At 36.7% G+C, this 122049-nt stretch overlaps 1 protein-coding gene across 3 annotated transcripts; it reads left to right on the top strand.

The window, feature by feature from the left end:
- The first annotated feature begins 56115 nt into the window (after nucleotides 1-56115).
- Nucleotides 56116-116416, top strand: C6 (complement C6). Of its 3 annotated transcripts, none has more exons than XM_069492444.1 (19): nucleotides 56201-56271; nucleotides 57896-58062; nucleotides 61545-61707; nucleotides 63115-63271; nucleotides 64948-65092; nucleotides 69508-69649; nucleotides 78857-78995; nucleotides 83668-83868; nucleotides 89028-89268; nucleotides 93691-93813; nucleotides 96218-96384; nucleotides 97687-97912; nucleotides 98729-98900; nucleotides 99188-99299; nucleotides 102476-102608; nucleotides 103562-103750; nucleotides 107345-107435; nucleotides 109717-109958; nucleotides 115543-116416. In XM_069492444.1, the coding sequence occupies exons 3-19, from the start codon at nucleotides 61565-61567 to the stop codon at nucleotides 115722-115724; spliced, it is 2805 nt and encodes a 934-aa protein (XP_069348545.1). In that variant the 5' UTR covers nucleotides 56201-56271; nucleotides 57896-58062; nucleotides 61545-61564; the 3' UTR covers nucleotides 115725-116416. The 3 variants fall into 3 exon arrangements, with proteins under 3 accessions (XP_069348547.1, XP_069348545.1, XP_069348546.1); XM_069492445.1 differs by lacking the exon at nucleotides 56201-56271 and adding an exon at nucleotides 56838-56898; XM_069492446.1 differs by lacking the exon at nucleotides 57896-58062 and having other exon boundaries at nucleotides 56116-56271.
- The last annotated feature ends 5633 nt before the right edge of the window (nucleotides 116417-122049 follow it).

The following is a 122049-nucleotide window of genomic DNA, read 5'->3' as shown; positions in this document are numbered from 1 at the left end:
GCTTACTATATACACTAGTAGGTTCGTGACATCGGAGGATTTCTATTTATAAAGCTCTACATTCAGAATGTAGTACGTGTCTGCAAATACTTCACATAATTATATCTGTGTGTCCTTAACATAACGTTGCTATAACTTCATCAGAGCTGTGATTCATTTATTTTGTCATTCAAACCTTTTCCTCCTGTGGGGCAGGCTCCCCGCTAAGCACTACAAAACATTTCTGAAAACTTCCTTAGAAAAATGGGCAAACATCATCTTTGGTAGTTTCTCCCTCAGACTAACAGGTGGCACTATTTTGTCCCTTAAACAAGCAAACAAGCATTCATTCTCAATGATCTTTTCAAAGTAATATCCCACATAGTAAAAATTCTTTGAACCCAGTTATTCCTGAAGGCCTGAGAAGAAAGGGAAAATTTCTGAAATAAGTATAATTGGCAATAGGTTGGTCATGGCCACAGTTAACGAAGAGTAGATTTCTGCTCTTTCCCTGACACAAACTTTGCTACCACATACAGGGCACTGTGTGCAGGCCAGCTGCCACTTTCTCTCTATAGCTCTAAAACAGCAAAAACAGAGGCTCCATCCCTTCTCCTTTCTCCCTTCACCCCCAGGCTTCAGATGAAACTGATTTTGCTCCACAGGAGGGACTGACAGCACACTGATATTTTAAAAAGTGGACTTCTACATCTCAGGTAAGCCAACTGCATAAAGAAAAGAAGTATTGTCTCCCCACAAGGTAAAGATGGTGATGCTTCCTAGGTCAAAGAAATAAAAACATCATCTGGAATGGAAGGAGGTATTTCTTTTTAGGCAGAAAGAAATACTATATCATGATAGAAGGTTTCAACATTGGCTCTCCGCATGTGGTTCAATGTATATCCTTAGCAATAAGTCATAATAATGACTGCAATGGAATTAAATAGCAAGAAGTGAACCTGAATGTCATGGGACACGGCCATGATATTCAGTCTTCAGTCCTGTCGATAGAAATATCTCTGGAAACATCTGCAGCTATTAGGCAAAAGCAAACCACATTAAATTCTAGGAAGTAAGATTTAGTCCGTAAGTGACAGGGAGAGGCGAGTGTTGGAGAACACCAATGCTTGCAGTTCCCAAGAGTCCTTGGCAGAACTCTTATTCTCTATTCACACTTATTTCCTCATGGGAACATGTACGCTTGACCTCCTGGGGTTATACTGAGAAACAATTAAGGAAAAGCCTTTTGCTGCAACACAACCACTCGAACATTATTAAATTATACTTTTGTTTTGAAAAACAACAGTGTGCCTGTAGACTGCTTTCTGTATTGGCATGGAGATAAGGCAGAAAATATTAATTTAAGAGCAATAATCCTTTTCTCATTGGACAATAAGAACAATAGTCTTTGATTTGAGCATTGAAGGTAAGAGGCATATCTTAGCTATTTTTGCATTCCCAGGGCATGGCAGATATTAAAACATATTTGGAAACAATGACATGAAATTGTGGCTGGTTGTGACCAAATCAAACAGTAGACGGGTGTTTGATAAGCACACACATGTTAAGTAGTGGTGGTGGTTCAAAAAAGTATAAGGCAATATCCTTCACTTCTTATATCCCTTAAAGGAATATCGAGAACATGAGGAGAAGTTAGGGAAAAATACACCTCATGGCGTTCTCTCCAAATGTAGAAAGACCCAGTCTCTTCACTTTAAAGTCAATTCTAAATCTTTGTGAAGAATATTCACCCAGAGAACTTGGCTTATGATGCATCTATTTAAAAAGAGCTGAGAATGGGTGGAGGAGAAGATTACATTTTGAGCTTCAATAAAATCTCCTGTTACATTTTCTGGGCCATCATCTCTTTGTAGATATAGGTAGGGTTACATGAATATGTTAAATAAAATGCCATGACTCCTGCTCTCACACAAGACCCCTGCTCACCCACTCTTTTGGAAGACTCTCCCCTTCCCCACACTTTTCTGAGTCTCCAGAAAATGTTTCCTGTATGCTTATTTATTTATTTATTTATTAGAGACAGAGTCTCGCTCTGTTGCCCGGGCTAGAGTGCCGTGGCGTCAGCCCAGCTCACAGCAACCTCAAACTCCTGGGCTTAAGCGATCCTCCTGCCTCAGCCTCCCGAGTAGCTGGGACTACAGGCATGTGCCACCATGCCTGGCTAATTTTTCTATATATATATTTTTAGCTGTCCATATAATTTCTTTCTATTTTTAGTAGAGACAGGGTCTCACTCTTGCTCAGGCTGGTCTCGAACTCCTGACCTCAAGTGATCCTCCCGCCTCGGCCTCCCAGAGTGCTAGGATTACAGGCGTGAGCCACCGCTCCCAGCCTCCTGTATGCTTAAAATAAAACTCTGTGGCCTCTGGCTATTGGCTGCTGCTGCTTTCTCATCTCAAAGTCCACTGCAGTCTCTAGTCTCTGCCCCTTCTCTGCCAAACCTAGTAATCTGCCCAGCTGGCACTGCTTATCCCCAGCTGGGCATCATTACAAAGGCAGAGTCTCAGGTAACCAAGGGGCTGGTGGTATGTGGCCAAATGAAACTAGGTGAAGAAATGCTTCTCTTCCCTTTATGTTGCAGTCTAATAGAAGGGCTCAAATATGGCACGCTTGTGTTCTAATAACTACCCAAGATCAGATGAAAAAGCTCCTTTCGTTTTTAGATGCAGATCTCTCTCTCTCTCTCTCTCCCTCCCCCCTCATATCTATGGGCTGGAGACCCAAATGAATTCCAGTGACAGCCAACATGCTATTCTCCAAGTCAAATCACTACTCCCCTCTGAAGGCCAAAGCTTTCTTCTTAGTCAAATTTAGCTTCCTGAAGAATATACTCTGGGGACAAGAATCCCTATTCAATAAATGGTGCTGGGAGAATTGGTTAGCCACTTGTAGAAGACTGAAACAGGACCCACAGCTTTCACCTCTCACAAAAATCAAATCACAATGGATAACAGACTTAAACCTTAGGTGTGAAACGATTAGAATTCTAGAAGATAATGTAGGAAAGACTCTTACAGACATTGGCCTAGGCAAAGAATTTATGAAGAAGACCCCTAAGGCAATCACAGCAACAACAAAAATAAATGAATGGGACATGATTAAATTAAAAAGCTTCTGTACAGCCAAAGAAACAGTCACGAGAATAAACAGACCACCTACAGAATGGGAAAAAATTTTTGCATACTACACATCAGATAAAGGACTGATAACAAGAATCTATTTAGAACTCAGGAAAATCAGCAAGAAAAAATCAAACCACCCTATCAAAAAGTGGGCAAATGACATGAATAGAAATTTCTCAAAAGAAGATATAAGAATGGCTAACAAACAAATGAAAAAATGCTCAACATCCCTAATCATCAGGGAAATGCAAATCAAAACCACAATGAGATATCACTTAACCCCAGTGAGAATGGCCTTTATCAAAAAATTCCAAAACAACACTTGTTGGCGTGGATGTGGAGAGACAGGAACACTCATTCACTGCTGGTGGGACTGCAAACTAGTGCAACCCCTGTGGAAAGCATTATGGAGGTATCTTAAACAGATTCAGGTAGACCTGCCATTTGATCCAGCAATCCCATTATTGGGCATATACCCAAAGGAAAAAAGGTCATCCTATAACAAAGACACATGTACCCAAATGTTTATAGCAGCACAATTCACAATTGCAAAGATGTGGAAACAACCCAAATGCCCATCAATACATGATTGGATTAGTAAGCTGTGGTATATGTATACCATGGAATATTACTCAGCTATAAGAAATAATGAAGATACGACATCTCTATGGTTCTCCTGGAGAGAGCTGGAACCCATTATATTAAGTGAAGTATCCCAAGAATGGAAAAACAAGCATCACATGTACTCACCAGAAAATTGGTTTCCCTAATCATCACCTAAATTCACATCTGGGAATGATACCAATCGGATATCAGATTGAGGTGGGGGGTGGGGGGAGGGGATGGATGTATGCCCACATAATGAGTGCATTGCACACCGTTTGGGGAATGGTCACGCTTGAAGGTGCTGACTCGGGAAGGGGGGGTGGGGAGGGGAGGGATATATACCTACATGATGAGTGCAATGCGCACTGTCTGGGGAATGGACACGCCTGGAGCTTTGACTTGGGGAGACAGGCGGTACATGGGCAACGTATGTAACCTCAAATTCTGTATCCCCCATAATAAGATGAAATAAAAAAAAATTAGCTTCCTGGCTTCTCATTTTCTCAAGACATTATCCCAGTAGGTTCCTTAATTCTTGTACACATAGGTCTCTGATAGACCCACCCTCCCAGTTCTGTTATTTAGACCCATTCTTGGACCCCACATGTGTGTGGTCTGAAAGAACCAGCAGCACCTGCCAGCAGCCTTCTCAACACAGGCAGGCAAATGACAACATTTAGCAGGGGCTCTGAAATTGGGCTCCCAAGCTTTTCCTTAGTAGGTTTCTTCCCTCCCCTATCTACCCCAAACAAAACGTCTTCTCTCACAAGCAATAATTTAATGAGCTCATTTACAGTGAAGTACTAATGTGGCTTAAAATAGTAGTTTTTCAAATGTTGCTTAATTTAAAGAAGTGCTTACAGAAAAGCAAAACTCTCAGAGCAATATGTTACAGGATGGCTTTCCTAGGGAAAGGCCAAGGGTTTTGTGTCCCCTTTCCCTGCCTTTGAGTTTTCTTTGAAGGGCTCTGTGAAAACTCCGAGGACTACACAGAGTAGCACTTCCCAAACTCTTGTGCCTACAATTACCTGGTGATCTTACTAAAATGCAGATTCTGATTCAGCACATCAGGGAAGGGGCCCAGATTCTGCCTTTCTAATAAGCTCCCAACAGTACAGATGCTCCTGTCACAGGCACCCACTGTGAGTAGCTAAGCTGTGGAGCCCAAGGCTAAAACAGCAGCTTTGAAGTCTCAACCTCTCCATAGGATTTACTTTGGGGATGACTAGATGACCATACATTTTATTATAAAACCAGTATGAATGGAAGAATTATTGTTGCAAAAAGGCTATAATAATTAAAACCCTTTTGGTTCCCAAGCCTCGTCAAACTAAAACCACCAGTAAATATGTGTAGTCTGATAAAATGAGTTTTAATTACTCATTGCAATGATAGAGACCACACAGAAAATGAAATGTGTCATCTCACCAAAGGAAAACAAGTTGTGATAGGGCTCTGCACAAGAGTAGCATTTAGATAAAATTTAAACAAAACAGTATTTTGATAGACGCAAAGCAAAGTAGGGCTCTGTAAAGCTCCACATCAGGTCTAGACTACAAAGTAGACCCAGAGTGCTGTTTCCTTTGACCCTACAAAGTGAAACGTAGCTGTGAAATGTTGTGTGTAGAAATTCCTCATTTGAAGCTCCGCACCACGGCTGTGAATTGAGGCTGCTTCTCTGTGTCAAAGTGACTTAAATCTTGCATGCATGAGTGGGATGTTTTATTCTTACTGATAGCATTTCAAACAGCCATAATCACCAAAGAAGGGGGTTATTATGACATCTTAGAGCTGCAGTGTTTCCTTGTAAGAGAGTGTCTCCTTCTACCTTTGCAAAGCTGGCTTTATCTACATCTGTCCATTATTCCAACCTGATAAATGGCCATGCAGATTTTGTCCAAGCTAATTTTAACCCATTCTGTTTGTTTGTAAGTGAATGAAACCCAACTCAAATTACTGTAAGCCAAAAAGTTGGGGAGAGGGGTACTTTTCAACTAATTGGAACTGAAAGAGAAGCAGCTTTGGGGATAACTGAATTTGGGGCTTGAATTTTTTCTGTCTCTCAGTGTTATTTTCCTCTGCATTGACAATAGGGTCTTTCCATACTGAGTCAAGATAACCAAAGATAATTTTGGCCAATAGTTTCAACCTAGAAACAGAATTGAGTCTCATTGGTCTTATTTGGGCCTGAAGTCAATTTCCCAAATAAGCACTATACATGAGGACAGAATATACTGATTGGCTGGTCTTTTGCCAGCCCCACTCCTACCAATGAACTGAGAATAAGGAAGAGGTGGATTAAAAGGAAATTGAAGCTCTGCTACTAGAAGATGCGAGCAGATGCTCTGTTCAGACATAGATAGCAGATGTCATCTACAAAGGCTTCCCATTACCTCTGAAATCATGCCATATAGGTGGGCATTGTCATTTTTTCTATTCAGGCTGACCAAGATTGTTTTGACTTCAATTCTGAATCCCAGAGGAGATAAGAAAGTAAAAGCTAACATTAAGTAGATTTTTAACTTTTATTTTTCAGATTCTTTTGTTTCTTTTTTACTTTTTTATTTTAAACTATTTCAAACTTACAGAGAATTGCAAAAATATTAGAGAAAACTTCCATATACACTTTCCTTGGAGTCATTATTTAATCAATGTTTTTTAAATGATAAGTTCTTATCATTTGGGAAATTGCATACTCTTAAAGCAAATTTTTTATTAAGATGTCAAAATTGAAAACTTTAAAAATCTATATACCTGCATCCATTCATATAATAAAGTAGATCTTTAATCAAAATTTGCTTTATACTAAAGCACCACAGAAAATATAAAAATAAAGCCAATTGTTCATATAAAAAGAGGGGAACGGAAAATTCCTATGATGTATCACATATGGGAGAATGTTTGGTGTGCTGTTTAGTCTGAATAAGATGCAAGCTATAATTCTTACTATGGGGGAGGTAACAGGCAATTCTTCTGAGACAATTTCCAGAAGAAGGTGCTAACGTAGCCAAATTAATGGTTCATTCAATAATGGGAGAAAATTACAGTCTTAATTGCACCAAATTATTTCTCCCTAATCAATATTAATTGCAGGAGACCCAGAAGTCATCAGCTTGGTTTTTGAGGTCACTATTTACATCATTGGCAGAACCAAATCTACCTGATACCTGAGATAAGGCATTTCTGAATTAGAGAAGCCAGTAAAGTACAGTGTGTGTTTATGTGTACGCATGTGTTAATGTTCAGGAGCTCCATAGAATTTTCTGCAGGATTTCCTTTTGAAAAGTATTAGTAAAATCTAATTCAGGTGCCACCATCTAATAAGGCCCTCCCATAAGGCCACATTTCCAAATTTTGGCTGAAACTGCAGAATGACATCCACCTAGAACAGGTTATCCCATGTAGATAATAACTCTGGTCTATTATTAGAATCAAATGAGAAAGAAATCCCACTAATTTGAACAGGGAAAGTTTAATACCTAATTATTAGCTACAACAGGGGGTTAAACTAATGGGGTATTGGCTCACATGAAGAAATAAGAACTAGAAGTATAAAGAATTTAGAAACAGCAGAAATAAGGAGCAGTCCCCACCTCTATGGCTGAGCATCCAAAGCACAGGTTCCCACAGGGCTGAAATCCATGCGGGCCCAGCCATGCTCACTGGATGTTAGAAAGTTGCTGAGAAGTTGTTCCATTATAACCTGATGGCAATCTGCCCTCGGAAGAAAGCCATCCAGAGGGAGATGTCATGCCTCAGAATTTGTTGCAATGTCATACAAGAGGGTTCAGGGGAAATTGTGTACAAGGGTATGCCCCTCCAGGGGTGCTGTGCTGCACCTAAGGGGGAAGCTGCGGGCCAGTGGGTGTTTCTGGGTGCCGTGCACTGCACGATCTGGGTGCCAGGGATGCTGGGCGTTGAGAAACCATCTGTAGCGGCCTGGCCAGAGGAACAAACCGGGGCAGGAAGAAAGTGTCACTCTAATTCTGTAATTCTTCCTCAAGTCCTCCACCAGTAAAGCTTAATGTTATTCCAGATGACAAAGAAAATCTGTTTAAAGGGCCCAGCTATATTTTCACAACTCAGGCAATGAAATTTGTTTTGGAGCTAAACTGATAACTGGCACATCTGGTTACCAATTTCCTTACTTTGAGAACTGAGTTAAATTATCTCTCTGTTGCTTAATGAAATATTCTTGATTTCTAGGACACTAACTTTTATGGAGAAAAGATAGTTTCTCTAAACTGTACAAGTGCTAAGGGACTCTGTGACACTAGAGGCCAAATATGTCATCTCATATGTTCTATTTGCATAACACTTCAATATAATGTCCTTTAATGCTTGGCCTATTACAATGCTTTTCACCTTTACTATGAAGAAAATTGAAATCATTATTACCTAGAATTATTATTTTTAACTAAAAAGTCTTATTAGTATATCTACTTTAAATTATTTTTTCTCGTCTCATGTATTTCTTACCATTTAAGATTATATTGTTGTTTTCTGATAAACATTTATACCAGAAGATTTAAACTTCAGGCAGAGTTTATCAAACATCTTGTATGTATTTGTGCTTTCGTTATATTATTTGTCAAATATTTACCCTTTCAGATTGAGTATTATCATCTTTATATTACACATAAAGAAACCAAGACTTCAATAACTTGCTTAAGTCCATAGTAGCTAATGAATGGTTGAACCAGGATGCAGACCCACGTATACCTAGATTGATGACTCTTTAGTATTCCAATATCCCCTGAAGAAAATAATACCAATGATAAGGACAAAATTATAAAAGAGTTGTGCCATCCTCCCCTCCCCTTCAATCATAGTTGCAGAGAGCATTACTGCTTCTTGAAGAATTGGAATAATAGTTAAAGCAGGTTAATAATGATTATTTTTAATAATGTACATCATAACTTATGATGCTTATATCATTTTTTCCATTTCATCTTCTTGTTTCTGCCTCCTATTTTCCTCTAAAACTGGTCTTTCATAAGCCTTCTCCTGCTATCACTGCCTGACTCACAGAGAACTACTGTTAACATCTAGAAGAGAAGAGAACAAAGGATAAGTTTGCTGCCAACCCTTGTGATTATTTCCGTAGAGACTTAATAGAACAGATCAATAAAAGGCAATTTAGAAGAATAAAGAAGCTGTGTAAACAAACGTCTTGTTGCTCAATGAACATTAATGTATCTTCTCACTCAGTGACTTGCTTTAGGATCCACCTAGGAAATACTCCACCCTATCTTTTATTGCCTAAAATATGTGATTATTTGACAAAAGAAAGACATGATCTATGTATTGATTAGAATGTTCCATATATTTAAATCAAAGCATATCTCAAAAGTTCACCATCCCAGTTTTAAGAATTTTTATGAATAATTCACTAATCAAATACTTATTGAATATATACTACGTGATAGCCCTCATAGTTTTGAGGGTGCAATTATTAATGAAACAGACCAAAATCGCAGCTCTTCTAGATCTTAAAGTCTAATGAGAGAGACTGGCAATAAATGAAATAAACAAGTAGATTTATGATATATTAGAAGATGATATGGCAAAAATAAAACAAGCAAAAGGGATAGGGATTATACAGATGATGACAATTTTAAAAGGGAAGGTGAGAAAAGGTCTCTCTGAGAAGGAGGCATTTGAGCAAAGAACATTTTTGCTAAAAGGTAAAGTGAGCCATACCAAGACCTGGAGAAGAACACTCCAGGCAGAGTTTATCAGATATCTCTTGTGCACCTCTGAAACACTTCTGGCCTCATCTGTGCTTTATTCTAGTTCTGTGTGGGTTTCTATTCTTCTGTCCTAGGAATTCCTGTTGATACCATTATAGACCCTTGGGAACTTAAACCCACATATGTCCAAGTTGGAAGTACAGGGGAATTGATGCCCATGGGGATAAACTGCAACCAATGCAAGAGAAGGTCATGTTGATAAATTTCTCTGCCTTTATGTTCCCTAGGAACACTCAAGGGTGCTAATAGGTGCTAAAGGGTGCCTTCCAGTGAATTGAACAACTAACTGCACTAAGTAGAATCCAACTCCACCATGTGCCCTTGCTTTGGTTATTCCTCCTTCCCTGAATCACTGTTCTTGTCCCTCTCACCTGTTCCCTGAAATTGGACTCCCTAAAAATATCACATAAGCTCTATGCCTCTGTTTTGGGATAGCCCAAGCTAAGGCAAAAAAGAGGAAAGAAGGGCAAAGTCTTCAGGTGGATATCTTATTAGTATCCTAACAAGATGTCAAGAAAGCAGTTGCATATGTGTATCTGGATTTCAAGGGGAAGTTCCAGGTTGGTAATTATTAACATGCCATTAGGATTTAAAACTATGGAACTAAATGAGATTACCAAGGAAATGAATGTAACTAGAGAAAAGAAGAGTACCAGGTACTGAATACTGGGACACTCCAGCATTAAAATGAGAGAGACAGAGAAATCAGACTAAGGAGCAGTCAGTGAGGATGATAAAAAACAGGAGAGAGTGGTGCCTTGGAAGTCCAGTGAAAAAAGCACCTCAAAAAGAAAAGAGAAAAGAAAGAAAAGAAATAAGTGATTTATTATGTCAAATATTGAGAAAAGGACAAATAAAATAGGGATTGACAATTTGACCCTAGGATTTAGCAACCAGACATCTTGTTAACCAAAAGTAACTTTATTACAGTGATAGAAAGAAAATCATGACTTGAGTGTATTTTAGAGAGAATGAGAGAGGAGGAGGATTGAGTGAATAGGTGTTGAAGATAGGAAGAGAAGACAGTTAAATAGTTGACTATCATCCTTTTTGTTTTCTGGGTTTCTTTCATTTTGAGACATCTATTCCTATCTCACCTACTCCAATTACCAGTGCTAAATGGTAGCTAATACTGGGCTCTGTTTCTATCACTTAAAATCTTCAGAGAAGCTGATGTGGTGGCCCATGCACTTGTAATCCTCGCTACTCAGCAGACTAAGGTGGGAAGGTCACTTGAGCCCAGAAGTTCAAGGCCAGCCTGGACAACATAGCAAGATCCCATATTTCTAAAAAAGAATCTTTGTAGGACCATCTTATCCATCTTTATGTCCAATCTCGGTGGTTCAGTAGACACCAGATCAGTTCTGGGGGTGAACGGTGGGATTGAGACTGTTTTGGGGTTTTTTTTTTTTTTGCTTGGAATGTCTGCTTGAGAATAAGCTGAACCAATTTCCTCTGGTAGGCATCCAGGGGATTCTGGATATTGTGATGATGAAGGATCTGAAATTATCTTCCTTCCCTCCAGACATCTTAGGAGTTTTATGTCCCAGGAAATTCTAAGAATAGAAAAAATTATTGCCTTCTTTCCTTTCATCTGCTTCCATTTGGCTATTCTTCTTTATATTCTTTCCCAGTTATGTAGACTTTCTTTTGCATGTGCAAAAAAAAAAAAAAAAAAAAAAAAAAAGCCTGAATTGGGAGCTACACTTTATCTTATGAAAAAATGAATTATGGTATTTAGAATGTTTTCCCTCTGAAAAGAAACTTTACACATGCATTATCTCATTTAATACTCACAAAACCCTTACCTGAAAATTATTCAATTTTATAAATAAAAAGAACTGAGGTTGAGGGATTTTAGGTGACCTATTCAAGTTTTCATGAGCAAAGGATGATTTTATCCCAGGATTTGACTACAGATCCCCATGATCTTTTCACTAGGCTACCTTACAATTGTTCATCTCTCTCTCTCTCTCTGCCATTTGTCTCCCTCTCACTAGAATTATATCACTATACTGACCCAATGAGATTCTAGATGAATTAAGTTAATGTATGCTCACAATATCCAAATAGAAATTGATCAACCATGGACATATAGCATGTTAAAGAAAGATGCTAAACTTTTAAGTCAGTGGAAATAGACTCTTTATTAGTAAAAATAGAGAAATAGAATTTTTTTACTAGTTATTAATGAGCTTAAGGAAGGTTTGGATTTCCCTAAATTATAGAATTCTGGAGAATCTTCAATTAATTTCTTTACTTTCCAATATCCTGAAAATCTCTGAGGGGTTCACAGATAAGAAAGACCAAGACAAAGGATTTTGAATAAAGAAAAAATTAAAAGAAAGGAAAAAATTAAGAGATGATGTGTGGTAAGAGAAAGTAACATTTATCCAGCTTCTATTATCTGCTGAGTATTTTATACATTATTTATTTCAACCTTGACAACCACGCAGTAAAAGGAGCAAGGCCTCCCAAAGGGCAATAATGTTCTCAACATTACAAAACTTGTAAGTAGGATTTAAAGCCAGGACTGCCTGACGCCAAAGCTCATGTTCTTTGCACTAAATATAGAAGGTATAAGAAAGAAAGAAGAAAAGTTATTCTATTTCCAAGAATCCTGAAATACTTATCAATAACAACATGGTTACAATAAATGTATTGAAGCCCAAAACACAAAGTAGACTGAAACAGGTCAGAAAAATGAAGCCTATGTCACTTCTTTCTGAAATTGCTCTTAGTCATCCTTATTGATTTGATTTGATTGCTCTGCATTTTCCATTGATGGCTGCTTAGTGGTGGCTCTAAGTGATTAGCTACAACATATGTCTGCACAACAAGATATAAACACAGCTATTGCAGCACTTAAACAAAAGGACAAAGTCTGACTTCCCAATGATGTGCCAACCTACACAATCGACTAATACAAGTTCAGATTTACAAGATCTCTCCTTATCTTGAGAGGCCAATAGAGCCTACTGTCTTCCTGTGTATGCAGTTTTCAAGTGTGAAGAGCTTCTTACAAAGACAGGTAAAAGGAAGACAATTTTACCAAAAAGAATAATATGTAGTCCAACATTTCACTTGCTATTATCAATTTGGCCATAGAGCTGTTAATCACTCACCCAAGCCTAATTTAAAAATTCAGAGTCTCAACTAGTAGCTGAACCCCCACAGAGAGGAGACATTCCTTCATTCATTGAAGTAGTATTTTAATTGAATATCGCTATTTGTCAGATACTCTCCTATATCCTATAGATACAGAAGTGAGCAAGATATAAACACATTTGTCATCCTGGGAGAAGTTTGCATGATAGCAGAGAAAATTAAAACTAATTATTATGCAAATAATGACATAATTACAAATGCAGTCATATATATATATATATATATATATATATATGAAAATAATGAGTTATAGGTGAGTTCATATACAAAAGAAATACCTAACTTAATTTAGGGGTCACAGTAGGCTCCTAGAAGAAATGGTGCTTTACTTGAGTTCTCAAGGGCCAGGTGAAGAGGCAGGAAGGTTCAGGGAGAGCATGGGGAGAGACAAAAGTAGAAGCATGAAGGGCTCAAGTATCAGAGAACGTTTCGGTGAGGCTCATGAAGACAGAGGCAGGAGGAGCTTGAGAAGGTGCTGAAGAAGTTACGCAAGGTCTTGTGGACTAGGAGAAGCATTTTAGACTTTATTTTAAAGGCAGTTAGATACCATTAAAGTATTTCAAGCAAGAGAGGGAAGTAATCACATTTGTTAAAAGAGTTCCCTGGATCCTATGGAGAGAACAAATTGGAGGAAGCAAACAAAAGAATTTTGTTTCAGGAGAGAGACAATGATGGTTTGGACTAGAATAATGGCAATGGGGATGGAGAAAAGTGGATGTGTTTGAAAACACAGGATTTAATGTTAGACTGAGTATGGCAGTCAAGAAGAAAGGAGGTTCAAGATTACTCCCATGTTTCTAACTTGAAAAATTAGGAAATTATGCAAATTATGAAAATGGAAGAGATTGCTGGATGTATACATTTGGCAGGATGAATCCTTAGTTCAAACTGTGGACATAATGAATTTAGACAATTGTGTGATGGGGGAGCTCTTGAGTAGGCAGCTGGGTGAAGACACAAAAAGAACAAGGTGAAAATCTCCAGATCTACTTAGGAACAGAGTCTGGACTAAAACAAAACTCTCTCTCAATTATTAAGGTAGTATTGAACTATGACAGCAGGACACAAACATGACCAAAGAAGATATCATTATGAATCTCCATTGTGGCAAATATTCTCTTTCCATGTGGGCCCCCAGGTTTTGGCTTAACCAACCTTAATCCTCTATCATATAAGTGGCTTCCTAAGAAATAATAAAGACAAAAATTTTAAGTATGAAATAGCATATCCATAGATGAAAATTTCATAATATAAACTAAACAGAAACCAGAAGCTAATTTTAAGAAAGAGAAGTTTATCAAATATAAATTCTCAGCACTGACCAAATTAGTAAATAGGTTACTAAAAATAATACCTGATACATATTGCGCTTATGAGTAACCAAAGGCAATAATACATAGATGAAAGATATTTAATTATTGGACAGTGCAAGTAAAAATATATGAGGATACACTGAAATATGTGGTATAGGTTATTTCTACAATCAACAATCATTTGTTGAGGAATCATCATTTGAAAGACTGTTGGGTGCTAGGTATTCAAAGATGTATAAAATGTTAGTTTCTTTCATTATAGAAAGTCAAGTTTTAGGGAATAAAACAGATAAACATTAAGCAGTTATTATACAAAGCCTACGTGCTAGAGATAAATATGCATTTTTGTGAGAATATATACACTGAATCAATTAAACTGGTTGGGGTGATGACATTTGGGTTTGATATTAAATGATCAATGTGTCAAATTGAAAATAGTGAAAGGTTCTCCAAGCATATGACGTGGCATGGCATAACAATGAAGGAATGAAAGATTGTTGTGAGCTCAGTGACTGATATACATGTGTATGGTGGGAACTGGCAGAAGAGTCTAGAATGGTGGGTTGGGATTTTGTGTACTGAACCATGGGTTTTATCCTGCAGATAATGGTATAGTATCTGATCTGTTTCCAAGAACAAAGTTTGTCATGTTACAGCATGAGATATAGGTTAAATATTGGTCGAGCAGAATGGTTACCCAAGCAGTCATAAGCATAGGACTAGTGCAAAGCATGTTTAAAAGAGAACACAACTGCTCAACATTAAGAAAACTAAATCTGTCAAGTATTATGGGTAAGGGGTAAGCAATATAGATGAAGTCAAGAATATCACAAGTGGTTGCAGAAATGGGTGGGTAACAAAAACAAAGAATAGAATAAAATCAAAGATCCTAAGGCCTAAAATACCAAAATTTTTTTTAACTGGCCTCTGGCTAAGACATGGATGAGTTTGCCTGGTAAAAGATGTGGAGGTAGGGCATCTGTCACATCAGGAGACATTGGTCGTTAAGCCAGGGGCTAACATAATCAGATGGGTGTTTTAGAAACATTGCAACTAAGATTTGATGAAAGATGGTGTGAACGGGGGCAGGAGGGCATTCTTTTGTGAAAGTGCATGGAGAGTTGACGAAGATCTCAGCTAGGGCAATGCCCATGGACTGGAGTAGTCTGATCAGAAAGGAGAAAGATAATATGCCAGAGTAGTCGGGCAATACTTCTTCAGGGTCATTTGCAGGCTAGGTAGAATTTAGCTTGATAGGAATGGGGAAGAGACTCCATATTGGAGGAAGGGCAACAGAAATTTTTACAGCATAACAGATTTGGCAGGCTACTAAGCCTGACTCCATTTGGCATTTTTTATATTCATATCTGGTTCCTGGTATAAGCTCCACCTCCTGGAAAGAATTTGTAAGTGGACCTCAGCACCATATTGATTACTATTAAGAGTCCAGTGGCTTCCTACACCAGTCACCTCTAGAAAAGTCTGTGGTTGGAAGCTAATACAGTAGGAGCTAGTCTGCGGGCTTTAGATTATATAGGAGTCTACAGAGAAGTTTCCAAAGGTGCTCAAAAGTCCATTCCCATCATATTTGCAGAATATGAATCATTCTCAAATGGGGCTGACCTTTTAAGATACACAAGAGTACACCCCATGGTATAGTGAAAAAAACCTGAGCTTTGACTACATATTTGCTAAATGATTGATGAAAATTACCTTGAAATAGGAAACTATGGCTGTTTGTCAAGAGAAAAAAATGATATTGCTTAAGTATCTACACTTCGTGCTGCAATAGCTTCAACCGAGACATTCTGCAGACTGGTCGCTGCTTTTTAATGATTCCATTGACGTCACATGGAGTTTAGAGCAAGCAGCTATTTTTAGATATCAATTCAAAATGCAGCAGCTATCTCTCCTCTGAATTAGATCACAGAGCAGCAATGAAATGCATGCTTCAGCCATAACGTAGATGAACAGGCACTTCTGGGTTATATTAAAGAGAATATGAGTTTTCCTCAATTTGCCCTGGAGCAATGGTTGCAGTTGTCAATTGTACAAATCACTGGGCATGTTTTCTTGCAGTGTTTGTAAGGAAGGAAGAAAGGGAATATTCTCCTTTGCTGATCTGAGAGTAACTACAACAAAGCTGGACACAATACACAGAGCAAGTCAATCCTTAGAAGAGTGGCAAAATTGTTAATGTCAGATAAGGAAAGGAATGAGAATAAAATCATTAATACCCATTTCTCAAAGTTAATACTGATTCCTTTGATGAAAAGGAAAATGGATAATCAGATTCAGGGACAAGAGATCACCTGGGCTTTCAGGGGGACCTTTTGTGACTTTTTAGGCTATGATTTCTGAAGAATTCCTCCAGTTGGATATATTCTGATGAATATGCTACTGAAAATGCCTCCTGTTGTTACCATATAGAAATCCCTGAACAGAAAACCTTATGTATAAACACACAGCACCATCATGACTATTATTAATATCCTAAACAGAATCCTCAGAGTAGTGTTGAACATATTTTTATTATTTGATTAGAAATAAAAAAAAATGATCAATAAATGTCACATGGTACATGTTTAAGAAAAGTCTCTTAACCATGATGAAAAGGTCACACAGTAGATTTTTAAATCCATTATATAAAATCGCCCTATGTAAAATCAGTTTCTTGTACATACAATTTTGTTTGTTACAGAAACTCATTATTTTGTAAAATTTGGGGATGAGATGGGGAGGAATAAACATTAAAATTTAAAACAATCAACTTTTTGCACCTCTAAGTTGTTTTCCCAGATAAGTATATACATTTTGATGAGACCTTCCTCTGGGGCTGTGTTATATGATTGTGCTTTATCAATTCTGAATTTTAAAACACAGATGATAATATCAGCTCTCAAATGTCAGATATTATGATGAATTGGCTTTTCAACTTTTCAAGCCATTCACTTTCCTTGCTTCCAAAATGTCAAACACAAAGGCTCCTGTTAGCAAAGCTGTGCAAAGGATGTTATTGTTTTTCAACAATCATACAAAGCTTGTTTCATAGACAAAAGTTTGTATTTTATGATTGATATTTTAACTGTGTAGATTGTGTCATCTTTTAAGTAAGTTAATTAGTAAAATCTAAACCCCCTAATATAGCACATTTGAAATGATTGATTTTACCACCTCTATAGTGCTAAAATGTATGTTTTAAAAATGTTGACTAAATGCTTAATTAATATCTTGTTTTTAATTTGTCTTGTGTTCAGATATATAAATGGTTTACCCTTTTAGAAAGTGAAAGTACAGTAGCTAAAAAGAAATTTCAAGATTCATAAATTTTTCTAAATTAACTTTTTAATCTAGCAAAACTAACATAAGAATTGCTACTTTGAATTTCGTGGAAAGTTGTCATAGAGCAATACTAAAAACTGGACTCATGTCTTTTTTTCTATATTAATTAAAGTTCAAATGGAAATAATCATTGTTCACAAGTCCAGAAATTAAATGGTAGATTACTTGATGGGTTGGTTGATTTATTTATAAATGTATTCACTTAGTTATCTATTCAACACATATTTATAGAGCACCTACCATGTTCTAATACCTAAACCAAGTAGAAAATACAAGGAAAAATAAAGTACAGTTTCTGGCCTTGAGGAGTTAGAACTTAAGGCAGGAATAGGATATATCAAAGCCAAAGAAAACAAGAACTCAATAGGTCAAAGACATTCTACAACAAAGACATCTGCACTAGAATGTTTATGTCAGCACAATTCACAATTGCGTTTCTTTCTTTTTTTTTTCTATATATTTTTAGTTGTTCAGCTAATTTCTTTCTATTTTTAGTAGAGACGGGGTCTCACTCTTGCTCAGGCTGGTCTTGAACTCCTGAGCTCAAACAATCCACCCACCTCAGCCTCCCACACAATTGCAAAGATGTGGAAACAACCCAAGTGCCCATTAATACATGAGTGGATTAATAAAATGTGTTTTATATATATATATTATCCTGGATAGAGCTGGAACCCATTCTACTAAGTGAAGTATCACAAGAATGGAAAACCAAGCACCACATGTACTCACCATCAAATCGGTTTTAGCTGATCAACACTTAAATGCACATATAGTAATAACATTCATTGAGTGTCGAGCAGATGGGAGGGGGGAGGAGCGGATGGGTATATACACACCTAATGGATGCAATACACACCATCTAGGGGATGAACAGGGTTGAAGCTCTGACTTGGGTGGGGCAAAGGCAATATACATAACCTAAACATTTGCACCCCCATAATATGCTGAAATAAAAATTAATTAATTAATTAATTAATAATAATAAAATACTATTCACTTCCTCTTTCTAGATATAACTTTGAAAGTAAGTTTCTGGAGTTCTGAATATGAATATTATATAGTAATTATTGAAAAATTTACCTAAACTATAATGTAACAGAGCTATAAGGAATAGCCCCCTTTCGCTTAGCTCATGTTGCCATTCAGCTTGTACACTCTTATTCTGTTGTGCCTCCTCTATTTTGCTGTATGTCCAAAAACATGAGGCAAGGAACCCTACACTTATATATTCCATAGTACAAACAAATGCAAATATCTAACAGTGACCTTTATTCAAACAATTGCATGTATTGCTCCATTTTCAGAAGATTATTTCTCCATTTTCTTTCTTTTTATCTCTAAGGAAAATGACTGGGCATTCATGCCAATTCTGATGGTCTAGAGTTTGTCTCTTATTCAGAGGAAACCTGTAACTTTCAGATGGCTTAATTGACAAACAAAAACATCAACACAGAAGACTCAAAAACACTTCTTCCATATTGACAAAAGGAAGAGAACAAATATAGTCATATTATATGTGCGTAAAATATCTCTGGAAGAATACACAAAAGACTGGTAACATCAATTACTTCTGAGATTGGCATTGGGTGGTTTAGAGGCAGTGATAGTAGGAATATTTTTTCTGTATGTCTTTTTGAGCCTCTAAAACATTTGAAAACATGCATATATTACCATTTCAACACACACACGTGTGCGCACACTTACATTCAAAATTAAACACTTCTCAGGACCACTAAATAGTAGATTTACACTTCATTTCAATCTCCCTCATGGATCTAGCTGTCCTCTAAACCAGAGGTTCTGAAATTTTGTTATTTCCTATCCCCAGTCAAGCCAATATTCTCTTTCTCATGCTATTTCCTTTCACTGCACGAGCTTTCCTAACATGTCAAATGCCTATAATCTCTAACTTTGCATTTGTCCCATTCCTACCCAGCCCCCTCTCTCCTCATGCCCAAGGTGCTCCCAAATGCTCTGGGAAGCTGCCTTTGTTAACCAAGTAAGGGGAACACTACTTTGAGAATCTGCAGGTGATATGCCAATAATGACTTCTCCTACCCCTGCCCTCCATATAGAAAGGAATTGCTTTTATAGAATAAATTAAAATCCAAATGGATATATGAAAGACATATGAAACTTTGTCAATCCTTATCTAGTTCTCTCCACACTGACCTGTGATCTCAGGTGAAGCCACAGGTTTGTGAGTCTCTCAGGTGCAAAGATGATTTAAACACACACATTACCTTGAGGGTGAAAATGGTCAGTCTCTTTCACCTGTCCCTAAAACTTCAGTAAGGAAGGATGCTTTTCTTCTTCCTAGTCAGGGACTTCTCAAGGCTAGATAATTTATTCCCCATCTCAGACAACTAGTGAGTAATTTAAGAAAGTATTTTTTCTCCTTCCTACATAAAAAAAGTATCTACTTTTTTCTGTCTTCAGTTCTTTTTATAGAGAATCCTGCTCCATTTGCCTGATTGAGTCCAAGGACTTGACTATTACATCTAAATGACATTTTAAATGAAATATTAGTCATATGTATAAGGTAAGATGTGCTTTCCTTTTAAGTGATACTCTATTTTGAGTAAGTGCCAAAGATAATGGATCTAGAATATGGGGTAAAATCTATTGTAATAATCTTTTAAAAAGAGAAAATATTGCTGCTTAATAGGATTCATGGATTTATCACCCATATAGATCTCATTCTAAAAGAAAATGAATCCACTTGTTACTTTGCTTTTAAAAAGCATTGGAAGATGCCATTCATTAGAATTTAGTCTGATGCTAGGAAATTAGAGACAGTATAACCAGATCACTAAACTGGGTCTGGCATATTTAATTTTTAAATTTATTAACAGGACATACAGCAGGGAGTTTACATATAATGTCTTGAACAGTTATTTAAATTGTGTATTGTGTATACTATGTCTTGTCTCTCCAAATGTACTACATGCTCCTTGAGGAAGCAAGCCAAATCTTATTTAATCCACAGCATCCGTCTCAGTGTCTAACATATAATAAATCCTCAAGAAATGGTTGTTAAATAACTCGAGAAATTATGGGGAGGTAGCAACATACAGCCTGAAGGAGAAACATTTGGACCCATGTGAATCAGCCATTTTCAATTAAGGAACAGCAAGTATCCTTATAAGGAAAATCAATTGAGCACCAAAAAAAAAAAAAAAAAAAAAAAGACCTTAAGAACGTTTGCTTTATTTACAGAGAAAAATATTCAATCTACCTGCTTTTAAAAGTGAAACTGGTCACTTATTAAATATGTGTAATAAGTTCTAAGGAAAAGTAAAGTACTATAGTTCTCAAATTATTATCAATTAAAGCAAGGGATCTTTAAGAGTCAGAAGATTAAAAAGGTAGAATAGAGAAGGAAAAAGAAGGGCAGGTTAAGGTTTGAAGTTAATGAAGGAAGTAAGAGATGAAGTCTGCATAACAGCCATGAAGATACAGAGTCAGAGATTTCCAAGACAGCTAGTTGTACCTTTTTATTGTTCATTTGGCTTGTGAAGCTCAAAGCAAATTATCATTGATCAGCTTAGTCATCTGTTTGACATTTTAAAAGACAGTTATCACCTTTCCTTGTTGTTAAATTAGTTGATTGACTACTGTTCAGTACTCACCTGCTTGACTCTCGAATGGTTAGCTGCTGCATTCTGCCACTGAGTCATAGTAACAGAACTAGCAGCCCAGTGTTGCTATGAATCACATCAAGTACTGACTTGTCTGAGAACCAGCTGACCATCCCACCAGCTTAGGCTGATTCCCTAAATTCAGATTCTAGAGGTCTCTGGATTCAAACTAAAACTATTCTGCACTAGAAGAATAGAAAAGCTCAATATTTTTCTCAGTGAGAAAAGCAATATTAATTGAAGATTGCTTAGTAACATTATTTAACACTTATTAAATGACTATCACGTACTTATTTGTAGACACTGTGATTTGGCATTTACATTTATCATCTCGTTTAATCTTCCTAAGGGCTTTCGTTTTCATAACTGCCATCCAGCTGTGTAGCTCAATGCACCTTGACTATGCCAGGGGGTAGGGACCAGAAAGAGCTTTATTACAGTGGATTCGAGAGCAGGGAAGCCCGCAAAGTTGTTTGGAGCTAAGAAGGGAGTAGAAATGGAAATGAGGCTGCCAAGAAAACCTTCCCAGTGGTACGGTAGCTAAAGGACTTTTTATCTCAAAGATATTGACTGTTTAGTTTAAATTTGTTACTGTATATATGATGTACTTTTCTACACTAAAATATTTCAGGAAAGTTTGCAGTCTGCGCAAAATTACCTGGTATAGGAGTTTTTCGGTTTTGCATTTTTTGTGGGTTTTATATTGTTTGTTTGCATTTTTTTGTGTGTGTAGAAAATAAGAAAAATATCAAAGTCCAATCTCAGGGCCCACATAGTGTAGAAGAGGAACAATATGCATGAGTCAATCCATAAAAATAGAGCAAACTGGTGGAAGCAAGTGTCCCAAGCCAGAGGTGAACATGAGAACACAAGTCCTCTGAAGCTCATGACAATCTTGGAAAGAGCTGTGGTCTTCCACAGTCCAGGGAATGGGACTCAAATCAATCCTTGTTAGACCTTACGTGTCAGGGAGAACTCCTGACATTGGGATTACATATTTGTTTCGAACAAAGAACATACCTAATTAAATTAGTACAGAAGCCACAAGCAAAAGTTCTGTGTATCTATTGACTGCCAGAAGGCCAAAGGAATATAAGACTATACATCAATTAAATCTCCTGAGTAAGAACTTCGCTTTTTAAAAAGGATGATTCCTAAAGAACTAGAGCCAACATGTTAAATGTGTAATTATTTCTCTGAAGCATCAGTATTCACTTCTCCTGGGGAAAGCCCTAAGACCTGAGCTAAGGTAATGTAAATGCATGAATATTCTTTGGTCACAAAACTTTGTTGTCTTGCTTCTGATAACATATTTCCATAAAATCCATATTTGAATTTTTTTGTAAAACTGTCAGTGAAGACATTGTCTATTTTGTTATTCCCTGGTGACAGAGACTACCAGTTGCCTATCAAATATTTTTAGAAGTGAACATTACTACCCAGAAAATTTCCCAGCCAAGCTGATATCCTTATATGATGTGGCCACATTACTAAATTCTAACCAATCAGATAGATGCATAAATTTTGCCTAAAAGCTTCTGGAAAGTTTTCTTGAATAGGAAGGGAAAAATAACTTTAGGAGTTTCCTTCTTCTTTCTGACAGCCTGAAATTCAGATGTGATGGCTGGAATTCCAGCAGCCATCTTGGACTATAAGATACTTTGAGTATGGAAGCCACAATCTTGAAGATGATGTATCAGAAAATAGGAGCCTAGGTCTTTGATGATGCCATGAAGATTCGCCAAGCAAACTTCAGATTCCTTATGTCTTACCTTCTTTTACACAAGAGAAAATAGAAGATAATTTGCTTAAACCATTTTTATTTGTGGTTTTCCTGTTATATCCAGCAAATATAATATCTGTCTCTTATATAAGGCTATTATTATAAGTTTCTTGTAGAGTTTAGTACCAGGAAAGCAAACTTCTTTCCCAGTAGCTTTATTTCATATCTCACTGCCTTTGGGATTTTTCGCTTTTTCTACCGTCAAGACCAGAATTAAGTTAGTGGTTGGCTATATTAATGACTCTTACTTGCTCTAGTCTGCTGATTAATGATTTCCATCCCTTACCTCCACCCCCAGCTGGACCCATTCTCACATCTTCTGATAGTTTACTTTCATTTGAATAATCTAGTTGCATATTTTTATAGGCTTTCTGAAAATATTTTTAAAAACTATAATCATGAGATTTTGGCTAGGTGACCTATTGCATTTCAGAAGGGAATGATACAGGAAAATGGAACTGTGAATTAAATCACTGATATTTTAATCCTAAAATGACTTCATCCCCCTTAGCTGAAGAATATTTTCTCTCTGCCCACCAAACAAATCAAAGCCCACTGAGATTTACACATATTCACAAAAACAATTCAGACTATAAATAAACAAATATAGTTCTTCTGTTGTTGCTTTCTTTGTATACACAGAATTCAGGAACCCAAGACATGGCTATTTACAAGTACTAAATTAATTGGTGTTGGATAATGAATTCCTATTATAACAATACTAAGGGGCAGAGCCAGGATTTAAACCCTTAGTGTGCATCCAAAGCCTCAGCTCTCTGTCCCATACTGATTCCTATATGCAGAAAATGATTATTTTATTTATAAAGCCAGATCTTTAAAACAAAACAAAAGAAGTAATCTGCTAACAGCCACCATCCACTTTCCTCTTCAAAGATTTTTTTCTTAATTAGAAAGAGCAGATAACAGAACATAAACGTATACAGATTCCACAGTTTCACCTCTGTGTCTGTTCTGTGATCCTGACATCTTGAAACCACTGAATTCACGTCCACACACCTCCACCCCTCCCTGTTCTCTTTTTGCTTCCTCCAAGATGTGGTAGAAATGTCTCAGAGCCTCAGGAACTTGCTACAGGTAAAAGTACATGGGAGAGAAATGTGGGGTGATTTTTACCACATTATACAAATAAATGCAGAAAATAGAAGCCTCGTTTTCACTAGAACATACGTATAACTTTGATCCCTTTCATCGGTAATGTTGTGCCCACAGAAGATGATTTTGGTAAACCTGCTGTCAAAAGGAGGATGAAGTTATTATTTTCTTTGGGCAATCTCCTATTTAAACGTGAACATCTTCTTAAGCAGGATATTTGGAAAACATAACTCAACAGAGCAACATATGAGTCTGTTTTTTTCCTAAGAAGTATCCTGAAATAAACTTTTAAAAGCCTCTAGAGAGAAAGCTTAACTTCCCCTGGATGCAGGTTCCAGTTTCTAGAATTATGTTGGTCCTCCTCTATCTGTACTTCTGTCAGCACTTAGAGTAGTAATGTCATGTTTGTATCCACTGGTAACCCCAACTGGGACTGTAGCACAGTAAGAGGCATATATACAGTAGGGAGTCAATAAAGGATGAAATGAGTTTCTAATTTAAGTCTTTCTTGCCAGCTCACTGTTATTCAAAAAATGAGATATTTGCTCATATCTACACTTAATCTATTCTTTTACCTGAAGATTTGTAACTCCCTTCTACATTCTACGATCCAAGTCACTGACATATGTTTAATTATGTTACTCTTTCCTAGTTTGATGTGGTTCTTGGTCCTTTGTGCAGCTCTCCTGTCTTTGAATGACTGGAAAACTAGCTCATTCCTTCATTGACAAATTAAAAGCAACTCCAACAGCAGTGAAAATAAGTCACACTAATTAAAATGTCAAAGAAGATTTAGTAGGCTGGCAGGAGCAGCCATCTCCCACAAGACCTGGCCTCATCACTTAACACCTGGGGCCTAAAAACTGACTCCACAATGTTCTTTTATTTTCCATTTTTTATTTCCTAATATTATGGGGATACAAACACTTTGGTTACATATATTGCCTTTGCGCCACCTGAGTCAGAGCTACACGTATGCCCATCCCCCATACCGTGCACACTGCCCCCATTAGGTGTGAATTTACCCATCCCCCAACACCCACCTGCCTGACACTCAATGAATGTTACTTCCATATGTGCACATAAGTGTTGATCAATTAGTACCAATTTAATGGTGAGTACATGTGGTGCTTGTTTTTCCATTCTTGTGATACTTCTGTTAGAAGAATGAGCTCCAGCTCCATCCAGGATAATACAAGAGGTAGTTCATTATTTTTTGTGGCTGAATAGAAGTCCATGGTATGCATATACCACATTTCATTAATCCACTCATGTATTGATGGGTATTTGGGTTGTTTCCATATATTTGCAATTATAAATTATGCTGCTATAAACATTCAAGTACAAATGTCTTTATTATAGAATGTCTTTTTTTCCTTTGGGTAAATAGCCAGTAGTGGGATTGCTGGATCAAATGGTAGTCCTACTTTTAGTTCTTTGAGGTATCTCCATATTACTTTCCATAGAGATTGTACTAATTTGCAGTCCCACCAGCCATGTATGAGTGTTCCTATCTCTCTGCATCCATGCCAACATTTGTTGTTTTGGGGACTTTTTGATAAAAGCCAATCTCACGGGAGGTAAGTGATATCTCACTTTGGTTTTGATTTGCATTTCCCTGATGATTAGAGACATTGAGCAATTTTTCATATGTTTGTTGGTGAGAGACCTATATAGAGAGAACTATGAAATACTGAGAAAAAGAAATTGCAGATGATGTAAACAGATGGAAAACCATACCATGCTCGTGGGTCGGCAGAATAAACATTGTTTAAATGTCTATACTACATAAAGTGATCTACAGATTCGATGCAATCCCTATTAAAATACCAACATCATTTTTTGTAGATCTAGAAAAAATGAATTCTATGATTTGTATAGAACCAGGGAAGACTCCGTATAGCCAAAGCAATCTTAAGCAAAAAGAACAAATTGGGAGGCATTAATCTACCAGACTTTAAGCTATACTACAAGGCTATAGTAACCAAAACAGCATAGTACAGGCACAAGAACAGAGACATAGACCAATGGAACAGGACTGAGAACCCAAATATAAAACTGTCCTTATACTGTCATCTGATCTTTGACAAAGTAGACAAAAACATACACTGTGCAAAAGAATACCTATTCAGTAAATGGTGCTGGGAAAATTGGATAGCCACATGTAGAAGACTGAAACAGGGTCCACCCCTCTCACTTCTCACAAAAATCAACTCATGGTTGATAACAGACTTAAACCTAAGGCATGAAAACATAAGAACTCTAGAATAAAATGTTGGAAAAATTCTTATAGGCAAAGAATTTATGAGGAAGACCCCAAAAACAATCACAGCAACAACAAAAATAAATAAATGGGACCTGATCAAATTAAAAAGTTTCTGCACAGCCAAGGAAATTATCATTATAGTGAACAGACAACCTACAGAATGGGAGAAAATATTTGCATGCTACACATCAGATAAAAGGCTGATAACTAGAATCTATATAGAACTCAGGAAAATCAACAAGAAAAAATCAAACAACCCATTAAAAAGTGGGCAAAGGACATGAACAGAAACTTTGCATGATGTTCTTGACTCCCTGTTACATGGTCAGTATAAGGCATGAGTTTTTGTTAATCAGTTATTCTAATTAAGAAGATTAGTCTAATTGTCCCTAAATGGACTGCCAATTTCCAAAGAATTTAAACACCATAAAATAGAATAGAAAAAAAATACGTTGTGTAGATATTTTTTCAAAATCCAGAAAATAGTTTAAGATTGTAGGTAGAGCATTCGGCATAGCCTCTGGAACATACTAAGTTCTCAACCTTAGGTGGAATCACTTTCTATATTATAACAGGATTGTTAAGTTCAGGCATGCCAGCAAACAAAAAGGTATAGATAATAGAAAAGTTATATATTTGACCTGAATTGAAAAGTGGCTTTTGTGACATCTTAGAATCAGACTGAATGTCAAGAAACATTATAATATGGACCAGTCTGAGGAATAAATTGACTAGGCATGACTAGGTAGATATCTATTTTTAAGAAACTTCATCCCAATAACAATTTATTAATATTAAACTATCCTGACATCCAAGATACTAAACTAGAAATTCTTCAGAAATAGTGAGACACAGTATCTGCATTCTACCCTAAAAAATCTTGAGTGATAAGCTATTTATTAAAAAATGGTATACTAGTGATATAAGACAAAATATAAAAGAAAAATTGCAAGAACAGCCACAAAGCTCATAGGTCAAAGGCAGAAGAGGTCTCTTCTCACAGTAAAATCCACAGATCACCTAGGATAGTTAGATGATTTTACTTAACTAAAGCTAAAGCCTCTGGGGATCAATCTGTTCTCTTCCTCATGTTCAGTTCCTACCTCCGGCCTCAAACCCAACCATATTTCCTTGCCCCTCTCACTGAACAAACCATATTTAATCTCCCAATTTTACTGTCCAGAACTCGGTGGATAACAGAGCAAGCAAGTTTGTATCTGAGACTAAATTTGCAGCGTAGTATAGAGGGCTCATGTGGCAGAATCTGAGACATCATATGGAGATCAGCACATAAGAAGTTTATTAGGGAGTGTTCCTAGGATAAACACCTTAGAAGAAAGCAATATTAGACAGAGGAAGAATGTGGTCTGTGGTGTGTTCATATCAAAACCCTAGTCAATCCCACAGGAAGTTCCATGTTTAGTTGGCAGTCCTTAAGAGTTGTCTCAAGTTTGAGTTAAGAGGCTGAGGCTGTTACATGCTCAAGTCAACTAGTCAGCAGAGCAAGCTGACCTGAGAAATGACTGTGAGCTTGGGCGAAGTTGGCTCTTTCAGCCAAGCAGTACCAAAAGATAGCAGACAGCACTCCACAGCTGGGAAATCAATCTTTTGGTGCTGGAGGGAAATCAGAATGTCAATGATCAGCATCCACCTGGTTACACATTTTTTCCATTTAAGTTTTCCAAAGTCAGTTGGTAATTTTAGAATTGTCCCAACTCACTTTATGTACATACTCAATATATTTATGTCTCCTGATTAGTATTCTAATTGCCAATTCCAAGTAAAAAAAAACTATTATAACTTTGTAGATTATAAAACTTGAAAGCATCAAATTTGTCATTATGTTTATACCTCTTTTTTTTTAAACAAAATACCTCTCCCTTCCCTCTTGCCCAGCTGTTATCAAGTAATTTACAGTTCATAAAAGGCTAATGGAGGTATAAACAATACACAGATGTCTCTCTGATTTCCTTTATTGTATTCCTCTGGGATGTGTTATGGAAATCACTCCTTGGCTTTCCCAGAGTTTGTTGAGGAGGTTGATCATAATGGAGATGAACAAGTGTGTGCAAACAAAGATCAGTCCTATTCTTCCCATCAAAGCAGGTGATTGGAGGTTCTATGTCAAGATGCCATCAGAAGTTGGACTTCCGGAAAATTGTTTCAAACAGAATTTAACTGGGACACATAAACAACCATTTGTATCACAGGACAGGCAAAAAATGATAGTACCTGGCTGAGTTTCTCATTTAATAACTTTGTTCATTAACCAACAAATTTCTGTGTACCCACTACGAACCTTGGATATACAACAGTAAACACAGCTGATAGAGCTCCTGCTTTCATAGAGACTGCAAGATAATGGGGTAAATAAATGTTTTAAACAAGAAAATGCAATCAAGTGCAAGTGTCACAGAGCATAAGCAGGTCTTCTATTCTGAACAAAGGGATTCTTATAAGTTTCCAAAAGGAATTGATATTTAAACTGTAACCTGAAAAATGAGTAGGATTTAGACTTTCAAAGAGGTCAGGGAAAAGAGATCTGAGGAAGGAGAACAGCATGTGTAGAGGTCCAGAGAAAAAAAGAGAGAATGATATACTTGAAAGATTTAAAGCCCAGAAAAGATATTATCATAACTTAATTATATAAAAATGGCTTTGGTGTTAGTGCAGAGAGTAGATTGGGGAAGAGCAAAACTGTGGGAAGAAACCAGGAAGGAGGAAAGAGATAGCGATGAACTTTACTTGGATAGCAGAGGTGGACATGGAGAAAAATGGTTAGATTTAAAAGATATTTAGCAACTAGAATCATCAGGACTTCATGATTGATGGGATTATGAGAGGAATGTTAGGAGAGGGCAGAAAGCACTGCTGGGTCTCTGATTTGGGCAATTTGAAGGCTACTGGTGCCATTTACTGTGTCAGGAAAGGCTAGATGGAGAAAATATTCAGGATGGAGCTGAAGAATTTACTTTTGCACATTTGAGGTTGATGTACTTTTGGTTCATTGAGAGATGGAGTTTCAGTAGCAATTGGACTTGCTTTGGGGGCTCCCTGGGCTAGAGATTTCTGTGAAAGCCATGTGAAAGAATGAGATTGCCCAGGGAAAGTTTTAAGACCAAAAACGGTTAGAGACTTAGGACAGAGTCATGAGGGAAATCAATGTTTTAGGGTTGAGCAGGGAACAAAAAGTCACAAGAGAACAAACATGAAAAGGAGTAGGAAGAAAACAAGAAGAATCTGTCTGGCAGAGACTGTTAGCTGAGCACCATCCTGCTCACTCTTCTTTGTAGGCTGTATTTTCCAGCCTCCAAGGCAGTTAGGTATTGCCATAAGATTGAGCTCTGACTAATGGAATGAGAGCAACAGTGAGTCAAAGGCCACACTCTCCAAGCTTTTACAACTTCTCTGTACTTCACCTAGTGGCTCCTTGTCAACCCCCAGAGGAAGCCAGGAAACTTCCTCATGCCCTGGGGGAAAACGTTATTTAACTTAAAATTATTGGAGAAATAAATTTCTCTTGTGTTAAGCCACCACGATTTGAGGTTTATGAATTGCAACAGAAGTATTACCTTCACTAACACAACGTGAAATCACAGAAACAAAGAGAAGAGACTATTCAAAAAGGATGGAGTATTCAGCAATATCAAAAGGCTGTTGAGAAGTCAGGCAAGTTAGGTACTGAAACGGGTCTCTTAGATTTAGCAACATAGAGGTCCTGAGTGACCTGCATGCATCAATATTTAATTCAGAGGTTTCCTTTTCTGTAGCTAAAGATGTTGGGATAAACTTGAACATGCTGATAATCTTGATGGTGCTGTTTGTTTTATGGCTATTTTTGTACTTATAAATCAATTTGACTATCTTGACAAACTTTGTGTATAGGTTGTTTATAATGTTGTTTTTCAGCCCAACAAGACTTCTGAGATTGACTGCACAATTGAATTTTGATTTGTTGACTTGGTCCCCAGTCTTTGACTGAGTAAGTAGATTATTTGACTCTCTTGACTTAATTTGGGTGAAGAAATAAAGACTGTCTATTCTGTAAGAGGAAAACTTGGATCTATACTAATTAATCAATGGCTTTCTTACCTGACTACAACAACTATATCTGTTGTGAAGTCTATGAATTTTCTAAATAAGTGATTTAAACCTAAATTTTACACACTGTAAACTTTAGTATGTGTACCACATTCAAATATTCTGTTATAATTTGGTAAATGGGTCTGTGGTTTAAGAATTCATATTTTTTTACCAAGTATTTTGGATGATTCTGATGGACATGATCTTTAGCCCACATTTTGCTAAACTCTGATTGGCATCTACTGGAATGCTTTAAAATCCAAATTTGTTCTCAAAATAGAAGCTATAACTAACCTTCAGGTACTTGGCACCAAAAAGAAAATTTAAAGATAAATCGGAAAAGCATTTTGTTACAAAAGAATGGATGGGAGGATTGTAAAAGCAATGTCACATTTTTCTTTCCTTATAAATTTACAAGCATTATTTTCCAATTTTTTACACATTCTCTCTTTATTATGAAATTTCAGATAAAGTGATAATTCAGTGATGAAATTTTCTCTTTCCAGAGTCCCAGAATACAATCAGTGGGTGAGCTCTCATAGTCCTTTGTTGCATTATGCACTCATTATGAAAACAAGAATAGTTTTCAGTAATCTTCAGATTCACAGAAAGGCAGTTGAAGATAATATCACCTAGTACATTCTGCTTGCTAGTGCCTGAAGCCTGTGCCATAAACAGCTCACACATAATGCCTGTTTACCATGAAAATTTCACTTACTCCCATTAAATCAATTTCTAAAAGAGTTTCTCTATAGGTAGCAATTTCATATGTAAGGAAGAAAGCAACTGAGCCTCTTAGAAGCTTATATACAAGTGCTTTATGAGGTCTCCATATTCCATGCCTGGCCTAACTTTGTGCTGAACTAATCTAAATAGGTAATCAATGTAGGGAAAAAAGAAGGAAGGAAGGAAGGGAAGGAGAGAAGGAAGGAAGGAAGGAAGGAGGGAGGGAGGGAGAGAAGGAAGGAAGGAATGAAGGAAGGGAGGGAGGAAACGAAACAGTGAAACAGCAGCAGTTCATTTTTTCATGAATCTAAAGGACACACTGTCTTTCCAGGTTCTTATCTTCACTTATAGTTTCCTCAGGTAGTTAAGCATAATGGAGAGTATAGCAGATCTTAAGGCCATTAACCAGCCACTTTCTTGAACTAACAGAAGACATTTGGAGACTTTTCTTGTTGTTGTTTGTTTGTTTGTTTGTTTTCTTAACACATTGACTGCCACATACAAAAAATCAGAAACTTTTCCTTGGGGCCACAGTGTTTTATTACAAAAACAGAATAAAATCTTCAAGTGTAATTTAAAGGTAAATATAAATAGAAAAACGATATTTATCAACTTCATTTAATCCACATTTTTAGAATGAAATTATCAATATTAATTGTAACAATAAGAACATCAACAAGTAAGATTTTATATATGCTTTACTCGGCCCCGGGATCAAAACTAGAGTGAGTTAAATACAACTCTCATAGCAGTTAATATATTAAGAGATCTGCAAATATCATTAAAGTTTTGTTTTATTTAACTGTGGAAAGCTTACCCTTGATCGCTTTAAACAATAAGTACACTGGGAAAAGTCATGTTTGCTTTGATCTGTTTTCTATGCTATGCTGACATCATTCCCCTATTTACCAATTGCATGTGACTTGATTTTCTTTAAAAAAACATGTGTTGTAGCAGAACAGACTGGAGGTATAAATTTTTAAAAATCCAGAGGATTTGAGATGTGCTATGATAAACAGTGCCTTCCAGGTTCAACTTCCCCTAAATAGTGTGTTTTCAAAAGTGACTTGAGTCTGATTATTAAGGACAAACAAACTCTGAGCCTGTTAGAAGTCTGGAATAGCGTGTGTGCTGGTGCACCCTGGTGGTTAGCAAAGGACAGTCTGACACCATGTACTTGGCTAATACAAACCAGGGAAGGCAGCTCTATTGTTTTAAGTGCCTTTATATCTCAGCCAGTAATAAACAAATAAAACTCAGCTCAGAGCTTCCTCAGAGGGCATTCTTTTGTAGTTGTTGTTTTCCTTCCTTTGGTCATTGCTCATTGCTTGTTTTTTCCTTTCTAATTTCTTCTTCTAAACCATAGTGGAAAATAAGTAAAGATTTCTACTGTTACTCTAGAGGCAAAAACTATTTTTCTAAAACATTCTAGGCCTTGGATCCTTTGAGAGGAACTAATGGGAATGTGATATCATGACAGGCAGTGGCTCAGAAGCAGCTTGTGGACCCCCTTAAAGAGAACTGTTGCTCCATGGACTACTCATCACACCCATTCTTCCTGCTCTTTGGCATCACCAGATAAATGAGAAACCAAGGACAGCGGTGGCAAAGGCATCAACGGCCGTACCAGCAGCAAGGAAATAAGCCTTGTTACATTTTAGGAATTTGTTCTACTAGCTATGCAACCACAGCCTACGTGGGGCACCCTCAAGAACCGCACTCTGAAGATCCCAAGGGTAGAAAAATCACAATGTAAAACCTAGCTTACTTCACTCCACCTTTTCACAGCCCCATGCTATATTAGTTTCTCTAAAAAGTAGTTGTCTGAGGCCCTGTGTCCAGTCTTTCAATGTGTGAACACTAAGACTAAGCAGTTCAATGTGACTAAAGGGAGGATTTCTTCCTGACAGCTCAGAGAAAGAAAAGAGATGTTTATAGAATCCTTGTCTCTAGTACATGTCCTATCGATTATGGGTAATGAAAATTAAGGGTAATATTGTGGTTTGAGTAATGAAGATATTTTTTTATTTGTGAATGATTCTGTTTTGTTTTCTTTTTTTAAATTTCAATAGATTAAGGGGGTATAAGTGTTTTTTGTTGCATGTGTGAATTGTATAATGCTAAAGTCAGGGACTTTAGTGTACCCATCACCAGAATAGTGTACCTTATACCTGACAGGTAAATATTTATCCCACACCTGCCCACTTTTCCGCCTTCTTAGTTTCCAATGTCCATTACACCACTTTATGACCATGTATACCAATCATTTAGCTCCCATGTATAAGTGAGAATATGTGGTGTTTGTTTTCTATTCCTGAGGCACTTCGCTTAGTGCTTTCATCTCTAGTTCCATCCAAGTTGCTGCAAAAGACAATTCATTCCTTTTGATGGCTTAAATATAAAACCTAAAACCATAAAAATTATAGAGGAAAACATAGGAAAAACTCTTTTGGACACTGGCCTAGGTAAAGAATTTATAACTAAGACCTCAAAAGCAAATACAGCAACAACAAAAATAAATAAATGGGACTTGGTTAAATTAAAAAAACATTAGTTGTGATCATTAATAAAAGAGAAGGTAACACAGCTCAGGAGAATGGACAGAATGGAAAGCTCTACTCATTCCTCAAACTAGGAGGAAATGAGTGGAGGAAAGGGAAGGCCATCCCATCATAATATACTTAGAGACACGTAGCCCATTTGAACATGCTTTGAATTCCCTTATTCTTGCAGCCATTTCCCACCACCTCAGTTGATGAAAAGTCATCAGTATCCACCTCATTCACCTTATTTCACAGACATTCCATGTGGACTCAGAACTCCTAATAGCAATGTCTGGGTTCCAGCCACAGGTTTTCTGAGAAGCCGTCGTTCTAAAGTCAGTAATAATTGTCAGATCCAAAGAACAAAACCAATTCCCCATCTGGCTGACGTCTCTACTACATTTGGCCTGATTGTCTAGTCTCACACCCTCTTCCCAGAAATGGTCTTCTCCCACGGCTCTTTAAATTGATCTCTGTCTACCTCTCTCTCACTCTCATTTTCACTCTGATTGCATGATTCTTCATTTCTGTCCTTCTTAGCACCTCAGTTCAATATTCCTATCCACAGACTCAGCAAGACCCGTAGCATTTCTGCTGCCCTGTGTCATTAACTTGCTTGTGCTCCTGGCATGCCATGAAGACCCTACGTCTACATGACCATTTGACCCAGTGTACTGTATGGCCAGGCAGAGTCATTGACCATATATCTTTTAAGGTAAATGTCTGAGATAGAGAATCTGCTTGGTTACAATCAAGTGAAAAGTTGGACTGGCTGAGGGCCAGGTATCTCTCTGTTCTAATCAGTTGTGGGTGGTGGTGGGCATGCTGCTCACGTAGCAGGTGCTGTAGGGAGCACTGGGCAAAGGTTTATTGACTGTCAGTCTACGGCATGAGCTCTTAACTCTTTGCCCCTAACCCATCACTCCCATAATCCATTATTTATCCCTTGTTATTCCCCTATCCTCCCTTGTCAATCATTTGCTATATTCATAATGGAAGTTTTGCCATCTTTGCCTTGCTTTTTTATGCTTTTGCAGATGTCATTTTCCCTGCCTGAAATGTCCTTTATTGCTTTTTGTCTGCAAAATTTATCTTTAAAACTCAACTTCACCATCTCTGGGATAACTTTTCCTACTTTTATAAACACTGTTCCTCATCTCTAAGTTCCCATTCACCTTTACGCTTACTTTCATTTTGGTACTTATCGTACCCTATGGATGCTGGTTATTACTATATTTGTCTTCCCTAATAGGATGCATGTTCCTTAAGGCAAATGTCTATCTCTTAGTCATCACAGTGTCTTTGCCAGTGCCTAGGGCTATGTCAAGAATGCAGAGAAGGGATTCAATAAAGGTTTTCGGAGAGAATTCATACATAAGTGAATGAGGAGTTTGAAGTGAAACTAGAAATAGTAAATCAGGGATTAGGAAAAAAGGAAGAAAGGTAATGATAGGACTCAGTCTACATACAATAGTCATTCTCTCAGAATTCTCCTTACCAAACACCTGTGCTAGCAAATTTTTACTGCTTCCATTTGACTTCTCTATAAAAGGTAGGCTACATTTATGGGGAAGTAAATTGATTAGCTCATATACCATGAGTCACATTAATATTAACTTCCCTTCTATAAAATAAAAAAGTTAGCTATAGATTTTCTTAATGTTAATATCCTGGAAAAATTCTTAACATAGTGAAAATTCTTAACATAGCAAAACTTGAAATTGGTCAGCACTATTAAATCTTTCTAACTTGTATTCATCTGGATGAGAGTAGGTCAGAAAAGTTTCTTTTATGAAAAATGTAAAATTACTTTCTTTTTAAATAAATATTTCAGTTATTTATTGTTGCATAATAAACTTCCCCAAAACTAAATGGCCTAAAACAACAACCTTTTATTATATCTCAAGGTTTCATCTGCCCCAAATTCAAGCAAGGCTCAACTGTGTGACTCTTATGCTCCATGAAGCATTGACTGTGGTCACTTTGTGATATTTAGCTAGAAGATGAGCTGTTCTAGAGGGTTCAAAAAAGCTTTTTTTCTCATGCCTAGGGCCTGGGTAGGGATGGCTGGGAGGTTAGACTCAGGTGGACTTCTCTCCCTCCCCAGGTAGTCTCAGGACCTCTTTAGCACTGAGATTGAACTTCATATATGGTGGCTCTGACCTCCAAGAGCCCAAGGCAAAAGCTGCTATACTCCTAAAGATTAGAACCAGAACTGATGTAGTGTAAATCTTGCTGTACTATGTTGGTCAAAGCAGTAACAGGGTGGACTAGATTCAAGGATGCGGAGGAGTAGACTTTATCTCTTGATGTGGGAGTAGCACGTAATACAGGCAGAGAAGAAATAAAGGCAGTTATCTCTGGAACGGCTATCACAGAAATATAATTTTATTAATATTAAGAAGATAGGGTAATTTGATTCATATTTAAATCAATCAACAAATAGTTATTGGATGTTTCGTATGTGTCTTAGACTCTGTTCAGTTCGCTTTGGTCTGCCTTAAAGTCCTTAAAAGGCCTGTTTTCATGAATACATGCCATTGCTGATGACACTTTTTGAAAAAACTATCTCAATTAGGCTGTAGAAAGGAGTTGGGTCTTAGAAGAGGGAAAGGCCCCATTCTAGCTACCTGTGTAACTTTGAGTAGTTTAGCAGATCTTTACAGGTTTCTGTTTCTTTACCTGCAAAATTTATTTAAATAATCTTTATTTAGTACCTACTCTATATCTGTACTAGTATAAGCACTGATGATACAGAGGAGTACCAGACTAAGTCCTCAACAAACTCCCAAGGAAAGGGGTACATTCACATATAATCATGATGAACAGTGATGCAACGGTTGAATACTGACTGCTAAGGTCTCTTTCATGTCTAAAGTTATGTGACTCTATAAGTTTTAATTAGCTCATAAATACTTCATGTGTAAATGAGTGTCTCTGAAGAACTTATTCACTTAAGGATTTAAAATATGCATCTGTACAATTTGTTTATATTATTAATTTGTAATTGACTACATTTTAATCTGTTCTTACAGAGTCATAAAATGCTGGAACTGAAAGTGACTGGGAAGACATCCACTTCAATCCCTTCTTTAATAGACAAGAAAACTGAGACACAGAGAGACTAAGGGACTCGCTTACATCACACAGCTTGTTACTGGCAGAGCAGTCCAGGCCAGTGTATTCTGCATTTCACAGATATGCCTGCCTATAAAGACATTTTCGTGCAGCATCACTCTGCCTACTGAGATGCTATAACCTAGAGCCTTGTAATTATTATCTTACTATGGTCTTTCTCATATTTTCTTTCTTGTAGGTATCAGTACATATCTATTCAAAGACAGAAAAATTTTCAGGCATCACAAATGTTTACATCATATAAACAAATCATCTAAGAGAAAGGGTGAATATTTTACTTTTATTCTCAATGTATCGTTGTTATACAGACATAGCCTGAACTCTTACCCATATTTTGAGTTGGATAGGAATCTTTTTGTTATTTAAAACATAGGCTCCCAGTCAGAACAGCTGATCTCTTTTGACTTAATTATGAGGAAAACACCTATGCCTTTTTAAAAAAATCTTGATTCTGAGTCTTAGAAATTCTATTGGATGAAATCTGATCACTGGGGCACAAACCCCTGAGACTATCATTCACTCTTCCTCTGTTACTGATACAGCCTAAAGTCACGTCTTTAAGACAGCTTTTAAAAGATTAGAGAGTGAAAGCAAAAAGCTAGCCTCAAGAACATAGGCAAGCAGAGGTCAGACTTGCCCTTTTGGGTAGGCTAAGAAATCTCCCTTTGGTTATGGCAGCAGGCTTAATAAGAAGAAAACTATTAATTAAATAAAACATTTGCATTTTGATCAGAGAAGGCAATACAAACAGCAGCACATTAGCTAACTCCTAGCCCTTTCCAGGATAGAATTACATGTTTTCTAAAGAGTTGGTTTGGTTCAATCTACCATGGACACTTCCTGAGGAAGAACTTCAGATTATATGTCCTGAATTGTGAAGCTCATCTAGAATTTTGTCTTAACCCAAGAGCCTAAAGTTTACTGTAATATTTTGGTTACATCCTATTCTTCCACAGTAACATGAGGAGATACTAAAAGACAGAACTATCTTATTCTCTAGGTTTCAGGAGATACATAACCTAGAATAGTTCTCTTGGCCTTTTCTTAAATGACTTTTCCTGCTGGATCCCATATCCCCCAGTGTCTCAGTGCCAGCCCAGGGAGGTCAGGACCGCCTCACTCTGGGGCTTGTCTTCTCTTCACTGCACTTTACGTGGTAGAGATAGATGATACAAAAAGCCCTGGATGCTGTTCTTTTTCTAGCATCTGGTCCCTAGCACAGCTGTGGTACCTCATTGGACTCTGGCCTAATGGTTTTTATGGAGTCAGATAATTATTCACAGGACTTATCTTCATTGAACACATGCTAGGGAGAAAAATAATAGCAGGATACAGGAAACATTATCTGCCTTGGATTCAAAATTGGCTTCCAACTATTTGATTCTGTTTTATGTTATGAAAGGAAAATAAATGGTCTGCTTTTTCATTGCTATGAGTGCTTTTGCTGAACCCTTACCCCATAACTTCACAATCATACATCACAAAAAGCAGGTATTACAGTTGATTTCAGGTGATGGGTATGGATAATAGAGCCATCTATATTGCTTCTGTTGGACTTTGTTGAGACCAATGGCACCTATTTGTGCCATGATATTGAGGGAGAGGAGTCTAATCTGTATTTGCACTTATGTGCTCTGATTTTAAGTGACTTTTGTGAAAACATAGGAATGTTGCCTGGAAGAATGACATGCATATTGACCCATGGACCCATGGACCCATGGACCCATGGACCCATGGACTCCTAGTAGGCACTTTACCAGGTTTGGTTAAGATTAAGTAGCCTGAATCCAAAGCCATAAGGAGAAGCAAGATTTATGACAGAGGAAGAAACTAAGAAAGATTTCTTAGCAGTTCAGATCTTTGTATATTGTACAAATAAGGACACTATCCACTCAGGGGCTGTCACAAATGACCTTAGAAAGAGTAAACATTGTTCAGATAAATTACTTAAAAATTTTACTTAGACTTTTTTAAAAAGTCAAATAATCCTAAAAGCAGCAAACCTCTTTCAGTCAATTTACCTTAAGTTTTTTTTCTTTTAAAATTTTTTTATTTCAATATATTTAAAGGGTACAAGTTGAGTTTCATTACATTTATATGTTATACAGTGGTGAAGTCTGGGATTTTAGTGTGCCCATCACCAGAATAGTGTCTACTGTACCCCATAGATAATTTTTCATCTCTCACCTCCCTCCAAGTTTTGATTCATCCTTCTCAAATGGAACAGTGGGACTATCAGCCTATAAATTACAGCACATGGTCACTTATTCTATTGATCACTATAAGAACATGGTAAATGTTGGGAAGCCACCTCCATGAAATAACCTCCTGCTCCATGGTTTATGTTCCATTTTGGTCTCTTTATACCCTTGTTGAGAACTTCACGTTTCAATCCAATCCCAATTACAAAAACTATTGAGTTATGTACTCTAGCATTTCATATTGCAGTAACTTTCTTCCCTAGGTTGTAGCCAAGAAACGATGAAAACATTTTAGCTAAAATAAAAAATAAAACTTGTTATTTTACTGCATGATCTATGAGTAAAGAAACAAGTACATAGAAAATCCCTCTGTCTAAAGGAAATTTTTTCAGATAGTGGGTAAAACTAATTTGTTTTGCAGCCTACACCTTGTATTGGATGTTCAAACATATTCACTGGTTAATTAAATCTTTTCATAACATTGTTATGCTTGTTTTCACAGTGACGCCAAATGGCAGTCAAATATGAAGTTCTGTCATAACCAAATGGATCACAGTATATGGAAAACCAAAATATCTAATCTCAATTTTTCTAAATCCAATACTTTCCAATTTTTACTAAGACTGGAAAAACAAGAAAAGGTTGAATTTCACCCCAAAATTGGGAAATAAATTACATAGGCTTTATCTATATGCATGTACTAAACATGGTCTTCTAAATCATTCCAGGAGTCACATACTTCCTGTTTACTATGTGTGCCTAGAGGACCCCAAAGAGAGTGTTGTAGTGGAATTGAAGGCCCTTCCTGTGGAGGCAAGAAGCAAGAAGCAGGTAGAATGAGAAGGCAGTTTCAGATGGCAAATTCCTCCCTGATTTTCACACCACAAAACAAATCTGAGTTTCTGATCCATTTTAAATTACTTTAAGCAGTTTCTACCATCTTGGAGTATGACATTAGACTTTATAAATTGTCTGTTTGCTATTATGTTCTTCTTTATTTTATGTTTGTACTTTCCCTCTCTTCTCTGCCTACCTTAATTCTTAATTCCAGTTTTGTGGAACATACTTTAAGAAAAGTGGATTTTGAGAAGAAAGAAAGAAAGGAAGAGAAAAAGGAAGGAAGGGGAGAGAGAGAGAGAGCAAAAAAGAAGAGAAAGAAAAAATTCTCTTGCTTGCTTATCATATATAGTAGAATTTTTTCCAATAGTTTTTTTCTACAAAGAAATGTGTCTTGCTTATTATAGCATTTAGCATATTTCATTCACTAGAATGTTTTTTACTCAATTTCTGTGTACTATAAAATCCTGTCAGAAACATTGAATTTGAAAAGTATTTTGAATGCAGAAAAAATCACCACCTTCTGCTGCAGTGATATTGCTATTTAAAAAAAGTCAACCTTATTAAAAATGAAATAAAAGATATTAATAATTTTGGATTGATAAGTGACAATTAAACAATTTTAAAACTGGTGTTTATACCATTTGAAATTTTTAATTATAAGATAGATTTTAAATATTTAGATACAACTCCAATCTTCTTTCCCTAAATTCATGATTTTAAAAAATTGAAATAGAAATTTCTAGAGTCCAATTTAAATCCAGTGTTTCTTTCTTTCTTTTCTGCTTGGATTATCTGTTCAGTTCTGTCAGTGGGGTGTTGAAGTCCCTGGTAATTATGATGCTGCTGTTTATCTCTTTGCTTAGATCTAGTAGGGTTTGCTTTATGAATCTGGTTTCTCCTGTGCTAGGTGCAAACATATTTAGAATTGTTATGTGTTCTTGTTGAATTGCTCCCTTCACCATTGTGTAATGATCATCTTTGCCTTTCTTTACTATTGTTGATTTGAAGTCAATTTTATCTGATATGAGAATGGCTATACCTGTTTCTTCTGCTTTCTATTTTCATGGAATATTTTTTTCCATCCCTTCAGCTCAAGTCTGAATGAGTCCTTGTGGGTTAGATATGTTTCCTGGAGACAACATGTACTTAGGTTGTATTTTTTCATCCATTCAGCCAGCCTCTGTCTCTTGAGTGGCACATTCAAACTGTTCACATTGATTGGTAGAATTGATATGTGGGATGCTATTCTGTTCATCCTGTTGGGTAGTACCTTATTGCTTTGTTTTACCTGTTATGCTGATGTTTTATATGAGCTTTGAGCTTTAGCTTTTGGGTGGTTTTACACTGATGAGTGATTACTGTGCTGATCCATGTATAATGCAATGTCAAGTATTTCCTGCAAGGCAGCTCTGGTCTTGACAAATTCCCTTACTGTTTGCTTGTCTGGAGAAGCTTTTATTTCTCCTTCATATATGAAGCTTAGTTTTGCAGGTTACACAATTCTAGGATGGCAGTTTTCTGTTTAAGAATACTGAAGATGGAGCCCCAATCACTTCTGGCTTATTCAGAAGTTGGCAGTTATTTTGAAGAATTTTCCTTTGCAAGTTACTTGATGTTTTTGCCTCACAGCTCACAGGAGTTCCTCCTTCGTGTTGACTTTGGACAGTCTGATGCCTACGTGTCTTGGTGATTTGTTCATTCTGTTTCTTCTTATTCACATTGTTCATTTGTAGGACTGGTGTTTAAGACTAGAGAAGTTACGGGGGGGTTGTTTGTTTCTTTTTACTCAACAATTCTGGATTTACTGAAGGGGGAAATCTGAATTCACTGATTAAGAGTTTTGATATCATGTGTTTGAAATTCTGTGCCTCAACTATTTGCAGTGTATCATTTTCCTGAAGAAAATAATGTAACTGAATCACAAAACTGGTTTGTATATGTGTATGTGTATGTGTATGTGTTTGTGTATGTGTATATGTGTGTATGCACCAGTTCATTTGCTCAGACAAATGAGAATTTGAAAAACATTCAACTTGTATTTTATAGCTTATAATAAGCTTGTGGTGGAAGAAAAATACTAACCTAAATTACTTTTGGAAAGAAAAACTACTGGAAACTTTGGCTGTAACTTATAAATAGCATAGAAATCATTATCTATAAGTGGATAATAAACAGATACATTTAAGAAAATTAGTTCCTCCTCCTCAGAGGTTTAGGTTTCCAGTTGGGGGTGGTTTGTTCTCTAGAGGACATTTGGAAACATGTGGAGGAGATTTCTGATTGTCAATGATTGGGGAAAACCCCGAGCTTTTAATGGGCTTCAGCCAGAGATGCCAAATAACCCTCAATTTCAATGAGACATTCTGGCTTAATGAAGAGCTGTCATATCATAATGCCAGTAATACCCCTGCTGAGAACTGATGGTGTCCCTATTCTTAGTAGGAATGACATATGAAAGATATTAGAAAAATATAATGAATCATTTCCTTCTTTTGTTTTAACAGTGTAGCCTCATGTCAATAAAATAAACTAATTGAGAAACAGAAATGTCTCCACATCCGAGCCAGCATTTGTTATTTTGGGACTTTTTGATAGAGGCCATTCTCACTGGAGTTAGGTGATATCTCATTGTAGTTTTGATTTGCATTTCCTTACTAATTAGAGATGTTGAGCACTTTTTTATATGTTTGCTGGCCATTATTCTGGCTTCTTTTGAAAAGTATCTGTTCATGTCCTTTGCCCATTTATTGATGGGGTTGTTTGATTTTTTCTTGTTGATTTTCTTAAGTTCTAGGAAAAAAGACATTCTATAATAAAGACATCTGCACTCAAATGTTTATAGCAGCACAATTCACAATTGCAAAGATGTGGAAACAACCCAAGTGCCCATCAATAAATGAGTACATTAATAAAATGTGGTATATGTATACCATGACATAATATTCAAATACAAAAAACAATGGTGATCCAGCACCTCTTATATTATCCTGGATAGAGATTGAGCCCAACCTTCGAAGTGAGGTATCACAAGGATGGATAAACATACACCACATGTACTCGCCATCAAACTGGTACTAACTGATCAACACTAACATGCTCACATGGTCGTACTACTCACTGGGTGCCGGTCAGGTGCAGGGGTGGGGGCTAGAGCAGGTGGGTTGAGTAAACCCACAGCTAATGGAGATAGGGCACAGTATATGAGAGAAGGACACGCTTGGGGCCCTGGCTTGAGTGAAGCAAATGCATTTCATGTAACCAAAATGTTTGAACTCCCATAATATCCTGAATGAAAAAAAAAAAAAGAACTGAAAAACAAAAACCCAGAAATCTCTTCCTAAAATTAGAATTAATGCCCACTTGTAAGAAACTAGTGATTTAAATTCTCAATATTTGTGCCAAGAGATATGCTGGGTTTATTTAAGGTGGTAATGTGCTAAAGTGGTAACTGTTTAAATCTTATGGTAGGAAAATGATTCTATTATCTCAGAAAACAAAAGATGTCCTGTAATTTTGAGGGTTAAAAATTGGGACAACTATGCAGTTTCTAATGGCATTGAACCTGACCTGAAAATTAGGATTCAAAATCAAAGTTAACACTATTGAGAGCCCAGACATGAGTGTTTACATTGATGATGGAATAAAACAAAACAGACTATATAAACCCATACATATAACAAGGAACAGAAGGTAAAAAAAAAGCCATATATTTAGTTCACTCTTAGTTAAACATTTTTATCCTTTATTTTTCCAGCAAGAATAACTAAGGTTAGATTCATAGTCTTTTAAAAATTTCATTTAATGTTTGATTTAATAATTTTTAAGTTGAATAAATAACTTTTTTCACATCTATTAGAGCAAGATCCCCTGAAGGCAACATCAATTTATTGCATTCTCCTTTTTAAGCTTTTAAAATACAATTTCTCATCTGTGATAGTGACCCAGACTCCAGTTCTTCATTAGGAAACTTAAAACCCAAGAACAAGTTAGTTGATCTCACTGTGTATGTATAGATATTGTTACTTTCAGTAACTTACAGAGGAAAACCCATCAGAATTACACCAGATTTCTCAGCTGAAACCTTACAAACAAGAAGAGGTTGGGGCCCCATTTTCACGCTTCTGAAACAGAATAATGCCCAGCCTAGAATCTTGTACCCAGCTAAGCTAAGTTTTCTATACGAAGGAGAAATTAAGACATTCTCAGATAAACAAAGGTTGAGGGAATTCACCAAGACAAGACCAGCCCTCCAAGAAGTACTCAAAAGAGAGCTACACACGGATCAGCACAAGAAAGATCCATGAATGTAAAACTACTCAAGAGCTAAAGATCAAATTCCAGATACCACAATGGCTCAGGAGAGAAAACATCGCAATGAAGTTCTACCCCACAAGCTGAACAAAAAACCGTCTCACTTATCAGTTTTCTCAATAAATGTGAATGGCTTGAATTCCCCGCTCAAGAGACATAGACTGGCCCAATGGATAAAAAAACACAATCCAAGTATCTGCTGTCTTCAAGAAACCCACCTAACCTGCATACATGCATTTAGACTGAAAATAAAAGGATGGAAATCGATATTTCAAGCAAACAGTAACCAAAAGAAAGCTGGTGTGGCAATCTTAATTTCCAATAACTTAGCTTTCAAACCAACAAAAATAATAAAAGACAAAGATGGCTACTACATACTGGTCAAGGGCACAATTCAACAAGAAGCCATGACTATACTCAATATATATGCACCCAACCTAGGTGCACCTAGATTCATAAAGCAAACCCTACTAGATCTGAACCAAATGATAGATAACAATACTGTAATAGCTGAAGACTTTAACACCCCACTGACAGTACAGGACGGATCCTCTAAACAGAAAATAAACAAAGACATAATGGACCTAAATAGAATGCTAGAACAAATGGGCATGGTTGACATCTATAAGACATTCTACCCAAAGTCCACAGAATATACATTCTTCTCATCAGCTCACGGGACATTCTCTAAGATTGACCATGTCCTGGGAAAAGCATGTCTTAAAAAATTCAAAAAAATAGAAATTATACCATGCATCTTCTCAGATCACAGCGGAATAAAAGTAACAATGATCACAAACAGAAACCCTCACTCTTACTCAAAGTCATGGAAGCTAAATAACTTTCTCCTGAATAATTATTCTATAAAGGAAGAAATCAAGATGGAAATCAAAAGTTTCTTTGAATTAAATGACAATGGAGATACAACTTATCAAAATCTATGGGATGCAGCTAAAGCAGTCCTGAGAGGGAAATTCACATCCATAAATGCCTATATCAAAAAGACAGAAAACCTGAAAATGGACAACCTAACGAATAGACTCAAAGAGCTGGAGAAAGAAGAATAGAACGACCCCAAACCCAGCAGAAGGCGAGAAATTACTAAGATCAAATCAGAATTAAATGAAAAGGACAACAAAGAAACTATAAGGGAAATTAATAAAACAAAAAGTTGGTTCTTTGAAAAGATAAACAAAATAGACACACCTCTGGCTAGACTAACCAAGAGCACAAAAGTAAAATCTCTAATAACCTCCATTAGGAACATGAAAGGAGAAATCACAACTGATGCTACAGAGATACAAGATATCATCTATGAATTCTACAAAAATCTTTATGCACACAAACTGGAGAATGTGGAGGAAATGGACAAATTTTTAGAAACACATAGTCTTCCCAGGCTCAACCAGGAAGAAATAGAGTACCTGAACAGACCAATATCAAGAACTGAAATCGAAACAACAATAAAAAACCATCCCCAAAAGAAAAGCCCTGGTCCAGATGGGTTCACACCTGAATTTTACCATACATACAAAGAAGAACTGGTGCCCATCGTACATAAACTATTCTCCAATATTGAGAAGGATGGAATTCTCCCCAACATGTTCTACCAAGCCAATATAACACTGATACCAAAACTAGGAAAGTACGCAACAAAAATAGAGAACTACAGACCAATTTCTCTCATATAGATGCAAAAATTTTCAATAAAATACTAGCAAATTGAATCCAAGTACTTATCAAAAAAATAATCCACCACGACCAAGTGGGCTTCATCCCCGAAATGCAGGGGTGGTTCAACATACGTAAATCTATAAATGTAATTCACCACATAAATAGAAGCAAAAACAAAAACCATATGATACTCTGATTAGATGCAGAAAAAACATTTGATAAAATTCAACACCCTTTTATGATAAAAACGCTTAACAAAATAGGCGTAGATGGAACCTACCTAAAAATGATACGAGCCATATATGACAAACCTACAGCCAACATCATTCTCAACGGGGAACAATTGAAAGCACTCCCACTTAGAACTGGAACCAGACAGGGCTGCCCACTGTCCCCATTACTTTTCAACATAGTATTGGAAGTCCTTGCGAGAGCTATCAGGCAAGAGAGCAAAATCAAGGGAGTCCAAATAGGGAAGGAAGAGATCAAACTCTCACTTTTTGCTGATGATATGATGTTATATCTGGAAAACCCCCAGGATTCAACCATGAGACTCCTGGAATTGATTAACGAATACAGCAAAGTCTCAGGCTACAAAATTAATATACACAAATCAGAGGAATTTATATATGCCAATAACAGTCAATCGGAAAGCCAAATTAAAGACTCAATACCCTTCAAAATAGCAACAAAGAAAATAAAATATCTAGGAATATACCTAACTAAAGAGGTAAAGGACCTCTATAAGGAAAACTATGAAACACTGAGAAAAGAAATAGCAGAATTTGCAAATAGATGGAAAAATATACCATGCTCATGGATCGGAAGAATCAACATTGTTAAAATGTCTATACTACCCAAAGTGATCTACAGATTCAATGCAATCCCTATTAAATTACCAACATCATTCTTTACAGACGTAGAGAAAATAATTATACACTTTGTATGGAACCAGAGAAGACCCCGTATAGCAAAAGTAATTTTAAGCAACAAAAACAAAATGGGAGGTATTAATTTGCCAGACCTCAAACTATACTACAAGGCCGTGGTTCTTAAAACAGCCTGGTACTGGCACAAGTGCAGGGACACAGACCAGTGGAACACAACAGAAAATCCAAATATAGAACCATCCTCATATAGTCACCTAATTTTTGACAAAGCAGGAAAGAATATACTCTGGGGACAAGAATCCCTATTCAACAAATGGTGCTGGGAGAATTGGTTAGCCACTTGTAGAAGACTGAAACAGGACCCACAGCTTTTCACCTCTCACAAAAATCAAATCACGGTGGATAACAGACTTAAACCTTAGGCGTGATACAATCAGAATTCTAGAAGAAAATGTAGGAAAGACTCTTACAGACATTGGCCTAGGTAAAGAATTTATGAAGAAGACCCCCAAGGCAATCACAGCAGCAACAAAAATTAATGAATGGGACATGATTAAATTAAAAAGCTTCTGCACAGCCAAAGAAACACTCACGAGAATAAACAGACCACCTACAGAATGGGAAAAAATATTTGCATACTACACATCAGATAAAGGACTGATAACAAGAATCTATTTAGAACTCAGGAAAATCAGCAAGAAAAAATCAAACAACCCTATCAAAAAGTGGGCAAATGACATGAATAGAAACTTCTCAAAAGAAGATATAAGAATGGCTAACAAACATATGAAAAAATGCTCAACATCCCTAATCATCAGAGAAATGCAAATCAAAACCACAATGAGATATCACTTAACCCCAGTGAGAATGGCCTTTATCAAAAAATCCCAAAACAACACATGTTGGCATGGATGTGGAGAGACAGGAACACTCATACACTGCTGGTGGGACTGCAAACTAGTGCAACCCCTATGGAAAGCATTATGGAGGTATCTTAAACAGATTCAAGTAGACCTGCCATTCGATCCAGCAATCCCATTATTGGGCATATACCCAAAGGAAAAAAGGTCATTCTGTAACAAAGACACATGTACCCGAATGTTTATAGCAGCACAATTCACAATTGCAAAGATGTGGAAACAACCCAAATGCCCATCAATACATGATTGGATTAGTAAGCTGTGGTATATGTATACCATGGAATATTACTCAGCTATAAGAAATAATGAAGATACGACATCTCTATGGTTCTCCTGGAGAGAGTTGGAACCCATTATATTAAGTGAAGTATCCCAAGAATGGAAAAACAAGCATCACATGTACTCACCAGAAAATTGGTTTCCCTGATCATCACCTAAATACACATCTGGGAAGGACACCAATCGGATATCAGACTGAGGTGGGGGGTGGGGGAGGGGATGGGTGTATGCCTACACAATGAGTGCATTGCGCACCGTTTGGGGAATGGTAACGCTTGAAGGTACTGACTTGGTAAGTGGGGGGGTGGGGAAGGGAGGGATATATACCTACATTATGGGTGCAACGCGCACTGTCTGGGGAACGGACACCCCTGGAGCTCTGACTTGGGGGGAGGGGCGGTACATGGGCAACATATGTAACCTGCAATTCTGTATCCCCCATAACAATAAGATGAAATAAAAAAAAAAAAGATATTGTTACTTTCATTCAAGAGGTCTCTAGCTTTAAGACCTATTTAATAGGAATAGATTCCTTGACAGCTTTCAAAAATATTTTTGTATTTTTCAATCAAAAACTTAAAGGGCTGGATCCCAAGGTCTGACATTAGAAAAGGGCAGATCTGCCTTTCGGTTAGAAGCTTTTCCTGTGTTAACATATAACCTTCCTATTTTCATTTGAATATGCTTGTCTTATATTTTAGCTAATAAAATCATTAAACAAAACTATGAAATTACTACAATGCAGAGACTTAATCCTGAAAAACAATTGAATAAGGATCAGAATCCTTCTGCATTCCATGTAGCATGAAGTAGTCTATAAGAATTAACTTTACAGATTTCCTTTGGGTATTTAGATCTGTATAGTAATGCAATAATAATGACTTTCAAATTTATTTTATCTTTCGTTTTATCATATGTTAATGTGAATTTTAAATCAAAATTTGTATGTTCCCAAAACTATGTTGCTAAAGAGTAATAAAGGAAAATGAAACAATTTAATGTTTTGTGTGTGTGAAGACCATCCTCTGGTGTTTTCCTTTATTTATTTTTGAAAGTCGTAAAAAGTTCAGTTTTATAATTTACTAGAATCACAGTGCTTTACAGAAAAAAAGAGTGAGTATTTATGTTAAAATATTTCCCTACATAAAGTTTTAAATTTGATTGGCCTCTTTTATGCTGACATTTGTTAGCTTATTTCTTTTTTTTTTTAAGTAAATCATACATATATAGAGATAAGAACAATCCAACAAAGAGAGAGAATTTGGCGATTAGGGAAAGAGAAAGGAGATATGTCAGAGGAATCTTCTAATTCAGCAAGAGGGGATGGGATCAGTACACATGTTGGCCTTAAACAGAAGAAGAGGCAGTTAAAACCATCAACAGCAGGAGGGGCGGCGTGTGTGCACACAGGTGCAGGTAGGTGAGTAGATGTGGTAAAAGTTGTCTGTGTGGCTGTTCTATTCTGATGGCTTCTACTTTCTCAGTGGTAACTCTGCCTTAAACGTAACGAAGCCTAAAGCCTGCTGTCAAATACTTTATTCACACAAAAGTATAATAACAAAAGTGTAATAGTCTCTGTAGTATTTGTAGTGTAACAAAGATGAAAGTCTTCATCTAAATGGCAGAAGCTTATCTCGTTCAGACATCAAAAGAGAGTCAAGGTGAATTTGGGGGTGGGAGATGGGCATTGGAACCTCTCACTAAGGCTCCTCTCAAGAGGAAATTGTTTATTTACCCATTTGTAAAATCTGCTCCATTTCCTCAAGGAGCTGGTTGGCCTTTAACTTCTCCAATAAAAGGTTGGAAGTTCAAGAAAAAAAGAAGGCTGATTTGGAATATTCTGCAGTTGATGATATTATTGATGTCACCAGAGTCATGATGTCTTAACATAAAACCAGGCAAGTTTTATGTCAGAGAATTTAAATCTAAGATTGCAAAATTCCTGTGTGATATAAAGATTAGCTTCTGCCAAACCACAAAATTTTCTCAGCAGTGGGGCCCTCTAATTTCAGTTACTGAAAAGGTGGAATTGAAGGAAGCTGAGCAGTCTGGATGGTGTGGTCCAGCCTGAGGCATGTAGAATCTAAGATTCTTAACCCCAAATCCCATTTCACAGAGCATTGGTTCTCACAGCACAGCAACCTCATGAGATTAACTTTTCAAATTGAAAATGTAATTTCCCTCTCTTTCTGTTAACACATCTCCACTCATAGATGCTTAGACATCTTTTCACAGTGATTTTTACCTTCCCTGGAACTGCTCCCTTTGCAGAGGCTAACCCCTAAAGATAGGTTCTTTACAGTAATATAATCTCTGCAGTGGACCAAGAGTGACCTCCCAACCAAGCTGGACACTCATATTCCCTTCCCTAGGAATTAAGAATCGGGACTGCCAATTTGTTCTTATCTTGGATAGACCTATAGTATGTAAATTCAGCTGTGGAACACTGTCTTCCTTCATAGCCTACACCAGTCAGTGCAGGTATAAGGATGCATATGGGAGGCAGAGAGAAGTGGAGATGTGCTCAGGCTTCACAGTTTCCTATTTCCTGATTCAAGCCCCTTCCCAAGGCTTGGCTTGAAGGCTGTCATTGGTTCCATGAGACAGTCTTACACCATATATACAATTTCCTTTAAGTAAGCCATTATTTCTATTACTTGCAGCCCAAAGAGTCCAACTTCCATCTCACCAAGAGTATGAAATAATGAAAGTGGATCCTGTGGCACCATCTTAAGATACTTACCCTTTTTTAAAGGTAATATCTAGTTGGCCCTTCAAAGCATTTTTTCTCTTGGAAAATGATGTGGATGACTAGGGGTCAAATATGAGCACCTGTGCATTGAACTCTGGGTCTTCCACAATTTCTTGCCAAATTTGAAGTGATAAAATCTTTCTATACCTGTCTATTCATTTGTAAAATTATTCTAAGATGTTGTCACTGCGAACCATAGTAGCAGAAATTATATAAACCCTTGACAAGACTAGTCACTGTATGCTCTCTACAGATCTTGCTTTCTGTATTGCAGCTGTTCTTTAGTCAAAAATTCATAAAGATAAAACACTATCCAACTGATTAAAATCTATTCCAAGACTGTGTTATTACTTCCTTACTAAAGGGATGTTCTTAACCTTCACAGTAAGATAGGATACACAGCGATAATCTCTGATCCATCAGACAATAATTAGAATAATTCTGAAGGTGTTGTGAATGGAGTAATCAAGATTCTCTCCACTCGGTAGCTACATCCTGAGGCTGGTGGTATAATCTATAAGTAATATCTTAATTAAACTTAAGAAGTAGAGGCTACAGATGGAAGTACTTCTGCAGAAACTATATTTTGCTAGCTGAGGGAAAGATAAAATTATAAAGCTATTGTTTCTATTCTATAATAGAAAGAATGTAATATATGTTTCATATAATCACAGAGACTTACTTTTATACATAAACCATCCTTAGAAACATGTGCTAAAATAAAGCCATTTGTGTGTAATTTGCCCATATGTGCTACTTTTAAGCATAGAAGTGGGGATCTATAGTTAGAGAACTCAAAATCTTATAAAATCCTAAGTTACACATTGTCTCTTGGGCATAATCATCAATTATATTTTTCCACTGCTGCATACCATATATTTTCACAACTCTAAATTGTCGTCAGGAAGCACCATCAATCTAACTACAGCTTTGCAGAAACAACAAAGTAATGCATGCACCTCCATGTTTATTGCAGCACTATTCACAATAGCAAATATATAGAATCAATCTACGTGTCCATCGACAGATGAATGGATAAAGAAAATGTGGTATATATATACAATGGAATACTGTTTGGTCACAAAAAAAAAAAAAAAAAAGACTGAAACCATATCATTTGTAGAAATGTGATGGAACTGGAGGTCACTATGTTAAGTGAAATAAGCCAGACATCAATAGACAAATATTGCATGTTCTCACTCAGATGTGGGAACTAAAAATGTTGATCTCAGGGAGGCAGAAAGTAGAATGATAGTTACCAGGGGCTGGCAAGGGTGTGATATGTGCTGGGGGAGGATGAAGAGAGATTGGTTAATGGGTATAAACGTACAGTAAGACAGAAGAAATAAGTTCTAATGTTTGATAGCAGAGTAGGGTCACTACAGTTAACAACAATGTATTGTATATTTCAAAATAGCTAGAAGATATGAGTGAATTGTTCTCAACACATAGAAAGAATAAATGCTCAAGATGATGGATATCCTAAATACCCTACCTTGATTACACATGTGAAAAAATTCACATTTACCCTTTAAATATGTACAAATATTATATATCAATAAAAATTTATTTTTAAGTTAATAGATTTTTAACACTATTGTCAGCCTGCTGTTAAATATAGATATTTTAAATTAAATTACATAAACTTACTTTTAAATTAAGTATATTAAAAACAAAGGTGATAAATACTCCAATTCATCATACCCTAATAATTTTAATATATTTTTACTAATTTTGCTGGTATTTTACTAATAAAATACTAATAGCTATGCCCTTCATGTTATCTGTATGTATTTTATCTTTCCAATTCTCCATTCAAGGACATCAGGTTGGTAGTTAGAAATTATTCATGATGTGAAATATTATACCATAAAAATTAATAAATACTATAACTCTTAATCATTTAGCAGTGCATATCACTGTTCATGTCTCACCTCTGGCTTATCACTTCCTTGAACTCTTTGTCTCGTTTCCTCCTCTTCTCTCCAGTGGTCTAAGTGTTTTATCACTTCTGCTTCCTGTGTGAAGACTTGCCCCTGTATTCTCCTCTTTTTCTGGGTAAAAAAAAAAAAAAAAGGCAATATGCCATTCATCATTTATTAAACAAGAATTGCAGCAGAGAACCTGGACTTTCAAAAATATCCTCATTGCTTGACAACTAACTTGATTTCCAAACCTCATCTTCATGTTGAATAGAAGGATAAATCTTAGAGAAGATTTCAAATCATCTCAAACTCCAAATTAATAGGGTTCCATTAGTGAGGATTTATTATAGCAACAAGTACCAATAAATTTTCTGTCTTGAGTTCTGAATAATTTACAATTGCAAATGTGCCTCCATACTTTATCACCATGGCATTCTTGGCTCCTCACAACTTTCTTAGACTCTCATGGTAATAAAGCTGATCTGATTTAGTGAGTAATTAGTGAACATGAGTAATTGTGTTCCCTTGGCATCTTTAACAAATGGAATCACCTTCGTACAGCAATCTCAAGGCAGAGGATTTTCTGCTCTTCTGTTTTCACAAATGGTACAGAGGAGATGGGTGATTCATTCATTAGTCATTAATAATCATTTATAAAATTGGAGAAATCACAGACTATTGAGTGTTTCAGCTTCTTCCAGCTCTTTCTCTCAGTCCTAGCTCAATTGGGCTCCTGACTAAATCTCTATTTTCTCACTCTATTGATTAAATGGCTACTTTGTCAGCTAGAACTTAAAAGACCACGCATGTGGGAAATATATTTATTGCCAAAATCTCAGGTAAAATGATTCTAGTTCCCTGAGTTTTGTAACATTTTCCAAGCAAAAACAAACACACATAGAATAACAAATTTTTCCACATTGGAAAAAAGCCAGGATTTTCCCCTGCACGTTATGAGAAAGTGAATGAGCAGATGGTAAGACATTAAATACAGTTAGTTTAGCCTGTTCTTCTAATAATTTTAGCGGTAAAGGAAAAGAGAAAAAGAGTGTGGTAGCCTGAGGTTCAAAGCAACTTCTATTTCCTTTGTATTTGAGAGTTTTGATCTATGATTGCCCAAGTGAAATAGTTCAATTAGCCATTTCATTTTATCTACTCACATACTGACTGACAAAGTACACTCTGAACAGTTTGTGAAATAAATGGGGTCATTAGCCTTGGCTCTAATGAGAAATTATAGTATTTTTGCTGTAATGATAAGTTGGCACGTAAATACTTAGCATGTGAAAAAGCCATCAGATAGCAGCTTCCACTGTTCATTACCTTATATTTGGGGTTATTTTCTTGGCAGAAAATACCATTTGGCTGTGAATCTATCATCATTAAAAGAGGAATAATGGTTTGTAACAGAATACATATTCTTTTGGAAAAATGATAATTGTTCCATCTTAACTTTCTATGCCCTGGCTCTAATTTCCTCCTACATCCTTCTGTTTCTTTACAATTATAGGTTTTTTATACTGGTCAGTCACTAGCAACTTTCTCCTTTATGAAAATAGGGGATTTTGTGTGAAAAGTTATTCCATGTCACCAGCCAACACTTTGGAAGGCCTGCAGTTCGTGAAACAGCTCAGCCCCAGTAAACTTCATAGCAAACTTTGTTTCTCAGCAGCATAACACATATCCAAATATTGTTTAGAGAGCACCTATATTCTTTGCATGCCCAAAGGCAGGCAGACCAGAGCACATTTGCACACAGGTAATTGATTCCTAGCTCAGAGACAATCACCCACTCATCAGTTCCAATTAAGACTACTACTTTCCAAAGCCAACTGGACACTGTGTTGTATTTATCAGACCAGAAATCTCTCCCTCTAGGTTGTAACTATTTCTGTAAAGGGCCAGATAGTAAACATTTTAGGCCTTTCAGGCTACACAGTCTTGCTGCAACTACTTAAGTCTACTGTTGTAGTGCAAAAGCAACCATAAACAATGACCAGTTGTGTGACTTTATTCCAATAAAATGTTATTTACAAAAACAGGCTGCAGGCTAGATTTGACTCACTAGCTAATTTACCAATCCTTGCTCTAGAAAAAGACTCATAAATGTAATATGTCACTTAACCATCCATGAGGACTCAAGGTGGGGAACCCAGATACATTGTTGAAAAGATGTTGCATTCTTAGTTGATCCCAAGTCAATTCTAGTGTTTGGATCACAGACATTTGAACTTCATCTCAAGGATTCCCCCATACCACCTTTAACTCTCTCCACCTGTGTTTTTCCAGTGTCACGGCATACAATCTTCTTACTTCTCTTTTGTCCTTATAGCCCACATTACCTAAAAGCCCTCCTTAAGCCCACCCTATGGCTCTTGACTTTGCATCTCTCTAAGTTATGACTTCTAGAATTTGCCTTTGGCTCCAAACACCTTGACCCAAGAAAAATGTATTTTATTTCAGTTCCTGAAAGACCAACTAGAGAAAGAAGTGTACACACCTAAATTATATATTTTCTTGCCCAGTTACCAAAGATTTCTTCTTTTATTTATCTTCTCACTACTCAAAGGTGAAGTTGCTGTACCAGCCCCAAAGTATCTTCAACACTGGTCTTCAGCACACCATCACACCATTCTACTTTCCTCTTAGCCTCAACTTTCAACCTTTACAATTTCAATATAGTATACAGAAAAGGAAAAAAAGACTGTAAATCAGATGATCTAAATTTCAATTCTGGCTTACTTTGGCCTTAGGAAAGTTACTACCCTGCGTGTTAAAGTATGTTACCTTTGGGTGGTGGTTTCCCAGCTGTGCTTCAGAGAATCTTTAGACCAGCTGAGATCATGATTTCCTACCATGTGGTAAAAATGTAAGTTGTCTGAGGAATAATTGTTTTAGCTATTTTCCATATTGAAGATATAATGAATATTTTTTAAAAGACATTTTCCCTAACTTTGAAAAAAGTTTGAAAAACACTTATTTTACAAATGAGGAAACAGAATTTCAATGAAGTAAAGTGATTTATTGAAGATGACATGGCTGCAGAATCAAGACTAGAATATGTCTCCACATTCTCAATTCCTACAGTTTTCTCTTTTTTATTGTAATATTTTTTCTTCTTCACCTTATTATGATATCCATATTAGTCAATCTCAAGCTATATTATGACCCCTTCCAGAATCACAATTGTCATTAGTTATAAAGACCCCATTTGATCATTGCTATTTAAACTTTTCCAAATCAAATTTTTCATTTGGTTTTACTGACATATAGGAACACTTTTACTATAATCAGCTTATATCCAGTAATCTTTTTAAATTAATTTATTAATTCTAATGTTTATCTATAGAGTCTTTAGAATTTTCTACATACACAATCATATTGTCTACCAGTAACATTTCCTAAATATTTCTCAATAAATATTCTAAAATCAGAAAAGATAAGAATCTATATATATTTTAATTAAATGAACATATTCCTAAGAGGAAAAACAATTTTAAGCCATTAATCTAGAGGGTTTTTAAAAATGGAATCAGAGATTTCCCTGCAGTAGCAATAGCTATTACAATGCAATAGCCCTTGGATGGGAAAAATCACTGAAAATTCAGGACCCTGTGTAATATCTTTTGCTTAGAGTTTCAGGGTTACTGCTGATAGGTATAATCATTTGCCAAGTTCACATTTCCACAGAATGTTTATTTTGACAACATTCTAGGTGTTGCTAGGTCTCTGGGAGATGACGACATTACCTTGGGTTAGCTAGCAACAGGAAAAGAAAGTTTGTTTGGATTAGTATATAAACCTTCTTCACTGAGCACTCCTATTATTTTTCAGTAATTTGCAGATTAAGTCCCTGAACACCACAAATTCTGTGTAAAGGTGAGTGACATAAAGATTTCATTTTCAATCTTAATATTTCAAAATCATAGATTATGTTTCCAACAGACTTACCTTTTCATGCATGAAAATACATAACTCAGCCTATAGCCATTTCTTTGTTTTTCTTTTAAAATAAGAAATAACTGCTTTGTTTAAATCTCAAAAGAACCAGAGGTTCATCTTTTTCAAACAAATGTCCTTCCAGAGGACATTTGAGATAAAGATTTTCCTATGAGTTAAACTACAGTTTGCTTTAAAAGTAAAGCAAACATACCCTTTAGCCAAGGCCAGTCATGTGCCTAGACTCCCCTGCCTACCTTGGCAATGGTAAATATCATTTCTTAGGCCTCTGGTCATGTACAGAAGAAAGAAAAAACAATTAAGAAACGCTTGAAGTTCTGACTGGGGGGGCGGGGAGGCGATGGGCGGGACTTGGGCAGCGTATGTGGCCTGAACTTTTGTACCCCCCATGATTATAAGCTGAAATAAAAAAAAAAAAGAAATAAGAGATTCAGGAAATTTACAAGCAGATGAAAAGGAAGAACCTACAGTTGGGGGTAAACTAGAGTATTCTCTGAGGTCTGTCCGGTAAGATGTGCTGAACTGCCTTGTGGACAAATCGCTCAAGTGAGTAAAGCACATCAAAAGGTGACAGGTTAAAATAAAATGGGCTTCCTATTAACTAGAATTTTCTAAATGCTCACAAAGCCACCATAAATGGTTTGATGGGAACATTGATTTTTAGAAAGTTCTGGAAGGGAAGGCAATTATGAGAAAACTGCAGAATTGTTGCCCTTCTACCATGGCACTAAAGTGGAAGATTTTTCCCAACTGTCTTCCTCTATTCACTGAACATTGTTTTGTTCCATGTTTCTACGAAAATTGTATGGTAATGGGTAAAATGCCTACAAGTAATTTTAGATACCTACAAAATGCCTAGAGATGTTAGAAATTAATAAGGAATCATATGATATTATATGCTGAGCATCATAACAAAAAAATTCAGAGAAATAATTATCTCTTTGAATGAAAATTATTGTTTTTACAAAAACAATTTTCTTCCTAACAAAATATTATAAAAGGAGAAGATACCATTAGCTCTTTCATTAGTACCTCATCAAATACATTTTGACGTTACCATCTTAATTTAGATATCACTTTCCAAATTACTTCAGAACAGTTAAAGACAAAGAAGAGATCAGAACATTTCATAAGGGTTCTGGTCTTGCAGTTTTTGACGATAATTGCAATAAAATCCACCTATACTTTTCAAGCTTATGGAAGTTAAAGCGGATAGTGCCTGCCAAGAACTGAGAACTAATCTCTTGCAATTTACCTTCTCCCCATCATTTACGTGTTGATTTCACAAGATGCTTTAAGAATTCATTTTGTCTGCAATTGAGAGATTTTTGGAAAATATCTCTCTTCCGATATCTAATTTAAAAAAAAGAAAAAAAGTAAACAGCAACAAAGATACATGTTTAGGTTTTCTTGCTGAAAAGGTCCCTGTATGAGAAGATCCCAATTTTGGCAGTGTGGGGGAGGGTGGGGAAGGGTGGGGGAGGTTGGGGATTCGTCTCTCTAATCTGTCCAGTGGTTGACAAAGAAGCTTCATGTTATTTAGGAGCCTCAGCTCCCAAGGGCGCTGAAGCCAGTGAAAAACCACCAATCTGGAACTTGGATCGGATGTTTAGGACTCACTCCATTCTGTCTGATCACAACCCAAATTCTATCTGGCCATTCTTGTCCCAGTGTGCTGTGGTTCTGTGTTGCTGAGGAAAATCAGGAAAGGTGAGTTACTTACCAGGAAACTAAAATCAACAGGCGAGTGGAGTAATTTTTAAAGGAGCCTCTTATTTTTATGATTGAAATAGTCTAGGGCTGTAGCAGGTTATCTGTGAGTTGGATAAAAAAGCTTGGACAAAAAGCATGTGTAGTGTCTTCAATTTCTGTCTACCCTCCCATACAGTGATAATAGCTTATATTTATTTGTGTCTCATGCAATGCCTAGCAGCAAACAATGGATACCCAACTGTGTGTCGATTCCATTTTAAATTGAAGGACATATTCAGCCATATGTCAATGGCTTGTAGAAGAGTTCAAAAAACCTACTGATTTAATGCTTAGAAATACTCTAATTTCTGAGCCATATAGGAGAAACAATTTTTATATCTAATCTCAAGCTTTCGGCTTGAGATAAAATGATGAACCCCATTTTATTTTTACTGAAGTATATCTTTCATCACAACTAAGAAACATAAACTTTACCACATAAAAATCAGAAACTTACCCTCTGAGACACTAGAAAAAGCCATATTTCAATAGGGCAATTTGGCAATACCTACCAAAAATTTAAATTTACATATCATTTGACTAAGCCATTCTATTGCTAGAAATATACCCAATGGCCCCATGGATATACTACAAAAGTATGCTAAGACATAATTGCAAAGATACTGCAGTGTGTGTACTAAATAGTCATAATTAGGATAATGGTTAAATCTAATACAGTACATCCATATGATACAAACTATGCAGCCATTAAAAAAGAATGAAGTAGACATGCATGCATCTATCGATATGGAAAGATCTTCAGAGCATATTTATTATGAATTGAAAAAAGCAAAGCATAAAATCGTATTGTATATTCTCTGTTTTGTGTATATATTTAAAGAATATGCATACATGTACATATGTAAGATGATGTATGAAAGAATTTTCCCTTTATTGGATACATATAAAAAAGAGAAAACAGTGATTATATATGGGGAGAGCTTCTGGTAACCGGTAGACAAGAACCAGGTCTTATATTTTTCTATCTGTTTAAAATCTTCAAATATAGGCATAAATTATTTGTATTTTTAATATCAGCCAAGGTTTTCTGGTGATTACGTTATAAGCTCTCTTAGTTTTCTTCATACATTTTTATATTTTTCAGGGCATAATAAATGTTATCAAATAAATGAGGTGAACTAAACAAGAAAAATAATAAATGTGTTAAAAATGAATTTGAAGCTCAAGAGATTTAATTTGAATCTACTATTAAAACAAACTAGAGATAAACTATATGTGACACTCTTGCTAAAAAAATGGATGATGGTCAGACAGATGAGTTCAATTCTAAAGTCTATGAAATAGCCATAATCTAGCAGAAATTTTAAAAATATTATTACACAGAAGTATCTGTAAGTATGGACTCAGATTATATTATTCAAATCTCATTAAAACACATTTTTAAAATGTGTCCTAGACTTAATCAATTCAACAAATATTTATTGAATATACACTATGCTTGCTCTCAGTCTTCTTAAACTTAAATAATTATGTATACATTAGGAAGGGAAGTATAACAGAGAAAAATGAAGCAGCGAAAGAAGACAGAAAACACTAGAGGGAAATTGCAATTTCAAATATGGGAATCAGGAATATGATTTTATTTGTAAGAGGCAAAACAACTAAAGCCATATTTCTAAATATTTTGAACATGAATTGCTTTATTTAATATTAAAATATATTTTTAATCTTCATTTGCTGTAATTTGGGGAACCCCTAATTTTGAAAAAAAATTATGACCAACAGCTACTATTAAATTTGTAACACTCTTAAAAGTTATTTCTAATTTGAAAAGCTAATATGTATTGAATGACGATTCTATGCTAAGGATTGTTCTAAGCATTTCACATGAACCTTCCTAATGAATCCTAAAAAAAGCCTTATGAGCACGGTGAAAGTATTACTTTTATAGGTAATGAACTGAGACACAAAGTTAGGTGAATGGCATTTTACTTTTAAAATAAAAGTTACTATATTAAATATAACATCATTGTCTATATATAATCATGTTGCATGTTTTGTTAGTGATAGTAAGATCAAACTGGCAATATAAGGGGGCAGAGATGGTTTTGCAAATAACTTACAGATCCTCAAGGCTCCACAGCATATAGGTGAGAACCACTGGTCAAGAATTTTGCTATCCACCCTCTTATAGCCAGGGAGGTAGAGCTTCAGGCATCTTAATGCTTCAGTAATGCAGTAAATAATGTTGTTAGAAATTCAGTATAGGGGACCAGGCATCATGGCTCACACCTCTAATCCTAGCACTCTGGAAGGCCAAGGCGGGAGGATCACTTGAGGCCAGGAGTTCGAGACCAGCCTGAGCAAGAGTGAGACCCTGTCTCTACAAAAAATATAAAAATTAACCTGGCACAATGGCTCATGCCTGTAGTCCCAGCTATTTGGGAGGCTGAGGCAGGAGGATGGATCTCTTGAGTCCATGAGTTTGAGGTAGCAGTGAGCTGTGATCATGCCACTGCACACTAGCTGGGGAGACAAAGCGAGACTGTGTCTCAAAAAAAAAAAAAAAAAAAAGAAGGGAAAAAAAAGAAATTCAGTGAAAAGATGCCCCACATTCAAGGGAGTCATGAGCTCTCACTTGTCATGCAGCCTCAATTTTTTTTTTGATGTATTTTTTTTTTATTTCATCTTATTATGGGGGATACAGAATTTCAAGTTACATACATTGCCCATGTACCGCCTGTCCCCCCAAGTCAAAGCTCCAGGCGTGTCCGTTCCCCAGACAGTGCGCGTTGCACTCATCATGTAGGTATATACCCATCCCCTCCTACCACCCCCCCACTCCCCGAGTCAGCACCTTCAAGCATGACCATTCCCCAGACGGTGTGTGACGCACTCATCATGTAGGCATACAGCCTCAATTCTATTGTACCTCCTTGAGCCTCATTTTCATCTCCATAAAATGAAGGACGTTTCAAATATCCATTCCAGCTCTAACTTCTAACTCTATATGTAGAGGCAGTGGGACAGTGAACTCTTTCTTTACCAGGTTTCCAGGATGCCAGGAAATGAAACAGAGCTTCCAGAGGAATGGCCCAAACTTCTTCCCCAGTCTCAGAAAAGTATGAAAAACTGAAATGTACCTGAGGGCACTGCCCACACAAAAATATGAGCAGTTGTTTTGAGCAGTATATTATATAAGTCTTAAATATTTTTTGGAATAAAGTCTTGAAGCCTATCACTAACAGTTCAAAGAAACTTACTAGTACTGGGGTTGTAACTATGGTAATCTCCACCCTAAAAAAATCTTTAAAAATAGGATTTGTACTCATGAGCATGTGAATTTGTAGGTATTGACTTAAGGAAGACAGAGAAATGCAGATGTTTTCTAAAATCACATTTGATTCTATGACTCAGGATGACTTGTAAAGTTCTACCCCCAACAAGCATTTGATATATATTACATCATTTTGTTTTAGGGCCTGGTGGCTCTCAAGGCATGACCAGACACTCCATCCTGTATTTCATCCTGTTGAGTGCTCTGATTGACAAGGGCCACGCCTGCTTCTGTGATCACTACCCATGGACTCAGTGGTCCAGCTGCTCAAAAACCTGCAATTCTGGAACCCAGAGCAGACAGAGGTGGGTGTGAGCTACATATAAAAGCTTTTCTTTCTGCCCTGGGAGACCTCAAGGATGGAATCAGCAATATCAGAAGTGACACACTAAGCAATGGGAAAAACAAACATCTCAAAGTAAGAACTCATAAATTTGGATGGAATTTGAGGCATTTTCCACATGAGGGTGAAAGGAAGTCTACTTTTGTTCTCTCTATAAAAACAAGGGGTTTCTAAGAAATGGAATTAAGAATCTGTGCAATACTTTCAGTGGGCTACTTAACTTACTTAGAATCACCACTCAAGCTTTTTTTCAATCAGCATATAACTCTGCTTTCCTACAGTTAGCGAGTTAATTACAGAGAATTTTCTACTCATTAAACTGAGTCTAACAGGACCTCAATTGAGCAGCACTGCTAGCTATTAGCTTGATTGTTGGCACATACAAAATGGCAACAAAACTGTGTTTACTTGATAGCATTTAATAATTCAATCTTTTCACCAATTCAGACTACGTATCCCTCATGGTTTCTTTAAGTGTACTAGAAGTTTCAGCACCATGGAGATGCTCCTATGACTTAAGGGAGAAAAGCATATGTTTAGTGTATTTTAACTATTATAGCACTTTTTAGAGACTTATTTTATAAAACCATTTTTACATATGTAGTGTGAATCTCATTAAAATCACCATTTGGCTTCCCCAATAAACTATCTACTAAGCATGTGAAAACAGATTTGTTTATAGTACTCCTCTACTAAGAGTCCTCAGTAGCTCTCGGCTGCCTACCAGGTAAAGCAATATCCCCAGCTGGTCACAGGAGCTCCTCTCTGGAGAATCCCCTGAACATGCTCCCTTCCACCACGAATCTTTGCACATGTCATTCCCACCAAATGCCCTTCTCTTTGTTACCTTAAGAACTCACATGAATTTTTCAAGAAGTCTCTCTCATGTCACTTTCTCTTTGAATCTGTGGCCTTATTTCAGTTGTTGTACTTATCACACTGTGTTGTCATCTTTTAAGCAATCTGCAGGAACTTTCTTTTCTTTTTTTCTTTCTTTCTTTACCTTCCAGTCCCTTTCAGGAGACCAACACATCAGGGCCAGCTTCATGGGTACAACCTGTGCAGTCACACCAGCCCCCATGCTTAGAAGGGCTTCATGCTTGGCTTAATGATCTGCCATTGCCACCTTGAAATTTTTAGTTTTGAACAATAGGTCCTCCATTTTTATTTTGCCCTGGGCCCCACAAAGTATGTCCTGAATTCCATTAAATGATACAAACTGCATATTTGTATGCCAACCTGCTTGGTTTTCCATGAAAACTTTCTTTCTTTTTTATTCACTGTGGTTAATGCTCATTGATATTTTTTTATGGGTCTGGAGCCACAGTGAATACATTCATTCCAGGCAGCCTTTTCCTCACTGTTACAGACAAATAGTAGAAGATAAGTACTACCAGGATAACTTTTGTGACCAGATTTGCACCAAGCAGGAGACCAGAGAATGTAACTGGCAAACATGTCCTATCAACTGCCTCTTGGGAGATTACGGACCATGGTCAGACTGTGACCCTTGCCTTGAAAAGCAGGTAGGTGAAGCATAGGCATTTCCGGGAAATCTGAATCATGATAGAGTTCTCTGATTCCCTGACAGGTTCAACAACACAGAAATGCTGAATTTCTTCAATTTCTGAAAATAAACTCTCCCAGCTTCCACTGAGGGAAAATTTCATTTAACAATTTTTTTTTGAGGCAGGGAGGTGGTGGTGGTAGTAGTTATTTTACATGTTTTAGTGTCTTATGAGCACCAAAAGGAAATTCTTCCCTCAGTATTGGTGTTGTCCTTAACCAGTTCTGGATTCCACTGCTTGTGCCTTCTGAGCATACTGAAGGCAAAAGCAGGTGCAGGCTGAGTATCCCTTATCCAGATGCCTGGGACCAGAAATGTTTTGGATTTTAGACATTTTTGGATTTTTGGAACATTTGCATATACATAATGAGATATCTTGGGAATGGGATCCAAGTCTAAACACGAAATTCATTTATGTTTCACATATACCTTATACATACATAGCCTGAAGGTAATGTTATACAATATTTTTAATAATTTTGTGCATGAAACAAAGTTTATGTTAAGTATTTATTGTAGAATTTGCCACTCATGGCATCACGTTGGTGCTCAAAAAGTTTCAGATTTTGGAGCATTTCAAGATTTCAAATTTTTAGATTAGGGACACTCAGCCTATACTAAAAAATGGGGATTTTAGTCCAAAGTTTAAAACCAGACAGAAATGAGGGAAATGAATCAAAAGTTTGGCTCCTTGACCTTCTTTGAAATTTCCTCTCCCCATGGGAAAGTCCCTCGATTTGTTTATTGTTCCCAGTTGCAATATTTACCCACCTCAGGCTCATTCCTGTAAGGGCATTGGCCCATGTGAACCACAGTCTGGGGTCTGCTGAACATTTACACATCAGGGAAGAAAAAGAAACTCATCTGTGGAGTACTCACTCTCCGAGGGGAACTGTTCTAAGCCCCTTAAATGTCTCATGTTATTCAAACTTCCCGTCATATTGTGTTTTTCTACCCATTTTCCAGATGAAGAAGTTATAGCTTATTATGGATTAAGTAATTTTCCCAAGAATACACCATTAATTAATAAAGTAGCTACATTTTGAACTTGAATTTTTCTGACATTAAAGTCAGTAATTTTTAGTCTTGTCATATTTCTGTTCTTCCCTGACTCTTGTCATACTTCTACTCTTACCTGACTCTCCTTTTTACTACTCACCATTTCAAATCTTTTAAAGTGTCAAGACTATGTCACCCTTCATTTCCATGGTGACTCCCTTATGCAAAAGAATCTCAAAATTCCTTCACATTTATTGTCTCACACTATCTTTGAGATACAGAAGAGCTATTGTTATTGCCTAGAAGAATTTACTGCTCTCTGGAGACTCTCAGTAAACATTTGTGCATTTGATTTTGATTTATAATAATTTAAAACCATTTGGTTTCAGAGTTAGAAGAAGTCTAGAAAACTTTTTGCCCCACTTCCTCATTTTACAGGTTGGGAAACTGAGAGTCAGAGAGATCATAGCTTCCCTAAGGATACCCAATAACGGAATTGGAAGAATCATTAGTAAAATTTAGGAAACACTACCTTAAAAAAAATAACCACTGTGATTGAGAAGCCCAATTTTCTTAGAAATATTTTGACCTTGACCCTGCCTCCGAGTCACTTGTTTTTCTCTTGTTTCCTTTCAGACTAAGGTTAGATCTGTCTTGCGCCCCAGTCAGTTTGGGGGACAGCCATGTACTGAGCCCCTGGTGACCTTTCAACCATGCATTCCATCTAAGCTCTGCAAAATTGAAGAGACTGACTGCAGGAATAAATTCCGCTGTGACAGTGGTAATGTACTTTTGTAAAATGTTGTCTCCACTGAAAATAACTCGACTAAATCAAAGTTCTTCCAATTGACTACCAGTAAAATCTATGATAGAAAAGTCCCACCATATTTTAGACATGGGGAAATAGGGAGTGTTGTCCTGCCAAATATTTAGAAGTGAAATTACAGCCTCTAAGTTATATTATCTTGGCAACTTATCTGATTCATTTTCTTATGAAGTAGTGATATCCAGGTTTCTACACTGTTATAAGGCAGAAAGAAGAGAGAGGAGGAGGAAAAAAAGAGTAGGAAGTTTTTTTGCTTTGTTTTTGTTGTTTTTTAAGAGACAGGGTTCTCTCTATGTTGCCCAGTCTGGAATTCTTGAACTGCTGGGCTTAAGCCGTCTTCCTGGCTCAGCCTACCAAGTAACTGGGACTACAGGCACATGCCACCATGCCCAGCTGAGTAAGCACATACTTTTTGAAATTAGCTATTACTGTGCACAAATCTATAATCAGGATAACCAAAAAGAAGTAACATTAAAAAAGATTTTCAACATAATTTATTAAGACAAGAATATGAAGATATTATGTGAGGGGGATGAATATAGATGATGTGGCAAATTTTTTGACGGGTTCCAAAGTTAATTCCAAAAGACTAGTTCAAAAGTGATTTAAATGACAGCAACATTACCTTCAAGTCCAATACTCAGATGCACAAAATCTGGTTTTTGGATTTCATTATATTATAAATTAAATCTTGAGTATATTACTCAATCATTTGTATTCTCTTGTTAACTAACAGCTCTTCAATGCTCACCATTTTGAATAGTCTACATCAGATTTCTGCAAGGTTTTCAGTAAACACCCAGATGGCAAATACTTTAGCTTCTGCAGGCCATGCAGTCTATCTTGCAACCACTTAACTCTGTTCTAGCACCAAAGCTGCCCTTGATAAACAAATGAGCATGGCTGAGTTTTAATGAAACTTTATTTATAAAAACAGGTGCCAGGTTAGTTTTAGCCCTTGGAACATTGTTCACTGAACTCTCTAAATAGTCAACTTGAAATTCCAAATAAAATTAAATTTCACATAAATAAAATCCATATCACTTCTGTGTACTTGGGGATATACTAAAAAGTAAAGTATTTATAACTAGATAGCATATTTCACATTCCATAGAAAATTGACCTAAGACATTGCTCCTTGCTTTCTGCCTTCAGCTCTGCCAACTTTTTCTGAATGTCACACAGGAATGCTGGTGCCAGAGGTTTCCCTCTGTGCCCCCCTAAACCCCAAATCTGAGATATGAGTGTGGGATGTGGGTAGGGAGATATATATTGTGCCTATATATTTATGTCATGTCACAAATTGTCAAAAGAGGGAATATGAACAAAATCTTGATGGCAATGGCTGAGGGTAATACAGACCTGAGCATTACATCCAGAATATTAAAATCAAGATTTATAACTGAAGTACAACCATTTGAAGCTTGAAAGATGGTTTTTATAACAAATAACCAGGAGAGACTCCTTTATTCAGTAGAGGACAAACCTATGAAAAATTACAAAAGAGCTGTGTTTAGGCGCAAAATACAAGCTTGAGAAGACTCAAGATGCTTCCATGGGTCACCAATTTATAACGAATCGTTTTAGAAACATTAGCAGTGTAAGCACAGCTGATCTCCAGTTCATGAGCAGTTATGTTCATAGCCATCAATTTTTAAAAATACTGAATTATTAAAATGTGTCTGTAATAGTTGGTAAACAGCTGCTTCCCTGAGCACCCTAAGTAGCCTTTGCCCTGCTTCCAAGAACCCAGAATCCCTAAATCTTTCCATGATACAGCCACTGACTGGTAAATCCCCGGCACAGATATAGTGGGCATCCATTCTGATTGGGTGATCCCATGGACTTTTTGTTGTTAAATATTCCATGGAAGATGATATACTACTGTGCTCTCCTAAAAACATCCACTAATGCCACTCTCAATGAGGATAAGAGGTTGTATGGATGATTGTCTGACTCAAGATGATGTTTAGCCCTCAATTGACAGCACTATCTATTCTAAACAGATTCACCTTCTTCCCTTTCCTCCCTATGACTATTGTCCAGTCTCCCAAGAGTTCCCAAGACTAAATGTATTATGTTAAGTTATACTTGGATTTTTGAGAATTACCTATGAGGCTAACTCCCATGCATTGTGCCAACTCTTCTTTCAAAGTCCTAATTTTAAGCATAAGAAACTAGAACATTTTCAGCTGGTTATAAAAATATGTCATTGCAATAACACAAATCACTTTGAGTGTATAGGAAAAATATGTACAATTTCTAGATGAATGCAAAGTTCTAAATATAAGTGTATATGTTAATATGTATGTGCTGGCTAAAGTGTGCTTACTTCTGCAAATCCTATAATATTCACACTGCCCTTCATTTTCACATTCTTTCTTTGGTGTAGGATATATTTATGGCTTACAATATCTCTCCCCTTGTGCTTCCTATTCCATTGAGTTTTTATGGCCTGGAGTCATTCTCAGCCACATCCTGTCAGGCCTACGTCACCCCTGTCATGTATTGCTAAACATCACTGAAGCTGTGTCCTCTTCCCTTCATCCTTGCTCTTGCTAGGAAGCCCTCTCTGATATCTCTCCAAGTACCAAATGGATAAAATTTCTTGTATTCTCACACATCCAGTACCTTGCTCACTAAGCTAGGCTAATGAAAACTGTACTCTGCATAGGTACCCTTATCTCTTGCTCATAAAATGTGATTTTTAATGTGACAATATAAAAATTTACTTTTGCTTAAATTCATCAGTGCTAGATTCAAAACTTTTAAAAATTATAATATCTATAAGTTCATTTTTTTGAATTAAAAACGTCTCTCTGTTTCAAACTAAAATACCCATTCTGTTCTGCCCTAAGGAAAAAAAGAAAAGAAAAGAAACAAACAAAACCTAGAGATGCACTGTTTAAAAATAGAGCATATTTCAGCTTTTATCTCAGAATTGACAGAAATTCAATTCCACCTATATTTTCAGTCTTGTATGATTACAGCATTCATATTTATAATTCTTTATAGTAGCAGTCCAGACACAATACAAGTTCTTGAATTATCAAAGAAAGGCAATTATTTTCATTACTCTCTACCTTCTAAGTGAAGATTATTAATCCAAAGAGTTGAAACTAAGTGCTTTATGGAGAACCCTTTATTAATAAAAAATTTTAAGTCAACAGAATACCCAATTTCACCAAGCATTTTAGTTAAAACAATCATGTATAATTGTATTAAGGTGCTGGTCACAACTTAAAATAGTCAACCAGTTAATCTGAGTAAAACATTCAGTTATTGTCAGTTGGACCTGTACATAATGGCTCGGATGCCAGCATCCCTGAATACAGGCAAGAAGGTGAGGAGCAGGAGAGGGGCTATCTCTCATGACACATAAGGCGCTTCAGTGTCTGTGATACATAGTCACACACCGATTCCAAGGATCCTTATGAAATTCAGTAAGTCAAAAAGGGAAGAGAATTATTTTACTATATGAGGCTTGTCCCGTTTTCTAAATTCACTCTCTCAATTTGCTACCTAATATTGTGGTACCTAAGCACTTAAGTTGTCCAAAAAGTAATTAGATATAGTAAATTGTATGTAGTAAATCAATTATCTACAGTAATTATACATAGTAAGTATAGAGTGAATATATTTAAGAAAATATACAGTAATTATGTATAGTAAAATAAGTATACATAACAAAATACACAGATTCTAAGTATGCAATATGTTTTCACAAATTATACAACTATGTAAACAACCCTCAATCAAGATATAGAAAACTCTCATAAACCCAAGAAGTTCCTTCCTTCTTCTTTCTAGTTAATTCCTCCGCCTTGCTCTTTAACATCATATCAAGGAATCACATGGTATGACTCTTCTGTGTTTGGCTTCTCTCACTCAACATAAAATTTTAGAGATTCAGACATGCTATCATGTGCATCTCTAGGTGTGTGTGTGTGGCTGTGTGTATGTGTGTGTAAAATTACAAGGTTTTTTTTGTAAATAAAGAACAGTAACTTTGAGTCTTTTGTCCTAGATCAAAACAAAATTCTGAACCTACTGTTAATTTTCTTCTACAGAACATGATCTCTAAGAGCAAGATCACTATAATGGGAATGCGATCGAGAATTATTTCTCTTGTTAAAGACCATCAGCCCAATGACAACTAAATAATTCTATGGTGACTCTTGTAATCTTAAAACACAAGTGAAAAATATCAGTTTATCACTGCATTTTCATGTTCTTAAACCTTCATCCAAAATAATGAAAACTTACCCTCAACTTTCCCTTGAAATTTAAACCATTTGTGTTTTAAATTAGTAAGTACTTCCTAAAATGGTAACTTGTTGAAATGTTGTTGTTTGTTTTTCTTTGACTAGGCCGCTGCATTGCCAGAAAGTTAGAATGCAATGGAGAAAATGACTGCGGAGACAATTCAGATGAAAGGGGTTGTGGAAGTCCAAAGCCAGTATGCCCACGGCAGTATAATCCCATCCCTAGTGTAGAGCTGATGGGCGCTGGGTATGTAACATCTTTTTATCATTTTTGGGAGAAAAGGTATCTCAGAACTAAATGAGTTAGAAGCAGTAGTCAAGCAACAAGATATATCATTGCCCATCTTCCTCATTAACTTCTTACTACTCCCACCATCCCTGTCTCTGATACTTGGCTACCACGTTCAGGCAGCATGTGGCCACTAGCCTCACTCCTAAGGAATAAAAGCTGGCATTTTCACATTTAGTTTATGTTAGGCAGTGTTATGGGCCATTCATAAACATTGCTAGTTTTATTTCTCAGACTTCCCTCAGAAAACTCTGGAATGGATCAGGGCAGACTGGTGGGAAGCCAGCCAAGCTGGGAGGTGCCAGGGTGGATTCCGGAGCTAGGTCTTGAATGGGTGAGTAACCACTCAGAAATGTCAGGAGGAAATTGAGAAAAAAAGATACTAGAAAAGTATTCTTATGGGTGTCTTGAAAGTTAGAACTCTAGAGAAACAAAACCAATCTTCCAGCAGAAAAAACAAGCCCAGAGTCAATAATGGGAGACAAAGCCATAAGGAAAGGAGTTAGGCGAACACAGAAATAAAAGGGACTAATAAACAATGGTGTGGAAAAAGTAAAAGAGAAAGAGGTGAAGTGAATATAGCTAGGGCATCTTCTCCCATGGACCATGTGGTGTATGGGTAGGTCAGTAGAGTTTAAAAGCAGACAGTCAGACCTATATTATCATCTGGTCTCAACTTACAAACTGGGAAACTGAGCCTCAGAAAGTTTAAATAACCTGTCCAAGTCTACCAAGTAGTAAATGGTGGAACCAGGATTCAAACCCAGACTTCAAAACCCACCATTTCTACCACTTCATGCTAATTCAGGATAACACCCATCTTAGAGATGGGAACATCCTGGAAGAAACCTTAGGAGACCATGCAGTCCTATCTTTGAAGAGTCCTCACAAATTCTAATGCTCCAATTTCAGGAATATCTGGTCATGAGGGCATTGGGAGTTGAGCAAGGGGTTCTAAGTTCATCAGACTGAACGAATGGCTTGAAATACTTTGGAAATATAAGAGAAGGCAGTGAACACAGAACTAAAACTTAGTTTCAAGTATAAGAAAAACCACTAAAGATAATCTCCTGTGCTGTAGCATTCCCATGATAAAGAAACTTCACTTCCACTTTTGGCCAGAGGCAGATAGTTTGCTATCAGCTTCCATTGCTTCATATTGGACTTTTTAAAAGTATTCACTTACTCTGCAAGAGTTGCATAATATGAAACCTTGAAGCATGAAAGACAACAGCCATAACTGCAAATACAACCTCGTTTGATTTTGAATAAAACCCAGAAGTCATTGAACCAAACTCAAGGACATCAGTGAAACGGAAGAGTTATTTAGTCTAAAAGTAAGATAAGCTGGCTTCTAGACTTAGTTCAGCATTAACTTCCTACATCACAGCCAAGTTATTTAACATATATGGGCCTCAATTTCCTTATCTGTATGTTGGATGACTACAAACTGATTTGAGGTTCTGTCCTAAGTGTTCCTAATTAGAGCTGATTTCAGTGAGAGTGCTTCAACATTATGTTCTTATCAATGTGCAGAAGTGGTTTCTTTCTCTTCCTTTCCCTGGAAGAAAACATTGGCCAAATACTCCCACTGATAATCACATTTTCTAATGCTCTGATTGATGAAGGATGACATTACAAACTCACCTCTTGTTCAGTTGGTCTAGACGCTAGAGTTACAGATGGGGAGCACCACATGCTATGTGTACTTTGGCAGAAGAACCGTGTGGCCCTCTGCCAACCAGAGCTGTTGTCCCAAGGATTCTCAGAAATGAGCAAAGCCTGCTGGCTGAGGACAGCCAGTCCTCTCCTTGTCTCCACAGGGACTGAGATTTTTGAGAATTGTTTATTTTAATCTCTTTCTAATCTTCTAGCTTTATAATCTCTGCCTCTTCCCTGTACCCTGCTCCACAACTTATTTCTACCCACAAAAAAATAGTTTACGGAGTGTCCATTCCTCTTTTCAAATGATACCTCTCCTAGAAAAATTTTAACAAGGCATATCAAAATTTCTACATTGCCAACATCAGTCAATAGGTCCTAAATCTGAAATGAAAATCAGATGATAAGAGCACACTGTTTTTCTCAGGCTTAGCCAAGGTACATATATATACACACACATATACATGTGCACATACACATATGTATTTTTAATTTATATATTTTTATATAAATTATTATATTTATTTAATTTATATATTATTATATTTATTTAATTTATATTATTATTTAATTTATATATTTAAATTCAAAAAGTTATAAAGCATGACCAAATTAGATAAAAGCACTCTAGAAACCTGAAGTATTAAAGGCAATATTGTATTTGAAACACCAAAATATTTATAGTCAATCTAAACATCTCAGAGGTGAGAGGAAAGAATAGAGCTGAAAATTGCTGCATAGTTGGCCCAGACCCTAAAAGATTCCTCAGGCATGCCCCAGTGGAAACACGTCCATAATATCCTATCTTAGGGCTCTGGAAATAGCTGTCACCTTTGTAGATTCCTCATGACTTGAGAGCCATTTTACTCAAGACCTTTCTTGTTTGTGACAATCATAAGTACATAGTATAAGGCAGTATAAAGTCAAGAGTTCTTTTTTTCTCATTGATCACTCTTAACTTAGAAAATGCAAATGAATGAACCTTAAACACCTGTGTTTGTCCTGTTAACTTGTTTGGAAAGTTCTACCCACACTAACTCCCCACACTTTCTCCCTCAAATGCCCACTGTTACAAATTCAAATTCAAATGTGAATAAAAACCAACCTCAAATTACACTTGCAGATATTTGAGTATAATCTGCATCTAAGAGGACCCACAGGAACCACTGCTTTTTAAAAACAGCTTTATTGAGATAAACTTATAAGCCATACAATTCACCCATTGAAAGTGTATAATTAAAGTTTTAGTTTAGTCACAGACTTGTATAACCATTACTGCAATATAATTTTAGAACATTTTCAATATCCCCAAAGTGAAACCTTTGTACGTATTAGATGTCAAGCTTTATTTCTTTCCCCTTTCTACCCCACTCCTAGCCCTAGGCAACCACTAATTCACTTTCTGTCTGTAGAATTGTTTGTATGCTAGACATTTCATATAAATGGAATCATATAATATGTAGCCTTTTGTGTCTGCCTTCTTGCATTTAGCATAATGTATATTCACCCATATACTCACAACTGACTCATCCATATACTCATAACTGATACCACAGAAATACAAAGAATCATTAGAGACTATTATGAACAACAATATGCCAACAAATTGGAAAACCTAATAAAAATGGATACATTTCTAAATATATACAACCTACCAAGATTGAACCAAGAAGAAATAGAAAGCTTGAAAAAAAACAATTACAAGTAATGAGATTGAATCAGTAATACAAAGTCTTTAAACAAAGAAAAGCCCAAGACTGAATGGCTTCTCTGATCAATTCTACTAAACTTTTAAATAATTAATACAAATTCTTCTCAAGCTATTTCAAAAAATTGAACGGGAGGGAGTATTATTAACTCATTCTACAAGGCCAGCATAACCCTGATACCAAAACCCAGATAAAGACATAACAACAACAGAATACAGACCAATATCCTGATAAACATAGATGCAAAAATCTTCAACAGAATACTAGCAAACCAAATTCAACAGCACATCAAAAAGATTATATACTATGATCAAATGGGATGTATCTCAGAGATGCAATGATGGTTCAATATATGCAAGTCGATAAGTGTGATATATCACATAAACTCAATGAACTATAAAAACCATATGATCATTCCAATAGATGCAGAAAAATATTTGATAAAATTAAATATCCATTCTTGATAAAACTCTTGAAAAATTAGGTATAGAAGGAATGTACCTTAATACAATAAAAGCCAAATATGGCAAACCCACAGCTAACATTATACTGAATGGGGAAAAGCTGAAAACCTTTCCTCTAAGAACTGGAAAAAGAAGTATTCCCACTCTCACCACTCTTATTCAACACAGTATTGGCAGTCCTAGCCAGAGCAATTAGACAAGAGAAAGAAATAAAGGGTATCCAAATTGGAAAGGAGGAAGTCAAATTTTCTCTATTTGCAAACAATATAAACACATATATGTACAGAAAAGCCTAAAGACTCCAACAAAGCTGTTAGAACTGATAGATGAATTCAGTAAAGTTGCAGGATGCAAAATCAGCATGCAAAAATAAGTAGCATTTCTATACACTAACAATGGATTACTGGAAAAAGAAATCAAAAGAGCAATTCTATTTACAATAGTTACAAAAATAAAATACCTAGGAATACACTTAACCAATGAGGTGAAAAATCTCTACAAGGAAAACTATAAAACACTAATAAAAGAATTTGAAGAGGACACAAAAAAATGAAAAGACATCCCATGTTCATGAATTGGAAGAATTAATATTATTAAAATGACAATACTAACCAAGGCAATTGACAGATTCATTTCAATCCCTATCAAAATACCAATGACATTCTTCACAGAAATAGAAAAAACAATCCTAAAATTCATATGGAAGCACAAAAGACTACAAATAGCCAAAGCAATCCTAAGCAAAAAGAACAAAGCTGGATGTATCACCCTACCAGATTTCAAAATATACTACAAAACTATAGTAATGAAAACAGCATGATACTAGCATGAAAATGGATTCATAGACCAATGAAACAAAATAGAGAATCCAAAAATAAATCCATGTATTTATAGTCAATTGATTTTTGAAAAAGTTGCCAAAAACATTCACTGGGAAAAGGGTGGTCTCTTCAACAAATGGTGATAGGAAACCTGTATATCCGTATTCAGAAGAATGAAACTTGACCCTTTTCTCTCACTTTATACAGAAATGGATTAAAGACTTAAATGGAAGACCCCAAACTGTAAAACTATCAGAAAAAAAAAAAAAAACATAGGAGAAACACTTTAGGACGTTGGTCTGGGAAAATGGGAAAAGATTTTATGATAAGACCTCAAAAGCACAGGCAACAAAAGCAATAATAGATAAATGGGATTATATCAAACTAAAAAGCTTCTATACAGCAAAGGAAATAATCAAGATAGTGAAAAGACAATGTACAGAATGGAAGAGAATATCTGCAAACCATTCATCCAACAAGGACTGACTTACAATCCAGAATATGTAATGAACTCAACAGCAAAAAAGTAATAGTAGTAATCTGATTAAAAAATGGGCAAATGAACTGAATAGACATTTTTCAAAATAAGACTTACAAATGGCAAAAAAATATATGAAGAAATGCTCAACATCACTGACCCTTAAGGAAATGCAAATGAAAACCACAATGAAATATCATCTCACCCCAGTTAGATTGGCCATATATACAAAGGAAAGAAAATCAGTATATTGAAGAAATATCTGCATCTCAATGTTTATTGTAGCACTATTTACAATAGCCAAGATATGCCATCAACCTAAGGTTCCATCAACAGATAAATGGATAAATAAAATGTGGTATAGATACACAAAATAGAATGCTATTCAGCCATAAAAAAGAATGGAATTCTGTCATTTGAGGAACATGGATGAGCCTGGAGGACATTATGTTAAATCAAGTAAGTCAGGAATAGAAAGACAAATACTACATGTTCTCACTTGTATTTGGAAGATAAAAAATTGATATCATAGAGGTAGAGAGTAGAATAGTGGTTACAATAGTGGAGGGGGGGATGAAAAGGACACAAAATTACGACTAGATAAGAGGAATAAGTTCTACTGTTCTATAGCATTATAGAGTAACTATAGCTAACAATAATTTATTATATATTTTAAAATATCTAGAAAGGAAGATTTTGAATGTTCTCAATTTAAACAGATGATATATGTTTGAGGTGAGGAATATGCTAATTACCCTAATTTTATCACTATATATTCATTGTGTGTATTAAAGCATCACTATGTACTACAAAAATATGTAAATTATATTTCAATTAAAGAAAACTTTAAAACATAATAAAAAAGTCCATCCATATAAAGCATATGTCAATACTTCATTCCATTTATGACTAAATAGTGATCTATTCATCTGTTGGTGGCCATTTGGTTTGTTCCTACCTTGGCTGGAATGGGTAATGCTGCTATGAACATTTATGAACAAGTTATTGTATGGATATATATTTCCATTCTCCTATTTACATACCTAGGAATGGAATTACAGGGGGTAATTCTATGTTTAATTTTTTAAAAACTCCCAACTATTTTTCAAAGTGGCCATACCATTTTATATTCCTACCAGTTATGTATGATTGAAATCTCCAACACGTTTTTGTCTATTTTTTTTTACTAGTGCTAGCCTAGTGGGTTTGAAATGGCATTTCAATTTGGTTTTGATTTGTATTTTCTTAGTGACTACTAATGTTGAGCATCTTTTCCTGTGCTTTTGTGTCATTTGCATATCATATTCAGAGAAATGTCTATTCAGATATTCAGATTCTTTGCCCATTTTTTAATGAAGTAATTTGTTTTTCACTATTTAGTTCTAAGAGTTCTTAATATATTCTGGATGTAAGTTCTTCATTCGATATATGATTTGTAAATATTTGTAAATATTTTCTCCTATTTGTCTTTTCCCTTTCTTGATGGTGTCCTTTGAAGTACAAAAGTTTTTAATTCTGATGACATCCAATACATTTATTTCTTCTTTTGTTGCATGTGCTTTTGGTGTCATATCTAAGAAGGCTTTGTCTAACCTGAGATCACAAAGATTTAGTCTTATGTTGTCTTCTAAGAGTTCTACGGTTTTAGCTCTTAAGTTTAGGTCTATGATCTATTTTTAATTTTTTGTATCATGTGAGAAAGGGGTCCAATGTCATTCATTTGCACATGACTATCAAGTTGTTACAGCACTATTTGTTGAAAAAAAAAGACTATTTTTCCCCCATTAAATTGTTGAAAATCAATTGACCATAGATTTATAAGTTTATTTCTAGACTCAGTCTGTTCCATTGATCTGTATGTTTATCCTCATGCCAGTAGCACACTGTCTTGATTATTCTGGCTTTGAAGTAAGTTTTATATCAGGAAGTGCAATGCCTCCAACTTTGCCCTTCATTCTCAAGATTGTTTTGGCTATTCTGGGTCTATTGTATTTCCATATGAATTTTAGGATCAGCTTGACAATTTTTTACAGAAAAAGCACCTGGGGTTTTGATAATGATTGTTTTCAATCTGCAGATCAATTCATAAAGTACTGCTATTTTAACCATATAAACTATTCCAATACATTAATATAGAATGTCTTTCAATTTACTTAGATTTTATTTAATACCTTCAACAGTTTCTTATTCTTTTTAGTATAAAAGTGTTAGACTTGTTAAATAATTCCTCAGGATTTTATTCTTTTAGATGTTATGATAAATGGAATTGTTTTCTCAAATTTATTTTTGGATTGATCATTGCTATTGTATAGAAATACGTTTGATTTTAATCTGTTAATCTTGTATCCTACAAGCAATCACTTTTGAACTTAGTATGCAACTCTTCTAATGAAATTAAGATGCACTTGTGTTAGTGGCAAATTGAGAGGACTAATATGTACTGTTTCCTCTTACAAGGCAGGCCAGGCCTGTGCCAATCACTATTAATTCCCACAACTACCCTAAGGAAGCAATCATTACCTCCATTTTCTAGTGAGGAAGCAATATCAGAAACTTAAAAACTGTGTGTATGTGTACATGTGTGTGCATGTATTTTTACATTAATGCAATTATATTAGCATAGAATTCACAAATATTTATATTAGCCATTAATTTTTTTAATGTTCTAACATCATTTTACAACTTTGAAATTATCCTCTCTCATTCTTGATAGAAAAATATTGTGTGAGTTGGCTAGAACAAGTGCCTGAATAGTTGATTGTATTTTCTACTTTAAATCCAAATGTCTAGTAGCAGATTACAAAAGTCTTGAACTGTTTCTCAATGCCTTCTCAAGTGGATGAGTCTCTGTCTTTTCTTAGATCTGTGTGGTAGCTATGAAACCTAAAGTTGCAGCTTATGGTAAGGGTTGTGCCTTTTAGGTCCATTTTGTCCTGTGATTTAGCACTATAGAAGTACAGGGGAAATAGACCGTGGATGCTTAGAGTCCCCTCGAGCCCCTACCACCATCAGAATGGATGAGTGTATGTGTGGGTCAGAAGGAAGAGAAGATAGGGATATTATTCCTTCTGCTACATGGACTTTTCCAATGATATTCTGTAGAGCTTTATTATGTGTTCTGTGGAAAACAAGGTTTTATACACACACACACACATTTGTTTAAATATATTTAGAGGCTGATAATTTATATTTTCAAAGGCTCTCACATGACCCACAGAAAACTATTTTTATAATCTGTGTAATCTAGCATTACCAAAATTTTTGATAAAAACTACTTTTTCACAGAATACATGTTATCGCTAAGAATTTGGAAAAGCATTAGCATCTTGAGAAGATTTTTATCTATCACAAAACCACTTCTTAAATGCTTGATTTATGCTAAGCTAATTAATTTCCATGTGCCTCAATTTCTTAATTTGTAAAACAGGTATAATAATTGTATCTAGAGCATATGGTTATTATAAATATTAAATAAGTCACTATTTGTAAAGCACCTAACTAAAGTAATATTTGTAAAGCACTTACTATTTCTTGGCTTATAGTAACCCATATGCAAGCATTTGTTAAATAAAATATATGTTAAGTATTATAATAATATTTATTACTAAAAGCAATATTATAATTCCATTAAAATATTGCTATTACTATTTCATTAACTCTCAGAATTCTACTCAGAAGGAAGTGAACCCAGAATAACATTTATTATATAATAATTTATTCCACAATCTGCTTTCAAAGTTTGCACTGAACTCATAGGTCATGAAAAAAATTATAAACCCAAATTTTATTTTATACTAAAAGCCCAGAACAAGTAAGTGGAATGGGAAAACCTTATAGAGCCAGCAGGGCTGAGTTTTGGCTTCCAGCCCTCTTTGGATGCTTCACCATGGACTAGAAAAAAATAGACTTTCATTCAAGTCATTTGTCATGAGTCAAAAATGTCTAGAAGAGGAATTTCTTTCACATATATAAGGTAAATTTTAAAGATTGCTCTACATCTATTGAATTCTTGAAAATTACTTTGTTTCTAGGTTTCATTTTCTGGCAGGAGAGCCCAGAGGAGAAGTCCTTGATAACTCTTTCACTGGAGGAATATGTAAAACTGTCAAAAGCAGTAGAGCGAATAATCCATATCGTGTCCCGGCCAATCTTGAAAATGTCAACTTTGAGGTATGACAGCCTATCATGGCAGCTCCAATGCCAATGGTGATTATAAGCTAAATTTCTTGTGAAAAATTAGTGATGAATACAAAGGTAATGAACAATTTTAATCACCCATTATGTATTTGCATTTCATTTGTCCACAATCCAATGATGTCAGTGTTATCATCAATGTACATATGAAAAAACTAAGCTAACTAATCTTCCCCAAACAACTAGTAAGAAGTGAATTAGAGGTTCAAGCCCAGGTTTCCCTGATTCAAGTCCATGCTTTCTCCAGTGAATATTCAGCCCTAACATGTCCCCATACAGATAAATTGTTTGACTTATTCATAATTTTTTCCTACCATAGCTAGTTCTCATAGATAACTGTGAAATTTAGACATTAAAAAAGTACCACGCTCATAGGAAAAAAATCACAATAAGGCTAAGCATAATGAGATAGTTCTGCATAACTTACTCCCTATTTTATTAGTTGGTTTGGAGTTTTTCTGTCTGTTTTCCTAAGTGGCAATGAGTAGCATACTCCTTAGTTCCAGAATCTACCCCAGTACCTTACACATGATGAATGCTCAATATTTGCTACACTACAGTAAGCACTCAATTTCTTTTGATTTGTGACAAAAGAAATAGGAAGTGCATGTTTTTAATGGTGACATCCATTCATGTAGATTTGAATTTCAGAAGGTCTAATCATTTCTGAGAACAATTTTATGGGTAGTATGAGTTCAGCAAGAAGTCATTTAACTCTTCCTTTAAAAAGACCTGTATACACATACATACAGGAGTTTTCCAATTTGATACACTCAATTTGAAACCATTTAATATATAATAGTAAATGGGGAATGTCTTTGGGGTCCAACTGCCAAATTCAGACACCTCTAGGGAGACTTATGGAACTACTCTTAAAATACATTTTATTGAAAAAGCTTTGTAGGCAGAGCTAAAACCTAAACTTTTACATATAATATTTTTCTGTTGGAGGTTGCCTTCTATCTTCTAACCAACAAACCCACGAGCTTACTTTCAAAATATAATAATGTCCCAAAACTATACTGCCTATATTCTCAGCTAGCATTTATTTCATGCAGTTTTACAAGTAACAAATTATACAAAGTATATGAGATTAGGGCATATTTGGGCTTAGATAATACTTTACATTTATGTGATATTTTAGAGTTTTCAAAGTACTTCATATATTGTCTTATTTGATTCCCATAAAAACCTCCCCCAAAAGGTAAATTGCTTACATCCATCTTATTAATTGGAAAATTAGGCTCATTGACATAAAACTTTCTCAGAGTTATGCAGCAAGTAAATGGCACAGAAGAATTAGAAGTCTTGGCTCCTGGCTCCTATAGTCCAGGGTTGCCTATGCCAGATGTGATCTTATCAAGAAGGACATTAACACCTATGCTGAGCACCTTTCATAAACTACCATTTAAAACGTATACTCTGTCTAGTGATGTGCTGGAGCCTGCTCTTCCAGCTCACAAGAGCCAGTTGCTAAATTTTCAGGAATTTTGAAATTTGATTGTGAAATATAGCCAATATTAAATATATAATCTTACAAGTAAATATGTTAAAACACAGGCTATAACTACTCAAAATTTATCACTTCTCAACTATTTTGCTACATTTTATCATTATTTGACCTCTTGAGTTTATTTATATTATATTTATTGTATCTATATCATCAAAATATAATTTGTTACTGTGAATCTCTTCCCAACATTGAATTCAGGGCACCCCACAGGTAGGTTGAAATCTGTCATAGTAGGAATATATACACCATGGAAAAGGAAAATGTTTTAGTAAGTCAGGGCTTTTTTTCCTCTCCCAGGGAGCTGGTTGTTAAACATTTACCAACAGATGGCTGGGTTCACTCACATAACTTGGTAACACAAGCCTAGATGACAAGTTACTTGACGAAACACAGCCTGAAAATCCTTATTCAGATAAAAGTACACTCATTTCATTATTAATATATAACAGCTCTAAAATTTGTCTAACCTTAAGAAGCTATCTGAGCTATTTTTTATATGTCATTGAATTTTAGATAATAGTCAAATGCTGAAGAAGATCATGGTGATATTTCTTCAAAGATGTAGAAATGACTAAACTCAAGGTCACAAGCTGTTGGTTTACTTTTCACTGATCTTTACATTACTTTAGTCTTTATTCATGCCTTTAGCAGGCAGCTATACCTTATTGAAAACAGAGGAGGAGAAATTCAGCAGGCATCTGACTTCCCTTCTCCTGTAGTATTGGAGCTTATTAACACAAATAAGACAGATCAAATAATGGATTGGTTGGTACACAAAGATTAGAGAGGCTCATGAAGGGAGCCTCTGGGAATGAAGTTAGAATAGAAGACTGTGGAAAAACTACAGGACAGGTGATGGAACACAGACACCAAGTACAAGACTATCAATCAGGATAGGTTAGGTTGTGCTACAATAAAAATTCTAAGATGTCAGTGTCTTCAAACAGTGTCACTCATACTGCATATCCAGTGAAAGTTAACAAGGACTCTACTTATAGTAGTCACTCAGAAACCCAGGGACTTACGAGGTTCTGTCTTCACACATCCTTCCATGATCAATTTCCTCCACACCCCAAAAAGTGACATATTGCCCATCACCTCATAAAATGACAGATATCACTTATATTCACATTTCATTGGCCAAAAGGAGTAGGGAAATACAAGTTTGCTATGTTCTCAGAAGTAGAGGGGACTAGAGAAGTTGTAAACCAAGTAATGACTAACACAAGTGTCAGTCAGGAGCTGGTCAGCATTGGTGACTTTGGTGGCAGGCAATGGGAACACAATCACAGAAACTGTGATGCTGAAATCAGACTCCGGTCTCTTGAAAAAATATAAAACAAGGTGGTACTTGGTTATAAAAACAAGCCCAGTTGTCAGAACTATGGTACATAGCATAAGGATGCATTTGAGCTATATTCCACCCAAGGCTCAGGCTTATCGAGGAGTCAGGTGCCTGACTTGAATGTGTTTATGGAGATGAGAAGAGAGTTGTGGAGGAAGGTCAAGAAGTCCCATCAGGTCAACAAGTCCTTAGCCATTACTTCATCTCTGCAATCAGTATGTTATATATCACTGGTGCCTCTTGTGTTTGTGTATGTGTGTGTGTGTGTTTTAATCTCCTCTATGTTTTGTGTTTTGTGTGAGAACTTTCAAATGAGGTCACATTAGCAGTAACACCAGAAGTATGCCTTTTAGGGATCCCCCAACTGCTAAATGCAGAGCTCAGTAACCCTAAGATCCTTGTACCTCGTATGTATGTGAACTATACATACATTGAAGAAAGATTAATAAAAACAAGTTAAGAGAATGATTTACCCAATTTTTGGTGAATTAGTGAGTGACAACAATCATAGCAGTGGTAGGTCAAAGAATAAATGTTTGCAAAGTGAAAATTGTGCAGAGTATCTCCTACCAATGCATAATTCAAAACAGACAATCACAAATACAACAGCTTCCCTGAGCACTTCCGTACTGCATGGTCTATTGTTATGCATTTGTATGATAATTATATACTTCACAAATTTTTATTTTACAGTAATTTGTATTTATTCATCCATTCATTTTTTCAACCTGCTCATTTCAGTTCAGGGTCATGAGTGGCTGGAGCGTATCCTGGCAACTCAAGGGCCAAAGTGGGAACCAGCCTTGGACAGGATGCCTTCCCATCACAGGATACATTTACATTCATACCCGCATTCAGACTGAGGCCATCGTGCACAGCTTTGGGATGTGAGAGGAAACCTGAGTACCCAGGGAAAACCCATTCAAACATGGGGAGAATGTAAAAGCTCGACGTAGACAGTGGCTCAGTGAGAATCAATTTTTTCTCATCAGTGTTATAAGGAAACAACGTTGAACAAAGATGTTAGTCGAGGATCTAATACACTCATCAATCAATTTACTTTGCTACTTTGTTTATTAAATTAATCCATTGCTCTCTTCTTACCAGCATAACCATAACAGGAGTTTGACTTGTTCTTGGGAAATACCCTTCTCTACTCACGGCTTAAGTCAAGTCCCACTGGCTGCTTTCACTCCTCTTCCCAGGTGGAGTCATAGAAGACTATCAACCACCCACCATGCGGAATCAATCAATCATTTGTCCTCTGTCTCACAGGTGTGGCCAGTAGAGTACTAAAGCCCAGGATCTCAATAATATTAAGGGAGTGGACATGGGACTAGGGCAGGATCAAACAGCATCTGCCCTCCCCTTTTCTAAGCATCTGTTTTCGGAAAGGCACCTTCAATTAGGTTGCACACTGCACCAAAATCACAGGCAGACTGAAAATAGCTCCCATTGCTTATCATCCAGTTAAATCTCAGCTTAGGTATCATTTTCTTAAGGAAGATTTTCCTGATATTGTCTTTCTGGGTCTCATATTTATCTATGGGATCCCATTGGCAGCACAACACTTCCCATTTTGAATTAAGTGTTTGTGATTATCTCTTTTCCTAAGTAAACAATTAACTCCCTGAGTGCAAGGACTAACATTATTCTTTGTTCTCTAGTAAAATGCATCCTCATAAGCGTATACTGAGGCATAAGTGGATGAATGATCATTGCATTAGATATTCACAAGTTGCTTCACTATTTCCTAAATTGTGTTTTATTTCATACGGATTTTTCTCCAGGTACAAACTGAGGAAGATGATTTGGAAACAGATTTCTACAGGGATTTAACTTCTCTTGCACAGAATGAAAATCAACGAGCCTCATCTTCAGGGGGAGCTAAGAAGTCTTTTAGTGTACCAGTTTTATTTTCCTCAAAGAAAAGTCAAAGTGTCAACCATAATTCTGCCTTCAAACAAGCCATTCAGGCTTCCCACAAAAAGGTAATAAAAATGGTTCCCAATATTTTTATTCTTTCCTGAAAATTAAAACCAATTCCAGCAATCATGAAACAAGAAGGGGAGAGTTTTGATATTATATCAGTAGGATTTCTAACACAGATTTAAATAGTTTTACTTTTTTTTTTTCTTATATCCTACTTCAAAAGCTATAGAGATAGTATGCATATTGATACTTTCTTTTTGCATGATTTGACTGTGTCCTTGTTATATTCTTTTTATTTCCACTTTTCTTTGTCATACTGATTTAGGTGTGTTTCTTATAAGCCACATGTAATAGGACTTCGTCTTTTTATATAATCTGATAGTCTCAGCCTTTGCTAGGGAAATTTAGCCAAGTTACATTTAGTATACTCACTGAAATGCTTGATTGTATTTTTTCCATCTTTTGTTTTTCTTACTCATTTCACTTTGTTGCTGTTTCCTGTTTCCTTACATTTGCTGTTTTCATCACATTTCTATCTACTCCCTTTCGTCCTTTTAGTCATTTTGGAAGTTCTAATATACTTTTAAGTACTGCTTATAGTAACCTTTCTCTATTTAAGGATAACTGAATCTATATTTTTCTTTTGTCACATGAAATGATATCTATAGCCCCCAAAAGATGTTGTACTTACCATTCCTCACATACCATCCCCACTATGTTCTCGAGAACAACTTTGCTTCTTACTTCCCCCATCGTGAGCTTCCAACACCAGTTTTAGTGAGACTGTTAAAAACCTTTGTGTTTCAAGCTTTGCTCAGATTGTTTTATATTTGTTTTTGCAGTCTGTATGTTAGTTCGTATTAATCTTTTATTATGACTGTTCTCTACTTTTTAAGATTCCTCACATAGGCCGGGCGCGGTGGCTCACGCCTGTAATCCTAGCACTCTGGGAGGCCGAGGCGGGTGGATCGCTCAAGGTCAGGAGTTCGAGACCAGCCTGAGCAAGAGTGAGACCCCGTCTCTACTAAAAATAGAAAAAAATTATATGGACAACTAAAAATATATATATAGAAAAATTAGCCGGGCATAGTGGCGCATGCCTGTAGTCCCAGCTACTCGGGAGGCTGAGGCAGGAGGATCGCTTGAGCCCAGGAGTTTGAGGTTGCTGTGAGCTAGGCTGACGCCACGGCACTCACTCTAGCCTGGGCAACAAAGTGAGACTCTGTCTCAAAAAAAAAAAAAAAAAAAAAAAAAAAAAAAGATTCCTCACATAACACTTGTAATTTCCAAGTTCATAGTCTATATTTTATATTTGTATTATATTTTCTATATATATATATATGTCACACAAACACAAACACACACATACACACACACACACCCATCAGCATTTCCATTCCTCTCATCTTCCCTTTTCTGAGAGTCTTGTTCTCATTCACTGTTGTCATTTTCTTTAGTACTTTCCTCAGATAGGATACGTGTAAGGTATATTCCCTAAATCCTTACATATCTAAATTGCCTACCTTTTTCCTGAGCAATAAAGGTAAAGAAGATCTTGCTTGTATCATACCCCTTTCTCTTGAGAGTCAGCAGATGTTTTTCTACTGTCTTCTAATTTTCATTGTTGTGTAAAAAAAATCAGACTCAGAGCTGATTTTTTTATTTTGGTTTCCCTGTCTGGAAATTTTCTTTTTTTTTTTTTGAGACAGAGTCTCACTTTGTTGCCCAGGCTAGAGTGAGTGCCGTGGCGTCAGCCTAGCTCACAGCAACCTCAAACTCCTGAGCTCAAGGGATCCTCCTGTCTCAGCCTCCCGAGTAGCTGGGACTACAGGCATGCACCACCATGCCTGGCTAATTTTTTCTATATATATTTTTAGCTGTCCATATAATGTCTTTCTATTTTTAGTAGAGATGGGGTCTCGCTCTTGCTCAGGCTGGTCTCGAACTCCTGAGCTCAAACGATCCACCCACCTCGGCCTCCCAGAGTGCTAGGATTACAGGTGTGAGCCACCGCGCCCGGCCTGAAATTTTCAATAATTTTCTTTTATGCTTAGAATTTAGAGTATGTCTAAGTATTGGGCTTTTTCCATTAATCTTGCCAGGGACTTATGGAATCCTTTCCATATGTGAAGATACAGCTTCATCTGTCAATCTTTCTTCATATGCTCCTTTTTCTCCCATGATTTGCGTGTTAAATCTTTTGGATATGTTTTCCCACTCTTCAATTATTTACGAGGTAGATTTCTATTAGACATTTGCAAAAGTCTTCTAAGATAGTGTCTATTTCTCACAACAACCACCACTCTAAGTAGTATTTGTTCTTTCCCAAGAGATGCATGGGGAGAATGATCCCTGAATCACAGAACTTGAGAGGGAGGCGACAAAAGCAGGAGGTTCAGGCACCAATGCCAGAGCCAACAGGACCAGCAATGAGAGGGCACCATATTATGGCTCCTTCTGCCTTTACCATAGTGCCTCTCCTATTTTTATTTATTCATCCATTCATACCCCTATATAAATATGAGACCTTACAGTACTTTATAGATATAAATTTTCTAAACATTTCCCCTAACAGATAATCAGAGTAGATATTTTAACACCATTTTGCAGATGAATAAATTGAAGTTCATACATTTATTTTTAATTCAATAAACATTTATCAAACACCTACCATGTAGCAGGCAGGCACTACAGTCCAAGAAGCTGAGTGACTTTCAGTCAGATCTTACAGTGAGTAAATGCCAGAGTTGGGAATTGAAATCAGTTGGTCTGATTTTTGTCCACTGTTCTTATCCACCATATTACATTTCAAGCTATTTGATTTTTTAAATTTATTTATTTATAACTTCAACAAACTATAGAAAGAATATGGTTCTGAAGATATGAATATGCAAAAATAAGAATAAAATATTAATATGACATATATTGTTAGTTTTGAATGGGCTATGAATCATATAGTGTCCTCCAAACTTACCAAATTATATTCATAAAACAAGTTAGTATCACAATTTCTAGGTAGTAAAGATACACCTCTCCAGGCCCTTCCCTTAATCTACTGATTCAGAATATCTGGGGTTGGGCATATGATGGTCTGGCCTTTTGTTTAATAAACTCCCCAGCTCCCTCTGATGTAGTATCCAGGATTGCACATAACTGCCTTAAAATATAGTCAAAGATGAGAGGAAAATGGAGATGTTGGAATGAGACATAGATATAGGTATCAGTCTTGACATTAAGACTTGCATCACATAACTGCTTCATAAATATTTCAAACATACTAGAGAACATTTGTAAAGCCTTTATCTGTAGATAAACAGCAATTCTTTGATCTGCCTCAAATTGGAAATATTTAGGGCTATTCATAGTATCAGGTCGGAACATATGAAACTGCTATTATTCAACCATTTTTGATTTACAAAATTGTCAGCCTCATATAGTTCAACCCAACATCATGACTATTGTCTTTGATTATGTCTGAACAGAATTAAGGAAATCTTAGTCTAAATAGAAAATGCTACTGCAATCTGTCTTAGTCTTCAAGTAGTGAAAACAAGATGCTACAAACTTGAAAAATCAATTCAATCCCTTCAGTAGAGCTCAATGCTGTATTTATTTTGTCAATCACAGATCTGAGTAGACATTTGTTGGGCAAATAGTCTGTTTCAAAACAAAATACCAGTTAACTGTAAGATTCGGTACTTTTCTGATATACTTTACAAAATTGAAACCACAAAATATGATTAAAATAAGATTTCACAAATTGTTGAAATATTAATAGATTATATATGGTTTAATAACCTATTGTAATTTTTTAGTCTAAAGTAGCCAGTTCCAGCCATCATGCACTAGCAAGTAGACCACTATGGAAGTGCTTGTGCTAACTTGAGCTACCAAAATTTAACTTGCATTTTCCGTGATTCAGTCTTTAAAGCAACCTGGAATTTTGAACCTCTGAGAACAGGCATTTCAGATACTCAGGAAATAACTTAATGAAAGCACAAAGGCCTTCCAACTTTCAAAACTATCGTTCTATGACAAAATTCAAGTATTAAATTTAAAAATAGAATTAATGGAAACTTACTAAAATGTAAGCTCCACAAGACACGAACTTTGTCTGCTTTATTCCCTTCTCTATCTGCATCTGAGGTAGCTGCACAATAAATGTATCTAAGGCAAGAAAGTAGGAAGGAGGGATGGATGGAGAGGGAAATAGAGAGAAGACGGGAGATGAATAGTGACTCTTTTTCGATTCTTGGGATTTTTTTCTCTTGTGTTAGCAGTCATTTTGTACCATAATTATAGTGTATAAGAAGATGGCTATTTAATAATTTACATTATTATAAAGTTATTTTACTAAAATATCATCCCTGTTCTGTTACTCAAACACTACAATTTGTTAAAACTGAGCAATCAGATAAAGTATATAAATTAAAAAAAAAAAAAACAGTATACATGGATACACTTACAAACCTAGCTGTGTAGAAGGACAATCCAAAGTAATAAGATTTTAAGCATAATATCAACCACCTAACCCTAAATTAACCTGACATAACAAGAAATGATAAAACAAACAACTAAGTTTGCAAACAAATAATTCATATATTTCTGTATAAGAGTAGAGGAGAGAGAATATAAATAATTTTGTTTAATTTCACCCCATAAGTAATTTAGAATCATAGCATTTTGGAGTTGAAGGAGGTGTGAAATGTCACTTGGGACACAGTTGTCATCCTATCGTTTGACAACTAAAGTCTAAAGAATTGAAATGCTTTTTTCAGTTAGTGACAAAGGTGCAACTTGAATCTCAGTTGCATAACTTCCAGTTGAAAATTTACACAATCCTTTTTCAATTATTTGCATTAGCAAGCATTCTAAATAAAATTCAGTAGGAGTGCAGTCATAATTGGCAATCAAGAGAGAAAGATCGACTTTTCTGGTAATTGATCTCTTCTTTTGTAGAGAACATATCCCTTAGTCACACAGTTTATTGAGATATAATCTTATCTGTTTAGCACTTTGAACATCCACACTGAAAAGTAAAATGAAAATTATAATTTTGTGTCTGAGAGCACACAACAGAGAGTTAAAATTGTTATAATACTATGATAGGAATGAAACTAATGATAAATCAATGACATTTAAATACTTGATACTTTAAGTTTTCATTACTTTTAAATCATCTTTTTTTTTTTTTACTCTTTTCTCTCTTTCCATTTAGGATTCTAATTTTATTAGGATCCATAAAGTGATAAAAGTCTTAAACTTCACAATGAAATCTAAAGATCTGCAGCTTTCTGATGTTTTTTTGAAAGCACTTAACCATCTGCCTCTAGAATACAACTCTGCTCTGTATAGCCGAATATTTGATGACTTTGGGACTCACTACTTCACCTCCGGCTCCCTGGGGGGCACGTATGACCTCCTCTATCAGTATAGCAGGGAGGAACTAAAGAACTCAGGTATGCTTTCTTCAGCCCTCACTCATTTTAACTGGTATGATAGCATGTGATACATTTTTTCTCTTATCCTATCATTTTAATTATTTTTATTTGACTTTATGTAGATCCTAGTTTATTTCTAGAGTGATATGAAGAACAATCAGAACCATACACATTCAAATAAATAAAATAAAAATTAAAAATTAGGACAAAAAGAAGGAAAAATCAGGGTGCTTAACCTCTGTGAGTGGGCATCCTATTTTTCTTTGAATTTCCTGATATCTGGGAACATCATAAGCTACACAGTAATGGTTACCCAAAAAGGAAGATGCATGCCAATACCTCAAAGGATACTAAATTCTAAAAGATAATACAGCATATTTATAGGGGATAATTTTATAGAGCAATAATTTGTAGCAAATTCAATAGCAATATATTTCTTTTAATAATTTTAACCAAAATCCAAGGGTCTAAACTGAAAAGAACAATTAGGACTTGACAAGAGACTAGGTTAATGTGGGCCAGATGTGCACCTACTGGTGATGAAACCTGAAAACAAATGCAAAACACTTTTATTGGAGGAAAGGTTACAACTTTGTATCTTCAGATATAAAGTAGATATTTTTCTGCTTGCCTATAAAATAACAATATAAGGCAAACATCTTGGTTTCCTCAGTATTATCTTAAATTGCTAATATCAATTATTATTACAGCTTAAATACCTTCGGAAAAATTTGATTTCAGGCTCCTATGTGAAATGACATGGGGTCCTTGGAACAGTCTAGCAGGTGTCTCCGAAGAACAAGGTTAGGAAACTGTATAGTGACCAGAAGCGAATTCATTAATTCTCCCAAATAAACCAGAATTTTTCATCACTAAACTTTTATACAAAAGAACAAGGAACTATTTAAAAATACAACGTCAGGGCAGCCCTGGTATCAATAGAGTTTCAGTCCCTCTGTTCTTACGTCTCATTATGGCAAACACTAATATTTCATGCAGCTGCCCTGAGTCTTCCAAATCCTAAGGGATCAGATGTTCCTCATGGTCTGCTCCCTAAGAGAGGAGATGGGATAAATATCTTCCAGAAGCATTTTCAGTAAGAAGGACTTTAAAAACTTTTACCTCACAAGTTTACTAAAACCTGAAAGATTTGGGTTGTGCTGGGCCTTCCACAATGGCCTGCCCCTTATGTTTCCTTTCAGTTATTCTTCCCACTGGAGCAGCATTTGCAAGATGGATTTGATGCCTTCTGCCACTGGGGATGACATCAACAGTAATGCTGAGCAAAAGTAGTTGGGGGAAATCTCTGGCCCTTGACTTGGTTTCATCTCACCTTTGAGATGAAATTATTCTGGTCCCTGCTGCTATAGCCCAGACAATAATTGCCCTCTTGAGTATACTCATCATGCATTCAGAACCAAGCCTCTAAATGCCTAGAGACCAGGTCAGTTAAAGAACTGGGTGAATCTTTAATCAACCATCCAGCATTTCAACAGTTGAAGCCTCATAACTAAAATGAAGAGTGATGAGCTATACTTCCTATTAAAACATTCTCACCTTCAATCTCTTTCTCTATAAATAGAGACAGAGACTGACAGATACACATAAAGAAAGGGAGTTTGAGATGTGATATGAAACTGGAAATAAATACCCATGCATATCCACATGTATTCTACATATACACAAACTATGCACAAATACACACTATAAATATTTATAATGTATATGTATGTATATATGTGTTTGTATATAGTCAATATATTGAATAAGATATATATTATATTCAATATTCTTATATTCTATATTTTTCTCTGAGTCACAACAATATTGTTATAAAATTGTAATTGTGTTTAAAATGAAGCACACCTAGACAGAAACAAATTCTCAATAAAATGGAATTTTTCATTAAGTATGCTTGCCTGCTTTTGCCCTCTTTCTAGATGAATGTATACTCTGGCCTCTTCCCTTTTCTCTCTCTCTATTTTTTCTCTTACTATACCATGAAACTAGGGTATAGATTTAATTTTTGTTATGCTTTATTCAATAAGAATTTTATCCTTGTGATTAACGTTAGAAAAATGACTTGACTATTTCACAGTACTTTCTTTCTCTCCAAGAAGAATAAAATTAAATTGCTTTTTGTTTGCATCCCTTGATTTATTCCTCTATTGTTCAGTGTCCCATAGTCAAGTGAAAACCTTGAATAAAAGTTGGCATTGTTTCAGTGTGCAAGGTGAAAATAATTTCATGAATACAGTGAAAACATTAAACAACAAAAATAGCGTAATATGCAAGATGGTAATTTTAAGCTCCTTTTGTTGGGAAGTCATCTTCTACTCTGAATTGGAGGTAAAAAATTATTCACCTCACTATTTATTAATGTGACATTTTTTGACTAACACTACTGACTTTTGCTCAGCCAGAGCGGCTGAGGACATTACTGAAATACTCATCCCTGGGCCACAGCAGAGGGACACTCAGGTTTAAGAGGCCAGGGGCTGTAGCATTGAGCAGCTTCTTAGTGTACATAGGTAGAGGTCGGGCAGCAGTCAACAGCACATACTGCAGGGAAGAAAAGGCTTGTACAGAAATTTATTGATGAAGTCCTGGCATTTTAACCACTACATATCCAGTGCCATACAAAAGATTTATTATTTAAATCTTCAAGGATTCAACTATGGCCCTCAGAAAATGAAATTAAGTTTATAGTTAATTCACTATGTTATAGTTAATTAACTGGACACACACAATTTAATTTTCAATTGTAAATAACAAAAACTTAATAAAAATTAAGAAAAAATAAAAGTAATACACTACAGATGCATTAAATTTCTAGCACGGCCTAAAATCTTCACTGACCCACTTATAAAAACAATGCTACCAGAAGAAAAATGAACCATATTTATTCAGCCAGACAGAAACAGACATCATTTCTGTTAGAGTTGAAGATGCTAGGTAAATGTGAGGGCTTCAAACCAAGAATTTTTTACCTCCAACTAATAATGCATATCTTCAAATGTGTCAAATTGTCATTAAAAAAAATGAGGTAGGCAGACCCAGTTTGCATCTACCCAGCCTCATTTGTCAGTGATCTGTGCCTTCCGCTTCCCATTTCTGCGTCACACTCAACCAGTGCCTCAAGCTCTGAAAACACTCATCTCTGCTTATTGTAACCTGCAACCCTAAATATCAGTATTTGATAAACTACTTTGCTTTCAGGTGCTGAAGACCTGGTATTAACAGCTCTAGCTCTCATGCACTTGTATTTTGCAAGGCAAATTTTAACTACACATCAGAAGACCTGGATTTTGATTTTGATGTTTCCAACAGGGAGTTAGGTAGATTGGGAAGATGTTAAGAAAAAAGAAACATTGGTTCCCCTCAAATTACCCCAGATAGGTAGTACCAACTCAGATTACAAAGATGCTAGATCTGTTTCCCTGTGCTGTTACACTCACACACTGATTTTGAGGTCATTGAGAATGATCGCAGGCATTGCGCTGGAAGTGATTCAGATGCCAAAATGATGCTTGGGGGATTGGTAAAGGAGACGAATTATGAGGTGTAAAGGTATCATAACTGGGTGGCCTAAGCCTCAAGGCATCAGAGCTTTTGCAAGACTTGTAGGGCCGTAGAGTGTCATCCACTGGAAGCAGCACTAGGAAGATATCAATTCCAGCTCCCATACCTGAAGCGGGTGGAAATGAGGCAATGTGAACCTCTCCTGGGGACAACCAGGGAGACAGTATCAAGTGCAGGCTTGAATTAACATAATGAGATAATGAAATTGAAAGGAATTCTTAGGGCAGAAAGTCAGAATTTCTGAGTTTAACTAAAAAGCTTTTGGAGGCAGGGGCAGAATGAGCAGCTGAGTCAAGGAGAGAAAGCACAGGGGAGTATGAGAATGAGTGCTCAGGGAAGGAGACATAGCCAACCAGATTTGCACCTTGGGTGATGAACGGGAAGCAAGTGAAGTGGACTCAGGTCTCACAGAATCAGCTGTGGCCCAGAAAGTAGGCCTTACAGTGGGGAAAAGATGAGACCATGTCGTAATCTCTTGATTTGCAGGGCTGCGTAGTGGCAGCAGCCAATAGAAAGGGCCAGCCTAGAGCTCCATTGTGTGGAGTGGCAACAAAGGGCAGGCCAACACAATCCCCATGGGATGGGCCACAGCAGCTCAGCACATGCTTCTTAGGTTCAGCATTGAAGGGGGTGTGGGGATGGTGGGACTTACAGGTATCCCTCCATTCGGTACTGTCTCAGGGCATGTGCAGGATTGAATTTGTAGGTAAAGCTGTTAATCATTCAGGTTTATGGGTATTAAGGAAGAAAGGGCTGGTATATAGTATCTGTGGCTCCAGAAGTGACAGAGCCTCAGGTTCCTCTTTGAGTTCCTAATGGTGCATTCTCAGTGAATTTTGTTTGTACTCAACTTTCTAGGTTTAACAGAAGAAGAAACCAAAACCTGTATCCGGATTGAAACAAAGAAACGTGTTCTTTTTGTTAAGAAAACAAAAGTGGAACACCGGTGCACTACTAACAAGCTATCAGAAAAACATGAAGGTAACGTTCTCTCTTAGCAGCTTATCCAGTGTGCCCTGAGGCTGGCTGTCGTATAAGCACCTTATTGCACACGACTGTGCTATTTTTAATTTTTCCTTTATTTTATTTATCTGCCTCAGAGCCCTGTGTGGGGGAAGGAGGGGGTTGCAAATAAAATATCATTAGCAATGGTTAAGGTTCTCTTTATCTTATACTTATGTTGTTCAATTTAATGAACAATTATTTATTGATTTTTTTTTCCCATGGGCAAAACTCAATATTAGACATTGTGAAGTAAATGTAGGTGTGTACTAAGCCTTCCTATCGAGGGCCTTGCAAAGTAAGGACACATATATATAGCCATTAAAAATATAGACTGATAAGGGTCTAAGAGAGGTTTATTTTTTAAAAGGCTCTAAAAGTTCCACGGGCAGAAGAAAATGGGTAGAAGGAAATCCCAAGATCAAAATACATCAGGTTTCTTGAAGAGAATTGTTTTGGGTCTATGCACTGAAGACGGCAGAAGACTTTGGCAAACAGAAAGAGAAAGAAAATCTGGGTGAAACTACTGAAGAAGATAGAAGTCAGGTTTTGTAGAATGATCTTACTCCTTCCCACAGTGTCAGCCACTCCACTGCCTATGGGCTTTTGCTCTCATGTCCTAACCCCCGACCCAGGCATCCGTTCTGAGCTTCAGACACCTACGTCCACTAAACGTCTCTAGGCACCCATACTTCACGTATTCTCTCCCTGCTGCCAGTGGTTCTCATCACTGTCTACTCAACTGTAAAATCCAAACAGTTGAGTAGTTTATAGCCTAATAGGACTATTGTGAAGATTAAGCAACATGATGTTTATAAGGAGTCTCACATAGTGACCAGCAACAGTTGGTTCCTTTCACCTTCCCTCTTCTTTAGCAATCCCAGTCTTGATGAGTGGCATTGCCATCAACTGAGTCAGCGAAGCCAGAAACCTGACTGTTGGTTCTGCACTCTTTCTAGCCTCCATACATAATAAGTAACCACACATAATCCTCTCTACCTCCTGAATACCCTTCCAAATACTTTCCATCCCTTTATTTCTATGGGCACACCTTTCATTCATTATTTCCAGTCTGGATTATCACAAAAGCCTCCTAACTGGTCTTCTTGCTTCTAGTCTTGTCTTCTTCCAGTTTATTCTACACATTTCTGTGGGAGAAATCTTCTCCATGGCAAATCTTATTCATGAAACCTTCATATTTCGAATATGCCATGATTCCTCATGGCCTTGAGGATAAGTTCCTGCCGCTCTCTGCATAGCTAAACTTTATGCATAAACAAGTCATGCTCTGTCCTATGCCTTGCTATCATAAATAACTCCTTCTTCTTTGTAAAATTCTCTTATTCCCTTATTTTGCCTGACTGATCGCTACTCATTCTGCTTGGAACAAAGGGAAACAAAAGCACAGAAACTCCCAAATTTGAAGCGTACATTCTGATAGGGAAGACAGAGAAGGAACAAATAAAAATATAGTATTTACTATAATAATCAATAGACAATTTTAAATATAATATCAGAGCATATAGATGATCTATATATAGATGCCTGTATTAAACATAAGCAAAATAAGAACTGGCTTGACAACTGCACTTTTGTATTATAGCAAAAAAAGAAAAAGGGCAAAAAGGAACATAGCATGCAAAACAAATAACCTAGTAATATAAATCAAAAAACAGTGACAGACACTATACTAGTTTATCATGCAATAGAATAATTTACTAAGAATATGAATTTAATAAACCAAGAGCTCAGAGATAAAAAGATTAAATACAAAAATTAATTTAAAAGGGAGATTTCACAGCTAAGGTATAAAAAGCAAAGATTGAGAAATATCACCATCATTATTATAAATAAATTAGACACAAGGGCAAAATATAATTATCTAAAAATAAAATTAATAATATTAATCACACATAAGAAATAAATAAATAAAAGGCCCAAGACATATACTATTAATAACATAAATCAAAAGTTGAGTGACTGGTGTCAAAGAGTAGGGAGCAAAGTAGTCAAGACTGGGCGTATTTGCATCCCAGTGCTGCCTTTTATTAACCATGTGCTCCAGGACAAATTGCTTTTAGCGTCAATGTCCATGTTTATAATAATGCCTACTTCTCAGGGTTGTCATGGGAATTATGTAAGATGATGTGTGTAAAGTACCTGGCATATGCTAGATGCTTAATAAATAATGGTACCGTTATTATCATTTCTATTATTAAACTTCCTACAGGCATGAGGAGGAGTGTCTCTTGCTATTTCACTTTGCTTACTTAATAGAGCTACATACTGTACCATCTACTTCTCCCTTCTGTGCAAATAGGGTGTTTTTTAAATATGAATTTGCACTAAAATCAAGTGAGTAATTTTTTTAAATACCTTGCAGGTTCATTTTTGCAGGGAGCAGAGAAAGCCATATCCCTGGTTCGCGGTGGAAGGAGTGAGTATGCAGCAGCTTTGGCATGGGAGAAAGGAAACTCTGGTCCAGAGGAGAAGGTATTTTCTGAGTGGTTAGAATCAGTGAAGGAAAATCCTGCTGTGATTGACTTTGAGGTAAGATTAAAAAGTATTCCAGTAAAAGAGTTAAAGTAGTTTTCTAGCAGCCCAAATTGCATATTACATAATTTCTTTTTCATTTTCTTCTCAGATGATAAAGGAAATGTCTTTCTCTAGTATTCATTGCACAATGTACCTTTTTTTAAATGTTAAATCACACATCTATTGCTTTTGCTATTCAAACAAGCATTCTATAGTACAGTATTTAGAATTGCTAGCACGCACGAAATACCAGGGAAGGGAATTTAGTGAATAAAACTGCTCAATTTGCCTTGAGTAGTACTCTTCATCTTCCCTTGTATACAATAAATCTGGATTCTGTGTTTTTCTCGCAACTCTTTGATGAGCACTTTTAAATCTTCATCTGTAGCTCTGGGGGGTAAATGGGATTTAGACCTATTTGACCTCCTTTTTCTATCACCATTGATTCAATTTACCAGTTTTGTATTTGTTGTAATTACATAAAAAGGTGATTTTTATTATTTATGGAATACTTTCCCCACATATCAGTCACATGCCATTTAGAACCAGTTTTGCCTAAAACATAACCACATTTTTAAAAAGGCCTCCAAAAAAGCTCTTATATTCATTTCATTTAAATGAAGATAAAAGAGTTCAATCCTTATAAAAATGGAATTGTTTACATGCACCATGAAGATGTATTGAGCTCTATAGGTTATGGTAGAAAAATGAGACCCAGCTGCCCTCCAGGCACTAGATGGTCATTTCTTTGAGGTTTTACAATGTTAATGAAATGAGCCCTGATTTATCATTAGCTCCATTATTTGCTACTGTAATTCTTCCATTCATTCTACCAGCAAGTTAATTTTTTCATTTTTTCCCATTCCATATTTTCTCATCTTACTCCACTGAAAGCCAAAAATGTCCCTGGAAAAATAAAGAACATGGAAAACCTCTCTTCAGCCTCTCTAGATTTTTCTCCTTGTCTCACACGTAATGAGTTTTCAGCAGAACATTAATGAGCTGCCTAATTTTGGACACTTATCTCAGTACTTTGATGTGTGCATTTGATGCTTAATAATCCAAGTAAGAGACACTTCTCATGTGGCATCTTTCACAGAATTGCAGGGAAGGTAAGTTCTAGATATATCACACCTGCCCTCAGGTAGAGGGCTTTTCTCTACTGGTTCAACAGGCAGCTACACTATATCTACAATAGTCCCTTTGAGTTGTGGAATGTTCCAGGACTTGCATCTCATTCCATGAGAATTGGGCAGTGATGGCAACTTAGTGCCAAAGGGAATCTAACGGGACCTCCTCTCTATCATCTGCTCTTAGCTTGCTCCCATCGTGGACTTGGTGAGAAACATCCCCTGTGCAGTGACAAAGCGGAACAACCTTAGGAAAGCTTTTCGGGAATATGCAGCCAAGTTTGACCCTTGCCAGTGTGCCCCATGCCCTAATAATGGCCGTCCCACACTCTCAGGGACCGAATGTCTGTGTGTGTGCCAGAGCGGCACCTATGGCGAGAACTGTGAGAGACGGTCTCCAGATTATAAATCCAGTAAGTATCAGTAATCTATCGTGAGGGAGGCACCTTTTCCCTTCCAAAGGATATTTTAAATTGGTCAATTAAAGCAAAACAAAACTTTATTAGCAGCTTCAACCTAGTGCAAACTCACAAGGAAAATAGCCTGCAAAATGTATGCGTCTCAGCTGTAACCTACCAGCTACGTGAGCCTGGGAAAGTTATCCAACCTCCCTATGCCTCAATCTGTTCATCCACAAAATGGAAATCTACCCAGCACAATGCCTGTAATATAAAAATCAATAAAATAAAACATACTATAAAATAAAATATAGGATTCTGTTATTAATATTATAAGCTGCTTATGTATTGTAATGTAGAATGAGGATGGCTTTGTAATAAAGGATAAATTAAGCCACAACAAAAGTTTTCATACAGGACTAAGGAGTGTTCATGGTTTCCTCAAATCCTCTTTAGAAAGAGGATGAGGCGTGGGAGTGAGAATAAATTGCATGTACCTTGAAAAATGCAATTTGATATATATTCTATTCAGAAGACATTCATATTTACACACATGTGTGCATGTACATACACACACACAAATGTTTGTGACAGTTGAAAATAATCCGTAATGGTTGCCATCTTATTCAGGCTATGAGAATAAGCAAGGGAAATCAGGCAATGTATCAGGCCCCTTCCAGGGTAATTTCTTTTACTCCTCACAATAATCCTATAATATTCTACAGAGGAGTTCACACAGCTAAAAAGTGAGAAAACCAGGTTGGCGTGGCTTTAAAGCCCAAATTCTCTCAGCTGCACCATAACCCAGGGGTGGGTCTCCCTCTGTTCCAGATGCAGTAGATGGAAACTGGGAGTGCTGGTCTTCCTGGAGCGCGTGTGGTGCTACTTATAAGAGATCGAGAACCCGAGAATGCAATAACCCTGCTCCCCAACACGGAGGGAAGCCCTGTAACGGGGAGAAGCGGCAAGAGGAAGACTGCACATTTTCCATCATGGAAAACAAGTAAGTCTGGGTAAGAAGGAAGAATGGTCACTACCCCCACTAACATAGACTGTTCACATAGTTGTTATCCTACTGCTAAGTAAAGAAATAACTAGAATTTTACTTGTGCCAACACATCATATTAGTGAGGCATTGGATCTGCTGCTTTGCTTTTCTCTGTATGTGATATTTTCTATTTAATACATATATGTATGTAATGCTTATATGCACACACATATGCATACACATGTAAATATGTGTATGTACATATATATGCATGTACACACGTATTTATTTTTCCCTTTTAGTGGACAACCATGTGTCAGCGATGATGAAGAAATAAAAGAGGTAGATCTTCCTGAGATAGAGTCAGATTCAGGGTGTCTTCAGCCAATTCCTCCGGAAAATGGATTTATCCGGGTAAGCATCCTGACCATCCCTTTGGGTTTAGAGTTCAAAAAAAAAAGAAAAAGTTGAAGCGTATGAATTTTCTTTTAATTAGAGTTACTGTTTTCCTATTTTAATAATCTCCTGTTGTCTTGAAAAGTACAAAATAGTATTTAGAAATGCTTTCCACTATTCCATCTTGAATTCCCTGGAGATGTTTCTGTTCCTGATTGTTAGACCAAAGGATAGCTGGTGGATTGTGTTCCTTGGTACTACTTAGTTCACATGATAAAGATGCATTTATATAAAAAGAGAATGGAACTTCTGCATAAAATAGGTTTGGATGACTTGTAAGAATCTTGTAAGAATCTGAGCAAACTAATACCCTAAGGCATGTTATCAGAGAGGCAAACTAGACTTGGCTGTAATCATAGGAGGTGTTCAGTCTGTATTGTCTTATGGGGTTAGAAACCTGTGGGACTCTTAAACAGTCAAAATAATTTTAATGTACCTGCTCATTTCATCTTTTTTTCATTAAGAGACAATATTTAAAAAAAAAAAAAAAAGCTGAACACTTTTTGTCAGACAGATCTGTGACTTTAGATATAAATTTTCCAGGAGATATATGTTTAAAATTGATTACAGAAATCATGCTCCCTATTTCATTTTACCTTTCTTAAACTCAACAATATCTTTAAATTATTTTTTCCCAACTACATCATATTTACGATCAAAGATCAATAACACTCAATCTCCAAGGTCAGCAAATAAATATTCCTGGAGCATAGTCTGGGCTAATACTTCCATGTTCACTTCTTTTCTGCTCATGTATTTGGTGCCATGCCTACAGGTTTAAGGGGAGGAAATACATTAAAAGGAGGTAATTTTAGTCTTTGCTCCAGAACTAAGGTTCTCAAACTCAACAATGCACTGGGAGGCTTGTTAAAGCATAGATCGCTGGGTCCCACTGCCAGAGTTCTGATTTGCTAGGTCTTGGGCGGGGCCCAGAATTGTCCATATCTAACAAGAGTCTGGGTAATACTGATGTTGCCGGTTCAGAAGCCACACTTTGGGAACTTTGGGAACTTTGGGGAATTCTTTAGAACAAGGGTCAGATAACAATCATCCAAAGGTCAAATTCGACCTGCCACTTTAAAAAAATAAATAAATAAAGTTTTATTGGAACTCAGCCACATTTATTTGTTTATAGTAATATATTGTCTATGGCAGAGGTGAGTAATTGAGACCGACACCGTATGGCCCACAGCTGACAATCCAGCTCCTTCATAGAAAAAGCTTGCTGGTCCCTTCCCTAGAACATTATCCTCAAAATTACATATTGTCCGATCTAGATACCTAAATAACTTTTCATCTATTTATGCCAGCTGCATACAAAAACCATTAAAATTGACATTCTCATTTTAAAAATACACAAATACTTTAAGTAGTAATTCATTATTCTTCTATCTCCTTTTATAAAGTTAGATTATATGTTTCTATTTCATGGATGTATTCACTCCTTGTTTTAATTTGCTCTTATTAAAGACCTGATCTCTGTCTGACAATAGCTTTTACTCAAAAGTAACATAATTCTAACTTTTCCTAATAAGCCTCTTTTGGAATTTCTAGTAGCAAAATACCTCCTGTATAGATTCAAACAGAGGCAGGTATGCCTAATTCCGGGCTAGAGCAATGATGTCATTGCACATGAGGATATTTGTCCAATGACCAGAAACAAATCCAACCCCTGTAAAGAATAGTGATTTTTGGCAAGGTTTCTTTGTTCGGTCAGTCTGGCAGATGTGTTGGTCTAAGCTTGATGATTGCAACATATGCTTACAGGTTATACCTTCATAAGAGAAATAGAAATAAACATTTAAGGCAATAATTTATTTCAGGGGAAATGCAAGAAAAAATGTACAGCCTTTAAATAAAACATCCAAATCATTAATACTATTAATCAGTCCATTTCCCTTGGAAACAAAGCCATACCAGTAAATAAACAAAAGTACAAATTGTATTTTTGTATTCAGGAAATTAAGAATCTTCCAGGAGAAAAGTTTAATCATATGGCCAAATAATTAATAACAGAAGTTCATAACTGGGCTTTCCCTTTCCTCAAAGTTCCCAACTTCAACCCTCAAAGAATAACCTCCTAGTCAATTCTTGGTGGGTGCTCTTCTCCCTCTCGCTAAAAAAAAAAAGTTGTGTTATGTTACCATCTCCTTAAGAAGGATAGTGTTTTTCGTACTTTCAGCAAAGAGTGGTTAAGGCCTGTGTAAAGATTTGTGAGACAGAGATCTTGTTGCGGAGTTGCCACTCAAGTGTTGGGGTGGACTAGATAAATGTGATAAACACTATTAAAATAGAGCTTTGCACAAGTTCCCCCCAGAGCTGAAAGGGTGGTGCACCTCAAGAAGCTGGAGAAGTCAAGGAGGTTTGCACAGAGGATGTTCTCTTTGAGCTGGGTCTTGGGAGAAGGAAGAGAGAAGGTGCTGAGGGTACAGGAAACAGCCAAGTGAAGACACAGGAGTCATGAAGGAGAAGATGTTCAACGGATGGCAGGTGGTTTTGTTTTGCTAGAACACAGGTTTTATGGGAGAAAATGGCAAGAGGTGGGACAGTAAAGTAGTTAAAGCTAATATCCTAAACTGAGAATTACAAGACCCATTTTATCTTGAAAATTTTAGTGAGCCCCCCACATGACAGTAGTTGTACAATCCATTAATTGCAAGAACATATAATAACCCCTGGGTTACTAGGGATTGAGTAACATTTTTAAATAGCAACTGCATATGTTTGCTTTATATGTAAGATACGTTATTTATTCAGTTTCTAGGCACCACATGGTGAGTATATAGTTTCTCTATTCTAGCAATAGTAAGCCATCCATATATAGTGGGGAGCAAGTTTTAAACTAAATATATGTATATATAATCAATTTAGAGCAGCAATATGGAAGATGGGTTAGAAGAGTGACCGGTTAGAAAGTTGTCCTGGTAAGAGACAACAAATACTGTAAACAAAGACAGTGATGAAGGCAAACGAAGGGGAGAACTTCAGGAGATGCTTAGAAATAGTAATTCAGAAGACTCTGTGACAGAACAGATAGAGAAGTGATGGATTCGAAAGAATCCAGATGACCCTGAGGTGTTTAGATAGTGTTATGTATAGCACTGATCATTTGCTGGTCTCTGTTTTAATTCTAGAATGAAAAGAAACTCTACTCGGTTGGGGAAGAAGTTGAAATCGCATGCCTGACTGGATTCAAAACTGTTGGATACCAGTACTTCAGATGCTTACCCGACAGGACCTGGAGGCAAGGGGATGTGGAATGCCAACGTGAGCACTGGGCAAACATTCTGTGTGACTACTCTGCAGAATGCATGTGCCTGATACATAAATACAGAAAAATCACACCCTTAGATCAGTACATTTTACTACTTTTTAGTAACTCTGCTGAAAAGATTTAGTGAAGCAGAAAATAGGGCTCATTTGCTAAAATTAGACTTCCAAGTATCTCTACATTTCAGTTCTCTTGCCCCTGTATATTAACCTCGTACACACAGGACTGCGAAGCATGCATTTCAGAAAAAATCCAGGAAGTCTGCAAGCTGTCTCTAACTACAGACATCTGCCTTGCCTAATGTACAAATTGAAGCAAATTGTTGAGTCCCAGGAAGATGATATTTACACTCTTTATGTAGCAGAAATGGGATTTTGTGTGAGACAAAGTTTTCTCCAAGGCATTGCTGCTTGGAGCACATTCACATCCTTTGCTGAGAAAAAGTGAATAAGCTTGTAGGCTCTGCACATACCCATGTTAGAGTAAAGTGAAAAGTGAGATTCAAACAAGACTCAAATGGGGACCCCAAAGACTTATTATGGGACATGATGAAGCAGCATTGACACCAGTGTCGATTAGAATGTCCTGCCTCTTTGTCACTAGCAATATGGTGACTCGCATTTGGGGAAACCAACTAGGAAGGAGAGGAAAGAAAATATTTCTTGAAAGGAAAATGTCCTAATGATGTAATGAAAGTTGGATATAGCTGGAGCCAGTTCCTTAGCAAGGGAACTTCAGATAATAGAACTAACGAGAGTTTTTCAGGGGAGGAATCTCTGAGGAGAAGCCTGGAATCCTTAACCTCCGGGTTTTCTGATCAAAAGAAGGCCCCAAAGCTGAATAACTGCAGTACATCTCATTAAAATAGCCTCTTGGGTTGCATAGAATCTGCCTACTTGTTGAGTATTCTGTTCCACAAAGCACATTTGCAATATTGCTCTCCCTACAGGGACAGAATGCCTCAAGCCAGTTGTACCAGAAGTCCTGACGCTCAGACCCTATAAGAGATTATATAAAATTGGTGAATCCATTGAGCTAACCTGCCCCAAAGGCTCTGTTGTTGCTGGGCCATCAAGGTACACATGCAGGGGAAATTCCTGGACACCGCCCATTTCAAACTCACTCACTTGTGAAAAAGGTAAGTTGCAGTGCAGGCTTCTGGAGTCTGAAAATTTGGTGCACCCCAAGATCGGTAGTATAGCATCTACAGCTGTGTTATTTCCTCAACACAGAGGCACAGAGAGGCTAAATTAGAGATAAAGAGATTTCATGGGAATTGGTGAGAACTTCAGGTTAATATTATGTCTTGGTTTCACTAGACTCCTGACCATAACAATAAATTATAAATAATATCAATGTCAGAGGAATGAATGTATTTGGAAACTATAGGCTTCAGAAAGTTAAGATCCTCTGGACACCATGGGTGGTATCTCCTTTGTAAGATACATATGCATGCCCACACGCACACACCCATGTGTCACACACACAACTCTGCCCTTGGATGAGAAATTGAAATTATAATCCAAACTGAAAGAGATGAAGGGTTTTACATCTAGATAAAGGAAATCAATATTCTATCTCATATACTTTATCTCTGCTAATACTGACAGAAAGACCAGTGAGAGGAAGTCACAGAAAGAGAAATACAATAATCAGTAAAACTGGACATTGTGAGCTAAGGAGACTTTCAGGCTGTCACTTGGCCAGGGAAACACTCTTAATTCTTTCAATGAGAAAAAGTTTTGCTTCCTGAAGAAGTGAGATACTGCATGGCTCCGCAGTTATTTTATTCCTTCTTCTGAGAACTCCACACCTCCAGCATCCCTTCAGAAGATCCTCTCCCCTCAGCCCTGTAAACATTATAGTGTTCTCATTGCTAAGGAGCTCCTGTGCTGGGCGGCGTGGGATGCTCAATGTAAGCGCCATCTTCAACCTGATGCTTATGGGAGGAGCAGACTCCTTGCATGGGATCATTGACAGTTTCAACTCAGTAGTGACAGATGCTCTGCGCTACTTGAAAGCTGACTCTCCTGGACACAATGTATAGCTTGCTGCTCCTCCCTGGCCTAAGTGTGGATTTATTTTCAAATGGCCAAAAGGCATAGCCAAAGAAAATTAATCCCATGTCAGTGTAAATCTCAGTAGCTGAAGCCTTCCCAGAGCTACAGGTCTCCAAGATCATGAAGGGTCTGAGCCACGTTTCACTGGATGGAATGAGGGTCTTAACAAAGGATAACAGCAGGAAATGGAAACAGCAGTGAAGAAAAAAAACCCTATGAAATTTTTAAATCTTTATTTTTGCTTTTAACATAAACCACCTTCCCTTATCAAACCTTTTACCTGATAGGCTAAGACGAAAAACCGTGAGCTGAGTCTCTGGTTCTGCCCTGTAATTGGTGACACTATCTAGACATAGCTGCCTACCTCCTCTCTTGACAATTAGCTTGCTCACAGAGGCCATTTGATTCTGTGGATGCCTGATTAGTCAGGTCCAGATCCAGGAAGTTTGTTTCACCCAACAGTCTCGGGAAGTGGAAGTCGCTCCGGGTCCAATTCAACCAGTCTAAAGGTTCACTGGGTGGGCCTCAGCATAAGAAAAAATAAACCAAGGTTTTCCCTTCTATATGATATATCCCAAGTGTTATTCTCTCTATTTTCATCCCCCTCCCTCACCTACATACTCTTTAATTCCTCATCTTTGTTCAAGTATCATTTCCTTTTGGATCTTTCCTTACTTTTTACATTTGGGGTCTTTATGGTATACGGTCTTCTGAAATCATGTTCCCTCTCTTCAAAATATCTGTCACAGCCTTTAATTATAAATCCGTTATTGTGATTATTTAATATCTGTTTTTGTAGTATCCTTTAGATGCAAGAAAAAAGGAACCACAGCTGTTTCCTTTCTTCCTCCCTCCTTTGCTACCTCACTTCCTCCTTCCTTCCTTTCTTTCCTCCTCTCCTTTCCTTTCTTCCCTCTCTCCCTCCTTCCCTTCTATCCTTACTTTCTGTTTTTCATCATACTATCCTAGTGCCTAGAATATCATGTGGGAATAAATAGCCACATTTAGGAGTTGCATTTCTCCATTGATTCTTCTTGTAGGAAAATCTGACTTTCAAGTCATTATCCCCAAATAAACATTTGCACAACTGTCATTGTTAACATCCATGTTGCTAAATCTAGTGGACATGATTTCTGTCCTCATCTTCTTTGACCTCACAGCAACCTTCAACAGTGTTGACCTTCTGCAAATGCTCTTTCTTTGGCTTCCAAGCATAACATCTTCCTGTTTAGGTCTTACTTCTCCAGCTGTTGCCCTCTATTTTTGGCAGACTCCTGTCCATGCTTGGACATTAAATATTGGAGTTTCTCAAGGCTCGGATTTGTCCCTTCACCTCAAACTGTGCTCTCCTGCTAGGGAATCTCACCCATATCCTTAGCGTCAAAGATTCCTCCATAGACTGATAACAAATTTAAATCTTTGGCACAGACTTCTCTACTGAGCTTTAGACATAAATACCAAAATTCCTATATATCTATTTTGTTTGGATATTTTAAAGATATCACAAATTCAACATACAGAGAGAGAAAAACTCTTGATTCATGATGCTTTCCTCCCTAAAGCTAAGTATGTTCTAATATTTTCTCTTTTAGGTCAGGCACCAATGTCTATTTTTTTTATGCAAACCAGAAACCTAGGAATCATACTTGACAGCTCTCATAACTTTCCCACAATATGTAATGTCACCTATTTTACCTGCTGTATGTGTCTCAAGTTTATGCACTTCTCTCCACTCCACCTCCAGCACCTTGGCCCCAATTACCATCTTTTTTTACCTCGACTACTACAATAACCTCACAGACTGTCTACCCAGAGCCCTCTGGATCACCTGCCTTTCCAAATCCATTTTCTGCACAGAACCCAAAATTACTTTCTTTTTCAAAATCCAGAACTGATTCTGTCACATTGCCTCCTGCTTAAAGCCCATCAAAGACTTTCCACTGCTTATGAAATGAAGACAAAAATCCTTCAAAGCCCCTATTGGTCCTGCATAGCCGACCACATACCTACTTCTCTGGCCACATCTTGCTGCCTGCTCTTGTTTTTCTGCACTTCAACCCCATGGATTCTTTCAGTTCTAGGAAAGTCACATGCTGCCTCCCTCTGAACACTTTCATATCTAATGTTCCCTCTGCTCTGGATAGTCTCCCTTTTCTTTCTCCAATATACTATTTCTAATCTTTCTAGCTACATCAATTTTTATTATATGCTTTCTCTTTAGTAACACTTATAATGGCAGCAATTCTATATGTATATCAGTGTGCTTGTTTGATTAACGTCCATCTGCTCCCACAAGATTATAAACTCTGGAGCATAGGATCTGGTTCATACTTTGCTCAATCCACTATCCCCAGAACCTAACAGAGTGCTAGGAACATCATAAGTGCTCAATAAATATTTGAAAAATAAATCAGCAAAAATTTCAATGATTCCATTTTCTTTAGTTCTCTAAACATAATAGCAATTTTAGGTCAGAATATGACAGCTTATGTGCGTTGTAAATGAGCTTTCAGATGAAATGTTTTATGACAACGTATTTAGAGAAACCAAAATGAATAACTCCAACTCCAGGAGATAAATGAATCCTCACGACTACCTCTTCTCCCAAATTCAAGCTTATCACTCAAATCCATGCTGTGCACTGTTCTGTTCTTCCTTTTCTTTTGTTTCAGAAATTCTGACAAAGTTAAAGGGCCACTGTCAGCCAGGACAAAAACAATTGGAATCTGAATGCGTTTGTATGTCTCCAGAAGAAGACTGCAGGTAAGAGATAGTCTATAAACTGTGTTTGGAAATCTGGAAAACCAGTCTAGTGTAACCAGCTTGATGGAAGAGCTGAGCTTCTTGAAGCATAAACATGAAATACGAATTTTTCACATAACTGATACCCCTGTGCTTCTGTTGAATTTCTCCTTCCCCATTGGGTAGCAAGTTTCTTAATTATCCCTCAGCCCACTTCTCTAAATTTGCATGCTTTTGTTTATTAAAACAGTCTCATTTTGGTTACAAAGACTTAACTCTTACCCATTTAAAAACTTCAAACTCAGTTAGATCAAAGCCTTACTTTCCCACTCTCAGTACAGGAGAAGGTTATAACTAGAAGTACACACACACGCACCCCTTTGCCAGTTGATTCTTTCATGCTGAGGCAGAGAGCATGGAGAAGAAAAGTTATATATCCTCATGTAACTGCCATGACTAGATGGCTGTCTCTTCTTTGTTGATATAATTGCCTTTTCTTTATATGAATAAACCCAGAGTGTCAAGGTTGCTATTAATTTAAGGGCAGTTAATTTAAGTTTCAGTCTAATTTATAAGCAAATCCAAAATAGCACGTGCTTAAGATAAAATTTTGTTTCCCTATCTCACAAAATCAATGCAGGGATAGCCAGTCTAGGGCTAATATGAGGATACTTTTGTTTCATATAGGACTGAGGCTTCGTCCTGCTCTCTGTTCTGCCATCTTTAAAGTTATTTTAGGGTCCATGATTGCTCTTCTGGAGCAGGAAGGAAGACAGATCAAAAATGGGGCCCATGCTCTGTTTTTAAGATACCCTGGAAGCACCACCACTTGGGTCCATCTCACCACCCTTCTCTTATGTACATGGCCACATGTACCTGCAAGGGACGTTCTGAAATGCAGTTCTCTGGCTGGATGAGTAGCCATTCTAAATAAAATTAGATTAAATTACTGAAGAAATGAAAGAATGAACATTGGGGTAGGAAGCCAAAAAAGTATGCACAGTTGTTAATATTCACTTTTAACACTGATTAGCTCTCATGTTCCTCTGGGCTGCAAGTGAAAAATGCTTGTAGAGATACATTTATTGTCTTTTTGGAGAACATTACAGGGTCTTTTTCTGTATAATTCTACTGACACATTCAACCCAAAGGTAGTTCTATTTGCCCTCCTCAGTGTTCGCCACAGGGGTCCACCAAGTAGCTACTTGCTGCTGGAGTCCCCACACCTAGAAGATGGCCTTCTGGACCACACTTACAGTATTCACATTGTCCACTGGACCCAGAGGAAACTGCTTTCGTTATCTGTACAATACCAAATCATGAGAATACAGGCTACCCCCTGAAACTCCTGTTTCATCCCTGCCATAGCTCCCCAGCCTCCTTCTGTGAACCTCACTTCTTTTTTATATGGGATCGAAGTATTTGTGGGAATGGCTGGCCCCACCAATTAAGTTCTATGAATAAAAGTGGCCTTTCGTTCTCAGCCATAGGCTCTAGTTCCTGGAAACAATCTGACACTCTGGGGCACTGTTGTTAACTCTACAGTTGACATCAGAGAAGTAACTCAAAGTAATCAAGGGGATCTTGCCCTCTCTGCAAGAGAAGGGCAAGGCCATTTGTTACCTCTTGGTAGCAGGACCCATTCCTCTACTCAGAGAGATTGAAGAAGTTACCCAGAGAATTACTTGAAAGCTCATGCTCCTAATCACAATACAAATACACTTGAAAAGCTATATAATAAGACTCTAAATGACATGTCCTTAATTGGTGTTGGAAGTAATAAGTGTTTTAGAGTTCAGAGGAGGTACAGGCCACCTGGGCTAGATTGATCGTGATAAGCATCAGAGTGTAGCCAGCAATTGAGGTGGACACATTTGGGCAGAGAGGAGAGACAATACAGTGCTGATTAAGCAGAGCTTGGATGGCAGCAAAGGAAAAATAATCTTATCAGTATAGAAAATGATCAATACAATTTTCAGGTGATAAAGAGAGATTGAGGAGGTTGGGAAAATAATACTAAAAAAGAAAGTTGATTGGAGTCAAATTATGGAAGCTCTCGATTATCCGAATTTAAGAATTCAGAGTTTAATTTGAAGGCAATTGGGAATAATACCAAGGTTAAGATGAAAGTTTAGAAAGATCAATCAGAGACAGCATGCAAGATGAAATGAAACAACGTTCTGAAAAGAGAAAAAGAGCAGGAAGAAAAAAACTGTGTGGTGGGTTAATGTATTACATTGGCTACATGCTCTGCTTTTTTCTGGCCTTCATATGGAAATGCTTACTTTCCTCTCTTGGGCAGCCATTATTCGGAAGACCTCTGTGTGTTTGATACAGACGCCAACCATTACTTTACTTCATCTGCTTGTGAGTTTCTGGCTGAGAAATGTTTAAATAATCAGAAACTCCATTTTCTACATATTGGTTCCTGCCAAGAAGGTCCACAGTTAGAATGGGGCCTTGAAAGGACAAAACTTTCATCCAATAGCACAAAGAAAGAATCCTGTGACTATGACACCTGCTACGACTGGGAGAAATGTTCAGGTAAGAAATGTTCCAGTGGTCACTGCATGCTGGAAGTGCTCTCACTCAGCTGGCATATCTTATTTGCACTTATATATCATCTTTCTTAAAAATAACTTTTCCTGAATCAAAAGTGATTTCTTTTCACTGTAAAAAATTGTATAAAATGATTTAAACAGAAAGGAAAAATATAAGCACCCACAATTAGAAATACGCACTTTAATAATTTGGATATGTATATTTCCAATCTTTTCTCTGTGCATACATAATCAATGCCACCCTTAAGCTCCAGTGAAAAGAGCACCTCTCCTGATCCCGTGTTTCAGGCACCCCTCCCGACTCCTAGCTTTGGAGGGCCTTCATTAGAATTATCTAAGTTTCCCTCTTGTGGGTGGGATTGGCTGGGGCTAGCAGTGCTATCCAGATAGTACTGGGCTTCACGTGGATGCCAATTGCCAGAGGCTTTCCTTAAATTTGTTTAAGTCCTTTCCCAGTGCCTAGGACCAACCAAGGCTGGCCGTGTTATTCAAGCAGGGTACCCAGAGCCCAGACAAGGTCCCATATGAACCCAACACTGTTTCTCCCCTGGGAACACACTCTAACCCTCTACTGCTTCTCCTCCCCACCATGCATGGGGTCAACCAGACGCCCCCAAGAGCTCTGGGGCTCATGCCTGTGAAGTCATCTTGGGCCCAGAGCTAGACCCTCATTCCCAGAGAGCAGCTTGGCGAGCAGATTGCTCCCACTGGCCAGCAGGGTATTTTTGTTCAATTTGGTGTATTTGGTTGAGATCAGACTGCCAATATGGTGTTGGCATCCTAATTTGGGGTGACTCTAATTGCTTATAGGCAGGCACCCCATGAGAAGTTTTGCCCCAGGGCCTCACACACCTCAGGGGTAGCCCTGCATATAATACAAATTTTTTTTAATTAATAAAATAAGTAGTGAATTTATTTTACTTTATTGTAAGAGGAGAACATTAGAGGGACCAATATGTGGAAATAGAGCTGAGTATACAGAAACTAGGAAATCATCAGGCAGATAATCTCTCACTCTTGCTCTTTGTTACTCCCTGGCCCTTAGTCTTGCTTTCACGCCTTTCCAAGTCTCCTTCTCTTTCATCCACAGGTGTTTTCTTTCTGTTTTTATTCTGCATGCTTACTTCAGCCTCCTTTCTAAACAGATCCTTCCTCTGAAAATAGTTATGATTTGCTACCCTACAACTCTGGTTTGTATAGAGCTTTAACCTGTTATAGTACCCACTCTAGTCTTGATACATTATTACAGGTCTCTTATCTGCAGGTACAGCCTAAAATGTCCTTAGTCTAAATTCCCCAGAGAGACATTGTGGTTGGTCAAGTGTCCACCCTTGTCCTAGCCACCTTTAGTCACAAGGATAAAATCATCTGCCTCAAATACCATCTCAATTGAAGGCAGATTCTTTTATGAATAGGTGTGAGATCGGAGATAATGGCAGAAATTTGAGGTGCAGATACGTTCAAAACATATTTACATTGTGACCATCTTTTTATATACACAATGTGTACCATGTTACCGAGCTGCAGTTAATTTCATGAATCTTAACTATATAAATGGATGCTAAGCTTGAATAAATTTTTAAAATATAAAATGGAATCATATTCTAGGTGCTATTCTATATGTTGCTGTTTTTCACTTACTATGTTATGAAACTATTTCCATATCATCATATATTACTTTGCCACATAATTTTCAATGTCTGCAAAAGTCTGCATGGATATTCTGTAATTTATTTAACCAACTTCTGGTTAGGCATTTAAATTTTCTCCTATCTTTTGCTATTATAAACAGTGCTGTGATAGATAAATCTATCACAGATAAATCTATAATCTAAGATTATTTCCTTAGAATATACCTTAGAATATTCAATTTCTAGGTAAATACTATTAAAATATAAAGTTTTTATTGATACAATTTATCAACTCACTTTCTGGAAATGTTTTTACCATGTTTTATTCTAATCAATAACACACGATAAAGACCGCCCTCCCACATCCTCACCAAACCTTGGAGTTATTACTCCTTTATTACTGTGCCAATTTAATACTTAAGATGTGGCAATACATTTCTGTGTTCCATAAGTGTATTGGTTTGGCATTATAATTGTAAATTGCATAGAAGCAGGAACTTCTTAACAGGCGACGTGCTCGAAGATGAAGTTTGACCCTGAAATAGCCCAACTAAGCTTCATATATCACACAAAGATGGATTGGAAATTAGGATTCAACAGAAGTCAAATAGGAAGCTAGATTTCCCTTGTGACACATTTTCAAAAAAAAAAATATATCTTACATTGGGGCATAAAGTATGCAATGGAAAGTTGTTGAAGTACTACATCTAACTTTTGCTAAAGCTACCTTACTTCTGTGAAAAGAAAACACAAAAACTATACTATTCCCTTTGGCTCCTCTTTCATTTTCTGGCCCAATGTCCTTCAGCTCAGTCCTGGAAAGGGGAGAGGTCTTATCACCCAAATCCAGGTCCTTTCTGATCCGCTTAAAGCTGATTATCAAGATTCAGCTCTCCTGACAGGCTGTAAGATTGAAAGAGCTGCAAGTATTATGCAGCATCATTTCTTATTTAAACATAAATCTTTTCTCTGAGAAATACAGTGTAAGAACATTATCATCAAAAATACATACAGAAAAGAAAAGAAATTTGGACAGCAGGGAGGATAAAAAATGGTCCCTGACTACACTACAATAAATAGGTAGGTCAGGTATTTGGGGCTGTTTAGTGTTAGCCTCAGCTCTTCGACATTTATCATGAAGGAAAGGTCTCCATGGTACTCTTCTATTGCAAAGAATTTCTTTTTTGCTACTTTCCCACAAATTATTCTTTTCAAATCTGCCTGAATGAAAAATAATCGGCAGCTTACAATTTCATCAACATATCTGTATTTTTTACCCCTTTGCTATACATATTTCTAAATTCCTACAGATTCTAGAAGTCTAAGTTCTTCTAGAAAGGAATAATAAAAAGTTTGAATATCTAACCAATATTTCTCAAATTAGCAGAATGCTTTGGAGTCATCAAACTAATATGTGAACATTTATAAGAGATTTATTTAAGCAATTGAAAATATCTGTTGATCCTGCTCACAGTCAGAAAACTCAAAGCATTTTTTTACATAAAGATAGGGTCTGCCTCTGCCAGCCTTCTTTAACTGATAGCAAAAATCAATGTCACAGAGAATCATGTTTGTCGTAGCACTATAAAATATAAAACTGCATCAGTGTACAAACCATAATAGCATTCATGAAGAAAGAGAAAGCTAGAGATGAATTTTATAACCAACCCATTCACGGCAAGTTGGGATATTAGTAATTTTGAGTTAAATTGAGTGTTACCTTGATTAAACTGTGTTCTTCATTAGATTGTTCTCTTTGTCACTCTCTTTTCCTTCTTTATCTAAAATGAAATAAGAAAAAGTTTAAAATGGAACTTCAAAGTAACATGAAATTTACTTTTCAAAAGTTAAAACACAAATAGTTTCCCTAGGGAGCCTATTTTTATGGATAAGTGCTTTGTCTGAATTTAAAAAAACATTCACCACCAGCCAACAGGAAGGGGAAATTTATTCAGCAAACATCCATTTAGCATCCAACATGTGGAATCCACTGTACAAGGCATGGTGAGGGGCTAGAGGTCGTATAGTCCTCAAATTGTTCACAGTAGTTGGAGGAGTAGCGTTACACAGTAATTGCATGAATTACTTCAATGCAAGGCAGGATGTGATGAGGGCTGTGAGAGAGATAAATACCTTTTGGAAAGGTTTCATATGCATGGAAGTGTGAGAACCGAGTGTTGAAGCATGAATTAGTAGAGGTAGCGGGAAAGGCCTTTTGATACTGATAGTCTGAAAATAATCAGGCTAAGAGCATTTAAGCCATAACGATACTGAAAAAGTGGTGGCTGTGGCCCTTCCAAAAACCTAGGAAACCAGTTTCCTCAGCAGAGGTGAACACTCTCCGTCCTTCACCAAACCCTAACCTTTCCAACAATGGACAAGAACTAGAATCTTCTCTTGCTGGTTGACAGAGAGCATAGAAAGGAAATGCATGCTTTTTCATGAAATGTTTCCTGATTCAAGCTTGGGAGGTTGTGTATCCACCAAAATGTATCCATTTCTTCTAGATTTTCCAGTTTGTGTATGTAGAGGTTTTTGTAGTATTCACACATGATATTTTGTATTTCTTGATATCAATTATAATAATTTTTCATTTTTAATTGAGCTTATTTGAGTCCTTTTTCTTCTATTTCTGGTTAATCTACCTAGAGGTCTATTGATTTTGTTTATCTTTTCAAAGAACCAACTTTTTGTTTTGATTCTTTGTAATTTTTTTTTCGTTTTTTTGGTTTCCCTTTCATTAAGGTCTGCTCTGAGCTTTGTTATTTATTTCCTTCTGCCGGCTTTGGGTTTGGTTTGCCCTTCCCATTCTAGTTCCTTGAGATGTGACATTAGGTTGATAATTTGTGATCTTTCCTCTCTCTGGAGAAATGCCACTGCACAGTCTCTAGTTGGGTCTCTCAGTCTAGTAGCCTACTACAGTGGAGGATCCCTCCTGCAGCTCAAATAGCAATGTCTGCAGAAAGTATGGAGCTCTAGGATTCTTTCCTCTGTCCCTTCCCCACATGCAGGTGCCTCCCCTGTGTACCTTTGATCTCGCAGAGCTCTCCTCTACTTTGGGAGCCTCCTGTAGCCTGCCTGTTGATTCCCAATGCCCTCTCTTAGATGATCGATCTGGGGATGAATATCCTCTCACCTCTTCCAATCCATGAGAACAGCATGTGCCGGATGCTTCTAGTCTGCCATCTTGCCAGATTACCCTCTCTAAATGACTGTTTTAAAGCTATTTCATGAATACAAGATTTATATGATTCATGAAGTGATTGGGTGATTCTCAGTTTAATTGCTCATTAAAAATACAGATCTCTAAGTGTAACCCAGTAATATTCTAGAAAGAAATAAACAAATGAGTTATAAAGTCATGTCAAAGAGCAGGCCTGTGAGTCACGTATTATTTAAAACTTGCCTATACCATGTACTGATTGTGTAGAATTAGTATAATAACATAGTTTTTATGTATGTTGTGAGGATTTAATGATATAAAGCATACAAAGTGCATGGTATATTGTGTGGTTTCATGGTACATGCTCAATAAATGATAACTATAAATGTGCTTAGGCAGTACCAATGATTAAAACAAAAACAAGAAGGACAGACTGGAGACATTGTAGAAATGGATTGACAGGAGAAGTGATTGATTAGATGTGTGCAGTGAGTGAGAGGGAGGTACCAGAGATAGCTCAAATCCTGATTGGTTGTGGCCAGTGAGATAGGGGAAGGTGTCAAAGATAGCCCAACTCCGGAACCTTACTGGCTTACTAGTGTTCTCTCATGTCCAGATTTCTCCGTTTAACCCCAGGGGAGTCTCTTGGGTAATGCCTCCATTTCAGCTTTCTCTTTCATTGCCACCAAGGAGCTCACCACCCTGGAAATGAGTTAGGTAAAACCAAACTCTAAAATACTGTGGTGAGTCACACTGTCTTTCTCTCATTGCAGTCTCCACATTCAAATGTGTCTGCCTGTTGCCCTACCAGTGTCTCAAGGGTGGAAACCAACTCTACTGTGTCAAAATGGGATCATCAATGACTGAGAGAACAGTGAACATCTGTGAAGTGGGAGCTGTAAGATGCACAAACAGGAAGGTGGAAATACTGCATCCTGGGAAGTGTTTGGCCTAGCATAATCACGGAGAAACAGATTCACTATCCAAAACTATTTCCTATTAAAGGGCACTCTTGTACAAACAGCAGACTGGTATGCCCGGAAGTTACTGACAGAAATTCTTTTGTGTTAGTTTCAGATCATTATTCTCCCCTGACTTTCCTGTTTTAGCATTCCCTATCCAGTTCCAACTTGTGACGCCCTGTAGCACACCCCCAGGTAATAACTTCCACATCAGTCTATTAAATTATCCTCTTCATATTGCACAAAAATAATGAAACTTCTAAGGCCCTTATGATGCCTCTGATATTAGGTATTCCCACAATTAGAAACAAGAACAAAAACCATAATTTTCTTCAATGAATCAATAAACAGAAACCTACAGAACCTGTAAAACACATTCTTTAAGCCCAACCTTCATGTATTCATTCGACAAATAATTTCTGAGTGTCTACAGGGTGTTAAGTACTGTTCAAGATCCTGAGAAATCAGCATTGACTAAAACAGACAAAGGCCCTTGCCTTCATGAAGTGCAAATTCATGTGGACGTAGATAATACAAAAAATAAAATGAACATATAAAATATGTAGTATGTTTGATGATGACAATTGCTATGGAGAAAAGTAAGCAGAGAAGGGTGTGGCCCAGCCTTAATCCTCATTTTATGCAAGGAAATATTCCATAGCAATAAATATCACTGCAAGATGATTTGACTCAGTTAAGAATAAACTCATGGAGTTTCCTTCTCTGAGGAAGAATAGGGATTCTCTTTGCCTCAGTTCAAGTACATCACAAAGCTTTTAAGCTGAAGGGTGGGATGAATGGAAAATTGTCAGAGAATTTTGAAGGAATGATTTTTAAAGTAAGTCATATCTTTTATTAGGCCATATGAAGTAGAAATTTATTTCTTAGAGAGGCTAGGGTGTCATTTTGAATTGGAGAAGACAGGTGTCTTTGGAATAGCAGTTCCAAAATATCAGGGTACATAAGAATCACCTAGAGGGTGTGTTAATACAGATGCCAGGGACCCACCCCCAGTTACTGATTCAGTAGGTCTGGATGGGACCTGAGAATTTGTGTTCCCAGAAGTGACCATCCCCTAGTTTAGACATCCCCTAGTTTAGACATGGAGTCATCAAACAGCTAATCTTGATTTAGTGATGAATCTCAAAACCACAGCCAGCCAACCTCCAAGCAGGTGAGTACAGTGACACCCTTCCACCAAAACTCACTGGATTCTCACCTAGTGGAAGGAGAATATGAGCCATAGCCACCCAGGAGCAGCCTTGCTAGAACTTATACAATAAATGCACATCCTCTTCCATCTCATTAATCATAGGATGTTGGCAGAATCTAAAATATCTTGTGATATCAAAGGAGAAGAATGGGGAAGTAAAAAATCCTAGAAACAGAAGTATTTTCCTGGTATAACAGAAGTTGAGCAGGTCCTTTCCTTTTCCCTGGAGTCAGGGACCCATATTTTCCCCAGTCACACTACTGCATTCCCTTCTCTCCAAGAGAGTGGTACAGGCCACTCTTGGAGCATCCCACCTTCAGCACACCCATGACACCAAACTAAAGGCAAAGAAGCTCCTTCCACATCCTAAGGAGAGCCAATAACAATTGAATCTAGAAACTTTCCCCAAGACTGAATTAGCTCTGCTAGATCTAACTCACATGCCAGCCCCACAACTTACGAGGTTATAAAACAGGACTAGGGGAGGGAGGAAAGGGAGTCATGGGAATCTGAAGCCGCATGATCACAGTGTTACTGGTGGCAGGGCTATTCCTCCCCTAAGTTCTTTTCCTGACCTTGGTTAGGAGCAAGAAGGTGCTGGAAGTATCCACTGAAGCCAAGCAACCAAAGCCCCAAGAGAATCACTTGTAGGGTGTGGGGTTACCTGCGGTAAGGATATACGGTACTGCCCTTGCCTGCAGGGCACTGTGGAATCTTAGAGCTGCCACTAGTGAGGAAGTTTCTGGAGGAGTTCCTGGGAGGTGCTGATCCATGCCAGGGCAGTTCTTCCTTACGTGAGCTGAGACCACTTCCTGCCTAGAGAGAAGGCGGGAGGCTTTCAATAGTGGTCTGCACCTCTCTTGTAGTGAGAAGGGCGTGGGACAGCCTGGCTGGGGAAGAGATGGGTGCAGCCTTTGCTCCATCTGAGTTCCATGACACAGGGAAGGAATGGAGAACTCTGTGGCTCTTGTGGCTCAGCACGAAGGAGAACAGGGAAGAGGAAAGGCAGGTGCTGGCACTGAAGGAGATAAAATGTAAATCAGACATAAGAGTCTCCAGACTTAAACTGGATCAACTTTTAAAAACAGAAACTGACCATAAATCTATTTGATCTTTCCCAGGCTTAATTACTGGGAGAGGAAATGGAATTTGGCAGAACATAGTGAAATTGAGCTGCCGTAACAAAGTACCACAAATTGGGTGTCTTAAAACAGCAGAAATTTATTGTCTCTTGGTTCTGGAGGCTAAAAATTTGAAATCGAGATGTTGGCAGGGCCATGCACCTTCTGAAACCTGTAGAAGAGCATCTTTCTTTGCATCTTCCAGCTTCCAGTGTTTGCCAGCAATTGTTGGCATTCCTCGGCTTATAGATGGATGACTCCAGTTTCTGCCTCCATTGTCACATGGCTGTCTTTACTGTCTTCCTTCTGTGAGGGTCTGCCCAAATTTCCATTGTCATACAAGTACCCTAACCATGTTGAATTAGGACCCTTCTAATGACCTCATCTTAACTTGATTATATCTGCAAAGACTCTACTTTTTTTTTTTTTTTTTTTTTTTTTTTGAGACAGAGTCTCACTCTGTTGCCCAGGCTGGAGTGCCATGGCGTCAGCCTAGCTCACAGCAGCCTCAAACTCCTGGGCTCAAGCAATCTACTGCCTCAGCCTCCCAAGTAGCTGGGACTACAGGCATGCACCACCATGCTCAGCTAATTTTTTCTATATATTTTTAGTTATCCAGCTAATTTCTTTCTATTTTTTTTAGTAGAGATGGGGTCTTGCTCTTGCTCAGGCTGGTCTCAAACTCCTGCTTGAGTCTCGATCTGCGTGTCTTGGCCCAGTCTGCTTTTAAATAAGGTCACATTCACAAGCACCAAGGGTTGAATTGTGTTCACCAAAAAAATATATTGAAGTCCTAACCCCTGGCATGTGATTAGAAAAAAATACTTCCTGTTTACAGCCCACAGTATAATCAAAGGGTTATACCAGTTATTACATTAATAGTTTGATTAAAATCAGTCACACTTGCTTTAAAGTATTTTGTTCTTTTACTTGTAGCAATCTTCCTTTTTAATGGTGATTAGTTGGTCTTTTTACCACTTCAGTTACCTTTGTTTCAAAGAATTTTTTGAGTGCACTAATCCATTAAGGTTTGCATTAGGCTAATTTGCATACCATTTACCAGTTGAATTTTCACATTCTGATATTAATATTAATATAGCAATTTAGTACAATAACTGTTAAGAGCTAGTGCTAAAATTATCATCATGAAGTAGAGAACAAAACTGAAATATATTAAATACCTGGAATTTGGACCTCAAATCTCCAAATCTGTCCTAGAAGATTAAATAAATTCTAGATCAAAGGTAAAATCTTTATCACTTAGGCTTTTAGAGATGAATACTAAGCATTCATGCTTGTAGCTTAAGTAAGTGGAAAACAATAAAAGTCTTTCTTTTATATGGATTTTAATTTTTGTTGGTTCTGAAATATACTGACAAAATAAGTGAGACTCCTAAAGTATTTTATGAATAGACATGTTATATATTTCAGATGTCCTGGAAGTGGAGACACAAGCACAATTCTAAGACTATGACTTTAAAATTCCAATCCTCTGGTGATGTGACATTCAAGCTTAACTAAAAGTTTCCTCCATTTGGCAGTCTTCAGTAAAGCTCACTCAATTTTAGAATATGTTATTGTTTTTTCTCTTTCTACCAAAACCTTCAACTCCTGCAATCAAACTCCTTAGTTTTAAAGATTGAGCTCTTCTGTTATTTCCCAGAAAGCACCCACAAGCTAAACCTAATCCATATCTCTTCCTAAATTCTAATTCTGAGTAACAAAAATCTGACAGATCATGATGTTTCTGGTTGGTGTTGGGGGCCAAACTACCCTGAAGGTTGATTAATTGGATTCTAAATGGCTGGCCCTCTCCAAGGGCACCTTCATTCTTTTGGAATACATCACGTGTGGAATCAATGAGGCATCAAGCTTCTAACCAAACAAATAGCCTGCAAAATTATAGTTGTATCTAGACTGTTTTATGAACATGAGACAGGCCACTGTTACCCTATTTGTCTTCTTGACAAGTTCTAGCTGCACAGCTTCAGTTCCAAGTGTCAAATGTCAGTTAGTAGAGGTGTGTGTCACCAATCAAGGGACTCCAAGGCACAGATGGTGCCGTGAAAGTCATGCTCACAAAGATTTATATAGAAAGATGTTCATCACAACATTATTTATAATAGCAAAAATGACAGATCCTAACTGTCCAATAATAAATTATGGCCCCTCCATAGGATGGAAAAGTATGAGGCCACCGATAAGCAAGCATCTTTTCAAAAACATTTTAAGGGCATCCTAAAAAGTGAAAAACCAAGCTACAAAACTGTGTATGAAAATTGTGTGTGTGTATAAATGCCTATAAAATAATAATTGGGGTAACAGTATCTATTGCTGGAATTTGGATTGACTTTTATTTTCTTATTACTGTTCCGTATTTTCTGCAATCAGCATACAGTTTTTTTTTTTTTTTTTTCTTTTACAATTGGACATGAAAAGTGACTTTAAAATTTTTCTCTTCTATGTAGGTAAGAAGAGCAGATAGTAAATTCTGGTTGATAAACACACTGATGGCTTGTATAGTAGAGACCTCCCTGTTCTGGACTTGACCACATGGGGAGGTTTGGCAAATTTCAGCCAAACTTATGAGCTTCACATGCATTATTCATTCATTCACAAGCATTTACTGACTACCTGCTAAGTCACGGGAATTGGTTCTATAATCATGCAGAGATTTTGGAGGTGCTTAACAGTATGATGAAAAAGTTTAAAGGTATACTTAAACCAGTATTATACAAAGTAGAAAGCAGTGAGTTGCTGTTTAAAAAAAATAGATACATATAACATCTTAAGGGAATAAATTTTAAAAAAGACTTGGGTGGGGCAACGGCAATATATGTAACCTAAACATTTGTACCCCTATAATATGCTTAAAAAAAAATTTTTTTTTAAAGAAAATCTTTAAATTTTTAGTTGTTTTAACCTAAGTAAAGAAAGAAAAAAAGAAAAAAAGAAAAACTAGACAATTAATGAAATAAAATCAAGCCTAAATCCTCAAGGTTTGATAACAGTTGGAGATACTAAGTAGCTGTTTAAAGTTGGACAAACCTCTCTGAGACTCAGTTTCCTCGTGTGAAAAATAAGGACAATGCCAGCAAACTCATTCTATCTGTTCTATGGATTGGCTGAAATAAAAAAGAATTTTTTATATATATACACACACACACACATATATATCACAAATACTAAAGAGGCTAGAATGAAATGTGCATTCAACTACCTGGGTATTATTAATATTCTATAACATTAGTGGAAAGGAGAGGGTGGATTTCACACTTTATTTCCTACCACACGGCACACTTCCTCTATTGCCAATCTTGACATTGAAGCCTGATTTATTAAGGAGCCCATGTGCTTACACAGAGGGTCCAGGGAAGAGAAATGGCCATATTCAGAACCCGTATCAAACTAACTTGATGAAATGTGCTTGTTCACTATGCTCCTGCAGTCAGGACCATTTTGATCAACAACAACAATAAAGTTTTCAGTTCTTTTTTGAATAGATCATCATTCATGCCAAATAATTAGAGATGGCCCAGTATTTGCAATTAAAAAAAAGAAACATAAAAATCTATGATGTCAAAGCAATGTGGACAGAAGACCCATGAATAGAAAATGAGGAAGAAATTAGATTGGGTAGTTAGAAATACACTCCAAGGATTGCTTGCTTGGTATCATCCCTTCCCCCAACCCCTTCTGGCAGGGACATTGTTTATTTGGAAAAGGGTTTATTTTAGTAAAACATGACCCTTAACATGAGGATAAAGCAACATCACAATTCAAAGCCATGAGACTAGAAGCTGTTATCCCTCATGAAGTTTCATTTGTAATAATACCAGGTTCTAGAACTACACCCTAACTGAAGCATTTCCATTTTGTTTATCACAACTGAAAACTAATTGTTGCTTTGAGTGAGGCCCGTTTCCCCTTCTGTTGAACGGTAGTAATGTATACTGGTACATCTCTGCAATCGTCCCATACTGC

The sequence above is a fragment of the Eulemur rufifrons genome, chromosome 17 (genome assembly GCF_041146395.1).
Source record: "Eulemur rufifrons isolate Redbay chromosome 17, OSU_ERuf_1, whole genome shotgun sequence".
Classification (NCBI taxonomy): domain Eukaryota; kingdom Metazoa; phylum Chordata; class Mammalia; order Primates; family Lemuridae; genus Eulemur; species Eulemur rufifrons.
This window is presented reverse-complemented; position numbering and strand designations above follow the sequence as displayed.

Excerpts from the sequence above, each read along its gene's own strand:
- C6 (XM_069492446.1), top strand. The coding sequence starts at position 61,565 with ATGACCAGACACTCCATCCTGTATTTCATCCTGTTGAGTGCTCTGATT. Across the intron at positions 89,269-93,690 it reads GGAGGAACTAAAGAACTCAG|GTTTAACAGAAGAAGAAACC; the intron begins GTATGCTTTCTT and ends TCAACTTTCTAG. Across the intron at positions 97,913-98,728 it reads GTCTCCAGATTATAAATCCA|ATGCAGTAGATGGAAACTGG; the intron begins GTAAGTATCAGT and ends CCTCTGTTCCAG.